This window comes from Erythrolamprus reginae, chromosome 3 (genome assembly GCF_031021105.1).
Source record: "Erythrolamprus reginae isolate rEryReg1 chromosome 3, rEryReg1.hap1, whole genome shotgun sequence".
Lineage (NCBI taxonomy): Eukaryota > Metazoa > Chordata > Lepidosauria > Squamata > Dipsadidae > Erythrolamprus > Erythrolamprus reginae.
The window spans coordinates 209,902,693-210,046,871 of NC_091952.1; the positions used below are offsets into that span (position 1 = coordinate 209,902,693).

Here is a 144,179-nt window from a genome sequence, read left to right on the forward strand (position 1 = left end):
CGAACTTCGCGAAAAGCCTATACCACGGTTTTTCAAAAATATTAATTAAAAAATACTTTGCAGTTTTTTCCCCTATTCCAAGGTTTTTCCTGCCCAATGATGTCATATGTCATCACCAAACTTTCATCCACCTTTAATTAAAAAAAATTTAAAATAAACTTTAATAAATAAACATGGTGAGTAATAATCTAAATGGTTGCTAGGGGAATGGGAAATTGTAATTTAGGGGTTTAAAGTGTTAAGGAATGGCTTGTGACACTGTTCATAGCCAAAAATATTGTATTTACTTCCGCATCTCTACTTCGCGGAAATTTGACTTTCACGGGCGGTCTTGGAACACATCCCCCGTGAAAATTGAGGGAACACTGTATTACTTATAAGCTGCCAGGTGGTTTCTGACAAATACAGTCAATGGGGGAATTCAGATTCAGTGAACAGCTCTGCTAAGAAAGGTCATAAACTCAAGTGTGATTCATTACCAATGGAAGTTCTAGTTCCAATTGTTGTCATAAATTGAGCAATCTGTAATCCTAGTAGCCTGTATAAGCCCACTATTTAAATCCTATTAGCCTGTATTTACTTTCTGAATAACAAGAGACTTGTTCAAATCAAAACATGTAGACAACTTAAAAAACAACAACAACAATTAAATGTAAATGCTTGGACCAGTGATTGGTCATGGGATTCCTCAGACACTGCCAAAATAATTTTGCTTGATTTTTATTTATTTTTACTAGCAGCTTATGACTGTATTGGGCAAATCTCCCCCAATGCTTCAGTGGATTGCTTTTCTTTGAGATGCTTTTGTTTTTAGAAAGTTTCATAATGGCTACTGATTGCTTATTCAACATTTTCAAAGTTAATTGAGAAAATAGGTCAAATACATCTTATAAAATAGGGGGTTTTTTTCTTTCTTTGTCTATAATTAGGTCAAAGCTCCCAATCTTCTTTTCCAATTCATATTCTTTGTTTATCTGAGTCATATGATAATATTGGACCAGGTAAAACTGCAAGAGAGGTGATCCCACAGTCTTGTCCAGCCCGCTGCACTTGGTCTCATTTCATGATGTCTATCCTAGTGGTTAAGGCACTGTGAGTTCCAGTCCCAACTTTTGTTTGTTTGGCAAACATGTACAAGATAACAAGTAGAGTTATGAACATAAACATGAACAAAGGAAGTAAATGCAGATAAACGGGGACAGTAAGATAGGTACAGTAGGCATGCTGGTGCGCTTATGCACATCTCCTTTATGGACCTCTTAACAATTGGGTGAGGTCCACAGTAGACAAATTAAGATTGAAGCTGTGAGGGTTTGAGGCTGTAACAACAGGGTTGGGTAGAGCGTTCCAGGCATTGACCACTCTGTTGCTGAGATGGTATTTTCTGCAATCGAGTTAGAAGTGATTTACCTTGGGTTTGTATTGATTATTTGACCATGCATCATTGTGGTTGAAGCTGAAGAAGTTGTTGCCAGGCAAGATGTTGTAGCAGATAATTTTGTGTACCATGCTTAGATCAGACTGCAGACGGCACATTTCCAGATTGACTAACCCCAAAATTTCAAGTCTGGTGGCAGAGGAAATTCTATTGTGAATAAAAAACTGGAATCTTCTTCTCATGAAATAGCTCTAAATCCGCTCAATCATGTTAATTTTTGATTATACAGTGTGGGGTCCAGGCAGATGAGCTGTATTCAAGAATTGGTATGGCAAAGGTTTTGTATGCCCAAATTAGCAATACAACGTTACAGGAGAAGAAGCTTCACAAAGTTAAGTTAATAATTCTTAATGACTTTTGGACAATGCTTACAGTGAGCTCTGGGGCCTAGATTATTTGAGATGAGTACTCCTAGGTCCTTGAAAGAGTGAGGGTCATCTACGAGATCATTTCCAACCAACTATGGGAAAAGTGCCCATTTCGAGAGTTGGTCTGCTGCCGTTGTGATCATCGAGGGCACATAGCCGAAGCCTGCAGAGCTGTGTTCCCAGAAGACACTATCACCACCCAGCATCAACCCCACCAACAGAACCCCTCGTGGTAGAATCGAGATTACCGCCCCCCTCGTTTTCCCTTCAGAGGCTCCCAAAGGAACACAGGAAATACCAGCCGGGATTACACGCGAGGTAATTTAAACTATACAGTCAATAGCACCGTGACCCGAGACTCAAAGAAAATCATTGTTCCAGTGCATATTAACAATCACCCATGCCAAATGGAACTGGACACTGGGTCCAAATTTACTATTATGCTGTGGGGAAAAATCAAACTCTATATGCCTAATATTTCCAGAGCTCACCTGGAGCCTATGACTGCATTAATCAGGGATTTTCAAGGGGGGGCAATTCCTATCTTGGGCAAAGCAATTGTACCTGTGTCTTTTAGAAATGTTAAATGTAACTTGCCTATACTTGTAGTCTCAGGGCCTAGGCACACACTCTTAGGATTAGAATGGATGGACCCCTTGGGTATTACTGTAACAGGAATTAACAAAATAAGGGGCGTACATAAGTGCACTGGTGTGCCGTTTGTCCCCTGTCCAATTGTCTTTCCTTTCTTTCATCTATCATATATATTCTCTTCCTTTCATATATCCTCTCCCCTAAGTTCACTTTTACCCTTATATTACCACATGTCTTTTTTTCTTCCTATGTATTTGTGTATTGGACAAATGAATAAAATAAAAAAATAAACTTTTATTTGGTATTCTGGTTTTTATTGCCAATGGTTAGGACAGAGCATTTATTAGTTGAAATTTGGTGTTGCAATTGCATGACCATTCTGATACATAGTCAAGATTGCTTTGTAGGATAGCAGCATTGTCAGTGGTAAATAATTTTATGTCATTGGCGAAGAGAACGCAGCTGCTTTTAATACAATTGCATAGGTCATTAATGTAAAGCAGAAAGACTGTGGGTCCTCAAACACTGTCTTGGGAGACACTGCTGTTAACTGGTGCCGGATTTGATAGGTCCCTCCCTATTTTGACTATTTGTTGCCTGTTTGACAGGAACACAACTATCCACTTGAGCAGTGTTATAGAGATGCTGTAAGAACTTATTTTCAACAGTAGTTTGTCATGCACCACTGAATCAAAGGTTTGCAGAAATTTATGTCAATTGTGTTTATTGCTTTACCCTGGTCAAGATGTGTGGCCTAAATGTTTCTGCATTATAGGAGCTGCAGATTACAGGACATTTTTTTTCTTTGTTAGAAAGCAGGTTTTTTGTTTCTAAGTTGAGGGTGATAGATTGGTTTATAATTGATTCCATAACTTTGCAGATGACACAACACAATGAGATTGGTCTGTAATTTTCTACTAGACTAGGGTCTTCCTTTTTAAAAATAGGTATGACCATGGCTAATGACCATAAGTCAGGCAAGGAGCTGTTTCTGAGAGATACCTAATAAATTTTGCATATAGGTTCAGCTAGAACAGTGGCAAGCTTTTTAAAGAAGTAAGCACATAATCCATCAGGGCTAATAGATAAAGATGGCTTTAGGTTATGTAGTGCCATTTTAACGTTATCTACAGTAAAATCAATATTTAGTAAATTATTACAATTTGTTTTGGTATGACTAGTAAATGGGGGGCAGCAGCTATTGCCTGAAATAAAGACTGAGCTGAAGAACATATTGAAGAGGTTGGCCTTAACAGTTTCATCATTACAGTTTTCCCTGTTAGGCCCTATTAGGAGTGGGATAGTTTTCTAGTCTTTAAATTTGGCGCTTGCAAAATTATGGAAGGTTGGGGTGGATTTCAAGTTTAACAGCTCTTCCTCCTGTTTGCAAAGGTAATTGGTGTATTCTGCCTTTATTTGGCAGCTTAAGGCTTTTTAGCAGTTTTTAAAGTTAGATACATAGCCAGTTTTGTTTTCTCGCCAAGAATTTTTTTTTTCCAGATTGTAACTTTCTTATTGAGATGGGTAATTTGTTTTGTTTTGTTGTGTTGTGTTTAGTAGTTAGTTTTGGTACATACTCTATTGACTTCAAGAAAAAAAGTTTTATAATGATTTTCTGACCTATTAAGCCTGTGAACAAAAGATACCAATGAAGAGATGCAAGGTTGGCAACTATGGGATCATAATTGGCTTTTTTTAAATTATAATTTTTAATCCCATCATTATGATCCTTTTTGCAAGGACACAAGTTGAGACAAAAATCTATCATACTGTGATCATTGTTGAAAAAACGTTCTTTAACTTGTAGGCCATAAATTGAGTTTAAGCTATTGCAGAAGATGAGATCAAAGCAATTGTTGTTATCAACTGCTCCAGCCCCAGAGTCGGTTCACAAAATGCAATTTAAACAATGCATAACAAATCTAATTAATTAAGAATTACAAACTAAAACCCCAATATGTTAAAATCAGTCAACCAATTCAGACATAACCATACTTCACATTTGGTAGATAATGGGGGGGGGGGAGGGCTTGATCTAATTGCCCATGCCTGGCAGTATAAGTGAGTCTTAAGACTCTTGCGAAAGGCAAGGAGGGTGGGGGCAGTGCAAATCTCTGGAGGGAGCTGGTTCCAAAGGGCCGGGGCTGCCACAGAGAAGGCTCTTCCCCTAGGCCCTGCCAGACGGCATTGTCTGGCCGATGGGACCTGGAGAAGGCCAGCTCTGTGGGACCTAACCAGCTGCTGGGATTCATGCAGCAGAAGGCGATCCCATAAGTAATCTGGTTCAATGCCACATAGGGCTTTATAGATCATCACACAGCCCATGGGCCTTATGTTTACACCCCTGTCTTAGACTGTAAGACCAAGATACCCTCTGACTTCTATACCTGGAAGTCTGCACTAGCAGTGAAAAAAACTATAGAGGGAAGAAAGCCAATGGTTTGTTCCAACATTGGCCAGCTTCTACGATTAGAGATACCAGATGTGGGCTGAAGATGCAAATGGTAGCCCTATTTGATTTTCAATTGTTCTGGGTGAGAGCATACAACTTAAAGACCTGAGAGTGAAATGAGCCTCTTGAAAGCCATCTGCAAAACTTCAGCATAACAATTATTCCAGCTGTTTTAAAATTATCTTTGGCAGTCTTAACATTGGTTTGAAATGATACATATCTATAAAAACAAATACTTGGCAAAATTTCATTTGCTTCCTTAACTGGCAAATCATGTCTTATTTTCTTCTTATTTATAAAATACTACACTAAGAATAAAGTAGGAACTGTTTAGTAACTCAATTCAACACAAGTGTTTATTTCTGAAGATCAGAAAGACCATGCAAATTATTGATTATGTAGCTTTAGAATTAATGAACCAATTAGATAGATAGATAGATAGATAGATAGATAGATAGATAGATAGAAAGATAGATGAAATGAAATGAATAAACAAACCATGAAATGGCTGAAGAAGTACAATCTTTCTATTTTAGATTTTTTTTCTTCTTAACATACATTTGGAAATAAACTGGATTAATCAAACAAACAAAAACATTAACCACATAGATTGATCGTTTTATTATACTGTATATAGACAATATAATTCCTTCTCTGAGATAAGAACATTTTTTGAATAATTTTAACTTTAAAAAAATTAAAATTAATATTACTTAATAGAGTACAGAGTTCTGTGCTATTCAAATAAAAATGTAAGTTTATTCATGAAGACATGTTTTGATAAACAATATCAAGATTAAAACTTATAAATGCCTAATATCCTTCCTACACATGTCATATATTTAGAACAGCTGCTGATATTTTACTGTAACTGACAGATTAAAACTAATTTGTTGTTTCATCTCTGTTAAACTTAGCCACAGAAATATGTTCAAGTCTATTTGTGTAATATATTTACAATTAAATTGAAATGGGGGGAGAATGTGCAGTTTTATTTCATTATTATCATAATTATTCAGAAATATTTGTTATTCAAACAAAATATTTATTTCATTATTCAAATACCTCTCATAAATTTATTTGTATTTAATGCGTTCCAAAATACATTTTTTGGGATAAACTATCAGTGAATAATTGAGTCAGGAGTTATGGAGAACATTAAGACCCCTCCTTCCAGTAAAACATCTTAAATCAGGCAGCAGAGGAAGTAAAAATGAGGTGTAAAGCAATACAAAAAAGTGCAAAAGAAACAAATAATAACAAATTATTAAATCACTCCTGCCACCTTACGACAATAAAATAATTCAATGTATTCAATAGATTTATATCCTGACCTTCATTCAGAAGTTCAAGTCTCTGTGATGTGTGTTTCTTTCTACTATATACATATATAATTGGAAATGTAGATTTGGCTTCCTGGGTTGAGGAGGTTCCCCAATGTCTCCAGGAACTTTCCTAATGTATTACTATATCTGTATATATATTGAAACTAATATTAATTCGGGATAAACAATTTCATCTATTTATAATATATTGAGCTATGAAGCAACTTTCCTTAGAATCATTATTTCAGAATACTGTAGTTAAAAGAGTTTATAGAACCAAAAACTCCACTTTTACATTTTTCAGTGGAACCAACAGAACTGTATGAAATATTGAGACTTACCCAGACTGTTGCAAAACATTAAAAATAATTGATATAGATTCACAGTGGTGGGTTCCTACTGGTATGCCCTGGTGCTCTGTTCTGGTAGGAGCCCACCAATTGCCTAACCGTGTGCATGACGGCTTTGCCGAGCTGTGAGCGCCATCATCTTTTTAAACAAATGTATACATTTTTTGGATGCGCAGAAGTAAAATTGTCCCTCTGCCATTGACATTAACAAGAAAAGGGGCATCTTTGTTTAGCTTCATGAGTCCTTTTTATAGAAAAATAATTGAATAATAATAATTGAATAAATGCCCGAGATTTGTGCATGATGGGTGCCCAAGATTTTTCTCGCCGATTGTTGAGTTTTGAATTTGTTGGCTGAAGGAGAATGGGTATGGCACCACTGTTTTGATTGACACTTGCTCTCTGGAGTATGGTGATAAGCCCAAGTTTCATCTCCTGTCACTATACAGTTGAGAAAAGCCTTTAATTTTGAAATGGTCAAGAAATTCTTGGGCAACACTAACTCTGTCAATTTTGTGTGTTCCAGTAAGCATTTTGGGCACCCTCCGCAGCAGCATTCATGCCCTTAGCATTCAGGTAGAGAATCATAGTGCACACTTTGTACTTGGAGAGAAACAGAATGAGGACGCTCATCTCTAAACTTCATCACAATGCCAGTCAATTATCTATTGACCACTGGCACTTCTTGTTCTCTTCTGCTGGCTTCCTGCTACACAATAGTAATACCAACTTCTCCTGTGAACATTCCCTGTGAGAGCTACATGCCTTGCAACCTTACTTTCTGTTCTGTCTGGGTGCCCCCAGACTTCAACACCAACTGGAAAAAACATCCAGACACGCTGGTAAAAGCAAAAGCACTTTATAGTTTGAAAAATAAACACAGAGAAAAACCTGTTCTTCCCAACAGGCAGGCTATGAGACTTCACAGCAGAGTCCTGACGGCCAGACAATACAGCAGACTTCTTGCTGGCACACCCACCACTGTAGAGAATAAGACCCACACCTTTTCCCCCCAAGGTTTCAGTATTCAAAGTCACAAACCAGAATTCCAAGACGCCAAAGATCACAGCCAGGTCCCAGGACTCCCAAAGATAATACTCCACAAGCCAGGAAGGGTGGGTCTGCCTTTTCAGCCTTTCCAGAGAGCACCACACCCAAACCCAGCTGTTGCCTCTTTAGTGCTGAAAGTACCTGGCTAATTGTCCCCTTCGTTGTGTTGCTCTTCTCTGCCGGAGATCGATGATTGCTTGTGCATTTTCATCTAAGGAATCCAGGCTGCTTGCTGGGGAGAGCTCCCCCTTGGGGGACTCTGGCAGTCCTCCCTCTCCCTCAGCCTGAGATTCCTCCTCCCCGTCTGCCTGAACCTCCTGTTCCTCATCCTCCCCCTCTGAGCAGGAAGCCGGCAGAGGATCAGCCGTTCCCTGAGGGGCCTCAGACAGAATCACAACACTTTCCAGATAACCCTCATAGATGTCTTCAAAAGTCCCCTCAGCCAAAAATCTCTCCTATTTTCTCATCCAATTGTCTTATTTGATGCCTATATACTATTTAACTTTCTTTTTCCATGAAGCACAAATAACCATATAAGTACATATATATCTTAAAGGTGTTCCAAATCACCATTACGATCACAGAGTTTCTATGTATATAAACTCATCTATAATCCATATTCTTTTGAGGAGAATTTAAGAAGGATTTAAGGGATTTAAGGATTACAAGATTTAAAGGATTTAAAGAGTTTAAGGATTGTCATATAGCTGCCAAACTGATTTGATGCATAAGTTTATAATATTTTAAGTACAAAATTAAACTTAAGTAGAATAAAATTATGATCAAAGGATCTGAAACTTTATTAAAATTCCAGCCATAATTATCTGACCCATATAACATGAAAACATTCTGAAAGCACCTATATTATATAACTAGACAAATTTAGTGGGAAAATCACAACTAATATATTTATTAAAACTAATATATATATATATTACAATAATATTTCTGTTAAGCATTGTTTAGCTCTTGTTCCACCACTATATTGCACATTCATTAATCACACCCCTGAAATTTCTACTGACATATACTTGGCCAGTCTATCTGCTAGTTAAGAGATGTTTCTCTTTGGAATAAATTTCTATATATCTCTTGGAAGGACATCTGAGGACTTTTACATTCCATTAAAAAAATAAAGAGGTCATGCTGAATGAAGACTAAGCAAAGAAAAGAGAAAAATGGCAAAGACCAATATTTATTTGGGTCATGGGAAAGAAAAGAAAAATTGTCTAGTGATGGAAAAACTAACTAAAAAATAGCCAATAAAAAAAAGAAAAAGAAAGAAAACCTAGCTCACAGAAAAGTGAAAAAAAAAACCTAAACCAAAACTAAAACTAAAATAATTTCCTGCCTTCGATCTCTATGATTCTAGTCTCTTCCATCCCAAATCTACTATTGCTAGGATTTTGGGATAATATACGCTCAAAATTGGTACTTCTACCTAAGAATGCCTCTACTTAAGAATTTTTCCAGATAAGAATCGGTGTTGAAGATTTTTTTTGCCTCTTCTTAAGAACCATTTTCTACTTAAGAACCCAAGCCCAGAAAAAGTTCCCCGGAAATTTGAGAGCTGCATGAAGGCCCAGCCAGTTTCCTGCCAATCCTTTAATCCAGGCCATGTCGGGCTTTTCTGGGCTGCCAGAGGAGCCTTTCAGTGGCGCTTATGGAGACTTTGGCTGTCCAGAGTGAACGAAGCATTTTCTTTTCTCTGGCCGCTTGGAGAGGGAATAAACCACTGCCAGTGCTCAGAGCAAAGAAACGCTTCCTTCACTCTGGGCAGCCCAGAGTGAACAGAACGTTTTCCTTTCTTTGAACACTTCACTGTGGTAACTCCCTCATGCTGCCTCCCATACACCCGGCACGAGGTTGCTTCCTGGAGTGTCTGGGTTTGGAAAGGCAAAAGGGAGTGTTTCGCCCCGGTCGGATCAACTCAGCTTCAGCCAAACCGAGGAGTCACCACAGTGAAGGAAAGGTACCAACTACAAAGCGAGTGAACAAGAAGAAAGGGGAGCCCTTCAGCATGGGAAGGAAGAGGAAGCAGGTAGCAAAGGAGTGGGAGTTTCCCCCCCTCTCGCCTGCCTGGGTTTCTCTCTCTGGTGCAGTGTATGGGAGGCACGTGCTCCTCTTTGCCACCTCAGAGTCCCTCTTTTTTAAAAAAAAGTCTTAAAGTTTTGGATTTTTTTTATTACCCTCACCTCACTTTCTTCCTTCAGCAGTGATTGTCTCCTCCTCTTCTTCCTCCTCTTCCTCCCACCCAAATTCCGATCTTTTATTTCTTTCCTAATGGGTTTGCATGCATTATTTGCTTTTATATTGATTTCTATGGGAAAAATTGCTTCTACTTACAAACTTTTCTACTTAAGAACCTGGTCACGGAATGAATTAAGTTCTTAAGTAAAGGTACCACTGTACAGGAATTCCCCATAAAAAAGAATAATCTATTAAATCATCTATGAAATAGTGTGTGTGTGTGTTTGTGTAAAAACGATTTAATATATAATGCATTGCAATAATCTTGTTTTCCATTCCAGAAATTTCACGTCACAATAAATGCAGAATATTGTTCTGAATTCTATAACATACAAGTCTCACAACATTGGGACTAGGCTTTTGAACTGAATAAAACAAAAACAAAATTCTGCACAATAAGTGGTTGGTTTTTTTTCATACTTAATTTTGCATATAGAATAGAATAGAAGTTAAGGTTCCAGGTAGCATCCAACTAAATCAGAGTCTAAGTCAAAGTACTCCTTAAAGTTCTTGCTGGAACTTTACACTGGGAAACCTGAATCTGAGATTTCCATCCAATTGAAAGTTCACATCCCTAGACTCCCACTCACAAACTTGTCATGTTGCCAACTCAGATTGTGCCAGTGTGGCAAGTCCACTTTCCGCTTCCACCCAGGTGGATGAGAATTCGATGGCCTTGAACCACTCGAAAAAATGCTTAATGGCTGTATATGTTCCCTCAAGAAAATCACCCCTCCCAAGTTCCCATAACCATCAGGCCTTCTATAGATACTGTGGCAAGCCATTAATTTATCACCAACTTCTGCACCGGCTTGACAATAGAATAGAATAGAATTCTTTATTGGCCAAGTGTGATTGGACACACAAGGAATTTGTCTTTGGTGCATATGCTCTCAGTGCACATAAAAGAAAAGATACATTTGTCAAGAAACAAATTACCCTCCCATATTTTCTCCATAAAAGCTGCCATGTGCTGATCACACTCATTATTAAGAGGAATATTTGACCATCCTAATTTGTTCCTATATACTATATATAGTCCATTTCAAAGATACATATTGACATTCAAAACAGTTTTCACCCATAGCGTGCTGTTTACGAGAATTTTAAAATATGAAATATTCTTGTTTCATTTGAACCAACCATTACCTTTTTCAGCTCCAGCCTTTTTTAAAATCAAAACCATGAAATCTTTAATTGAAATCTAGACTTCCCTGCCTCAAACCATGCACAAAACATTTTAGTGCATCAATTTATTCATTCCAAACATTTATGAATGAATGCAAAGTTGTGGATAAATTTCTTCCAAATACTTTACAAAAAAATGGTGTGCAAGGTATAAAGGTGGGTTCTAACTTTTCTTGCTGCCTGTTCCTCACACACTACCACATTCCACATGGCTGTGTCACATGGGCTTGTGTACATTCACAGTGCCAAAAACCAAGTTTCTGCACACGCCCAGAAGCAAAAAAATAAGATGGTGGCACCCACGGACCGGCACTGACAGAACCGGGATTTAGTTCAGCATTTAGTAAAATATTCTTTCTGAGAGATTTATCATAAGGTTATTATTTTCTGATGCCTATCAGCATAGCTGTCAAATTATTATTAATGAAAATGTATAATTGTGTAGACCGGTGTTTTTCAAACTTGGCAACTTTAAGATATATAGACTTTCACTCCCAGAATTCCCCAATCAGTGCAATGTAGTGTAGACCATATATTAAATTCATCATAACTCCATATTATCGCAAGACTTCAAGATTATGATTTATGATTTATTATTTATTTATTTATTTATTAGATTTGTATGCTGCCCCTCTCCGAGAACTCAGGGCAACTCACAACAATCATAACAAAGTACAAATCCAATATCTAAAACCACAATTTAAAAACCCTTATTAATAAAATAATCACACAACCCAGTCAAACCACACACAAAGCAGTAGTTAAGGGAAGTGTCAATTTTATTTATTTATTTATTTATTATTTAGATTTGTATGCCGCCCCTCTCCGCAGAAATAAATAAATAAAATAAAATTGCTTAATCGACGGGACCAAGAGAAGGCCAGCTTTGAGGGACCTAATCACCTAATCGGCCGCTGAGATTCGTGCGGCAGAAGACAGTCTCAGAGGTTTTTTAAATAGGAAGAAGGAGAGTTGTGCTGACTTGTCACTGTTTGACTCCAGCAAGCAGGAGTGAAGCATGAAAGCTTCTGTCTGTGACTTATAATCTAGGAACTCTAGTTTTTTCCCCTCTTCTAAGCAGTGAAGGGCTACAAATTTTTTTACTACCATACTGTGGGTGTGGCTCAAGCATTTTCTTTCAACATCTTTCAGTGCAAATTGGGTGTTCTGGGGTGGAATTCCATTTTCGCTATCCCACTGCGTTCCCCCCCATCTGGGCAGTAGCCCACCCCCAGAAACCTTCAACAATACAGTGTATTGGACAAATGAATAAATAAATAAATAAATAAAATAACTGATCTTGGGTTCTATAGCATGACTTGTTTGGAAGTGGAAAATTTCAATGATGTTAAGTTCTAAAACTTTTGAATTTTTCACTGAGTGTAAATGCAGGAATTGGAAGTCTTTGCCTGTTCCTAATTTCATTTTATTAATAAAGTCAACAAAAGCCATATACACACACTAATGGAAGTGAATCTTATAGAATAACATATCATCTAGCAGCTACCCATGACGCAAGTGGGAATATAACTTTTTCCATTTTCGTTGAAAATTTCTGGAGTGTGGATAGCAGCTTGCTTCTTTGAGCTCTCTTGTGTCCTCTGCTAAAATGATTCTTGGATGCTGTCCTTAAAGATCAGCTAAACAAATCCTTAAATGCTTAAATGGCTGTGTTCTGAAAATACCTGCAGATTTACAATAACTAAGCGGTTTAGTGTTAGTTTCCATTCATACTTATTACAGCTATATTTTATTCCCTTTGTAAACATACATCACCTAGGAATGTTCTATGAAGGGAAACATCCGCTTTTAGGTATGTATCTGAACATTTATCGGGAACATGGTCAAGCACAGTTGAATTTGGTGTTGGGTATGAAAGGAATTTATTTAGCTTCTTTGAAGGCTCATTCATACACTAAGATTTTCCAGAAATTGAGTTACAGGCACAAGAAAATTTCAGGTCTATTTCTCTTATTCCTCAAATAGCTTGCTTAACTGTTTAGGTCTGTAATAGAAACTTCAGTGATCCATCAAGCTAAATCCATGCCTGGCCAGTTGTGAATGCAATAGTGTCTAGCCTTGCGATACATGCTGTCCTGAGCTATTATTTTTCTGTTGTTGTAAATGGAATGATTTGGCACTGCTTGAACACAAAGAAGATGTGCTTTAGAACACATTTTGATTTACTATTACCTACTATTAGATGTGTTTAAAATATAAAAGGATCAAAAGAACCATGTACAATCCTTGTTTAATTCATAATAATTAGACATTAGCTACAGATGTAAATATTAAATATATATAGTTCATAACTTTTACACTATTAACAAATGAATAAACAAATAAGATTTTCCTAACTTGGATGTAAGGTGAATGTGAAAGAATCCATTAGGTGAATGTGAAAGAATCCATTAGGATTCTTTTCTAATCAGAAATAGAATATTCCTATTTCCATGTTCCATTAAACTAAACAAAAAGATTCCTTTCTGGTGGCCTAAATATTCCATGTTGGATCTCTACAGTGTTTCTAGATTTTAGCAGGCTTATAAACAGTTATGCGATATACGCCATTCCTTTGAAAATTTTGCAATAATAATTATTAGGGATGTCTTTTTAATTTGAAATTTAATTTAGTATTTTTTTTTGTAGAATAATACCTCACATTTGTATCAATAAAGTGAGATTTTTAAATTAATATATAAACAGAAATATAACCCATAATGTTTTCTTTTAAAGGTAGACCAGATCAGAAAATTGACTCAATAATACCTAGAACTCCACTGAAATAGGCTGTAGTAACAGAATCATGAAAGTGTTTTCCTTTCTTTCCTCTTAAATTCCAGGAAGTTAAGGCAGAACTACTTTGTGTTTTTTTCTAATGATTTTTTTCTTTTGTTTTGTTTTATTTCTCAGGCATAAATCTTACTTTTGTAACCTGTTACATAGTTCCTTCAAATTCATCTCTATGGCTGTGAACACAAGCATATTTTTTAAACGAAAAGGTCAATGAAATAATTTCATAAATAAACAGCACCTACTGACAGTCAAGGCATATTAGCACATTTTTGTGATACGTCTGCTGTAGATTTATTCTTTTAATGGTATACTTTGTATTTCTTCATTACCGAATGTCTACATTGTTTGATGCCTAGACGTTTAGCCCAAAAGAACATATGAATCCTTAAACTGGAATAATCGTAGCAGATGTGGGCAATTAAATTTTTCAAGGGTCCACGTGAGAACTAGGAATGTTGTGTAGGGCTCCCGCTGCTAGTGCCCCACCCTGGAAGAGCCCCCCTCCTCTCCAATGCTGCTGTACTAATGCCCCGCCTCCCCACCGCTGACACCCTGCTGCTAATGCCACTAATACCACAGACCAGACTGGCACTGCCCATAGGCAAGATGTGCCCCAAGTGGTGTAAAATGCTCAGGTCTGGTCTAAAATCATATCAACAATCTATGGGTCAGGACAGGTAAGCTAATTGCTCATCACACTTTTATATATTATTATTAAGTATATCTTTATATATTATTAATTGATATAATCAATTAATACAATTAATTGATAATATCAATTTCATGAACCTCTTAAAAATAAAAAATTGAGATTAAGTAATTTACTATAAAGATTGTTCTTTAACAACTGTGGAACTGTGGAGCATTATCAGATTTGAATAAATCAAATAAAAAGTGCTTTATTTCAAAAGACTGTTTGAAAGCTCTCTAAAATAAGTCAAGCTCAGCTATAAAATCTATTTTTCTTTTTATATTTGTTGATTACTCCAAAATAAGGATAGTGGGATAGGTAGATGTGGTACAGTGGAGATATTTTTAAAATGCTATTAACATCTTGAAATATATATATTGATCTATATATTATTAAATCGATTCTAATTTGGGAAGTGTTGTGTTTGTAGTGTTTTCCCAGAATTAAGAAAATCTTCTATATAGAGAAAATGATGTTTAAAGATTTGTGAACCCATTTGAATTTTCAACAATTCTGCATTAATGATACCTAAAATGTGACCTTTTCTCCACATGAGTCCTGAAACTAGATAAAGAGAAACCAAATAAGCAAGTGAGCTATCTGTTGATGAAGTTTTGGGACTATACATTTTTTTCAGGATACCTACTCAGCAACTGAAGTGATAAATGTTCTATATATAATGTGATTAATAAGAAAAGAACAGCAACAACTGTTAGATGATATTGGGATAAAATCTGGAGTGCTCTTTATGACTACTTTTCACAAGATGAGAAACATCTTAACAAATTATAGATGCTATGAAATTAGAAAGTGAACAATAGCCCTATATTTAAGCTACTTAAACCTTTCTAAGAAACCAGGAAAGAATCTGAGATTTCTCATATTTGTACTTCCTATTCAGAACATTGGGGCAGATAGCCACTCATGGGCCAAATTGTGAAAAGTTAGTGAGGTACTAACTTCATATGGAAATGGGTGACATGTTGGACTAAATTTATTACGAAGGAACAATTACTTACTAAATGGAGTGGTGACAATTCAGGAATGAAAACTGAGTAATTTGCTTTATGATTCGTATATCAGGTGAGTCAGAGAGAAAGATGCACAGGAAAAAACATTACTCATCATAATGGAAGGTCAGTTGGTATAAAAGAGTTTAATTCTAAAGCCAAGTAGATCCCAATGGTGCCCAAGAAAATAACAGGCCCGGACAATTCTTCCAAATTAGCAAAGCGTAACAAAATTGTTAAAATACATTTTTAAAAATGTGAGAATATAATGCTAAAACAATAATTATAGGAATTAATAAATTGTGTATTTAAAAAACGTCTTTAAAGCATGAGGACTGTGTTTGAAATTAAATCAAAACTTTAATGACAATTCATTGGTGCATTAGAACATGCTAATACAGTAGTACCTCTAGATACGAGCTGCTCCACATGCGAGTATTCCAAGATACGAGCCACGAGGGGAGAGAAATTTCTTTTCGAGACCCAAGCTCAAATTTGGGATACGAGCAAAGCGTCCACTAGGTGGTGCAAAAACAAGGGGAAAAACAAAGTCTAAAGCCATTTATTTATTTTATTTATTATTTATTTATTATTTAGATTTGTATGCCGCCCCTCTCCACAGACTCGGGGCGGCTCACAACAAGGCATAAACAAATCGTAACAAATCTAAATAAATTTAAATATTTAAAAAAGTTTAAAAGAGAACCCCAATATACTAACAAACACACACACAAGCATACCATACATAAATTATACATGCCTGGGGGAGATGTTTCAGTTCCCCCATGCCTGACGGCATAGGTGGGTTTTGAGAACTTTACGGAAGGCAGGGAGAGTAGGGGCAGTTTTAATCTCCGGGGGGAGTTGGTTCCAGAGAGTCGGGGCCGCTACAGAGAAGGCTCTTCCCCTGGGGCCCGCCAACCGACATTGTTTAGTTGACGGGACCCGGAGAAGGCCCACTCTGTGGGACCTAATCGGTCGCTGGGATTCGTGCGGCAGGAGGCAGTCTCGGAGGTATTCTGGTCCAATGCCATGAAGGGCTTTAAAGGTCATAACCAACACTTTGAATTGTGACCGGAAATTGATCGGCAACCAATGCAGACTGCGGAGTGATGGCGAAACATGGGCATACCTAGGTAAGCCCATGACTGCTCTCGCAGCTGCATTCTGCACGATCTGAAGTTTCCGAACACTTTTCAAAGGTAGCCCCATGTAGAGAGCGTTACAGTAGTCGAACCTCGAGGTGATGAGGGCATGAGTGACTGTGAGCAATGAGTCCCGGTCCAGATAGGGCTGCAACTGGTGCACCAGGCGAACCTGGGCAAACGCCTCCCTCGCCACAGCTGAAAGATGGTTCTCTAATGTGAGCTGTGGATCGAGGAGGACGCCCAAGTTGTGGACCCTCTCTGAGGGGGTCAATAATTCCCCCCCAGGGTAATGGACGGACAGATGGAATTGTCCTTGGGAGGCAGGACCCACAGCCACTCCGTCTTATCCGGGTTGAGTTTGAGTCTGTTAACACCCATCCAGGCCCCAACAGCCTCCAGACACCGGCACATCACTTCCGCTGCTTCGTTGACTGGACATGGGGTGGAGATGTAAAGCTGGGTATCATCAGCGTACTGATGATACCTCACCCCATGTCCTTGGATGATCTCACCCAGCGGTTTCATGTAGATATTAAATAGCAGGGGGGAGAGGACCGACCCCTGAGGCACCCCACAAGGGAGAGACCTCGGAGTTGTTCGACATACAAGCTCCCTTCTGGAACAAATTAAACTCTAGAGGTACTACTGTATTGTCATAATTTCATAAACATTAAACATGTCATAATTTGAATGCAGAAAGAAAAGGAAAGAAAGAAAGAAAGAAAGAAAGAAAGAAAGAAAGAAAGAAAGAAAGAAAAATTTCCTCTGACATACATCAACAACTACATTTGTACATTTACTAGATATATTGGACAGATTCCCAGAATTTCCAGTCAGTATGAGACTTGAAATCCAAAACATTTCAAGACTGCCCGGCTGAGGTAAAACAATAGAGACATCATTGTGATTGTGATTGCCAACAATTCTATCCTATGAATAAGGGGATGGATTTAGACACTAGAGTAACTTTAATGAAATGAGTGGAATTATTAGTCACACTCAAGTCTTCACTAAGTTTGGATTCAACCCAATAAGATGTCTGCTGAAAAATGGAAGCCTTTTAGTAGAAAATACTGGAAGACAGCACTTTATATTGAATCCTCTGTATATGAGCTGCTTAATATCTGAGAGAAATATTAAATATGGAGCTCTGCCAAGACAACATTTTTTCTATATTAGTCCAATCCGTTTGATAATATATCTTTAAACTATCTTGCAATAACATCAGATGATTGTAGTACCATGTTATCAATAACTACATTTACAGGTATATGTATAAAAACACACAATTAATACAATTAAAGTATTGTATTAAACTTGCGCAAGGAAAGGTTTGATAAAGTATCTTAGATTAATCTGAAGATTACTTCCCTAAAGTAGTCAGTTAAAATTCCCACACATCATTTCTTGTAAAAACAAATCTGCAGAGCTTAGTCAGATATAAGTACAATTAAAAACAACTAATACAATAGAAATTTCAAGAACGAATGTTCCAGAAAATATTTTTAGCTCTTAATCATCCGGTAAGGTTTTTCTCTCTCTCATACATGTTCCATTTATATGAATGAAGCAGCCCAAAAGAAAACAAACCAACTAAACAATAAAGAATTTTTGATTATAAAATCCATTCTTATCCTTACACCCAAAGTTTTAATTGTTCTGTGGCATGATTTTATTCTTGTAATACACTCCCTTTTACAGGTCAAGTATGCTTGAATTTTTCTTTACATGAAAATGAAAACCTCATTTGGTAATGCCCACAAAACCATGCATTTATATGCAAAGAAAAAATTAGGATACAAATAAATTCAATAAACAAATTTAAAAAGAATAGGTTCCTTTGATCATTTGCCAACACAATTACATTTCTAAAGAAAGTCTCCATTTCATTACCTACATTTGGCTATTCTCCAAGAAAATAAATGAGCAATAACTGAATAGTAGAGGACAAGCTTTGTGTGCCCAAACCTGCTACCAGTAACAGAAATGAGCTGTCCCCTAACCTGCTTCCCTCCAACTAACATGTAATTCTGGAAACAATATATACATCTGTGTGGCACCTGATCTGGGAAAATATAGTTTATAATTTTGTAGTCCCTGTCTCATTCCTTAAAATGGTATCTTTGCATAGACTTGTACACAATGTTAGAGAACTAAGGGCTCGAGTACAGTTTTTCTGTCATTTTTTTGGCAACAGGATGAGATCAGGTTGCAACGCCTTGGTCTCTTCAGCCTTGAAAGACGGTGTTTAAGGAGTGACTTGATTGAAGTGTATAAAATCATGCATGGGATAGAAAAGGTGGATAGAGAAAAAATATTTTCTCTATCACATAATACTAGGACAAGGGGGCACTCCCTAAAGCTCATAGGTAAGAAAGCGAGGACAAATCAAGGGAAATATTTCTTCACCCAGAGGGTCATTGGTTTATGGAATTCACTTCCCGACGAGGTCATGACAACTGTCAGCCTTGATAGCTTCAAGGCAGGATTAGACAGATTCATGGATGCCAAGTGTATCGGTGGTTATTGAAACGGATGTCCATGTGCCGCCTCTATGTTGGATGAGGCAGGCCGGATTCCCTGGAGTACCATTTGTTGGGGGGCAGGAGAAAGGGAGGGTTTTGCCTTCTCTTTCTTCTCAAGATCCCCATGGAAAATTGGTGGGCCACTGTGTGACACAGAATACTGGACCTGATGGGCTTTGGCCTGATTCAGCATGGTTTTTCTTATGTTCTTATGTTCTTAACAGCAACCATGTTTTTAACAAATTAACAGATACTACATACAGTTGAACAATATCTATTTTACCTATAATATGACCAGAGGTGATATTCAGTTGATTCTATCCTGTTCAGGTGAACCGGTAATGGCAACTGTGGGCAGCCCCGCTCACCCACCTGAACATAATGATATCCCATTTATTGAAGTTTTCAAGACTCTGTGCATGCACAGAAGGCCTTGCACATGTGTGGAGGCAGCGCGTGTGAGAAAAGCAAATGCATGTGTGTGCATGCACTCACATTTGTGAACAGGTAGGGAAGGTTAATTGAATACTCCTTCTCCATACAATTCTAGAAAAATGTTAACATTTCCTCCACTATGAGTTGTATTTATAATTATGTCTTCTTACATGACACTGACACAAAGTCTGGGTGATCTACAACGGCAGTGAATAACTAACAAAATTAACTGTCATGTTAATGCCACTCTTTTTTAATATGTGTGCTATGCATGACACACATACCATATATGATTTCAATTGCCTATTTACACCTGCCATTTTGACATGTACCAAATGGAAATTCTTGGTGTGGTGTTGCTATGGTTATTCTATGCTTTATACTTTTTAGGTTTCTATCCTTAGCTTTTTTCTTTCACAGCTTGTTAGGTGTAAAGTTGACAAAAGAAAGTTCTGTTTGGCACATTAAATTATTAGTGGAGATCAATAAACAGTATAGGGGGAAAGTTATATCTCAAATAAGGATCCATCCTTTATAGTCAACCAACCAAGTACTGCCAAGAGCAGAGATGAAGAAAGATGCCAAGTATATTCAGAGAAGTCTGTGAGTCCATCCAGGCAGTCCTATATAGATTTAGAAGTTGAGTTCATTATTCTGTTCATATTAAAATCTTTTTGTTTCTTCCTTGGGAAATTCAAAATAGTTCTGCTATATGAAGCTTTAATCTCTCTGGTTCCAGAATGACATACTGTAATTGTTTTCCCTTTTTTTGTTCCATAGCTTTATTTCTCCTGTTTTCTATTTATTTATTTATTTATTTATTTATTTATTTATTTATTTATTTATTTATTTATTTATTTATTTATTTATTTATTTATTTATTTATTTATTTATTTTGTATTATTTATTTATTTATTTATTTTGTCCAATACACAATAATACACAATGAAGATAATAGAGGACACTTTAGAGAAATAGAAGAGAGAATATAGGATAAAATAAATCGATGAGAGAATAGAAGAAAGATAGATGGATAGAAGAGAAGAAATAGAAGAGAGAATATAGGATAAAATAAATCGATGAGAGAATAGAAGAAAGATAGATGGATAGAAGAGAAGATATATGGGATATAGGAGAGACAATAGGATAGGGGTCGGAAGGCACTCTAGTGCACTTATGCACGCCCCTTACTGACCTCTTAGGAATCTGGAGAGGTCAACCGTGGACAGTCTAAGGGTAAAATGCTGGAGGATAGGTGATGATACTACGGAGTCTGGTAATGAGTTCCATGCTTGAACAACTCTATTACTAAAGTCATATTTTTTACAGTCAAGTTTGGAGCGGTTAATATTGAGCTTGAATCTGTTATATGCTCTTGTGTTGTTGTGGTTGAAGCTGAAGTAGTCATTAACAGGCAGGGCATTGCAGCATATAATCTTGTGGGCAATGCTTCTCTTTTGATTAGCATAAAGTAAAGTTAACAAAGCCTCTGATGCCCCCTTTCAGATTCTCAGGCACTGGGTTGGTATGGAGTTGGGAAAAAATTTGATATCTGAATTTAAGACAGAAACAGCTTTGCGGAGTGGCTATTTTATGCCCCTCTCCCAAAATTACAAGTACTTCAGGCAAAGTAAAAGGTGTTCATTGAGGGGGTGTCTTTATATAGGGCACAGAAACCAATTATATTTAATATTTGTGACAAACGTGCCATGAAGCAAAGAACCAAACAATAGAACACATTGATTCTAGATAATATTTCACAAGTGACAATTTTACCTCATTCCCCATCCCAGTTGATTTTTCCCCTTTAACCCTTGCAAGTGTATTCATGACTGTAGAATATGCCTCCCATTGTTCACTTGCTGAAAAGACTAGTTTTCACGTATCAAAGGAAATGTTCTTGGCTATGTGCGAAGCTAAGAAGTTACCATTGTCACCCAAACTACTTGCCAAACCTGGCCATCCCTGACAGTATAAATAAATAAAACATAAATAAACAAAGCAATAAAACAAAAAAAAACTTCCTAAGCCTTTCCCCTCATATAGTATTGGCACTTGGGTTGAAACTGACTAAAGCTATCTCTTGCCAGAAGACAGGCAAATATCAAAACCATAAGAAATCTCTTCAAGTTATGAAAATGCTTCACATACAGACTAAAGGTTCACCAGACCCCAGAATCAAGTTAAATAATGGGTATATCTACTGGACTCAGTTCAACCCCAAACCATCTCTGAATTGTCTCATGCTTTCTAAACAAAGACCACATTTTCTTTTCTAGGCTTGCTTTTCAATGTGTGGTCATCTTAGATTGAAAAGCTGCCTCTTCTGTCCAATAAATTCCCCCTCCACTTCAAGCAGTTGTTCTGTGCTCTTTGACCTGGCCTGGATTAAACCAAGAATTTTCTTGTAACAACTGAAAAAGTGGTTTCCTGAAATTATAAGAGAGACTGCCATGTTAAAAATGTTAGTATCACTTTTAAAATGCTAACAATGGAGTCTCAAATTCTCAGGGTCAATATCAGCACAAATCAGCAATGTTTTGGAAGGACACAACTTGGCAGTTTTACTATTAATATCGCTGTAATGAAATATCATACAACTCAATTTTAATTGTTTGTTTATTTTTGGAGAAATGTCATTTTAAACATGAAACTCCATATGTATGATCTCCCTTACTATTAATCATATTTATATAGTTTAACTCCAAGCTTATTTCATTTCTTTTTATTGTATATTAATCTATTTACAAAAATGATCAAGTGATCATTTCTGATTTTTCATTCATTTCATTTCGTTTATTAGATTTGTATGCTGCCCCTCTCCGTAGACTCACAGCAATAATAAAACAATGTACAATAACAAATCTAATATTTAAAAATATCTTTATTTAAAAACAAGACACATTAAACCCCTTATTTAAAAACAAGACATATTTGTTTCAAAAAGGCCCAGCACAAGATTTTTACTTTCTACTAGTGAAGAAATGTTTCTTCTTTACAACTCAGTCAATTAAAATGGCAATTGAATACAATTGAAAGCCACATTGTGAATGAGAGCCCAATCTACAAAAGATATCACCACCTGTTTACCATATGTATAACTAGAGATATGAAACATTACTGTCCATCCACTGTAATCAGTTATGATTCACATCTAAAATAAACATTTCCCTCAGAATTCGAAGGAGGAGACAACAAAATTCTTTATTGATGTAACTTGGGTTATTCTTTGCTGATATTGAAATTCTGACAAGATAGATTGAATATTGTGTAGTGGAACTGAATTCCTTTATGGATCATCCAGAACCTGAATTTGAACCCAGAGTTTTCTAGAACAGTGGTCCCCAACCTTTTGGACCCTCAGGGACCACTAAATTCATATTTTAAAATCCTGTGGACCACTAATATGATCTGCCTAATGACTGGCTGGGTGGGCGTGGCTAGGTGGTCATGTGGCTGGGTGGGCATGGGCAACTTGATGTCACTCACATCAAGGGGTGCTTCACCAGCCTCTACTCACTCCTCTTCTCCCAGCTACCCCTCACTTGTCCACCCGGGCTCCTTATGGCCCCAATGAAGTAGTTGTTGGAGTTAAGCAGCCCCCACCAGAAAGAGTTGGCAAAACAGCTGGCTCAGTTCAAATTGGATCTGACTGAGAAGGAGGCTCAGCAGAAGCACCTCACTGAGGACTACAAGTATAGGCTTTCCAAGCAGGAGAAAGACCTGCAGGAGTGCAAGGCCAGATACCAGTGCCTGGAGAATCATCAGGCTGAGATGATCAGCTAATTCCAGGCCATGATACAGTCCCGCCGGAACAAAGCCTCTGGCTCTTTGCCACCAGCAGCACTTCCCTCCAGCTTCACTCAAAACCCCACACCAGAGGTGAAGCAGACCCCAAGTCATCATTTCTGCCCTCTCCAACCCGCACAAAAAGAGCCCAAAGTGAGGGGACTCTCTGCAGCAACACAAGTGTTCATTGCATGAATCCGCCCTAGGGGCTATATTTTGAGGATTTAGTTCCATATAAAAAACGCAAATAATTTTTCTGCGGGCCACCAAATTTTTCTCACGGACTACCAGTGGTCCATGGACCACTGGTTGGTGACCACTGATTTAAAAGGTGGCTTTCCCTATAAAGAATATCCAAAATACTGGTATATTTGAATATTAGTTGACTTGTGTAAACTGAATGAGTGTAGCAATACTTTCAGGAATACTTTTTTTGTCCTAAACCTTCCTGGTCCAAGAGGCAGAGACGTATTATTCTGCCTAGAGTTCAAATAAACTTAGATACATGAATCTGACCAGCAATAATTGTTTTTTTAATAATGTCATTCAGTTTTTAACAAAAAATTAAACTTTCTAAATTTCTTTTGTTGTAGTTATTTAACATATATTTGTATCCATTTCCACTGGCAGAGGCACCACATTCTGTTTCTTCACTGCAAGCCAGATCTAAACACGTCATGGGACGGATCTGGGCTGTGGGCCTTGAGTTTGACACCCCTGCTTTAGATGTTTGCAATATTCTAAAGTGTACAGTGGGGGGGAAGTATTTAGTCAGACACCAATTGTGCAAGTTCTCCCACTTAAAAAGATGAGAGAGGCCTGTAATTGACATCATAGGTAGACCTCAACCATGAGAGACAACATGAGAAAACAAATCCAGAAGATCACATTGTCCGATTTTTAACAATTTTATTTCCAAATTATGGTGGAAAATAAGTATTTGGTCATCTATAAGCAAGCAAGATTTCTGGCTCTCGCAGACCTGTAACTTCTTCTTTAAGGGGTTCCTCTGTCCTCCACTCATTACCTGTAGTAATGACACTTGTTTGAATTTATCAGTATAAAAGACACCTGTCCAGAACGTCAAACCGTCACACTCCAAACTCCACTATGGTGAAGACCAAAGAGCTGTCGAAGGACAACAGAAACAAAATTGTAGCCCTGCACCAGGCTGGGAAGACTGAATCTGCAATAGGCAAGCAATAATTAGAAAATGGAAGACATACAAGATCACTGATAATCTCCCTTGATCTGGGACTACAGGCAAGATCTCATCCCATGGGGTCAAAATGATCACAAGAAAGGTGAGCAAAAATCCCAGTCCCACACGGGGGAACCTAGTGAATGACCTGCAGAGAGCTGGGACCAATGTAACAAAGGCTACCATCAATAACACACTATGCCGCCAGGGACTCAAAATTCTGCAGTGCCAGGCGTGTCCCCCTGCTTAAGCCAGTGCATGTCCGGGCCCATCTGAAGTTTGCTAGAGAGAATTTGGATGATCCAGAAGAGTATTGGGAGAATGCCATATGGTCAAATGAAACCTAAGTAGAACTGTTTGGTAGAAGCACAACTTGTCATGTTTGGAGGAGGAAGAATGCTGAGTTGCATCCAAAGAATACCATACCTACTGTGAAGCATGAGGGTGGCAACACCATGTTTTGGGGCTGTTTCTCTGCAAAGGGACCAGGACGGCTGATCCATGTACATGAAAGAATAAATGGGGCCAACCACCTTCCATCAGCAAGGGCACTGAAGATGAAACGTGGCTGGATCTTTCAGCATGACAATGATCCCAAATGCACCACCAGGACAACAAAGAAGTGGCTTCTTAAGAAGCATTTTAAGGTCCTGGAGCGGCCTAGCCAGTTTCCAGATCTCAACCCTATAAAAAACTTTTGGAGGGAGTTGAAAGTCCGTGTTGCCCAGCGACAGCCCCAAATCTTCACTGCTCTTGAGGAGATCTGCATGGAGGAATGGCCAACAGTGTGTGCCAACCTTGTGAGGACTTACAGAAAATGTTTGACTTCTGTCATTGCCAACAAAGGATATATAACAAAGTATTGAGATGAACTTTTGTTATTGACCAAATACTTATTTTCCACCATAATTTGCAAAGAAATTCATTAAAAACCAGACAATGTGATTTTCTGGATGTTTTCTCATGCTGTCTCTCATGGTTGAGGTCTATCTATGATGCCAATTACAGGCCTCTCTCATCTTTTAAAGTGGGAGAACTTGCACAATTGGTGTCTGATTAAATACTCCCCCCCCCCAACTGTATACAAAAGCATTTGTTTGAAGCATTGATGCAGCCCTGATTTTTGTAGATTTGCACAGCTACTTGAAAACTACTCCCAGATGTCTCCATAATTTGTTGCAGGATAGTCACTTTTCCCAGCAAAAGGAAGCAGGTCCCAAAAGCTTCTAAACAAGCATTTGTCCATGCACATTGCAAAGGGATAGTTTTGAGATTTAAACTGGTCTATTAAATGAAGATTTTTTTTGCTGTTCGCTGAGCTGATTCATAATTATTAGTTTGGCAAATCAGCCACATTTTGTAACAGCCATTTTCTTTTCCTATCCCTAACTTGAAATGGAAGCCTTCATACATACAAGATGATTGACCTTTTGAATTGAATTTGTTCAAGCAGTTTTTATTCACCACTCGGTTCATATCAGAAAGTATTTATGATATGTGAGAGAATGAGAATCCCCCCGACCCCACCATGAGGAACTACTGAATTACTTAATATATCTGCCTCATTCAGTAATGTGTTCTTTATAGAATTATAAAAATATGGATGTGGTTTTATTATTGTAGAGTTTGATGGAATAACAGTACATACCATTCATAGTTTCATAAGCCAGCCAGACTATAATATCCAACAAGAATGTAAACTAAATATTTTTTTGATGACTGTTTAGAATCATTACTGAATATGTTAACAGTTCTGTTTGACAGAAGTTCCATTTTAGATACACACACAGATTATAAAATGAAACAGATGACAAATATTCCTTAAAAACTAAGATTATCACAAGTTATTTACATTCTCAGTGCATGACTTAATGTTCCTAACGTTTTTCTGAGACGCTGCTGCAAGCAATGTGCACTTTTTTTTCTCCACGGTTAAAATTTATAGAAATGTATGTTGCCTTTTTCTCTTAATTTAAAATATTGAGAACAAAAAGATGTAGATTCAAATGTAATGAGAAGCAGTGATAAGTGAATATACTAATGTCTTGTGCTTCTGGTTTCTTATTACAGCACAATAAACAGGATTGTGCATTCAGAACACCTTACTTCTTCCACCTGTGTCCCATTACAGAAGGTAATACCCTATTCTTCTTTGGCTAGCTGAAGAGTGGTGACGGATGCGATGTATTTGTGAAAAAAATTGTGCCTTTCACTAGTGTAATGTCAGTACCATTGCGTTGAAGGGAGGTGACTCAGACCACATTTTATCCCCATCCCGGTTCTTCCTGTCTTTTACCAATAGTAATAACTCATTAATTAAAGTCTATCTACTGTTAAAAAACATTTATATTAAAATAATTCTTAAATGTTTACATTTGTCTTCAACAAAAGATGCATCACTTAAAGCCCTGAAAATTGGAAGATTCTGTTATTAATGGCTTATTGCAGATATTACAAATCAATTTTTGAAGGGCTAGTTGGAGCTGCGTAAACAGAAGGCTTGAAATCTTTACTTGTTTCATCCTGCTTCAGTAAAAATAGGCATAAAAGTTAGATGTTTTATTTCCACTTCAAAACAAACCCTTTATTAATTACACAGTGATAATTTTATTTGAATTGAAATGATTAGGAAAAATTAAGATTTGGGAATGTCTTTGTCACCATATAGCAAGATCAAAATGATGTAACAAAGCATGAATTACTTATTGGTCATATTATTACAGAGTATTATAAATTATTGGTAATTAAATACAGATTTAGTGTTATCTGTTGTTCCTTTTTTTGAACAGAACAATTTGGTATTGTCATTTTTAGTGAAGACTAAGAGTGGAAATTTTTACAGACAGAGCTCCAAGCTCAAAATAAAGAGGAATGCCCTGACTATGGAAACTATTACGTAGGGCATGTATAAGTACGGTTTTCAAGCAAACGTTGCACAGCCATTTGTCTGGGATAGTTTGAGAAGTCCCAAGGTCCCTTTCAACCCTAGAATTCTAGAAGAGAAATCATTAGAACATTATTTTGCCTGTAATTTACTTTACTGTGCAAAAATAAACGATGATTAAAATAATTAGCTTGATCATACATGGAACATTTCAGAAAACTCTTTACAGGCATTTTTAAAATATTTATATAAAGTACATTCAACTTCAAAATTTACAAGAACAATCATGGATAGGACTGCCCTACCACATATAATTTAAAAAGCATGTAGACCATTGAAACATTTACAGGTTCAAATCTTTATTGTTTTAAAATTCTACATGTCTTTTACAGTACAATAATTTGTTATTTAAGTGATCTTTGTATAGTTAATGTACAATGCGGTTTTTTTCCTCCCTGAACCTTAGCCATGAAATACAATTTCATTAATATGATTTTTCTTTTAAATAGATCAATACAAGACTTCTCTGAGGACTGGGAAGGTGTCTCATTTAAATACAAGAGCCTAGCGACTTCCTTTCAAGATCTGTGATCAACGCTTCAAAAACTTCAAAGACTGATCCATATTAGCTTAGCAAGATACTGGTGTTTTTTTTTCCTTTCTCTTATATTAAACAGATTTTTAATGCAATAAAGCAAGTTGCAAGAGTTACCTTTTCATCTATTGAGGCAAACTCATGCTGAATAAAATTATCTGCATGCAATGAACACTCCTGTATTATAAATAACTGATGGTTTTATACATATTATAAAGAATCTGTTAAAGAGTGAAAGTAGTTTGATAATGGTTTCACAAAAGGACAAATGCTGGTAATGGCAGTTAACATTTAACATCTAATATGAGCTAATGTATATTTAAACAGGCAATTAACATGGCTAGTAAACAAGCCATGATATGTAAGATTTGCCCTTTCAGAAAATGAACTCTTTTGGTCCACATTTCTAAAGTTATCTGAATAAAAAATTGGAACAATTAGGCCAGACATTATGATGAATTTCTTGTTTCTAAAATATAACACATTAAAAAGAAAAGCAAAAAGGGATCATATTATGGAGCATTGTCATATGACCTCTGTATAAAAAAAATGGCCTGCTACTTGGATTGATGAATGGGTACTGAGAGACTAGTCAGAAAATATAGTATTGAGTTGAGTTTTCCTCATGTGTTATACTTTCTTATTCCATGGTACTGCTTTTACTCTGTAGAATTTTGTACCCAGAGGAACTTTGAATCGATTTTGTGCCTAAGGAAGAAAGGAAAGAAAGAAAATTATTCTAAGGCTAGCACCAGATCTATAACCAACCGTAAACAATGCATGTATGGATGGGCACATCATCATCATCATCATCATCATCATCATCATTATATTTTTAAATGATTTTATTTAACATACAAACATTTAAACACCATACAAACAACATTAAACATTTACAATTTATATGTATACAAAGTTTATCTTTTACAATTCTATTTACTATGCATTTTTCTTAATTTCCACCCAGTTGTATAATTTCTCCCACACTCTGTAATAGTCCTTATTTTGTTGGTTTTGTATCTCATATGTTAATTTGCTAAATTTGGCGTAGTCTAATATTTTTTTAATCACCATTTCTTCGTTTGGGGTCTTTTCTTGCTTCCATACTTGTGCGAATGCTAATCTTGCAGCTGTGAGTATATGATTTATTAAGTAATAATTTTCTTTACTATGTTTGCCTCTAATTATTCCTAATAAGTACATTTCTGGTTTCATATCAAGTTTATAATCCAATATTTCTTCCATCCATGTCTGAATTTGGGTCCAAATTTTTTTTGCTTCCTTACATCGCCACCAAATGTGGTAGTATGTTCCTACCTCTTTTTTGTACTTCCAACATTTGTTGCTTACATTCACATTTATTTTGGCTAAGCGAGCTGGCGCATTGTGCCATCGGAAAAACATTTTATAGAGATTTTCTTTGTAAGGTGTTGATAGCATCATCTTGTAATTTACTGACCATAGTTTTTCCCAGTCTTCTAGTTGAATCGCATAGCCAATTATTATTATTATTATTATTATTATTATTAATAATAATAATAATTATTAATTGGATTTGAATGCTGCCCCTCTCCAAAGACTCGGAGCATACAATATAAAACAGTGAATACAGAAACAAATCTAATTAAGTAAAAACTATGTAAGCTAAAAAACCCAATACAGTGGTACCTCGAGATACGAGTTTAATTCGTTCCGGACCTGGGCTCTTAAGTCGAGCAGCTCTTATCTCGAACGACTTTTCCCCATAGGAATTAATGTAAATAATTTTAATTGGTTCCAGCCCTCAAAAAACTCACAAAGTTAGTCTAAATTATGCAGAAAGACATGTTTTTAATGAAGAAATGTACATGTACATATAAATGAATAATGAAGTTTCTTTCACTTAACTTGTAAACTTTCTTAAACTTTTAAATTTACATATGTTCAACTTCTCTGCCACCCAATCCTGTAGGACAGAGGTCCCCAACCCTTTTTGCACCAGGGACCGGCTTTAAGCGATCAAGAGAGGAATGGGTGAATGAATGGACGGAGGGTGGGAAGGAAGGAAGGAAAGAGGGAAGGGACAGGAACAGAGGAAGGAAGCAAGGAAACCTATGAAAGGGGAGAGTAAGAGAGGAATGAGTGAAGGGAGGGAGGGAAGAAGGTGGGAAGGAGAAAGAAAAGAAGAAATAGAGGAAGGGAAGGTAAAAGAGAGAAAGAAAAAGAGCAAGAAAGAAAGAAAGAAAGAAAGAAAGAAAGAAAGAAAGAAAGAAAGAAAGAAAGGGGGAAGGGACAGGAACAGAGGAAGGAAGCAAGGAAACTTATGAAAGGGGAGAGTAAGAGAGGAATGAGTGAAAGGAGGGAGGGAGGGAAGAAGGTGGGAAGGAGAAAGAAAAGAAGAAATAGAGGAAGGGAAGGTAAAAGAGAGAAAGAAAAAGAGCAAGAAAGAAAGCTGCAAGCACACCCCCCCCCGAGCCCCCCAGGCCGGCTGCAACCTTTTAAAACACGCGCGCCGCTTCGCAGCTGTCTCCTGAAGCCGAACGCGGAAGTTAGCGTTTGGCTTCAGGAGACAGCTCCTTGGCGCTTGTATCTCGAATTTGGGCTTGTAAGTAGAACAAAAATATCTCTCCCCTCCCAGCTCTTATCTCGAGTTGCTCTTAAGTAGAGCAGCTCTTATGTCGGGGTTCCACTGTATATTAAAAATCAATCAAATTCAAATCACAGCCATATATCACAATTATTGGCCAGGGGGTCTAGATCTAATTGCCCCAAGCCTGGCAACATAAGGGAGTCTTAATATTCTTGCAGAAGGCGAGGAGGGTGGGGGCAATGCGAATTTCTGGGGGGAGTTGATTCCAGAGGGCTGGGCCCCCCACAGACAAGGCTCTTCCCCTTGGCTCTGCCAAGCAACATTGTCTGGTTGACTGGACCTGGAGAAGGCCAACTCTGTGGGACCTAACCGGTCGCTGGGATTCATATGGCAGAAGGTGGTCCCGCAAGTAATGCTATATGCATGACATTTTAGGAACTTAATTCAGTAGCACATGGCATTTCATCTCTTTTTATTCATTGAACAATGCTGCATGTAGTAAAAAAGCTGTATTATTCCTCTCAGAAAAATAATGCTCAAATTCCATTATATAATTTCACTGAACCATGACTAATCAAATAATTTAACCCTTACCTTTTTTGCCTGACAATATTCTTTTTCCATTACTTTCCCTAACACCCAAGGTCTTCGAGATGTTCCAGAAGCTACAGGAAAAAAGATTCATGACTTGAAAAGATTATATGTATATGTAGTCCCCACTCCACATGGGCAGAGATATCACTCTGCCAACAAAAGTGAGTATAGTCAAGGCTATGGTTTTCCCAGTTGATAAGTATGGTTGTGAAAATTGGACCAGTGTCAAATAATTGAGGTCTTTGAATTATGGAACACAGGAGAAGACTCCTGTGAGTCTCTTGGACCAGTCCTAGAGGAGATCAACCCTGACTGCTCTTTAGAAGGCCACATCCTGAAGATGAAACTCAAAAAGTTTGGTCATCCAATGAGAAGGAAGGACGCACTGGAAAAGAGCCTAATGCTGGGAAAGATTGAGGGCAAAAGAAGAAGGGGACAGCAGAGAAGGAAGTGGTCCAAAATAAGACATCTCCTGATAGTAAGCCCAATTGGTCTTTTGAGTGCATGGCAATAAGGCCAAAGGCTTATTTCAGAGTTCAAAAAAATATAAGACAGGGTCTTAATTTCAGGGAAACACTCAGTGGTGGGTTCCTACCGGTGTGGTCCAGAGTGCCGCATCGATAGGAAACCACTGATGACACAATTTTTGGTGATTTTTTTCCGGCATCTCCATGTCAGAAGAAGCCCTTCCACCCACCCTCATCTTAATGCTGACCTTTATTCTTTGTCTAAAGCACAGCTGAGAAGCTCCTTCTCAGGAGATGCTGGGGAAAAAATCATCGGAAATTGTGTCATCATTGTGTTCCTATCAATGTGGCGTTCTGGACCGCACCATTAGGAATCCACCACTGGAAACAGGGTGTGTGTGTGTGTGTGTGTGTGTGTGTATGTATAATACACACACACACACAACTATCAACTACACTACTGTTTATAATACCATTCAATACATATGTCTCTGTATTTAACCATTTAATAGGGAAAAATCTGTGCATGGTACTGTATGTGTAATACCATTTTGATAATAAAGGACACATAATTGTTACTCTCTCCTATCTGTAAATGGTATGAAGACCATAAGGACTTCCAAAAATATTATATTACAATTTAAACATTATGACATATTTATTTTTGCATTAAATGTTTCTACTTAAACATAGTTGTTTCTAGTATTACTTAGCTATGTTTCTGTGTTTATACGTAATTATAAAATATGTGTGTCATACATACCAATAAGTTCACAATAGTTCAAACATTTTTAAAATATATCATAAAAACACTTTCCAAGGTGATGACACTTACCACACTCACCTGGTTTGAGATCAAGTGCCGCAAGAGATTCTGAGTGTAAAAAATACAAAGTTGGGCTAACAGTAAATAATACATAGTTGTCATGACGTTCATCCAAGATTATGAGAACCAAATCGCCAACCTGAAACCTAGTTCAAAAAATAAAATATAAAAAGTTAAGCAGGCAATGCATAATACAATATTGAATAGATATGTATTTACTCAGAAAAAAAATCCCAAGTACTTAAGAACTTTTCTACATAAGAACTGGGTGTCCAAGATTTTTTTGCCCCTTCTTAAGAACCATTTTCTACTTAAGAACCCGAGGCCGGAAAAATTTCCCAGGAAATTTGAAAGCGGCACGAAAGCCCGGCCAGTTTCCTGCCATTCCCTCCTTAATCCCAGCCATCTCGGGCTTTTCCGGGCTGCCAGAAGAGCCTTTTGGTGGCGCTTAAGGAGGTTTTGGCAGTCCAGAGTGAACGGAGTGTTTTCCTTTCTCTGGGCGCTTGGAGAGGGAATAAACCTCCTCGCCGGTTCAGAGTCCCTGTTTTTTTTTTTTAAACCTTAAAGTTTAGGATTTAAGCGGTGGTAAGATGGCTGCAAGTTGGCCACAGCAAGTGGTCCTAGATCCGACACATTGTGTGATTACTTGATAAACAGGAATTTACAGGGAATATCTATCTATGTCTGTCCGTCCGTCCGTCCGTCCATCCATCCAATCTACCTACCTACCTACCCACCCACCCACCCACCCATCTATCTAATCTATCTATATTTGTTTTTGTGGATTTTCAGAGGTACAGGTATGAAGGTCTTGGCATATTTGGGTTTCTTTCCGTGTAAGTTTCAGAGATTCCTGGTGAATTCGGGAAGAACCCCGAATATGCCAAGACCTTCATATATATATGAAGTGATACAGTGATAACTCGTCTTACGAACCCCTCTTTATACAAAATTTTTTTGATACCAACCCGGTGTTTAAGATTTTTTTGCCTCTTCTTACGAACCCAAGCCGCCGCCGCTGGGATGCCCCGCCTCCGGACTTCCACTGCCAGCCAAAGCACTGGCATTTCCCTGAGTCTCGTGTCACTGGGAATCCTTGCCTCCGGACATCTGTTGCCAGCTGAAGTGCCTGTTCTTGCATTGCTGGGATTTTCCTGAGCCTCCCCCTGCTGGGAAACCCCCGTCCGGACTTCCGTTGCTGGCCAAAATGCCCATTCTTGCATTGCTGGGATTTCCCTGAGCTTCCCCTCGCTGGGATTACCTTCATTTTTGCCAGCGCTGCTTTGAATCCCAGCGAGGGGAGGCTCAGGGAAATCCCAGCAATGCAAGAATGAGTGCTTCGGCTGGCAAAGGAAGTCCGGAGGTGGGGTTTCCCAGCGAGGAGAGGCTCAGGGGAATCCCAGCGCTTCGGCTGGCAACGGAAGTCCGGAGGTGGGGTTTTCCAGTGAGGGGAAGCTCAGGGGAATCCCAGCACTTCGCCTGGCAATGGAAGTCCGTAGGCAGGGTTTCCCAACGGCGCAAGGCAAAAGGGGTGACTTTTGGGATGCGGTTGCACACATCATTTGCTTTTACATTGATTCCTATGGGGAAAATAGCTTTGTCTTACAAACATTTCTACGTACGAACCTGGTCAGGGAACGAATTAAGTTTGTAAGACGAGGTGTCATTGTATAATGATGAGCAAAACATTTTACATTAAAAAAAACCCACTACTCTGTGGCTTATTTTAAGAAGCAGCAGTCATGGTACAATTAATTGCTTTTCTCCTCTGAATGATATATCTTAATTTTCCTAAACTTTTCAGAAAATAAATTAATTACTAATTCCAAGATCCAGGGAAATACGTAAAATGACAAAACACTCATAATCGGCTTCTATTCTAATTTCACTGTTCCAACTGGAGAGATACATCTATATGAATAATGAGTGAGGATTCAAAAATAGTCCTTAGTAATTTTATTGGCAAGAATATGTAGCAGAAGTAATAAGAATTCTGGATTCTCTAAAAGAAAGACATTTGGAAAGGATGAAATATTTTGTATTTCCTAGTAGTGTAATCAATAACAATTATTACTACAACTGGCTATAATCTAATAGGAAAAGAATAAACATCTGGAGAGTTCTTTTAAGGGCTATGTTTTGTAATCAAAAAAAGACATAGAACAGAAAAAAATGGATTATTGCAGTCCTTTCATGTATCATTTTACAGAAAGGAAATTTCTACAAGAAGTCGTTAACTGAGATGCCTGAGATAGATGCATATCTCAACTGAATTTACTCACAGTGCACAGCAAAACTGGTGGACTCCTATAGAGTTCTGGATGGCTTCAAGGTTTTATAAAAGTGTTACAGGTTTTTTAACCAATACTATACATAAATGTCAGCAGTTTTAGGACACAAATTTGATTAGCAGTGTGTTTAAATAAACACACATACTTTTTTTGCATTTGTTTTCAACTTCTGTATAGTTTAATTTGTATCTATCCCAACAAAAAACTGCATTACTTTTATTAAGTCTTTAAAAAGTAGTGGCAGGGAAGGGATTCAATTTTTGTTTTGAGTTTTTGCAAATAAACAAATGTAAATTATTAACCTACCCAATAGTTGTCAGATATACTGATTTTAATCTGGATTAATGACCACAGTGATATTATTTTTTTAAAAGAATTTAATGAAAAAAATTTCACAATTAACAATATTTATACTTACTCTCTGATAGCAATTTTCTCAGAATGTCTTAGGGAAACTGAAGACATGCTTTGAGACATCTGAAAAATGTAACATTACTATTATTTTCCTATTATAGCAAATATAAAGCTCGTTCTAGGCATAGGTTATTATTGATTAATCTTTTCACAGGTTGACATAAAATAAAAGAAAAATTGGCTTTCTGTGTTTTGTATCTACTATCTATGGACAAAATGTATTACAAAATTAAATCAATTTCATAATATGAAGATAAAGAAAGTTAGCCATTACTATTATAACTGATTTTTAAGCATCCTTACGCTTTTATGAATGTCAACACATTTTTCTTTAATCATATATCCTACATTATAACTTATACTTTGTATTTATCTAGATTTCTTGCCAAATCCATTTTTATATTCAACATTCCACAAAACACAAAGTGCCAGAGCAGAAATATTTTTCTGATTTATTAATTGCGGTGGTACAAAAGTAATCAATCTGGGCTGACTTACTGTGTGCAGCAATGACAATACATACTATTCATTTAAAACACATAGCTGTGATTGATGCCTTTTTATCAACCTATTTAGAACTTATCTTTTAGAGAACTTGAGGGCATATGTCTGTCATGAAATCAGACATACCAAAACAAACAAACAAAAATTAAGAAATACTTTTCAAATAACTCTGGAAGAGATCTGATTCGAACTGGCATCAATAGGATCCTGAAATGAACGTGAAATCCATGATGGGGAATTTATCGACTGGTAGTACTTATTTAAGTATTTATATTGTAATTGTTTGGTAAGTTTTCATTGTTTTAAGTGTTTATAAACCCTTCCCACACAGTATTTATTTTAGATACAGTATTTAAATACAGTATTTACAATTTTAGATTTATTTATTTTTTTGAAAAACCTGCCGATCGAGTTCGGCGGGCTGTTTAAATCTGCCGATCGGCTTCCTCAGAAAACCGTGATGAAGTGAAGCCGCAGTAGGTGAAGCGCAGTATCATATAGGTCACTAGGAGTTGGAACATAATCATCATCAAGTTCATTTGGTTTCTTAATATTGTACCAGGAAAACGTGCAGTCGGTATTTTGGATCCTCCAGTAATTTCAAATAAAGTACAGGTAGTTTTTGCTTAGGAACTATCTGGAAAAGCGTGTAACTTTCCCAGATAGTTCATGGGAAACACAACATGAAGCTGAGAAAGTTGAGCTTCCTAGATAGGGCTGTCATACGCTCTTTAAGCAGGAGCCTTGACTCCCAACAGAACTCCCAAGTTATCCACTGTGTCTGCCTTTTCTATTACAGTTGTACCAATGAGCAGTTGCTAAGTGAGGCAGCCACTAAGCAAGGGCTACCTGCAATAGTGATAACCGCTGGAGAAGGTGGCAAAACTATCTTTAAATTATTCACTTCACATTTGTGTATTTTTTTAAATAAAGCTAATATAAATCCTTTTTATAGATATATAAAAAGAGAAAGTTTTCTTTGTTGTACATTTCTTACTAATAAAATACTTTATTGAATTGGATATTAAATGTTTCCATATGTTCTGTCGGGATTTACAACTTCTAAAATAAATAGAGTTATTTCTCATGGGAAAAGTGCTTGGTGTTGCTAATTGACCCATTAATTTTAAGAGGGGTGAAGTGAAAGCAAGAGGGAGGAACAGATCTTTTTCTATACCCTCTAACCTCGTAATCGCGAACCAGAAGTTTTGAAGTGGAGCCTGTGAATAGCGAAAACTGCAGGAAGCCCGGAGGCTTCAGTGAGATTTCAGGGCAAGTGCAGGGGGTGCAGCACCGTGGAGGGGGATGGGGGGTGTTGTGCGCCTATGAATGGGGGAGTGCAGTGTATTATGGCTGTGGGCACATCCGCGCAATAAAAAAGGTTCGCAATCACTGCTTTAACCCATTGATCGACATTTTCCTTTAAAACTAAAATACTAAAATCTCAGAACAATATATTCTTCAGAATACATTTTTAAAAATTAAATTGACTGATTTTATCTATTATTTTGAATAAAGTTTTTAATAAAATTTACACATCTTACCAATCTTTGATTGAGCCTTTTATTTTCCTCCTCTTTCAATTGCAGCGTCTATAAAAAGATGCATTTTATAACTTTACCCAAATATGCATTATATATATTAACATTATATATCTTTATAAATGCATTCCCAGTATTTTAAATTGCAATTCTATTCGTATCCTCTTAACACAAAATAGAAAAATGAAAATCTGTTGTCTGAAAATTTTATGCATAAACAAATTTTGTACCTCCCAAATAAGACAACACAATGTATAGATGTATCATGAATTTCAACACTTTTGTAGAAATTTCTGATGTAGTTCACAGCTCAAAAAAAGTCTAAACTTAGGAATACATTAGAAAAAGACCCATATATGCACACACAGAAAGATTGCACATTGGAAAACTTCACTAATAAAGGACAGAATAAAATTTACAGTTGATAATTTTTGTCAAGGAAGAAAAAAAGATATAGGTATGTTCTTCTCTGGGAACAAATATAATCTAGCACAATTGAAATTTGTTTATGAGTAAACACGGGATTAAAATTCAAGCTGAAATACTTAGATCTATTATTCAGGAACCCAACTTTATGTTTGCGTGTGTATTTGTGCACGCGCACTAAGATTTTTTTGGGTGTGCGTGTGTGCACACGCATGTGTGCGCGCTACGATTATATGCTTTTTATTACAGTAAACTAAGATCTTCAATAAAACTTTAGAGAATATGAGCTATACATCTGCATTTCAATTCTGTTAAACTACAATGTTTGTCTCAAAATACCAACCAATTCATTTAAATTTATATTATCAAACATAGAAGAATTAGAATGATAGAAAACATTGTTTTTTAAGCAAGCACCCCAGAAATTCTGATTTTCGGAAAGCAAAGCAGATAAGTCTAGCATGTACACTTTACTTCTTTACTGCAACATGTCTAGGAAATGTGAGATAAAATATAAAGACACACCTTTTTTAGAAAACGTACTAGAGGTGTTTTTATCTAAATAATTAAGCTAAATAGTAATCATTAAAGCTTAAGGGATTCTGTATATAAAATGAGTGCTCTGTTACTGAATTATGGAAATATCCCTTAGCCACACAACAGGAATTTTTATATATATGAGAAAATAAACTTTTATATTTTTTATATCTGGTGTCTACCAAGAGCACTAGATAAATATAATCACCCTCAAAAAATAATCAAAACTAAATACTTGTTAACATTAATTTGGGATTCTAATGATTACATAGACATGTGATTCCTGGGAATAATCGTAATCTTTTTTTAAAAAACCTATAGAAAAGTAGGTTTTATTGGTCTTCTAGGATGTTTTTTAAATATTTATTCAGAACCTTTGTTTTAAAATAAAATAATTAATTAACATAAAATATTTCTCTATAACAGAAAAATCACAAGTAACAACTCAGTACCAGCTTTGATTTCTAGCCTGCCTTCAGGCCCATACAACTCAGAAATCATTAATGTAACAGCAAACACAATGGTGCAAGCTAATTAGTGCAAAATCAGACTGCTGTGAATGCATGTGGGTCTTGTAAGCATGGATATAAGTGGGGATTAGTTCATGCAAAACAAAGGAGCTAGGTTTGATTTGCACAGAGTTGAAGGACTAATCAGGGAAATAAGAAAACACCCAGAATAACATGCATTTTCTTCCATAAGGCTATCAAGACACTGACATGGATATATTCATGAAGTTAGCATGTTAGTTGAAATCGAAGGACACTTTATTAATTAGTATAACATGAATACTACTGGATGCACAATGGATATATGGGAAGGGAAAAAAGCTAAATGTAGGCTTCTTACACACCTTAATTCTGCCTAACATTACTAGTAATGCTGCCAAAAACTGAGACTGACTTAAAAAACTACTCACTTTTTCTAACATCATTATCCTCTGTTTTTCTTCAGACAACATCTGGACATTTTCACTAAAAAAAAAAGGAAAGCAAGCAAGATAGAAGAAATTAACAAGAAATGAAGGGTGTTGGGGTTTTTTTTTTAAAAAACCCTCTGTCTGGCTCTTTAACATGTTTATAATGATTGTTTAAAAAGAACTTTTAATAGTATAACAAACAACCAAGAAAGATTAACACAACCAAGAAAGATGAACAAACAGCTGTTTCACATTGGCCAAATGGCCCTACTTTGTAGCATAGATGTGTCAAGCAGAAATGATTAAAAGTGCTGTGTGTATAGTATGTTCATCTTTTACCATTTCGCACAAGCCTTATGTATATAGATAGATAAATGGCAGCAATTGAATCTGCCTTTCTTATATCAAATATTATGGAGAAGATAAGAGTCTTATTGGGGATAATTAGAAGTTGGGCAGATAAAGACACAAAACCCAAAAATGGGGCAGATGTCTTCAAATGAACAGGCTATTAGTAAGGGCATGGAATATGGCCTAGATATCAGTCACTCCTCTGAGAGGTCCAGTAGCAGCAAATGATACTTCTGGGTATTTGGGTGACAAGGAGAAAAGTCTGAAGTCTAAGAGACTAGATGTGGGTTAATGAATACATCTGTGCTCAATTATTTTAATATTTTTATTTAAAAACAGTGTTGAAAAACAACAAAACTTCAGTATATAACAGAAGTGACTGTGAGAACCCGCCCAGGAATGCTTGGCGGATGAGTCCTTCAAATCCCAAGGAATCCTTATATGCACAACGTGTAAGAAAATATGAGTGAACTAAGGACAAAGGTAGTAATAGAAATTGGTGGGCTAAAAAAAGGTCTATAGATACCAATAGGACTGCATTCAATTGGATTAACTGTATTTAGTTATGCAAGATAAATTATTTATTAATGACAAACATATGTAATTCTAAACAGATCAACCAGTTTAAAAAGATAACAGGTGAAACAATTCTTCATTTATTTGCACATGACTTGTCATGGTGAGCTCAAATTTGGAGGAGACTGACAATGAGCAGCCAGCTCCACAGTTACAGGAATGATTATTGTTATCTGAACAGGCAGATGAGGCTTGCTAGTAACATCTCTGAATATGAAGAAGCTAAACTGCAACCTCCTCCCAAAGCAACCCCCCACTGTACGTAGAGGGCAGTGGTGCCCTCCAAGTGAGGCAGTTTGCAAGGAAAGAGTCTTCTCCTTCTTAATGAAGAACACTAAGAATGCTTTTTAAGAAGGGCATCAAGCTTAAGACCCTCCATTGATGACAACTGCCCTTAACTCCTACTTTATGCCCATTGACTCCTGACTGGTGAGCCCTGACTCTTGAGCTGGGCTGGCTGAGGAACCTTCCATGAAGTTTTCACCTTTGTACTTTGCCTGACCATTTTTTTGCGCACTGTTTGGATTAGAGCTCTTTTAAGGCAAGTTTGCTAAAACTAAGAAATACTGTTTTACTGCCATCACATACATTTGACATACATTTTGATATTCAGGGATTAGAAACTTATTTCAGTAATGAATAGAACTGATTTCTGCTGTTCAAAATGCTTAATATAAAATAACATTTCTCACAAATTTGAAGGCTGAAATTTCATTATATATATATTTATATATATATAAAACTAATGTGATGAAAAGGGGTGTTTTTTCCTCCACTAAAACAGAGGGTCAAAGGAAATATGACTAATAGTTGAGGATTTGGCAATGATCCACATTCTAATTTTAAACATATTATCTCTTAAAATAAACAGATAATAATTAAGACATATGTTCTGACAATCCAACCTTATATATACATTTAGCATGACAATGATACAAATGTATAAAAAAATATTCAGGAAAAAAACTTAGGACCAGCACTTTAAATGGGGTAGGGGAAACTTATTTCATTCATATTTATTTCAATGCCAAATGACTTACTTTACAGTCATCATGCTAGTTTCTAGGGTGGAATCAATTTTTCCTTCTTCTGTTGTATCAGAACTCAAATGTTCAGTTTCTGATGCGAAATCAGCTGCACAAGCTCCAGAAGGTTCCGGAATAGGAGGCAAGCATGTTGATGAAACAAGATTGCTATTTTTCAGCTTATTAACTTCTTCTCCAAGTTTCTTCTTCTCTTCAAGTAAACGAGCACGATCTTCAGACAGACTTTCAATCAGATCTGAGCAAGGCATTTCAATGATTTATATTTAATATTGCACTGAACAATTGCTATGGTATGCAACCCTAATGCATTACATTGCATGCTTACCCTTGTCTCTTTCTTGCTGCTGTTTTATCACTTTCAATTTGTCGCTAAGATCATTGATTATATTTTCTTTTTTCAGCTTTTCTCTTATTAGAACAGTGTTAAATGTAGTCTGAAAAGATAGCAAAATTAATTTTGGTAACACAATGGACAAAATGTAGATGTAGACATTTTTAACTGTGTAATCCTTAATGGTATTAAAACACATTTGAAGCTTTTAGGCGCACAGGCTTGAAACACATCTAATATTGTATTACATTGCCTTGTTGCTAGATTGCATTTAACTCTAAATAAGATTGTTTAGAAATTGTGGTGTAAAAACATTGCTTTATGTGCACAAAATTAAGTAAAAATTTTCTAGATATTAATACTTGAGACATACAAAGATGACATGTAGATATGACTGATTTCTTTACTTTGCGTGTGTATGTATGTTTGTATGTATGTTATATGTTTGTATGTAACATATTTTTGCTGGTAATGAAAAGGAAGATATAGATCTATTTCAAGCTATTTTGCTCTCATCAGCTAGCCATACCATTACTGAGATTTGAATCTGGGCAGTCTGCCTGTAAGGCAGTAGCTTTAACCTCTAGGCCACAGATTCTCCTCCTGTCTCAGGTTGTACGAAGGATATGTATTTTTCTGTCGATTCACCCTAGTATCCCCAAATATGGGAGGAAGAATACTGCTTCCTTTTTGTCACTCAGCCCCTCCAGAGCCCACTCAAGGGAGTTAATTTTTATAACCGATGAACTATATTCTATATGTGCAAAAATGAAGCAGTATGCTCCCTCCCATATTTGGGGATACCAGGGTGATTCGACAAGGGGGAAAAACATATATGTGTATGAACACACACATACACACGCAACCATAGTCTGTTCCCCATTCCTGCAATATTAAATCTTAAGTAATATAAAATAGCTTAGTGAAGACCCAGTTAAAATGAATATGGATTCTAAAAGAAAAAGAATGCAATGACCTTGCCTCCAAAGCCAGACAATCATACTTTACGTACAAAGACATAAGGATACAATCAACTTTTAAAATTTAAGGAATTTGTTATCCAGTCTGGCAAAATCAAAAATGATTCCAATTATTTTATAGTATCCCCCAACAATAAAATCTGAACTTGAAGTTATAGAGCTTACTTGCTGCTCTGCAGTGAGTGATGTTCGAATGTTTTGCATTTCTTCATTTTTTCTTTTCTCACATTCTTCAAGCTGTTCCAAAAACTTCACTTTCTCTTCCTGGAGTTTTTCTTGAAGTTCTGCAACCAAGCTTGAAGCAGACGATTCAAATGAACTTGAAAAAGGGGGGGAAATTCAGAATATAATCAAACAATCTGAAGTAGTAAAAAGGGATGGTGGTGGAAACCTCAGTTATCATTTAATCTGGCATACATAAATATAGCTTAAAATGAAAGGCTTTGATTAATGTTAGCTGCTTCAACAATTACCAGATTTGAGTATGTTTTGGGACAAAATAAATGTTGGCCTTGCAATAACAACTTATTTACAAAATCCAAGCCCGTTTAAAAAAATGAATTTAGATCTCAAACAATCTGATTTTTCCAATAGTTATCTATATTTACATCTTTAGTCCCCCCCCCTGCCCCCACTTCAACTGTAAAAACAGTATATAGCAAACCAAAATCAACAGAATAAAAGATACTTTAATAGAAACAAGTAGCTCAAAATTCAATAGTTTTAAGTTCAATTGGAATAACTTTGGTGACTTCATAACGTGTGTGGAACAAGACTGGATGTTATTTGGTCAGCAAACAGAAGAGACTGAAACCCAAACCTCATACATCAGAGGTCTTCAAACTTGGTAACTTTAAGACTTGTGGACTTTAACTCGCAGAATTCTGGGAGTTGATGTCCACAAGGTTTCAAGTTGCCAATTTGGGGACTCTGTCCTACATTCACTCAAATGTGTTTTCTTCTTCTTCCAAGACAAGTGGACTGTTTTCTTTGAGGCAGAAGAAAACGTTTCACTACTCATACAAACAGCTTCATCAGTTCTGACAGATCTTCTTGGATGATAAGTGAAACATGTTTTTCTTCTTCCTCCCCAAGAAGAAAACACCAATCCAGTTGTCTTTTGAAGAAAAAAGCACATTTGAGACAACTATGACCTGGATGACTAACAATCTCCACATGTACTCCTTCATCTGCCTTTTCCAATAAGAAAGGAGTGATTCATAAAGGTGTTTGAAGCCAAAGTAAAAACATGCCCATTTTCTTTTTCTTCAGGGTGGAGTGTTTCCCTGATGCCATCTGAGCAGACATCTTTATAATATGGAGCTAATAATTGAAGTCAACTGCAGAATTCTTTTAATCTTGAGGATTAAAATGTGGATATTCATAATCTTGGTCAAACTGTTTAATTGTCATAGGATATCTATTCAGTGTACTTACCAGTGATTCAAAATTAAGAGTTTATTGTTGTAAGAAAAAAAAAGAATTATCATGCCATATTCTTGATTTGTATAATTGACCAGATATTAATATATATTTCCGATGGAGAAGTTTGGTTTAACATCTCTGGATTTTTCTTTTTTCTTTTTGTTCAGTGTTTTTGTTAGTTGTTATTTTTGTCGTTATACACCACAGCTTATTATTGTTGTTGTTGTTATTATTATTATTATTATTATTATTATTATTATTATTATTATTTATTGGATTTGTATGCCGCCCCTCTCCGCAGACTCGGGGCGGCTAACAACAGCAGTAAAACAGTACAACAAAATCCAATACTAAAAAAGCAGTTAAAAACCCATTATATAAAGACCAATCATACATACAAACATACCATACATAAAATTGTGAAGACCAAGGGGGAAAAAGTATCTTAGTTCCCCCATGCCTGATAGCAGAGGTGGGTTTTAAGCAGCTTTCAAAAGGCAAGGAGGGTGGGGGCAATTCTAATCTCTGTGGGGAGTTGGTTCCAGAGGGTCGGGACCGCCACAGAGAAGGCTCTTCCTCTGGGTCCCGCTAAGCGACATTGTTTGGTTGACGGGACCCGGAGAAGACCCACTCTGTGGGACCTAACTGGTCGCTGGGATTCGTGCGGCAGAAGGCGGTCCCTGAGATTATTAACATTTGCTAGCACTATACATAAGAGCACAGTGAGCAAAGTGTTTCAACTAACCCAATGACCTCCAATCTTACTGTGCTTTGTTCCAGAACTACTTTACCTATTTATATTTATCCGTTAATTTTTGAAGCCTTGTCCCAGAGGGAGAAAAAAACCCCATGCAAATTATACCATATTGGTTCTCCCTCTCTTTTAATCATAATCTGAAGAAGAAGAATTCATTTTCTACCATGTCAGAGAGAACTAGCAGAGTTCTCCTAAAAGCCCTGGTTTCTAACTTTGCTCTCTCACCAAACTTCAGGTATCATACTGGGTTGAAGTCCTGGATTGAAATGTGCATGACAGAAATACCCAAGGATTGAAGTTGATTTTCATAGTTTCAGCACACTACAATGATGTTAAAAATGAAAGAGCACCATAACTAAATGTAAACAACTGTAAGATGCTTTAAAAGTTACAAACAATATGCTAATATTCTAAATAAATATACAAATGCAAATTACATATTTAGTTTCCTGAAAAATCTATACTTTTTCCCAATTTACCTGTAAATGAGAGGATAATTCTATTTATTTTTATCTAGATACAAAGAACATAGTTAAGGAACAAATGTTCTATGGTGTATATAGCTTCACATTTTTTAAAATGTGAATAATCATTAAATGTGAGAAACCTCAAATTCGGTGTTGCATTTTTTAAAGATAAATTTGGTATGCTAGCTATACCCTAAATGTGTTGAACATAAATGGGAAAAAGGTGGAAGGATAAATCCTCTTTGAGTATTACCTTTTGTAAGAAACTCTCTTGAAACCAACATTTAATTTGTCAAAAAATCCTAGATGTTTGTTCAAAACTGTATCGTTATCATTGTCTAAAACTAGGTAAAAAGATGATAAAATAGTTACCATTGTATCTTCATTTTATTTTTCAGTGACAGATACAATTTTCACTATTTTGTAATATATACCTGAAAAACATTCTTAGAAAATAGACATCAATGCAAAGCTGGATAAAATTATTTTAAGTTTATATACGTAATACCGAAGATGGATGAGATATTACAAAAACTGCAACAAGAAACAAGAACATCCTGGAACACTGTGGAATGGAATAAATTCATTTAACATGTCTCTTGACTGAAACCTCAGAACATAGATGCTGCTAACCCATAAGCTACAATCAAAACTGAAAAATTTAAATTACGACAGACGGAATGAATAAAAAGCATGGGATCTATTAGTGAGGCTACTTTGCACAGAAATAATTATAAGAAATATTTGGTTAAAACAATTAACTGGAAACTTTAATAAATAATGGTATTCTTGTTTTGTTTAGACAAAACCAAGGAATTTAAATTTATAACTGGGAGATTTTGGCACTACAATATTTGATAACAGCAAGAGCTGCATATAGTTAAAGATGAAAATTATCTATCTCTCTGGAAAAATTCAAAATTCTACAATGAACTGAGCTTGTCAATCATCCAGGTTATGGTTGTCTCAATGTTGTTTTTTCAAAAAGCAAATGTTTTTCCCTGTGAGAAAGAAATTGTTTTGTTTTTCATCTAAAACATGGTCCAGTCGACATTTGAAAAGGTACCCTTGAGTCTACAATAAAAATGTTTTTTTTCTAAAATAAATATCTAAATAAAACCTTTTGCTTTAAAACCTGAAATGTATCGACTAAAAACAGAAAGACACATATATCGTAAGAATTGAAAATGCAGGTGTTTTCCTCTGGAAATAAAATATGGAAAAAATAACATTATTGTTTTTTATTTGGTAAAATGATTAGAAATGAAGAATTGTTAATGCTTTTGTTAGATTTTACTATGTAGCAATTTATTACTGCTGTTGATCAAAATTAATTTTTATTTTAGATACGCATTATTCCCCATGCAAGCTCAGTTTATGAATCTATGAAAATATCAATAAAATACTTTTATTCATTAAATATTGCTAATTAATGTATTGTACTGTTTTTCATGTATTTATTACAACATATTCAAAGATTTGGATATTAAATCAAATATGCATATAGACAAAAATAAATTATAATACTTTCACTACATTTCTCGTCTAATCAGTAGCAGGTTAATATTATCATGTATTTACTCATGTATTTAGCATCTCCCATTATTTCAACAATTTCAATTAAATTGGAGTTTCCTACAAGTATTTCATATTAAAGTATATATAATCTGCATCAATCAACTTTTGGACTTCTAAGGTTTATATTTTATTATCATAATTATAAAATTATTATACTTTTAAAAAAATAAAAACTTTTTGCTCCTAAAATAGATACATATTTATAGGGGGCACCAGAATCTCAGTTCTTGATGAAAAACAACTGTTAAGAAAGATGACCATGTGATTATTTCACTCAATAGCAGCAATCCTGCCACTCCTAGTTGCGACTGAGTTGTTAAGTGGATAGAGACCCTGGTAAGGAGCATAGGGTGCCTTGGGAAATTGTGTACAGGGGCCCTAAATTGGAATGAGGCAAGAGAAATTCATCATCAAGTTGCAGGATTGAAGTAAAATGAATTTCCATGCCTGCAGCCTGGCAAATTATTTCCCCTTCATTTTTTCCATTGGGGAGAAATTCTTCATTGGTATGCAGGAAAAGACCTTCAGGATTTTCGGGGGTGGGGGGGGTGGATGGGTAATAAACTCCAATGAGAACCGATTCCCTCCAGCAGGAATTCTTTTAGCCAGCCCCAGAAACAAGGAGTCCTCTCAGCACACAGAAGCAGCTTGGAAACTTCCTTGTAGGCTTTCCATTGACTTTATGGGGAAATGGCAGAGAAGATTGCAAAGGGCAATGATGTGATCACTGTACATTGGACAATCAGTCGTAAACATGAATAGGTTGCCAAACAAAGAGATCGTGATCATGTGACCATGCAGGGCTGTAAAATGCATTAAGATGGCTTAAAGTTCTTTTTTTTAATATATAAAGCACTCTCTCTGAGGTCTCATAACTTGTCTTTAAAAGGTTATGCCCGGGTCATCATTTTAGAGATATTTCCTTACTAAATTCCTCATTGCCTTCAACAATGACAGTAATGTACTGGAAACTCCTTAAAAGTACAAGGAGATGTTTCATTGTATCTGCCTTTAAAAAGTAGTATTTGTTGAATTGAATAGCACAAACATCAGAAGTTGACCATAGGAAAATACAAGGAGATATTTAATTGTATCTGCCTTAAAAGTAGCCTTTGTTGAATTGCATAGCACAAACATCAGAAGTTGACCACAGGAAATGTTTTACAGCATTGTTTATTTTATCATAAAATGTTTTATAATTTTATTTGACAAAATGTTTTATAAAATGTGCCAAATTTCAGTTCAATGGGAGTCCATGGGATTTTGGGTGCATTCTGGAAATAGTCCTTTTAAAGTACCTTGGCTGAAAAAGTTTTGACTTATAACTATCTACTAAGGTTAAGGTTACAGATATGACAATTTTAGCAGTATGTAGATGAAATAATTATTTTGAAAATAGCAAGTACTGAATTATGTTCAATTATATAATTTTGTTCATTTTCAAAGAGTAATTTTTTTCCAAACCTTACGTTAATTTATATAAGCTTGACCCACAAAATAAATCTGAACTTTACATTAAAAAAAAAAGAATAAGCACAAATGGTATGACTCCTAATACAACAGCTTTAAGTAGGTGGGGGATAGCAACTTTTTAATATGGAATAAAATTTTAACGTGCAACCATTTCGAAAAAAATCCAAATGTTTTTGATCCACTAGAAAAATGCAGTATAAATCCAAAGCAATATGTGGCCCAATGTGGGATAGATTGAAATAATATGTAATTTAGTATTAAAACTTAGAGACTCATTTACTCAGTATAAACCACAAAATATTTGGAATAAAAATTGATTTGTATGTTAGGATAAGAGATAAGGCTGATGATATCTGTGGAAAAATATGTGGCTGGTTAACCAAACAAACAAGCAAACTGACTGAAGAGCTCCTCCTGTAATTTTATAATCTATTTTGCCAACTCATACAAAATATATTTAGAGTTGTTTTCTCATTTAAAATATTAGAAGGTAACTCTAATTCATACGATACCTCTGATTAACTTGCATCTCAAGTTGCTGGATTTTTTCCAAAAGTTCTTTTTCAACAGCACCCCTCTGTAATTCAAACTCTTTAAGAGCATTTTGTACTGTATCTTCTTTTTCGCAACTGAGTTTCTGTACCATCTCTTTCTTGTCTTGTTCATGGGTAGCTATTAATAGTTCCTTTTCTTCTGTGAGTTTCCCAATGGTGTCTTCATATTTCTTCTGCTGTTCACGCAAAGCTAAAAGCTCTTCTTTATGTCTCTGTACAGCATTCATTTCTAAATCCAGTTTACCTTGCAATTCTTTAATTTGTTCTTCCAGGTTTTTTTCTGCTTCCAGTGCTTTCTGATGCAAGGAGGTTGTTTTATCCAATTCTATTCTCAGCAAATTTACTTCTCCTTCATGCCTGTCAATTAATTCTGAAATGCAGTGATCTTTCTCAACTGTTATTATAGTCCTCAGATCTGCTAGACCTACCTGGTATTCATCGTTACTAACTTGAATTATATGCCTTAATTTATTGGTCTCTTTTCTTAGCATTTCAGTTTCTTTGTCAACGAGGGTTCTGACATTACTTTGCTGTTGAGCTTTGTTTGCTTCGATAAGTACTTTCATTTCATCTGCTTCTGCTTCTTTCAATGCAAGTTCAACTTCAAGTTTACATCTCCTGTCAGATAATTCAGAAACCTTAATATTTAATTCCTCAATCTGTTGTTCTTTTTCAAAGACATCAGCAGCATGAGTTTCCTGCAGCTTTTCAAGTTGGTGTTGATGTTCTTTTTTTAACTTCTCTAAACAATCACTGTGTTTGGCTATTAATTCTTCAAATTCGTGCATATGTGTGACATGTAGATTAGATTCTAATTCCTTTAGATGATCTTGCTCCATAGTTTGACATTCTGCTTTCAGAAGTTGTAATTTTTCCTCATTTTCAACATTAAGTTTTTTCAAATTTTCTAATACTCTTTCACGTGACTCTGTCAGTTCTTTAATTTCATGATACAGTTTCTTCATTTGGCATTCCACTTCAATCAATTTCTGTTCTTTTTCATTTTGCAAGAACACAACTGCTTCCTTTTCATTCTTTACTATTTCAAATTCATTATCTTTGTCATGTAAAACGTCTTCAAGTTCTTTTAAATCACAATGTAGTTTAGCAATCTTTTTTTTATTTTCTTCACTATCTTCAACTAAAATATTTATTTTACTTTCATATTCAGTTTTTAGAGACTGTAGTTCTTTTTGATGCTTATCCTTGAAAGATTTTTCAAGAGAAAGTTTGACTTTCTCTATAATATTCCTTATTTCTATTGAAGTACATTTTAAAGAGGAGGAAAAGTTACACTGTTCTTTTTTTATAAATGTTCTAAAGTGATAAAGGTCTTCTTTGATATTCAATAAATTTAACTGAGATTCTTGGGCAAAATCTCTGCATTTGTCCATGTAAACATTTAGAGCAGGATTTTCTAAAATTGCATCTTTTACGCATATATTTGTGTCTTGCATCCTCCTACTATCTATTGCATTGATAACTGAGGAATAGAGGGATTCTACCATCATTTCTGGACTTTGAGGGTCACTTATCACATTCGGAGATGATGGATTCTCTTCTATTATGAACTCATTCACTGCAGACATAAAATCGGATTCTGGACTTTCGGCCAATGAGTCCAAATCTAAAGATTCTTCTTTAAGAGATTGCTCTATGTTTGGGTGGGCAATTGTTTCAAAATCAAATGTGTGAGCATCAATACTGTCTGGAGACAATTCTTCTAAAGGAGCTGGAGGACACACAGAAGGGCAAAGAGGACCCTGAAGACTGAGAGGTGATGGAGTTTTAGGAGAGGTAGCAATTGTTGTTCCTGTTGTACTTTCCATTCTTGGTGTAGTGATAGATTGTGGCGAGGCTTGACTGTTAGAAGTCTATAAGAATAAAAAGTAAGTAAGAGTTAAAATAATATTATTTCCTAACAATTCCCAATACAGGCCCCCAACTCAAATACAGTCTCACACATGCCGTAGCAATTATGAAGCTTTTTAAATATTTTAGAGAAATGGTCATGCCTAAAAGCTCATAACAGTTTAAAAGCAGCTACTGAATTCAGGAGCTTTTGTGAGAAAGAAGAAATCTAATTGTATGTCAGAATATTCAATACATCGTAAATCAGAATGGTCAGACAAATTGAGTTAAACTAATAGTAAATTATAAAAAAATACATATTATACTTAAATGTTTTTTTAAAAAGCAAGTTCTAATAGCTATATTGCATCAGATTACAATTTTATTAAGTAAAAGTATATAAATTACCAGTGAAATCTAGCCATGAATATAAACTTGCATAAGTATACAATTTTATTAAGTAAAAGTATATAAATTACCAGTGAAATCTAGCCATGAATATAAACTTGCATAAGTACAGTATAAGATACTGTAAATGTTACTGTATCAACCATGTTTAATAGAAGAGCCCAAATAAACAAATAACAGATAATGAGGACCCAAATTGTTGGGGGCAATACACTGACCTCTGTACACTGTTTAGAGAGGGCTATAAAAGCACTGTGAAGCAGTATATAACTCTAAGTGATATTGCTAATTATTTGGACTGATTATAATAATACGTTGGCAGTATAGAAAGAAAAATAATAATTCAGACACAGTTTCCTTTTAATATGACACAGTATGCACATTACACACATTATAACACCATACAATGAAATAATGTATGTGTGTGCATCTGAATGTATATATACTGCTCAAAAAAAATAAAGAGAACACTCAAATAACAAATCCTAGATCTGAATGAATGAAATATTCTCATTTAATACTTTGTTCTGTACAAAGTGAAATGTGCACAACAGCATGTGAAATTGATTGTCAATCAGTGTTGTTTCCTAAGTGGACAGTTTGATTTCACAGAAGTTTGATTTATTTGGAGTTATATTGTATACACACACACACACACACTCACTCACATACACACACACATATATATGTATGTATGTATGTATGTATGTATGTATGCATGTATACATACATACATATTATCGGCTTGCAAGTTCTTTCATTGTTACTCAGCTAAGAATGTTTTCCAAACCCTGTCTTGTGGGTTTTTTTTAATTCTCTACTTGCTCCGAATGTTTCTTTCCAGCCCTAACCAGGTGCTAACAATGTTCCCAGTTCTTACCTACTTGCAAGCTCTTTCACTGTTACTCTTTGCAAAGAATGTTTTCCAAGTCCTAAGTCTTTTCAGGGTTTTTTCCATTGCTCTACTTGCTCCGAATGTTTCTTTCCAGGTGCTAATGATTTTCCCAGCTCTTACTGGCTTGTAAGCTCTTTCATTGTTACTCTCTCTGAATAAGGTTTTTTTAAAGCCCTAACCAGTGGATAAAATAATGTGGTGAAGCTGACCATACTAAGGACACTAGCCAGATGAATACCTGGTAAGCAGATTCTTTTCCCTATTTTCCTCCTCAAAAACTAAGGTGCATCTTATACTCCAGTGCGTCTTATACTCCAAAAATACAGTATTTATTTCATTATTCAAATGCCTCTTATACTCCAAAAAATATAATACATATATATGAATATGGCCTGAAACATAACATATGGAAAAGCTAAAAATAAACACACCCATGGATGTATTTTCAAAATTAGTGTTACACCAATAATGTTGTTAGACTTTTGTAGGGCTCTGAAAACCTGGCTACATTCCCAAGGGGTGCTAAATTCATCAAGGGCCCTATTTCCTGGCTTTATTGTTAATTGGCCAAGTATCTTGCTTGCTGTATATATTTATTTATTGGATTTTTATATATTTTTTGTATTATTTTAAAATGTTTTTATTATTTTAATTGTAGCATAGATTTTGAACTGTAATTTTCTAATTGATTGACATGGGTAGCTCCAGAAATTGAACAAAGAAATAAATAAAGCTTACATCTATCCATATGCCAGTTCTAATAAAATCCTAGCCTACTATGCATTTCTAAATTTGTAGTTAAAAATCTGATTTTGAATAAAAACTAGAGGATGGTCTGATGCTTTCCCATTCACAATTACAGAAATGACTAGAAAAGAGTTTTCTTCTTAAAAATAGAAACAGGAGTACAAGAATCCCTGAAAGACTTTAAGACAGTTGAGGCAAACTTTTCCAAGAAATCTCATTATCCTGAAAACTTTAAATTTTATGTTAACATAGGTACCCTTGAATCTGTAATAAAATTGTTTTGGAAACTATTCTTCTAATGTTTTTAAATTGGGATGCCAATATGACATCCAGATCTTATTAAATTCCAATACACATCAAGTCTAGCATGCAAACAATAATGGGAACTGCAGTCTATAACATCTGGAAGGCTGTAATTGAATAATTAAAGTACCACAAATTACAAATGGAATTGTGCTTTTTTCTAAAAACAACTGCTTGGCTTCAATTAAACAAATGATCTGTGGATGTATCTGAATCCCCATTACTTAAGACTGTATGTATCCCACATTATGATATCCTAACACAATATTTATTCTGAAATGACGTATTCCCCCGGTAGGGTTGGTACAATATTTGAAGGTGTTGGAGACTTATAGCTCTTTTGTAAACACCATGTAGAAATTGTGGTGACCAGTTTCTACTATTACTATTACTACTACTACTACTACTACTACTACTACTACTACTACTACTAACTACCTGGACTACTAACCAGGATTTCCCTGCAACAGTAACTCACAATCAACAATCAGTTGGACTAAGGATAGCTTTTCGTAAGAAGAATAAAAAAGATGGTGGTTTATCAGGATTGTTTTAATAATAATTTAGTTTATTCCAACTCTTTAATTTTTCTTCTATTAGAACAAATAAAACTCAGAATCCCATGAATGATTGTGGGAATCCCTTTAGAATAGTCACATGATCCCAGAAAAAGATTGAAGGATTTACCACGAGCTATTACTTCAGTAATCTAAAGCATTTTGAACACTTTTCTCCCTTCTGAATAGAAGAAATATCAGTACCGGTTTTAAAAGGGTCTTTCAAAATTCGTATTTTCATTATGTGGAGTGTGCAAGTGAGTGCCAGTCATATTATTATAATCCTTCCATTGGATAACTTTCCACCGTGTTACATTTTCCAGTATACAACTGGCACTGTTCAGGAGAGATCAACATTCCCAAAAGGACTTTTTATACTGCGGGAAACAGATGTAAAGAAGAAGCCAAGATGCCAGAGTTTTCTTATACATTATAGCTACTCTCTGATTTACAACCACATCTGGAATTTCCATCATAAATTAGTGTGATTGTAAAGCAATCACCATGTGACCAAGCCCAATATTATACTTATTTTTTTACTGCAGCCATTAAACAAATTACTATTAAATGAATTGAGCTTCCCCACTTGATGTTGCTTGTCAGAAACTGTCTGGAAAGGCTGCAAATTGCAATCACGACTGCAGGAAGCTGCAACCAGTGGTAAACGTGACCCTGTTGTCAAGTGCCTGAACTGTGACTATGTGACTGCAAGGATGGTGCGATAATTACAACTTCAAGAACAGGTCATACATCTCTTTTTCTGAGGAAGCTGTAACTTTTCACCAATGGTTTTAAGTCAAGGACTATCTATATATCCATGGCTCTATGACATGAACATAGGACATCTATAGGAGGACATTCCCCAGGCATCAAGAATGGTGCTGAGCTTACATGGACCCCTGAAAGTGATTTTCCACATCTTATCTTTTCAGGCTGGACTGTCAACAATTCAGAAGCCAGTGGCTGTGACTTCTAATCCTATTTTAGGCATAGAAGTGAGCTGAGTGATTTTGAGCCAGTTCCTTTTTCTCAGCCCAACTCACCACACATACAGTAGTTGTTTTGGAGGAAATAATAGGGGAAGGAGTATTAGGTATATTTGCTACTTTGAGTTATTTATAAAAACAAGAAAAGGAGAAGGGAAGCCTCAGGGGCACAGTGGTTAGAGTGCAGTACAGCAAACTACTTCTGCTGACCACTAGCAGTTTGGCAGATCGAATCTCAGTAGGTTCAAGGTTGACTCAGCCTTCCATGCTTTTCAAGGTCAGTAAAATGAGAATCCAGATTTTGGGGGGCACTATGCTTACTCTCTGTAAACCACTTAGAAAGGGCTGTAAAGCACTGTGAAGTGATATATAAATCTAAATGCTATGCTAATTAAAATAGGGGGATAGAGAGTATCCTTTGAACAGATTATCCTTTGAACAATGCATTGGATTTAATCCAATCTTTAATTATATTATTGTAGAATTAAATATTGCAAATATTGTTTCGCTCTTCCACAGAATTGCATATATATATATAACTTGATTCTACCTTTTGTTCATTCAGCAAATCCGTAATGGTCTGGGACATTTCATCCAAACTCTTTGCTGCTTTGACAAGGTTATGTAAAGCAAGTACATGCTGGTGGAGAGGTTCAAAATCACAAAGTATGGGAACCCTTAAAAATACAACATAATTTAAATTGATAACACATATCAAATAATAAATTATATTACAATGACATTGGAGAACAATTAATTGGAAGGCTTCTGCCTTTTTTATTACAATCTAATGATAACATTTCTTATTTGACTCTCACCATTCATTCTGATGCCACTGCTAAATCTTGAATTCCAAGCTTAGATAAACCAGACCATGTAAAAAATTATATGATAAAATGATGGAGAACTTCAGCAAACAAACTATTCTATTTAACTATTTATACTTTGAAAATACTTTTTGGGAAGTTTAATCAGAAAAGAACTTAGACCAAAAAGAATAGTATTCTTTACATGTTAATTGAAAAATACTTCTAATATATTTATGTATTTAATTAAATTTACTGTGGTTGTCCACTTGAAAAGACTCTAGATGAAATATTTGTAGGATACAAATTTATATAAATAACAGAAAAACACAGGAATGTATTTCTCTTGTTTATTGCCCAGAATTTCTGACATGGATTTTTTCTCTTTTGAAATCAGTCCCAACTCACAAATCTGTTATACAGATATTTTAACCTGATTATAAATATGCTATATAAATAGTCTTTTAACATTGACAGAGACTGCTAAAATCTGTAGCTTTTTTGTTAGCTACATATTCATGAACCAGAAAGAACGGGGGGGGGGGGGGGGGGTAATTTTTCCTATAATTATTGGCAATTGTATTTCTTAATAATAATTAATAATTAATAATTTATTAGATTTGTATTAATGGCTATCTATTAGCAGAAGCTCTTTATTTTAGGTAATGAAAATAATACCTTACCTGAGTAATGGTTGTACTTCTGAAGGACAAAAGGATTGAAGAAACTGCAAATCAGATAATGAAATATCAGGAAGTTCACTATCAAATCTGCGAGGTTTTCGAGTCTGTAAATAAAAAAGAAATTTATACATGATTAAAATAGGCAAACATTCAGGTACATAAAATCTATAAACAGCTGCTTAATGGCTGCATTTATATGTTGTTCCAACTGATAGTTTTAATGTGAAATATTCTTTAAAAAGTAGATTTTATCAATAATTCCATTCTAGTGGTCACGAATGGGTATCATTCCATCTGGAAACAAAACTCATCTTCTGGGCAGAGAGAGAGAGAGAGAGAGCGAGAGCGAGAGAGAGCGAGAGAGCGAGAGCGAGAGCGAGAGAGAGAGAGAGAGAGAGAGAGAGAGAGATCCTACTTAAAAAACACATCTTTTATTTGCGTTAAAGCAGATTATAAATGCCATTCACAGATCATATTAATGGAGAAATATTATACAAAAAATTTTAAATGAATATTAATGCAGAGCTTATATAATTTCTTACATTTACATTATATTAAATATTTTTCAAAATGTAGAAAGCACTGTTGCTATTAAACTTGTTGCTATTAAAATAATGCAACTGATTATATAATTGTTGCACAGTAACAGTTCTTTACTACTGAACACAGTACAATTCAACATAGACCACATAAAAGGAAAATAAATCTGACTTTATATACTCTGAATATCTGAATTACTGGAATTATATAGGAAATAAATTTAAATTACTGTAGATAGCTTAGTGAAAATAAATAATACAGTTCTAAATACTGTAAAAGTACCCAAGCAGCTATAATCTCAAATATATGAATAGTAGCAGGTTGTTCACCTCTTGTAATAAATTTATTATCTAAATATATAGTACCATCTCACAGAAATGTAAAGCTACAAAACCCCCACATAATTCTAATATAAGTGAAATTAATTCAGAAATCTGATCAGTCCAAACAGGGAGACGTAAAAGTATTCCTGTTTACCATCTGCCAGCAAGGGAAAAGGGTGAGAGGAACAATTCTTATTCCTATATCATTTGTGTGGTATTTGTTTAAGCTCAGTTATTTAAGTTATTTGTTCTGGCTCTTAGAAGGGTCATCAACATTTAAATGCTAATCACATCTTTTACAAAATAAGAATCAAGTCTTATATATTCTCTGTTCAGTTTTCACAGTATAATATTATTTAACTTACTGAAGAAAATTAGTCCAAACTACAATAAATATGAATTAGCTGTTCATAGTTATTTAAAGCCATATACAAATGAACATAACACCAATTAATATTTTAAAATACTTTACAGCAATCTATATTATTATTAATACAAGAAATGAAACAAATAAATTATTGCATAAAAATGCTATATATTTCTTACTTACAAGTTTGCCATTACACACACACACACAGGCTTCTTCCCAGAAGGCTATTAATTTAAAACTGTTAGAAAAGAACTAGATTTCATTTTTTTAAAGGTAAAATACTCACACAAAAGGATGGTGGCCAGGCATCAAGCCCCCTGAACAAACGATTTCTTAAGAAAGATTTCCCTGTTAAAATAAACAAAGGTTGCTCTTTTTATTCACAGGTTATGAAAATCTGTTAAAATGAAAGAATACTATCTATCCTTTCATATTATCTATTTCTAAGGAAAGTAACTTTTCACTTTGATCAAATTTCAAGACTAAAATTGAACTTTTCAAGAAAATGTGTGAAGGTCTCAGAAGGAAGCAGAAAGAGCAAAATATTTTTGATGCAAAAGTATATAAATATTTGTATAATAAAGCAGAAGATACATTTTATTAACAGTACAAAGGGAATATCGGTCATTTAAGTATTAAGGCATTAATTAAAGCATTAAACCTTTGGTGTAGTTGTTTGTCAAAGCTTTGTCAGAATGGTCAGACAGGTGGGATTGTAAGGTAAATGAAGCGCCTGAGCACAAACACATCCATGCAGACAACAAGGAAAGCCATCTATCCCAAGACTGTAATGGCTGCTATAATACTTTAAGATATGTTTTCCTTATGCCTTACCATTTTGTGAAGTGCTCCCTTCTAATGCTTTACAAAACACTAATATTTCTCTATTCAACCAAGAGATCTACTTCCTTGTTTTAAGGAAAAAAATCATTCTTATTAGATATTTTGCCTGGGACTAGAACTGAAACTCATCTTCTGGGCAGAAGTTTTTAGGATGGGAAGAGAAGGGAAAAAGCTAGGATGATATTGTCTAAAAGAAAGCATAAGGAGATTATAAAAGGCAAGCAGAGCAGGTGGTTATGCTACACTTGAATTCAAGGATAATGGCATGAGATTGCTAAGAGGAGATTGGAAAGCACCAACATGGGGGTGATGAGTAGGCCACAGACTTCCATTCAAATCTAATAAATACAGCCAGACTTCCTATCCATCCTCCTACTTGTTATGGGATATTTAAAGGGTAGTGATAATTAAGGGAAAAAAGAGGGGGGAAAGGCACTGGAAAAATTTGTGAGATCAATACACAGTCCGTGTGGCAGAGAGATGAGGCACACCAGCCTTGCTGCAGAAGTCCCCAACTCTTCTATCCATGGACCAGCACCAGTCTGTGGCATGCCAGAAACTGGGTCATGCAAATAGCAAAGACCCATCCATGGGGTGCAGGCAGCACATGAAACCATGTCCTTTCCAGTCCATGGAAAAACCTCTCTTCACAGAATCAATCCCTGGTGCCCAAAAAGTTGGGAGTCATTGCCCTAATCGCCCCATTTGATGCATCTTGGCCAAAACCTGGAACAACCAAAAATGTTCCTGGTTTCAAATTTGGGCAAATTTCTAAGTCACAATATGTTTGTTTCAGGATTTAAACAAAACATATTTTCAATTTATCGCACCTCTCTCGTGAGTTTTACATCCTTCTATTTCAAAATATCAAGATATCTGAAGAAAGCATTTAACAAATGCCTGAATAGTTAAAAAGCTAAGTTCTAGTCTTAGCTTTGAACACAATTCTAGTTATATAACAGATTTGCTACACACTACCATAATTTTCACTACAGCACTAAAATAATGTGCAGGAGAAATGAAAGAAACTGTGCAAGCTAAGTCATAGAATTATAAAATAAAACAGATTTTCTTTCTCCCACTTTCTTATTGTTAAGTTCAAATCTAGACCAGGCAATCCTATCATCTCTTTGTCAATATTTTGGAAAATGAAATAAGACCACAGAAGAGATGGGAGTTGCATTCTTAGTCAAGTTGGCTTGTCAAAGGGTATCCAGGTAATTGAGGTCTGCCATCATTATATTGTTTCTCCCTAAAATTTCTCAAGTTATCTAGATCTGTCTGATATATATATCCTTATTGTTCTGCCTGGCTCTATGGTAAGAGTCTCCCGAAAATTCAAGGATACAAATTTTAGACACACACACTTGAAAGTTCAAAAAAAATGTTCTTTATCACAAAAATTCAAAAGAAACAAAGCACCCTTTTTGTATTGCAAAGAGCACACATCCCAAAACAACCTGGTAGTCTGTACAATCCCCTTACTCAGTCTTTAAGTACTTAGCTAGCAGCTGTGAAGAATCGTCACAGCCCTTCTTCTTCCACGAAGTGAAACACACACACACTTTGCTCTGCTTTGGTTTCAAAGGCGTGAAAAATCAACAAAGTCCGGAAACAGCAAGGCACAGTCCTGAAGAACAACGATCAGATAATCTTCCACAACGACCAAACCAACACGCTGCTATTTACATCAGCAGCTCTAATTACTGGAGCCCCACCCAAACACAGGTGGCCTCTCTTATCTCCTGTAATATTTCTGCAAATATCTCTTCTATGCATAATTCTGCGCAGACGTGTGTCTAGCACTTCCTCATCTGATTCAACTGAAGATAATGGAGATTGGCTTCCTGGGCTGTGTGCCAAGCCCCCCTCTTCCAAGTCACCCCACCTTCTTCTTCGTCCAAGGAAACTGCACTACCTGTCTCTGTCGGCAATAAAACAGGCCTATGACATGTTGATGTTTCCCCTGCATCCACCTCCACATTCCTTGGGGCAGGAGCTGGGCCAGAGCCAACCACAACACTTATAATATCAATGGGTTTTTTTTAACCTCACTGACCAAATCTTCATATTCATATTTCTGGCTTTCTAGAAATGGAACTTTTTAAAAAAAGGCCTTCCCCCCCCCCCCTTTTATCTAGCCTTTATTTTTTTTTGCATAAGTTATATCCTTCAATCCTATTCCAATCTTCAGTTTCCCCTCACAAGGTTTTACAATGCCTATTAAATCATACTTGCCCTCCTGCATGAAAACTTATGGTTGTCTTTGTCTGTCCTCACATTCATTTTTATGACACCTTGGAAACAACATAGGTCAAATAATTTAGTTTGTTCTCTTCGTTGGTATTTGTAAAAGAGCCGGGGTGGCGCAGCAGGTAGAGTGCTGTACTGCAGGCCACTGAAGCTGACTGTAGATCTGAAGGTCAGCGGTTCAAATCTCATCACCGGCTCAAGGTTTACTCAGCCTTCCATCCTTCTGAGGTGGCTAAAATGAGGACCCGGATTGTGGAGGCAATAGCCTAGCTCTGTTAAAAAGTGCTATTGCTAACATGTTGTAAGCTGCCCAGAGTCTAAGGAGAAGGGCGGCATAAAATTGAATGAATGAATAAATAAATAAATAAATAAATAAATAAATAAATAAATACTCTCATTATTATTAAGGTGCTTCTATATCCCGTGTTATCACCACAGTTCCATTCCCAGTGCCTAATGTTGCAATTTCAATTTTTTCTGAACTCTCTTCTAATGGATTAGGGCCAGAATTGCAGAACAAAATTTTCCCAGCACATCTGGGGTACAGTTTATTATCTCTCGCCACAAAAATATATTCTAGACTGGAGAATATACTCCATTCTTACTAGCACCATGTCTATAGCCATCTCTTGTTTACTTTCAATATTCTCTCTCTGAATGGATCACACGCCTCTTTAATAGGAGGAAAATGAAGAGAATATTATTCAGGATCCCAGCCTCTTCATTTTCTAGTACAGTCCTGATATAAGAGGTAAACCAGAAGAAAAGTGCCCAGGACAATAGCACAGGATAGTAACAGGAGGAAGAAAATTGGCTGCTCTTTACCTTTTTTTTATCTCACATGCAAACACTCCCACACCTTTTGTCAATAATGTGTTTGCGTGACTGAGACCAGGCATATGAATAATTTGTGACTTATAAATGAAAATTTAGTTTGGGTGACAACACTGATTCAATAAAAATGCTAGACTCCACATCAAACATAGAATAATCTTTACTCTTCAGGAACGCTGTTGTTAAAAAGCAGAGCTTCATTGATCAGCATAACATTCAGACCAGAAAAAAATACAAATTCAAATAATCTGTTACTTTCAAACATAAAAATGCAGGTGTGTATACGTGTTCAGGGTCCGTTGTCAATATACCATCATCCAGGGTTTAAATTTTAGGTTTTTTTCTTGACCTGTTCCATTTCAATGAAGACTTGCTCAATCTTTTCCAGCCTTCCATCTGGTTCAAAGTTTACATAATATTTCTATCTGGCAGGATCCTATTAATTCCCACCTTGCCAGCTTCAAGACTTACAAAAACCATCATATGTTATAATTATGCTGCACATAGTTGTGGATAATATAAAAATCAACACTAATTTATTCAAGATACACATTTCTTCTAATTTTATGATGTTTGTGCCATTGTAACTTGAGAGCAGAGAAATAATTACAATACTTACTAAATAATTTTCCAAAAGATTCCCTTTTGGCTTTTTCTGCATCATAAAGATGTTTCCCATCTTTTACTAATGCACCAGCCCACTATAAAACAAAAATGTTTAATTAAACACAAATGTATAAACATTTTCTCTATAAAGCAAAAGGTATTAGACACAAATTTATAAAATATTCTAGGTTTAAATTATCTTCTCAAGGTACTTACCTCTCTGTAGTGTTTCACAAACATTTTTCTTCTTACGACTTCAACAACTGCCAAACAATACATCTGTGGGACATTACTGAGCTTTTCTACAATTTTCACTCTTTCTAGCAGCTCTGTTACAAGGCGAAGCAAAGCTTGTAGTTTCTCTCCATCTTGGTCAGCATGAAGCATGACGAAGCAGCACCACCTACAATACAGGTGAAAATAGGTGAATTTGGACTGGTGATTAAAAGAAAAATCCTAGCTATTTGTTAAATATATATCTTATCTTTTATCAAGGGATTCATGAAGACAGTTTCAGATTCTGGATCTATTTTTTTTTCACAGCAAATTGGTGAGACAAATTGTACTCAGAAGTACTGACCATCCAGTAGCCACTCAAAGAACTGGCTCTTTTAATAATTGCCAACCAGATATTTCCTTATTTATAAGAACATAAGAAGAGCCATGCTGAATCAGGCCAAAGCCCATCGAGTCCAGCATTCTGTGTCACACAGTGGCCCACCAATTGTACATGGGGATCTTGAGCAGAAAGAGAAGGCAAACAAGAAATGGTACTCAAGGGAATCCTGCCTGCCTCAACCAACATAGAGGCAGCACATGGACATCCGTTTCAATAACCACCGATACACTTGGGATCCATGAATCTGTCTAATCCTGCCTTGAAGCTATCAAGGCTAACAGCTGTCACGACCTCTTCTGGAAGTGAATTCCATAAACCAACGACCCTCTGGGTGAAGGAATATTTCTCTTTATTTGTCCTTGCTTTCTTTATTATTATTATTTAAAAAAAATATTTTTATTATTTTCAAATAAGAAAACAAAACATTACAAACAAACATGAAAAGACCAGACAAAGCACATAATATAAAAAGGAGCTACAATTGCTCCGCTCAGGATAAAAGTCTTCTTAATACAAAAAGTAAAAACTATTTTAGGTTAGATCAATTCAGAGAAATAAACTCATCTATTACAAAACTCTATCTAAGAACATTATTAAGCATTATTTTTTGTTCCACCTCGCTTTCTTGCCTATGAGCTTTAGGGAATGCCCCTTCGTCCTAGCATTGTGCGAGAGAAAAGAATTTTTCTCTATCCACCTTTTCTATCCCATGCATGATTTTATACACTTCGATCAAATCACCCCTTAAACGTCGTCTTTCAAGGCTGAAGAGACCAACGCATTGCAACCTGGTTTCATAAGGGAGGTGCTCCATTTCCTTGATCATACTTGTTGCCCCTTTTTGCACTTTTTCCAGTTCCATGATATCCTTCTTGAGGTGAGGTGACCAGAACTGTACACAGTACTCCAAGTGTGGTCTCACCATTGATTTGTACAGAGAAAATACAACACTTATTGACTTATTTTCAATTCCCTTCCTAATCATGCCAAGCATGGAATTTGCTTTTTTTTTACTGCTGCTGCGCACTGGGTTGACATCTTCATTGAGCTGTAGACCAAAATCCCAAGATTCCTTTCAGAAAGCTTGACCCTCATCAGTCGATAGGTATAACTGGGGTTCTTTGCCCCAATATGCATAACTTTGCACTTGTTTAGGTTAAAATGCATTTGCCACTTTGTTGCCCACTCACTCAATTTCGAGAGATCCTTCTGGAGCTCTGACAATCAGTTTCACTTTTCACTACTGGAACAATTTAGTGTCATCAGCAAACTTTGCTACTTAACTATTTACTTCTACATCCAGATAATTAATGAATAAATTAAAAAGTAAAGGTCCCAAAACTGAACTTCGGGGCACACCACTTCTCACTTCTTTCCATCCAGAGAATTGTCCATTTATTGCCATCCTTTGCTTCCTATAATTTAGCCAGTTACCAATCCTGTCCTCTAATTCCATGGCTGAAGAGATTTTTTAGGAGCCTTTGATGATGGACTTTGTTAAAAGCCTTTTGAAAGTCAAGATATACAATATCAACTGGGTCCCCTTTATCTATGTGTTTATTTACACCCTCAAAAATTCTAACAAGTTAGTGACATGATTTTCCTTTGCAGAAACCATGTTGATTTTCTTTCAGCAATGCCTGTTTTTCTATGTGCCCAGTAATTTTATCTTTAATAATGGTTTCCATCATTTTTCCTGGAACTGAAATGTTACTGCAAGGCTAGAAAATGGCTTGTTTGTGCTTATTGACAATTCATTAAGTAAGGCTAACTCATTTTTTGTTAACAAAAAGCCAAATGAGACATGTAAATTTTAAAGTTTTGAAGAAAACGGTTGGCTTGGCTAATAGTATCCAATTAAAACCTTGTACAAAATATTTAAATTGCAATGCATGTAATGAGGAAAAGAGCAAGGTAATGCCTGCAAACAGAGTAAATGGATTTAAAACTAAAGAACCTTTAGAAGTAGTATTTGCTGATAGCATTGGTCCTAAGAAACCTAATTTATTTGGAGCTTGTTATATACTTAGCATAGTTGAGCATTATTCCAGATTTGATTTCGGTTATTTGATGAAATCTAAAGCAGATATGTGCCAACATTTTTCCAATTGGTTAAGATTTGTGGAAAGGAAAATAAATAATAAAGTTATTAGAGAAAGACTAGCACTGATAGATTTCAGGCTAGTATTGTTTGTCAGCTTGGCAGGAAGCTATGAATATGGAATTAACATCTTTAAAGGATCTTGATGCATATGAGGATGTGAAGTTACCACCAGGTGAGCGTGCAATAGGTTGCAGATGGGTATATAAATTAAAGACTGATGTGGATGGTACTGTTACCCATAAAGCAAAATTAGTTGGTCAGATAAGGATTATGATGAGTCTTCGGAGAGAGGCGGCATACAAATCTGAATTGAATTGAAAGAGGTGTTTGCACATAATCTAAAAGCATTATGTGCAAATAATGCTTTGAGAACAGCATTGGTGTGGGCAGCCAAGAATAGATATGTTGTAAATCATGAAGATGTTGAAACTGCATATCTACATTCACCTTTACAACATACCATTTATATTAACAACATTACAGTTGTTAACCGGACACCACATTCATAAGTGCAAACCTAAGCTTCTGAATGGAGATCTTCTGCTGGGAGTTGGCAAAAAAATAAATTTAAAAAATGCAGTCATGTGACTGTAGGACTTTGTTAGCACTCAGAAAGGTGAACTAGTTGCCAAGCACCCAAATAGCAATCAAAATGGGAGTGTGCCTGCAACAGCCAGCCACAATTCACCAAGGAAAGATTCTGGATTTCCAGAGTCTTTATTCATGTAGAGAGTCTCAATAGAAAAAGGTTTTCCACAATAACTTTTATTTACTAACGACTGAGGCCAATATGTCTGCTTCCTTTTCATATACTTTGTTTCTTCTACTTAATCACTTATTTTTAAGAGTACTATCCTCTATTATCATATATACAGGACAGGGAATATTTCCCCATTAATTTGAAGCTGGAAAAAATGTGACTACACATATTCAGAGATACGTTTTACTAGTGTTAAGATATTGCAGTAAAAGAAACAAAAACCTATGCACTTAATTGCAAAGAAAGTTTGCAAACTTAGTATATAGGACACGGCAAACTAAAACAGTGATTCTTGAACATAATAGTTACACAATTCTGGGCAATTCATTCAAAGAAAAAAAGATTTGGGATATAATTTCTAAACAGTAATTATTATAATAATAGTAGACATACAATTTTAAAAAATACATGGGGTGAATTAAATGACTACAATAGCTTCACTTACTTTAGTCGGACTTGTAAATTATTTGCAAGTTCTTGTTTGGCAGTAGTACATTTTTGTTTAATATCTAAAAGTTTCCTGTGGTTAGTTAACATGATCATCAGTTGATTTGCATGGCTCAAGCACAAGTCAGGTAGCACTGAAGGATCTTTCAAGTTCTCTGCTCTCTTTTGATTGGCCAAAAATCCCTTAATAAAATAAATTGATGTAAGAATAGAAACATTTTCTGTTCTCTGTTACAAATAAAAATTACGCTAAAAAATTCCCCCCCTCCCTCAAACCAGAATCACCTATGGACATCCATACTAATACTAAAATGGTTTCAGAACACTACAATAGCTCGCCTCTAAGATCTTGCAAAATGATAGATAATAGTCTGTATCAACAGCCCCAATCTTTTGGGTGCCAGGGACCCATTCCATGGAAGAAGGTTTTTTGGGGACTGGGGGCATGGTTTCATACAATGCCTGGATTCCACACATGCTGGATGGGGCTTTGCTCACTTACACGGATTGGTTCCTGGAGGCACAGAGTCCATGCCCTGGGGCTTGGACACCCCTGCTCTAGATAATTGTTTCATACCTTCATTTAAAATATTCTAAAGAAAACCAAACGACTTTATTATTAATGATAACAACAGGTAATTTTGGTTTAACAAGGTTGCATTATGTTAGAAACTAAGTGAAAGAATCCTTATAATATATTGCCCCCTACTGACCATATTAAATAAGATTTTATATACACATGTAATTATGCAATAAGAAACTACCTAATTTATTTTCTTATTTTTGTTTTAATTATATCCAACCTCACTTAAATACAGAAATAATTGCAGTCATTAACTGTATTTTGGTTAATTTTCTCACCTTTATGAATACATTACTGAATACAAAACTTCTTTATTTTTACTTCAGTAATTTATTTACAGATTACTAATTCTACTCTTTTTAAATACAGTAGTTAGAATTTTTATGAACAGGTTTTTTAATTAGTATTCTATTATTTGTATTTATGGTGCTATCATGAGCTACTTTATTAATTCATATTGATTTTACAAATATTTATACATTTTTGTTGGAAGGTTTTAACTTTTAAATAGTTTTGTACAATTGTATTCAGTGATATTAACACTGTCCTCGGAGAGGGGTGGCATACAAATCAAATCAATCAATCAATCAATCAATTATCAAACTATCTGATTACACCTGTGACCAATGTTCAATCTTCATTTTCCTCTTGCTTTCAATTGGCATGTTAGTAAATTAAATTAACACTGTGTATGCTTTGGTTTTAAAATGCATTTTATTAAGGATCAAGTAAGTGCTCCAGTGGTTCTAGAGCAAGAGAAGGTACAAATGCTCCCTCGTGAAGAACTTTTGAAAAGGACTCAAAAAAATGCTTTTTGTAGTTACAACGGACCAAGGAAAGCTACTTTTAAAAGCAAATAAATAAGAATAAACTTGGGATATTTAGCTTTTGAGATCTCAGCCCCCGTATCAGATTAGAAGAAGACTGTAAATAAATCTAACCTAGGAAGAAGTAAGATTATATAAACTAGTATATGTTAGGACTATGCAAGTATTTGAAATGGATGTTTCTCTGAAAGGTTCAGCATAATTAGTTTGAAGGCTTTTTCTGGTTATCCAAATTGTGTATACAGTACGTACACAGGTAACTCCTTCAATAAGACAAGGTTAAATCTTCAAAGTAGACATGCTGAGTCTAAGTTCACTGCCTTGAATTATTTATAAAAATAATAAAGACATGTGTGTGTGTGAGGGGGGGATCTAAAAGAAAAAAGATGCAAAATTTCAAGGATGGGAACTGCCCTGTGCATTATGTATAGCAATTCTTTTTAATTGACTATTCAGCCATAATATTTATTTTATTATTAATATTCCTATGATTCTCCACTCTCCAGGGCTACAATTATCCATTACAGAAAAAGCAGAGAATTAAAAACAAAAAAATAATAATAAACAATATACATCACAATGCCACTGAATAATAGGGGTAAATTAAAAAATATATCTTAGCACACCCCAAATGCTTCCATCTAGAATTAAGATTTTAATACTTTACATTTAAGAAAGAGATAGTTCTTACATATAAGGTGAACCATTTGATATTATAGGATTAAACTATTTCCAATTGTTGAATTGCAATTTCCTTATGCTTGACTATAACTGCTGATTCTTTGGGTAATTCAGTAGAGCAAAGTCTGTACAACAAACCTCTAATTCAGGAAAATATTAGTAAATGTATTTGTGTACATCAGATCAGCATTGTCTCAGCATAAGTGGTCACTGACTTCAATCATGAGAGCAACGCTAAATAATACAAAAATAATGGGATTACATCAGAGGTACAGAACTCAAATCTCCTGATTTGAAAACCTCAAGGACTCCCAGAATCATTGGGAGTTGGACAGCAAATATATTGATACTAAAACATCCACACCAAAATCAGTGCTTGAAATAAAGAATGAAGTAGTGAATTTCATATTGTTGTAGGAAGATATCAGTACCTGTGATTTTAAAAAAAGTTTGATTTCCAATTTATGTTCTGTTAAGATAAAGGAAGTAGTTTAATCTAAACAAATCCAATATAATGAACAATTTTCAGAACTTACTATTATAATAAAAAAAGGCTAGGTTGCCTTATTCAAAACAACTGCCACTTACCTGAGCAAGTTCTTTTTGTTCATTAACGAGCCTGCTGCAGCTAGCTATCATCTGATCCAGCGCATAAAGTCTATCCTCCAGTCCCTTAATAGCCTTCATGTTCTGATTATCTAATTTGGCAATCGTCTGTCTACAGTCTGCCAAAAAAGGCTGAATAATTCTTGGATCAAGCTGAAAAACAAAAAAAACCCTCAAATTTAATGACTAGTCACTTCTTATGGAAAGGAAATTATAGGGAAATTATTATCATGTGTGGGAATCTACAATTAAACTCACAGTCTAAGACCAGTGGAAACTAAGTAATTCAAGTCCTGAATAAGGATCCAAGAAATTTTAAGGTAATGTCTAAGAATATACCATAGGCAGTTCCAAGCAGGGTGGTCTTTTGTAAAAGTAGGGTATTCAGGTCCAAAAAATTCACTATTTCCTGATATTGATGAAGCCTTTTAGATAGCACTCTGAAGATTCTAAGATTGGTACATCAGATTTCTTTTTCCATAAGGGTTCAATTTTGATCCGCAAGTCCCACTATTTAATCATTTTCCAATTTTCCAACCCAGAATAGCAATGTCAATGAATCAGATTTTCTTCTTTTCAATAATTATTATATCAGGCATGTTAGGTACAAGATGACTGTCTGTTTGAAAGTTAAATTTCCCTTAAGATCTCAACCTGCTCAAAATCATCTCAATTTGATGGTCCAGTAGTTTTAACAACATTCAAATCCAAGCCTCTGGAAGTTTCCAATGAATTGTGACAACTTGGTCATGATGCTGCTTGTAGTCAGTTTTTGAATTTTTGTGGCAGCCATTGATCAAGATGGTAAATTGTTTCATCCTTATACTACACTACAAAGGTGACATTAGCTGTTGTAACATTAGAATTTTTGCCATCATGAAATTAGTTAAGAAAGTTTGTTGTGAGTCAGGAGTATTTTTGAACACTCCTGATCTTAACTAATTCTATGTGAGTTTTTATTAGATTTTCCTTTTATATCCTTCAAATATTGATCACACATTGGCTTTTTCTTCTAATTATTATTTTCAAGAGTTTTTCCTGATCAACTGCCTTCATCAAAGGTCCTTGGCTTTTCTTAATATAGTAATTTAGACCATGTTTTCTTCCTCCAGTTTGTTTAATTTGTATAAATCCTCTATCTGTTTTAGCTCTTCACATACAGCCAATCAGTACTACTTTTTGGATACAAAGCATGGTGCATTGTCATTAGTTTTCTTGTTTTCCGATCCAAATTATCAAATTCTATCTGAGTCCAGTCAAATATTCCTGCTGCATATCAAATAATAAGGACTTGCTTTAATTGTATGTCCATCATTTATTTTATTTATTTGATTGATTTATTTGCCATCCATTCCGCAAGGGCTCTGTTTAGTTTTGTTTTCAAAATTTTCAGAACTGATTGATTATCTGTAGCACCTCAGCTCATTACAGGGAGATTAAACTTGAAAATATGCCTATCATTGGGAATTTACAAGACAATCATTTGTTCGGTATGTTATAAGCCAGTGATGGCGAACCTATGGCACGGGTGCTACAGGTGGCACACAGAGCCATATTTGCTAGCACATGAACCATTGCCTTAGCCCAGATCCAACGTGCATGTGTGTGCCAGCCAGATGATTTTTGGCTTGCACAGAGGCTCTGGTTGGGTGTTTTTGACTTCCAGAGAGTCTCCAGAGGGATGGAGGAGGACATTTTTACCCTCCCCTGGCTCTAGGGAAGCCTTTGGAGACGTCTGGAAGCAGGCCATTTCCAGACTCCAAGAGGGCCTCTGAGGGATGGGGAGAAGTTGTTTTTGCTCTCCTAAGGTATTGAATTATGGGTGTGGGTACTCACACACACGTGATAGCGCATGCGCAATCTCTTGGGGCACCCAAGGAAAAAAAGGTTCACCATCACTAGTATAAACCCTTGGCAGAGGGACTAGAAGACCTCAAAATCCCTACTAGCCTTATGATTCTACAATATATTTAGTAGAAGTATTTTGATTTGATTTTGGAATAAATTGGAAGCTTCTAAATCCCCAAAACATTTGTAACTTTCTTCGGGTACCCCTGCTATTATAAAATCTTCATTGTTAAGATATATTCCATCATTGTCAACAATTTGTCTGCCATTATGACTATAGTAGCTCACTTATTTATGCCAAATCGCATTCCACAGCAATTCTTTTAACATCATCAAGCAACACCAGCCTATTCTTGGGAAGGATTTGATAGGTAAATAAAAATGCCAAATCCAGATGCCAAAACATCTGGCTAATTGTAGAACCAACTATAATACACATTGTATCCAAACACATGCACTGTAAGTAATGTGATATTGTCTGACACTTGTATGTTTTAAACTAGATTTTCTTAATAAAAACACATGGGTAAAATTGACCTTCATTTCTTAAGCAGAAGAGATTTTCCTTCCCTCCTCTTCCACTGCAGCACCAAAAAACAATGAAAAATGGCTTCTACAAGATAGCCCAAAATGAGTTCTATATAGAGAAATCTATTAAAAAAGTTGCAGGACGGTAGAACTGAATTTAATGAGATTTATATTATGAAATTGTCTTAAAAATGCAACTTTGGTAAACTATTTAAGTCTCGCGATATTCAGAGATTAGTTCTTTTAAATGGTACAATCCTGGTTCCTTTCAAAACAAACCCCCAATAGTGTCTTATTCTAAATTTTTCTTCAAAGTACACGTCTACACCGTGCCCATATATTAACATGTTACTATTTAATATTATTAACCTACCTCATCTAATGAAACAGACTGAAATGTGAAGTTACCACTTCTAGAACCATCTCTTAATCTATAAATTAATTCAGTCCAACAGCTATTTAAAATATTTAAAGGAGAGCACAGATAAACTCAAAATCATTTGTATTTTTATACTGGTCCTGGATATCTTTATGCAATTCAATTTACTACGTTCTGCTGTCAAAATATTTATTTCTTTATAATAATTTTAACATGTTGAATTCATCTATCCAGATATTTTTAGGGCACTTACAGAGCATAACGTGTCTTAAATATTCAATAGAATTGACAATAACTTAAGGTAGTCAGGTATTCCTTCCAATAGTTGGATAAGCAGTATTCCCTGAAAACCATGTGCATTTGAAGAACAGAACTCACATTAAAAACAAAACAAACACATGAATGCATCTTCAAAAAATAGACTGACTCTGGCCAGTCACACACCACCTTGCCTTTTTATATGCCTATGCATATTATATACATAGGCGTATACTTTTTATTTTTAGTTCCCTTTGTTTAAAAGATAGTTTGAAAGGGGTGAAAGCAGAGATGGATTCTACTGGTGCGGTAGGTGACTGCGCATGGGTAGAAGCCTCCAGATTGCGCAATCAAAATAGGCATACAAATCTAATAAATGAAATCTAATAAATAAATAAATTTGCATACAACAGCTCCGGTGCCAGTCCTTTGGGTGCTGCCATCTTTTTCATTTTTTAAAACTATTTTTTGCTTCCTGCGCATGCGCAGAAGCAAAATCTTGCAAGGGGACGCAAGCATGTGAGATTTTGGAGATTTTTTGCTTCCATCCATGCGTGGAAGTAAAAAGCCATTGAAATCTCACACACACGTGCATCCCCTGGTAAGATTTCGATGTGATTTTGTTTCCTGCACGTGCGTGGAAATAAAATCATGCTGGGGATGCGCACACCTGCGACAATTCAAGTTGCACGCGCAGCACACCAGTAGCAGCAGGTAAAAGCAATCCGCCCCTGGTTGAGGGGATCCATGAATACTGGTTGCATTAAAGACAGTAATTGATAAAAATCAGAAACTGTTTTGATCAGTTTCCACCAAGTTTAATTTCATATTGCTATGCACTTAGGAAAAATGTCTCAATGGTTTATTTCCCTACATCCTAGAGGGAAGAAGGGAAAAGAAGATTAAACTTTGTTTAACTTTTTTTATATCCAATCATATTACATGCTAAGCAACAACTGGACATTCACGAGAATTATATTCAAATTGCTAGACTCAATACTAGAATAATAATTAATCAAGCCAATAAAAATTAACAAAAATTGCATTTGGTAAAATATAATATTTTCTGGAAAACTTATAGGTCATAGAATCTTTAAAAAATAGTTACTACTTTTTATAATAGATATAAAATTAATTACAATTTTACCCTGGCTAGCATTCCTATATGACATTTGAAACACAGAAGTACATGGGAAGACATAATTGTTGAATAATGAACCAGATGTTTATTACCAAGGTAGCTGTAGACATCAATGTCAGATGCCACACAACTGTAGAACATATACTACTAAACCAACTTGCATCTATGTGATAGAATATAAATTTCAGAAACAGGAAAAAAAATGCAAGTAGCGCATCATATACATATGAAAAACCTTCAAAATAATTCCATTAGGAGAAAATGCATGGGAAAAAAGATCAGAGACAAAAAAACACCTTCCTCTTCCACTGATAAGAATCTACGCTGAATTTCAATTATCATTTTTAAACCGACACCAAAAGTCTACTTTAGTTCGAACATCCTATATGTTACTTACAAGAACAGTTATAGAAGATAGAAAATAATAACTCAAAAGGTTATAAAACAGAACACAATGACATTTAAAAAAAAACATTAACTTACTCTGCTCATGGAATCAAAACATTTCCTGACCAAGGACTCAACATCATTAGGTCTATCTTGAACATTTATCCAGTCTAAAAGTGAAACATTAAAAGAAGGCAGATCATTCTCGTTAAGTTCCATTGAAACATCTCTGTCTTGGACTGCATATTGACTAGCTTCCCTGTTTTCATCCAATTTTTCAAAATCTGGATCGTCTGAGGTTGGTTGTTCCACTGACTTGCAAAATGATGCTATCAATAATTGTTTGTTCGTTTTAAGTGTCTCGGGAGAAACCATAACTTCAGCCGACTTCTCATTGTCAGTGTCTTCGCTTTCTGTTCCTCCATGATCAGTGGAAGAATCCATTCGTTCCAAACATTCCCTGTAACTATGTCTAGTTAGGCACTCCAGCAATGGGATCTTGGCCATAATAGAAACAGCAGCCCCTAAGCTTGGGAAAATAAATAAACAAATAATGTTAAGTATTAATAAACAAAGCTGATGCTTTTCAGTGATTTCACTATGTTACCTTAATTCTTCTAATTTTATGCAAATACTTTATCAGACAATGAAATATGGAATGTGTAATTATAACTTCACTACAACTAAAAGTTTTAATGTACCACTGGCCCCTCCTGGCCTTTTGCAAGGCCTTGAAGACCCATTTCTGCCACCATGAGTGATAAGAAGTAACTCTGGCCGATGTCATGAATGGCTAAATCCAGTGGGATGAATGTACAGTGATCCCTCGATTAGCGCGGGGGTTACGTTCCAAGACCTCCCGCGCTAATCGATTTTCCGTGTTATAGTGGTGCGGAAGTAAAAACACTATCTGCGCATGCGCACCCTTTTTTTCCCATGGCCGCACATGTGCAGATGGTGGAGTTTGCGTGTGGGCAGCGGGGAAGACCCAGGGAAGGTTCCTTTGGCCGCCCAACAGCTGATCTGCTCCGCAGCGCGGAAGCAGCGAGGAGCCAAAGATGGAGTCTCCCCGTTGCCCAGGCAAAGGGGAAACCCCATCTTCGGCTCCTCGCTGCTGCCGCGCTGCGGAGCAGATCAGCTGTTGGGCGGCCAAAGGAACCTTCCCTGGGTCTTCCTGCTGCCCAGGCAAAGGGGAAACCCCAAGAGAGACAAAAGAGCACCGGGCCGGTTGGTTCCCAACCAAAAGAGTTTACCCCGATTGTCCTCGGTGGGGGGAAACAGCGCGTCGCCAGGCTCCCCATCTTCAAGAGAGGCACGACGGCTAGCCAGGATCCACGCAGAAAAGGCGCGCGCTCCCAGCCGCTGCGCCCCGCTTGGAGAGCAGCGGCGAGCAGAGCACAGAAGACGACGAGGCTTTCGAGGGCTCCAAGGCGGGCGGCGGCGCGTCCTTCGAGCACGCCGGCGGCGACCCCAAGCTGAAGGCGGCCACCACACACACACACGCCGCCGCCGCCATCCACCCCGCCGGGTTCCCCGCTTGCTACCTCTTCGCCTTCTCCTGCCTCCGAGGCCGACCAGCCCAAGCCACAACAGACACACACACACATACACGCACTCCCTCTCTCGCGCTCACACAGACGCACTCAGACAGAAAAGAAAAAAAAATCCCCAAAAGAGAGGGACAAGAGGCAGGCACAAAGCGGGGGCACAAGGGGAGCTGCCCGGCAGAGGTTGCTTTTTTTCTTCTCGTGGGCAAGTGGAGGGGGGGAGAGAGAAGGAAAGAGAGAGAAGGAAAGAAAGAGATGAGAGAGGGAGGAAGAGAGTGTGAGAGAGGAAGAAAGAGAGAGAGAAATGTTAGAAAAAAGGGGAGAAAAAAAGAGAAATGAGAAAATGATTGAAGCAGAGAATGACAGGAAAGAAAGAGAAAGAGACAGAGAAGTGACTCTTGGTGATGACGTATGACGTCATCGGGTGGGAAAAACCGTGGTATAGCAAAAAAAATGTGGAGTATTTTTTAATTAATATTTTTTGAAAAACCGTGTTGTAGCGTTTCGCACTAATCGAGACCGTGCTAATCGAGGGATCACTGTAGATGATTGCGTTTTTAGGAAAAATGGGGTCTTAAATTTTTTTAGATTTTGAATATTAGATTTCTTACACATTTTATATTTGTATCTATTCTATTATAAGCCGCCCTGAGTCGGTTGAGAAGGGCAGCATAAAAATACACACACACGCACACACGTATATATGCATATATGTGTGTGTGTATATACACACACATATATACATAAACACATATTTGTACACACACATATATAATTCACTTAACAACTGTGCTACTAATTTAACAACTGCAGCGATTCACTTAACAACTGTGGCAAGAAAAATAATAAAATAGGACAAAACTTATGCTGCAATCCCTGCACCAAAATGGCTTTCAATGTTGCAACATTAATTATACAGTAATGCAGTTTTCTTCCAAATTTTGAATGGAAAGTCTGAATATAAATTGTGTCTGAAGATTCGCTTTCAAAACATTCAAACACTTAGTCTGCAATTATCCATCATCAACATCATGAAGCCTTAAAGCCTAACTGTATGGGACATTTCCTTATTTTAAAAAGGCTTGTATTACGCTTTAATGCTATACAACTGATCACATAAATGCTTTCCAAGTTAATTATTAGTACACAAATAATACGCCAGCAAATGAAATTCACTTCAAATGTATTTACAATCATCTATTTTTTGGGATAATACACCAATGACTATGTTCCATTGAATTCAGATGAATCTGGTCTTTTGCAAGTGCAAACGAAGAGAAAATCACATTTTCAGAATTCCTGAATAATAGAATTACAATTACTAATTTTCTCTCAATTGGTATTACACCCCAAGCACAAGAATTAATGTACTGAATAAAGTCAAAACAAATGTACAACCTCATAAAAACTTAATTTTCAATAGCAATGGCTTCTTACTGAAGAGTCTAAATGCAAACTTACTGTGTAAGTTTCAGTTTAATATCATCTATGGATTGCAGGTAACTTGAATATGCATTTTCAAATTTGAAAAGCAATTTTTGATAAGAATATGTGCAATCTTCCAAATTTGCCATTATAGCAGCCCAGCCTTGGTGCTGAAGATGTTCATCATGAACGAGACCTTCACAGAAGGAGCAAAGTTTTTTGGCTATTTCATACATTTCCTGTGTAAACAAATGTTTAATATCAATACCCTATGTTTTCTGGTATAAACATAACATACATTTTTCCAAGGAAAGAAATATGGAACATAAAAAGAATGTAACTCAAGAAAAATGTGAGTCTTGTATGACAAGAAATGCCCTTGAAAGCATTTGTGAATAATAGTTTTAAACCATCAAGAGAGATAAACCACCAAATATTTTTCAGAAAACTTTTTTAGAATAAATGTCTATATGATACTAGCAATACAGTTCTCATCTTTCTGAAGTATCCTTTGCCTTTTTTGTAGATAAAAATAAAAGCAATGTTCTTATGTTGTTATCTTTCATTAAACTCTGCCCTCATCCCATCCGAACAGTTTCAATCTCAGCTAGTTTTTAGGATAGATAACAATTTTAATTTCTTAGTCTTTCTTATCCATTTTGTCTTTCCATTACAGGTAATCCTAAGGTTACAATCATTCATGAAGCGACTGTTCAAAATTACAAGGGCACTGAATGCATGGTCGTTGCAGTGTCTCTGTGGCAACAGGGTCACCAATTCTGATGTTCCTTGACAGCTTCCCTTAAGCAACATCACTCAGAAAACTGGCAGGAAGTTAGAACTCATGGTCACATGAGGTCCACACTTAACAACCTGTGTGGTCCTTGCTTAACAATGGCAACCAGGAATGCCAAAATTGCAACTGTTGAGCAGCACAGAGGCATAACATTGCTCTTCATAACTCCATTGTTTAGTAATAGCAATTCCAATCCCAATTATAACCATAAACTGAAGACTACCACGTTTCCCCAAAAATAAAACCTGTCTTATATTTTTTTGAACTCTGAAATAAGCACTTGGCCTTGCTGCCATGCACTCAAAAGCCCGATTGGGCTTATTATCAGGGGATGTCTTATTTTGATGAAAACAGGATACTCATACCTACCTTTCAGCCTGGGTTTGTTGGGGGGTATTTCTGATGTTGAAGAGGATCAAATTAATTCAATAAATGTATTTATACTAAACGCAGACCCTGACTTATAATGGCAATTTGAGTCAAAATTCCATTGCTAAGTTCTGTGATTATAAAACACACCTGCATTCGTTAGCGATAGCAATCCTGGGAAATCCAATTGCCATAGTTAACTAAATCCCATGGTCTGTAGGTAAGCAACTTCCTGCAGCTACCCATATCAGTCAGTGGAGAAGCCAGCAGGAAAATGCAGGTCTCAGACCAGCAGCTCATAAGTGGCCGCTGCTGGTTGGAAGAGAACACAAGGAGGTGCACAAGGGTGAATAAGAATATGTTTGGGGGGAGATAAGTGGCTGACACAGTGTAAATACAGAGAGGATGGTGGTGGTGTTTGGCTGGGAGAAACTTACTTCAGCCACTTGCAATCTTCCCTGTCAATATTAGCCTTACCAGGTAGACCAGAAGGAAAACACAATCAGAAAAGTTCATTGTTTTATTGTAAATCTACCTAACAGAAGCTTGCAAATCTGAAAGCACACACCTCCCATTGTCTCCGTTACAGTCTGAGAAGGTAGAAAAGGCCCATTCTGAGTTTCAAATCGTTCTCTTAGCTGATAGTTCCCTAGGCAGCGTTTATTGATTACAAATTTTGAATCCTTTGTGTTAATAGTTATATTAAATAATTAAGGACTAAAATATTAGACTAGAATGAACTTTGTAGGAATGATATGATAATCTACTCAAATTGGATATGTTCCAAATATGTAAAGTTCATCTGTCAGAATTCTAGAGCAAGCATGGACATTGTTCATTATTCTGGGGGTTGAAGTCCACACATGAAGCAAGCTTGGTTTGATGTAGAGAAGGCATTGATGATTCAGAAGAGCACAAGCCCAGTGAATATATTTGGACTATTCAAGTATAGCTACTGTAATATCTATTACTTAATGCCCTTATTAAATCCATTTTTTTTGCCTTTAGGTTTTTCAAAGTTTTTAAAATCAACAATTTTAAAATATTTTAGGTCAGCTATGTTTAATTGAATATGTCTATCACAAAATTGCATAAAAGTAGTTTAACATTTTAAATTGCTCACCACAGCAAGCTGTGTTCGTGAAGCTACTGTGTGAAAAACTGCAGGCATCATAAGGGATTCTTCAACTTTTATTTCCATCTCATTTTCTGCTAAAAATGTTGTTTTAGGTATAGATGGAAGACGTTCGCACAAGATCATTTCTTTATTGAAGAGGAAAATTGGGTTTGTATCCTGCGTTAAAATAAAATAAGTTATTTCAACTTTCTTTTCATTATTGAATAACTGAAATATTTTTTAAATTATCTGAATATTTACCGTTCCAGCACTGTAACTACAGACTTTTCTGTCAGCTGCCATACATTCACCTCCATTGACAACCAGTACCTGATATTGAATGGCTATCCTGTATTTGTTTTGGATTGCTTGTTTAAGATCAGCCACACTAATAAAACAACAGAAAAGACAATGTGTGCATCAAATGGTTTTGTAAAACACAAGGATTTCTAGTCTTCATTTAAAGTTTTGAGCAAAATGTCAATTTTCACTTTGCCAACCTTTATTTTGTTAGCAGCAAAAATTACACTTTAGGGCTCATGCAAAATCTATAAAAATAGATGTATGATATCCTATATTACCACTATTATAATAAAAATAGAGTTTATGTGCTAAAAATTAACCAAAGAGGAAAATATTTTCAAGCAAAATCAAAAGAGAGATTTCCTAGCAAAGATTCAAATATATGTCCATGTAACTACATTAGTGAAAGGCTTATTCCAAACACCACAGAGAAGTTGCAGATATACTTTAATAAGAGTTCTGCATCAATTATCAATTTCAGAGTTTGCAATACCTAAAGAACAAAAGATTAGATTTAGAAGATTTTTTGTTTTAAAAAATGCCTTACTTCTGTACTGCAAGTTCTGTATCAAAGGTAAGGGTAGTTCCAGTGTTCACTAGAAATACATATAACTTCATGGTGACTTCTTTAGGTTGCTGAAGCTTATACCTTTGACTTTGCTATTATTACTTTGAATCTGCAAAAAACAAAAACCCAACTCCATAACAATATTCGTCATAAATACTTAAATTATCTAAATCATTTAGTTCTGTTCAGATGTTATTCATGCACAGATTACATGACAAATATAAAAGACTCAGAACCAACACATATTAGTCTTGACAGCCCTGTATGGAGAAGGGAGCCTCCAGTCTCCATTCGTGAAGACTTTTATTTCTGTTCAAATAAATAAAAACAGAAACCTCCTGCAAGAACGTATTCACCAAGACAAATTCCTTGTGTGTTCAATCACACTTGTCCAATAAAGAATTCTATTTTTTTTTAAGTGGTGTAGACCAGGGGCCTCCAACCTTGGCAAACTTAAGACTTGTAGACTTCAACTCCCAGAGTTCTGGGAGCTGAAATCCACAAGTTTTAAAGTTGCCAAGATTGGACACTCCTGGTATAGACTGCATTCCCTTTTGTCTTTTCTGTTTCAACACTCAAAGTAATAGGCAACATAGAGCTGAGGGATAGTGTCTAGTCCAAAGTTACCCAGTGAGTTTTTATACCTAAAAGTGGACTCGAACCAGAGTCTTCCAAAACCTAATTCAACCACAATTCAGTCTGGAATTTAGGTTATAAGTTATTGCAGTCATTAAGTTGGGTTATCTCCTTTCCTTGCACAAAAGAAAACTGTAGCACTTGGCTGGAAAAGGAAGCTTGAATCTTTGTGATCTAAGCCTTCTTATCTCCGGCCGAAAGCTACAATTTCCCTCCTGCTTGCTAGAGACACTCTGTTCCAAGCAGTGGGAAATCAATCCATTAGGCAATGCTTTTACTCTCAAAGAGACTCAAAGAAGTCACTTTGTGAGGGATATTCTTTATTAAACACTTTGAGAGCAAAAGAACTACCTACCATAGAGGCTCTGGTCCTGCGTGGGTAGAAATCAATCCAACAAGCAGTGCTTTAGCTTTCAGGAAGGCTGGCTTAAAAATGCCCATCCCAAAATCCAAGCAGAAATTCAAAGTGTGATTTCAGGATGGATCTTTTTCAGCTAGCTCCCATGTGGCGGTGACTTGCAGCCTTCCTTGTTGACTTATTGGGGAAGCTAGCAAAAAGTACTGCAAATGGCAATCATGATCGCAGGATGTTTGGTAACCTGTCTTTAGTACAGAGGGGTTGACAAGCACCCAAATTGCAATTACGTGACTAGAAGGGTGCTGCAACAGCCATAAATCCCTTCACTCAGCACCATCGTAATTTCAAACTTAAATTAAGATAAAAAGACAATTATTACCTACTGTAATGCCATTTATTTCTCAGAATATAGAAAAATATGGAACTAATACTGAATATAATGTTAGAATCTCATTATCTCCATTGGAGATTTTTCTTACCCATAGTTTACACTATTTTCCTGAAAATAAGACCCTGTCATATATTTTTTACCCCCGAAATATGGCATTGGCCTTATTATGGAGGGGCTTATTATTTTTAAAGCGAGATCAGTGTGGCCAGTTCTTGCCTGCAGTCTTGCAAGGATCGGGTCAGAACCGCTGCCTCCCAAGATCAGCAGGCTACATTCGGTGACCTGGACACACTGCTGCCACTTGGGAGAAAAAGAGAGAGAGGAGGCGCTGTGAGAGAACCCATTTCTCACATTCTTCTCCTCCCCAGTGGCGGTAACACATTCAGCTCCCCAAATCTGGCCTGCCAATCTCTGGATGCATGCCTGCCAATCAGGAGGAAGAGAGGAGGCACTGCGAAGTTTGGGAAAGGGAGAGAGGCAGCACTCCCCACCCCACCGCCGGCTGAATCAGCAAGCCAGATTCGGGGAGTTGACTTCCAGTCCCTGCCATGCCCGGTGAGTGGGAGGGAAGAGACGGCAAGAGGAATCCCACCTTGCTTCATGCATCTTGTTTCTCCACTGCCCCATCTGGCATTTCCTCTCATTGGCCGAGATCAGCAGGCCAAAATGGTCTCTCTCACAGCAACTCCTCTCTCTGTTCTTTTCCTGAGTGGCAGTAGTGCATCTGGCTCATCGAATCTGGTCTGCTGATCTCTGGACACACGTCTGCCACTCAGGAAAAGAAGAGGTGCCGCGAGAAAGCCCATTGCTTACATTATTTTTCTAGGCGTTGGCAGCTCGTACAAAAAAATTTCTTCACATTGGAGTTTGCCTGCAAAGTACATAGTAGCAGAGAGAAGGCAGATACTGGTAAGATGCATGTCTTGCAACCCACCCTGCCCCATCCCCTGCCTCCCCTGCCATTCCCAAACTGTGCCCAAACATCAGCGTCTGGCAGTTTCACTACTTCTCTTTCTCAGCCAATCTTTTCAGGGAAACTCCTTGCAATGTAAAGAAAAACCTCTCGCGAGTGCAAGAAGTTGTTAATTACTTGTACTCGTGAGAAGGTTTTTTTTTACATTGCAAGGAGTTTCCTGAAAAGACCGGCCGAGAAAGAGAAGCAGTGAGCTGCCAAACTCTGGTAAGATGTTCGGGCACAATTTGGGGGTGGCAGATGGGGCAGGGAATGTGTATACATAGTTAGGAAAGGGGATTTATTGGGGACGAGGGGGGGGTCTTTCAATGCATGCTCTGAAAAACCCTATTGGGATTAATATCAGGACATGTATTATTTTGGGGGAACACGGTATATATTTTTCTGCCTTGTATATTATTTATATATATCAATAAAATACTCTAAATGGGTTCATGAAACTCATTAGAAAGCAAACATTTTATCCCAGATCAATTACTGAAACAAAAACGGGACTTAGTCTAGCCCTTTGTTATTCACCCAAGTGGCCTAATTTAAATATACTTTATTAGAGAATGTGATTAAGGATCAATCAACAGTGCTGTGCAGGAATTTTAACTGCATTTAGATCATGGTAGTTTTCCCTACAATACTAGTAGTTTACCATGCAAACGAGTCATTGATAATTACAGTTTTGCAATTGAGGTACTGGGTTTTACTTCAGTAAAACTATATGAAAATAACCCTTTCAGGGAGCAAACTGTTCACTTCACAGACTTGTTCTAAGTGGTCATGTACAATATATCCTTCAAATCACAATGTAGCACCTTAAGCACTTATCATCAATATTCACTATTTCCTCCTCTTCCACCAAAAGGGATATTGTTATCTCTCACTGACGGAGCTTCCCTATAATTAGACCTTCATCTTATGCTATACTAGTACTGAATACCAAATAAAAATTCTCAATTTCTAAAAGTAGAAAACATTGCCACTTAAGTGACCACTTTCAGAGAAGTGGTCACTTATTAGGTGACCACTTTTTGTCTGTGTGCATTCTTGCTCCCCAATAATCACCCCATCATTAAGGCAATGTTTTCTACTAACAATAATTTGCAAACTGTAAAAGAATGCTGGTAAAATTTGATCAGAAACCCTACTAAAATTTAACTGCCAAAGTAAGTAATTATTGTAAAATTATACTAAAAGGATAAAAACCATAACAAAATTAAACCTTAACATTGAAGTGGAAGTTATTATGAGACTATATGAATCTTATATTGAAAGCGAGACACAATATTTACCTTCAGGAACTGCATGGAGGTATCCCTGCCTTTATAAATAGCTGGATTGCTAAACAAAGTATTTTCCTCATTAGGCTTTGGCAAATGTTTCTTATCAAATATGAAGCATGAAATACCTAACAGTGAAAAACAGAAATTGTGAATATATATGCAAGAGGAAACTAGTTAGTAATTACATTTCAGTCAGTGACAATCCTATATATCTTTATTTATAAAGATATAAATTATCTTTATTTAGAGAACATTGAACTGTGACATATAAAATGGAACAATACAGATATTCATTTAGTGAAAATTGGGTTGGGCAACTCTACTATTCAGAGAAGTGGTCACTTATTAGGAAATAGTGTGACCACAACTATGATTTCCCCTCCTCAAGCACTGGATAGCAGCTAGCTTGAAACCGATAGGACTAATCAGTCACAACTTGGGCTTTTTGCCCCCAAACCATTTCTTTGCCCTTTGGAATGTTCATCTGATATTGGGATAAACAACAAAAAGGGAATTAATATTTGTATTTACATTCACTGTAGAGGAAGGTATTGCAAGAGAGCAAGCAGGCCCACAATGGGTTATATACATTGACAGCAATGTGCTCCTGCCAGCAGCCACAAGTGCTCTACTCAAATACTCATTCTGTACTGTTTCTTCTCTTGTAATCCCTTCCTCTTCAATCTTTCCACTAAAAGTGAGGACTGGAATGGACCAGGAACAGGAGAGACAAAGACATTAGCAAAGGGTGGGGGGGAAAGGCCAGGTACAATGGGTATTATCATGGTGATCACATAATTGAGGGACACCATGAAGATCATAAATGTGGGCACCAATGTAGAAGGTTTTTTTCCCCCGCCAGCACCATTGTAGCCTTGAATGATCTCTGAATGAGATTGGTGAGAACTGAGCACTACTTCTACTCTGTAATTCTTATACAAAATACTTACATTATTACCTTAAATAAAGACTAGATTACATTAGAGAAAAGAACAATATAAGACTGATAAATGCCAACACTAAAAATGCCATTTAAATAGAACAGCTGTAACCACAAATAGATTTTTGTAATTAAGCACACCCTCATGCATCTATCTATGCTAGTAATCTGTTCACCAGATATATTAAGGGAAAAAAGTTTAACATAACTAGCTTAAAGCGGTTCCATAACGGAAGCACAGATATGTTTCTACACTCCTGTTTATGTGGAGATTCTGTATGAAAATAACTTACTTAGGCCAGATTGACCATTAACTATTGGCTAAATAGTTAAATCTACTTGTACAAAACTTACAAAACCCTTTATTTCAGATATGGATAGCAGTTACAAAATCCAAATTTATTGAAATATGGTAACACAGAGAGCGAGGGAGGGAGGGAAGGAGAGAGAGGGAGAGAAAGATGTTGGTCTTGGCATATTCAGGTCTTTTATTGTGTAAGATTGATAGAATCTTGGTGACGTTTCAACGAGGTCCTACTCGTCATCTTCAGGCTGATGTTTTCCGCTTTGTGCTAGGGCCGAAGACAGCAGCCTGAAGATGACGAGTGGGACCTTGTCAAAATGTCACCAAAATTCTATCAATCCTACATGGGAAAAGACTTGAATATGCCAAGCCCTACATACCTATACCTAGAAAAACACACACACACACACACACATATGAAACAAAGAAACACAAGTGTGTATCACTTTCATTAAAGTAGCTCAAGCATCTTTTCAATCAGTGATGGCAAACTATGGCACAGGTGCCAGGTGGAGTCATATCTGCTGGTACGCGAGCAGTTGCCCTAGCTCAGCTCCAATGTGCATGTGTCTGCTGATTTTTGGCTCACACAGAGGTTCTGGGAGAGCCTCCAGGGGGTGGGAGAGGGCATTTTTTTAAATGAACATCTGAAAAGAAAATTGTACAACTCTGAAGCAACCAAACCTGACTGAAGTGGATTTTTTTTTCAAGCCACATCTCTAGAAGAAAGGTCTTGTTTCACGTAAGTAATCTCCACTTATCAAAGATTGGGTCTGATTATGCTGAGCAACAACCTTCCTCTGGAGATCTATTCCAGTATCACTTAGAAAGACATTTAAACAAGCTCAAATGAAGACATTCTTCTCAAGCCAACAATTGATTTTATTTTTCTTAACTGCAAAAGCCAAACCAGTGTAGGTATGCTGCATGAAAAATATGATTTCAACTTAATTTCTAATTTGGGAATATATATTTTTAATCAGAATGAACACCACACATGTATGCCTTTTTCTTCTTTGCAATTACCGTAGATATATCCCCCCTCCCCCTACAGAATTATTAAATACATGCTAAAAGCTAAAAGGAATGATTCTATTGAGAAAGAGAACCATGGACCTCAAAGAAGTGGCTCAGGAACGAGCTCTCCAAACATGCTGAGGATCAGAAGCAACTTCTATAAGTAATAAGGGGATATAAGAAAACAAACAGTACAGTTAATCTGAACAGCTAAGACTATGTTACCACAAACTAAAACTTTTATTGAAAGCATGAAGAAGCAGCTATGCTACGGGAAAAATATGTCTTCTCTTTATTGATTATTAACATCACAATCCTATTCTTCTTCCACAAAAAATATTTGTGTGAAAGCAGAACAATTACATAAAAAGGAGCTTGCAATTTAGAGAAGAAAGCATTAAAATGCTTAAAGGTCAGGTCAAGGTCAGATCAATCCAAATTGTTAAAAAAAAGTTTGGGTATTTTATTCAGAGCCATGGAATTAATTTGAAAAACAAACAAGATGATTAAAAATATATAGATGGGAAAAATGCTTGCACCTTTTCCAAACAGGCAAAAATGCAAATCCAGAAAACTAGAGCAAACAGCATAATATAGGCAGTCCTCAACTTATAACAATTTGTTTAGTGACCATTTCAAGTTACAATAACACTAAAAAAAGGTGACATGACCATTTTTCACACCTATGGAAACTGCAGCATCTCCATGATCAAAATTTGGGCACTTGGCAACTGGCCTTTAGTCATGATAGTTGCAGTGTCCCAGGCCAAGTGATCACCTTTTGCGACCTTCTGAAAAGCAAACTTTATGGGGAAGCCAGATTCACCGAACAGCTGTGTTATTAACTTAACAACGGCAGTGACTCACTCAACTGTCTTGCTTAACAACAGAAATTTTGGGCTCAGTTGTGGTCATAAGTTACCTGTATTAAGAGCAGGTCATGCAAGCCAGATCAGTATTTCTGTTCACCTGTTTATAAGCATATACAGCATACATGTGTGCTATTATTCAATATGGTAGCTCCCAACGACAAGGATATGGTGTACATTCTATTCATGTTGAAAAGATAGTAAATATGTAATTGTGTATATACTATTATTAGATAATTTACTCATTGGCTAACTACAAATATGCTGTCTCTGTTAAAAAGTGCTATTGCTAACATGTTGTAAGCCGTCCTGAGTCTAAGGAGAAGGGCGGCATAAAAATTGAATACATAAATAAAAATAAATAAATAAATGCATGTCCTGCGTAACTGCAGTTCTTTTTAATCTGAACCAGAAAAATGTGAAAACAGGTATCTGTCAATCTGCATTTTGCTTGGATCATGCCTTTGATTAGTATAATTAAAGAGCTGGAGAAAAAGTCCACAAAAACTATTTAACTACAACAGTGGTGAAAGTATATACAAGATTAAAAGGCAACTTGAGAAAACAGAGAAGAGACCATAGTAAATGTTTCAAAGAGAACAGAATCAGTGAATAAATACTGCAAGAAAGCATTTTTTTAGCTAAACACTTTAGGAGGTGCCTACAGTACAGTCTTAAATGGTGTGAAAGAGTTTAGCCTAGTAGTTCAGGCACCAGGCTAGAAACCAGGAGACAATGAGTTCTAGTCCCACCTTAGGCATAAATGCGTTCTGGGTGACTTTGGGCCAGTCATTTTCTCTCAGACCAACTCACCTTCTTATTGTGGGGGAAAGAGGCGGAGGGAGTATTAGGTATGTTTGATGCCCTGAGTTATTGGCAATATAATGAGGGGATAAATAATCTGGGAAGAATTTGAATTTGTTTATCCTGATAAAAGGGAACTCGGAATTGTGAATTCAAACACCTGTTCTTTAAATCCTGCCTGCTCCTGACTGATCAAGGCAAGGGTCCCATGAGTAATGGGTCGATGCAGAAGTTAATATGTTTCTTTGTGAGAGAGAACAATGCCAGCTGTTCTGAAAAGGGTAATTATTTCAATGAAAAAATAGTCAATAGTCAAGATTATTTGCCTAGTACTTCAGATATCAAAAACCTGACGCTACATATAGATGTGATGTCAGATGCTTATGTTGCATTAGTGCAACAACAATGTATAAGTCTTATGAATATTAGCAAAGATGTAAAACTTAAAAGTCTTTACTTCATAAATAAGGCAGGCTATCAGCAGCAATAAATATTGTTTAGGTTTTTAACAGTAATAACATGCTTCCATGCAATAAAAAAGTGGGGTTTATGCTAATTTCAAATGCACTTTAACTTTCTAAAGTAGTCTAAATCATGGCATCATAGCACAATACTAAATATATCCCTTCAAAGTAAATGTTATTGAGTTCAGTGGAGCTGACAGGTAGGTGAATAAATATAGGATAACAATATCAAAACACTCATGGTTAAAAATGAAAATATGCACAGAATGAAGACAAGTCTCAATCAAGACTGAAACTTAAATCAGCCCTCAGAAAACCCTGGAACATTGTGTAGCTACACCAAAATAGCATATGTGAAAGAATAGAAAATTCTGAATATGGAATATTGTTTTTTCATTCTAGGATGTCAGATCCTTGCAAAAAAAAATCCTAGCAAATTAAGGAAAGCATTTAAAAATATGAGTCATTCATTTGATATAAACATGAGACCCGTGCAGTATCACATGGCAAAGTGGGCAGCAATAATTTAATACAAGCTACAAACTTCAAACATTTGTATGAAATTGCAACAATTTACAGTTGCACACAAAGTTTTAGCTACCCATGGATAAATTTTATGTTTCAATCAATTTTTGAAATGAGCAAAAGCGGGGATAATTTCTCCATGGCACAGAACAAAATGTGCCATCTTTTAAAAAAAAATTGAATGCATGTTCATCAACTATGTACAGATGTTAAATAATTTAAAGCAGGAAAATTATCTCTATGGCAGGTGCAGAAGTTTGCACATCCTTTCAAGTCAGTACTTTGGTTCACCTTCTTTGGTAGAAATAACAACTTCCAAATATTCCTGGTCCTGGGGTCCTCAAACCCTGATCAGTATACTGACACCGGCCCTGATATGCCATAAACCAATCTGCGGTAACAAGTGAAGCCCCACCTGCAAGATACAGGCAGTACATGAAACCACATACTCATCCCATCCGCACAAAAATCTTGTTCCATGAACCATTCCCTGGTGCCCAAAAGATTGGGGGCCATTGCTATAATCAGTTAAGAATATTTCCATTCTTGCTACCTGAGATTTCTATATGCTCATGATTTTTCTCTTTCAATAATATTCAAATCTATGAAATGTTAAAGCTATACCAAAATCTTTAGTTTCCTTTTAAATATGTAATGGTTATCCTGGGAAATATTAGATCACTCTGTTGTTGAAACATCTAGCCTCTTTTAAAATTGCCCAAACTTCTGTCCTTACCATGTACATTATTTTCTTGTTTGAAATCTGAACTGTATAGCAAGTATGCATTTAAATTTACAGAAAAAATATGTTGAACTTTGTCCCATAAAAGATGCCAACTCCAATTGTGCTTAAAGAAACATACTATTGGCATATGACAACTTGTCTAGATTCTTATTAATATGTTTAATTGTTTTAATTAGAATTTATTTTTATAAAATTAAAATATGCAGTCAATGTTCTCTGAAAAACAGAATGCTTATAGTTACAAAATACCAAAGGAAAACAAACCCTTTTATGGAAATATTATACAGTAGCTACTGATCTTATAATAACTGTTACTTTATAAAATAGACTAAGCACATTTATAAGAATTTAACATGTAAAGAGAATGCAAATACATCAGTTGTAGCTGTGAATAAATCAGCTATAGCAATGAATTCATAAACTAATAACACTATAGCTGTCTAGTTCAGAATAGCAAACCCAGCTAAATTTTACAAGCCAATGTTATACATTGTGTTATCTTCATAAACAAAATTATAGGTTATATGGGACCTAGATTGGCTAGGAGTGAGAGTGAGTGTATATAGGTTTGTGTGGGATTTTTATTAATATTTTTACGCTATTTTATACATTGTTCTTATTTATTGGAAGCTGCCCAGAGTCCTTCAGGAGTGGGCAGCATATAAGCTTAACTAATAAAATAACATAAAAATAAATAAATATACGGAATGTATCTCACATTGGAGTTACTTCCAACATATGTATTGAGTATGGGCTGTGTTTACAGATTCCCTATATACCACAGCTAAAAATAAATACACCAGTGTAATTTTACCATTGTTGCCTCCAAACTCAAAACAATTCTCCATCCACCTGAACTAAAAATCCTGATGAGGCCATAAGATAACATGGAATCTCAGCGTGGGCTGGTACCAATTTTCTATGTTGTCTGATCTTTTAACCATGGGATAAATAAGTCAATAACAAGACTTCAGCCACTACCACCACTAAAAAACAACATTTTTTTAAAAAAAGAGTTCAACTCTAGGTAATATTAGCCATGCTATTAAAAAAACTCCTGACAATTATACACAAGTGCATAAAATAATCGATATATGTACTATAAAATAACCTTAAAGATATAAATGTATTACACCTACAAAATGTTTTGTTTTGTATAATGTCTTATTTGTTTGTATTTTCTTTTTTTGTATTTTTTTAAAGTTTATATACTAATAAAACTTATATTTTAAAAAAGATAATTATACAAGTGCTTTAATGGAAAAGCTATCTAGTCCTCAAGAGATTAAAAATGTGAAATAATGAAAGGGTTTGAAACCTACCTCAAAACCTAGATTAAAAAATAGAAAAATACCCCAAACTTTTTCTATTGGGATTAGCATAAGAGAGAAGCTAGAAAAAAGTCAATTATACTTGATATTACACCTAACTACAGCCGCAAGGATAACCTTCGCAGAAGCATGGGAAAATGATAATATACAGAAAGAAGTAGAAGTAATTCAAAAAATTAACAGCCTGCGCTGAAATGGATAAATTAAGATATGAACTTAAAGAAGATTCAGACTATTATAAATGCTGAGATAAATTTTATTGTTGGATGGAAAAAATGGAAAAGTTCAAAATAAATAGTTAAAATAGTTAAACAGTTAAAAGAAAAGATGTAACGATTAAGGAGAAAGAAAAAGAAGTTTAAGCCTGGGAGGGGAGAAAAAAGGGAGAAAGAGGGAAAGACCTATTTGAAAGAATATATAGAAACTGTAAATGAATTGTTAATATTAGCTGCATAAGACAGTATATTAAGACCGATTGTTGCAAATGTAGTTTTATAATACATGTGATTTTAGCGATGTTTTTTATTGGTTTTTTATTTATATTGTATTTATACCTGTTGTTAGCTGCTCAGAGTCTGTTTGGAGTGAGCAGTATATGAATGTACATGTATATGTATATATGTATGGATATATGTATGTATGTATATATGTATGGATGGATAAGTATTAATGAATATCATGAGAAATGTAAACTGACTTGTCACATAACACCCACTGTTTTTAAACGTTTTTTGTTTGTGATGTGTATTTATAAATATTTTCTAAAAAGAAAAAAGAAAAGGTTTGAAACCAGCCATTTCTTCTACCCACCTAGACGAAATAAGAGCACTTAAGGGAAAACAGAGAAGGGAAGGGAGGGAAAAAAACCCATAAACAAACACCACCCCTAAAAAAAATGAACACTGCCTTTCTTACACAACAAGGTGGGGAAAGTGGCGGAACTACAAAAGTGCGGGACGGCTGAGTCATCCCCCACGGAGTTAACTTCGGGGAGAAAAAAGGGGAGTCCCGGGTAAGCGAAACGGGACATTTTCGGGACCGGCGTGCCGAGACACCGGGCCGATCCAGGGATGTGACTTGGGGGGGGGGGGATAGTGCAGGGGGCGGTCGTCTCGGTGACAGCGACGGGCTCCTCTCAGCCTTGGGACATCCCCCCCTTCACCCGCCTTTCCCACGACTCACCCCCAGGGCGCCATCCCAAGAGCAACAGCTGGACGGTCCCGGGCAGTGTCCCGCGCCGGGGACCGGCGGCTGCGGGAGCTCCTCCCCTCTTCTGCGGCTTCCCACCACACACACACACAGATCGAGCTTCGGAAGGGAGGGGGGGAGTCCGGCTCCCAGAGAAGACAAGTGGCGGGAAGGAAGGACGCGGAACGGCAGCGAAGAGCCAAGAAACCGAGCTGTCGACCGAAGAAGCCGGTGGGATGGGGATGTCCCGCGGGGAGCGGCAAATGTACTTCGAAGGTTCCGGGCTGTGTATCGGGCCCCCGCGGGCTTAAGCGCAACCCTCACTGGACGCTGTTTTGTTATTGTCGTAGCCTATTTCCGCCGCGGTGCGCTCTGGGTAAACTCGCAAGCCGGATGGACGAGTGGTGGAGGTGCAGAACAAACCATAGAGAGAAGGCAGCGGCCTCTCGGGTAGAGCGGCCCCTCGAAGTCCTCGGGAGGTTGACCGAAGGGAAAAAAATAGGAAGGTAACAAATAAAGGAGAGCGTTTGTAAACCAGAGTTGAAATAAGAGGGGGGGGGGGATTCGATGATCTCTTAGCTTGGTTGTTTTCTTATAAATGTTTCATTATCCAGGGAGCACTGATGATGTTACCTAGTTAGGTTAATAAAACGTCTGCAAGAAAACAAGCAAGCTCAGTGAACGCCCTCCTAGGAAGGTAAGGTTATCACAAATAACGAGCAAGTGGATTAATTCAGGTTTTTATTTTTTTCAGGGAGGGAAGGAAGGAAGGAGATGCATGTTTGCCTTCTTAATCTAGTCCAGGGGTAAGCAAAGTTGGCTCTTCTATGACATGTGGACTTCAACCCCCAGAATTCCTGAGCTACCATGATTGGCTCAGGAATTCTGGGAGTTGAAGTCCACAAGTCATAGAAGAGCCAACTTTGCTTACCCCTGATCTAGTCTATTGTTTCTGAACCTTGGCAACTTTGGGAGGTGTATATTTTCAACTCTCAGAATATCCCAGCCGCTTTCCTAGAAGCTGAAGTTCCACCCCAAGCATAAAGATGCCAAGGTTGACTTTCTGGACCATGCTGGCAAGAAGAAACCGTGCATGTGATTCTGCAGAGACATCTGATCTCATGATGCTTAGTGTTCTTCTAGAAAAGCATTTGATCTGGTTTTAAATATAGGCTTAGTATTGCTTTAAAAAAGTGGTAAACCTATATTTAAGGAATGAAGTGCAGGGAAGATTTAAAGCAGGAAATAACGTGGGTTCTTTCAATGATGTGTTGATGGTTTTCACCCCAGAGAGAACATTACTGTCAATTCTGTTGACAAAGAATTTCTTTTGTCTGTACTTTCTATTGTATTCATTATTTGAGCTGGATGCTCTTTCCCCCCCTCTTCTTTAATATATTTTTGTAGATACTATAGGATAGTACTAGGTCCTTCCATCTGGGATCACTTGTTGTTAGCCTTGCTTTTTCATGCAGTATCTACTGATTTTGAATATTCAGAGCTGGTGCGAAATTGACAAGCATCCTCTTGTAACAAGTCCCAATCCAACCAAAAGGCATAAAATGAAGTGGAATGGAATGCATCTGTTGTTTCTCAGAACTGCTCCATTGTGCTTTGTCCTAAACTTGTGATTTGTCCTATTTCTGATCATAGATCTACTGATCTTCTGGAAGTATGACAAAGCTTCGTCCCAAAATAATCCAGGATGAAGCAAGATGCTCATGGCACTCCCACTTTATTGTTCTTCATCCTACAACCCATCAATCTATCAGTCAGGAATTAAACCCATCTGACTAGTGATCATCAGGCTTATTGGCATTCAGAAATATCCCAGCTGACAGATTTTTGGGGCATAAGAGTGGCAAGGGTTGAAGCAGGAGGAAATGTATTGATAAGCCCTGGAAGCTGATTGATGTTTCATTCTGTATCTTAATATGCCTTATCAACATTTCTGCTGGGATATTTTTGGATATGAGAACCCTGAACTTTCAGAAGACCAATAGGTCCATGCCTAGAAATAGTCTGAGTAACTGGACACAATCACAGAATACGTCTGCATGCCTTTAAAACATTTACAGCCTTCTTCCAGCAACTATCCATAGTCCCCTAAGACTGGCTCAGTACACACTAACGACACCCCCTATACTGAAATTATTGAAGGCAAAAATAGTCCCAGTGTGCAGGATTGAGGGGCCTTGCACAAAGCTACCTGGAACAAATTCAGACCCATTTTCAAGAAACATTCCAAGAACTAATAAGAAAACACGAGCCTTTAGGGTCAGAGTAGAAACAGATATCCATTCCATGCGTAGCCAATCAGTACCGTAATTAAAGTTTCCCCATATTGGCAGATGATCTACCTAATGTATGTTTAGTGGAACAGATAAATATGGCTCAGCCCAATTCCTCATTAAGATGACTTGCCAAAGTTGTCAGAGGATGGGTTTTCAATCTGTATTTACACTCATTTGCCTCCCAGGCAAGGGGAATTTTTAAAGAGTCCTAAATATATCAATGCCCAAATTGACGTGGAGTTCTTGGCAAAAAAATAGATCTTCAAATTGGCTGGCTAAGAACAAAACTGTTCTCCAATTTGAAAAATATTTGCCAGTGAGTTTAATGAAGGTCATATTTTAAAACAAGTTTTGAGGTTTTGAATTCTATGGCCACATATAGGTACTTCCATTACCTGCCATATCATAAGTGGATATGTAGAGTCTGTGCAGCGCCCCAGATATCAAATATATTGCTCGTGTTTTGTTTAACCGTCTTACATACATACTTAAAAGAATACCCACTGAGATCTGAATCAAAGATTATCTCATTTTCTCCTGGTATCTAATGGATACATTGTGAACATAACTACTTGATTGATGGATGGATGGATGGATGGATTGGGACTAGAGGCGACTCACAGCATATAAAAGAACAATACAAAATATCCTAAATCCAATTTTTAAACTAAAACTAACAATCTAAAACCCCAATTTATTTAAAAAAAAACCCAGCCACTCTCATTCTAAGTAACCAAACATACGTTCCTTTCATCGACAGGGCTGATGTCTAATGTCCCCAGGCCTGTCGGCACAAGTGGGTCTTCAGACTCTTCCAAAGGCAAGGAGGGTGGGCAGTATGAATCTCTGGGGGGAGCTGATTTCAGAGGGCTGGAGCCCCCACAGAGGAGGCTCTTCCCCTAAGCAACGTCTAGTTGACGGGTCCTGGAGAAGGCCGACTCTGTGGGACCTAACTGGTCCCTGCGACTCATGTGGCAAAACATAGTTAATTTAGTTTTGCTAATAACCCTTTGTATCAAATAGATTGGGGCATTATGTAAAAATAATATACAGTATCTATCTGAATACTATTTTTTTGTATTTACTACATATATATTTTATTATTGGGGGTTTTTAATCCCATGCTTTTATTTTCTTTCATATGGACATAAGATTAATATTAAGGACAGTGGTTGATGACTGCTTCTCTGCTAGTTGGTGATACCATGAGATGAGAAGAGCACTACAGCAAGGAGGATTCAAAAGTCCCTGTCCTTAACCTGCCCCGCATTAAAACAGTAAGGACAGCATTTATCTGCCTTATATGAGCGCAGAGATCACTCATCAAGATATATTCATATTCATCTAGTTCAGGGGTCAGCGGCCAGCAGCTCTGGAACTGTATGTGGCTCTTTCATCTCTCTGCTCTCGCTCCCTGTTGCAGGTTGGCACCACAATTTTGAGAGGAGCTTCCAGTTGAAGAGGAAAGCACAGTGTGACAGGAGGAGACTCTAGCCAGGGGCGGGTTTTCCAGTCAGCTCCACAATTGATTGGGCTTTTGGTTAGGACTGGTAGAGGAAAAAGGACACTGCTCTAGGAAGAGACTCTATGGCCATGATGGCGAACCTATAGGCTTTTGCTGGCATGGAAGCCGTTGACCAGCTCAGCTTCACTGTGCATGTGCGTATGCCTCCCACCCGCCAGCTGATTTTTAGGTCAGAGGAGTGCATGCTTTCTCCTCACTTTCGGCTGCCTGTGCCTTCTCAGATCTCTGGAGATTCCAGCATTGTTTGGGCATACAAGGTTTTCCCTCCCCTCTCAGCTCCGTTTGGGGAAGGGAGGCTTTCCCCCCCCCCCCACTGTTTTGGGATGTGAGGCCAAAACGGAGTAGGTCATGCGATCCTACGCAGGAGGTTGCGTGCACATGTTCAGGGGGCAGGCCATGCGGGAGGGACATTGCATTAAGGGTGTGGGCTCCTGCACACATGTGACAGTGTATGCACACACATTTTTTGCCACCCATGGGAAAAAAGGTTCGCCATCACTGCTCGATGGTGAGGGAACCAGACTTCCGGTTGGCTCCAGAATTGAACGGGGGAATTCCAGTTAAGACCTTTGTGACTCTTTGAGTGTTTAAGGTTGCCGACCCTTGATCTAGTTGATTCAGAGAATATGGCTATGAGGGACAAGGACTATATCAGGCGGAGAGGGGCGGCATACAAATCTAAATAATAATAATAATAATAATAATAATAATAATAATAATAATAATAAAAAAAAAACAAAAAACAAAACAAAACAAAACAAAACATGGTTTTCACAGTGCCCAAACCTAAATAATATTGAAAATATGTCATCAAATCTCAATGTAGTTCATTAAAGAAGGACTAGGAATATTTCCGGATTATATTGTAAGAACATAATCCAGAAATAGGTAATAAAAATAACATAGTCTGCAAAGAAAAATAGAGGGGGAAAAGTGAAATATAAGTGGGGGAAGGCTCTTAGCAGACTACAGAAAATAATTGAAGGTAGAGTTGTCACAAATTATCAACTAAAAGACTCTGCAAATGTATTCACCTGCCATGTTAATTATTAATACCATATTAATTTCATATTAATTAATAACTGCCCCGAATAGTAAGTATGCATTCAAATTTGTGGAAATATAGTGTGTTATCTTTTGTTATCTTGTAGAGATTGTCAGCTTCTGTTCACTTAGGAATTCACTGAAGCACATAATTTGACGTAAAGTGTACACTACTGAGTGGGCCATTGTTCATCTGTGGCTTAGGATGTACAGTGGTACCTCTACCGGGTGTTCAAGATTTTTTTGCCTCTTCTCAAGTACCATTTTTCACTTACAAACCTGAGTCTCCGAAACTGTAACCGAAAAGGCAGGGAGAAGCCTCCGTGGGGCCTCTCTAGGAATCTCCTAGTAGGAAACAGGGCCGGAAAAGGCTGGGAGAAGCCTCTGTGAGGCCTCTTTAGGAATCTGCTAGGAGGAAACAGAGCCGGAAAAGGCAGGGGGAAGCCTCCGTGGGGCCCCTCTAGGAATCTCCTGGGAGGAAACCGGGCCGGAAAAGGAGGGGAGAAGCCTCCATGGGACCTCTCTAGGAATCTCCTGGGAGGAAACGTGGCCTTCACCCTCCCTGTTGTTTCCCCAATCGCACACATTTTTTGCTTTTACATTGATTCCTATGGGAAAAATTGCTTCGTCTTCCAAACTTTTCTACTTAAGAACCTGATCACGGAATGAATTAAGTTTTTAAGTAGAGGTACCACTGTATAAGGAAAATAGGAAGTGATGTTATGGGTAGAATAATATTTTTAACAGACATTTCAAGTAATAAGATCTCTGCCCAAAACATTTCAATCCACATAATCTATGTAGCAGTTTGGGACTTGGTTGAAATACCTGATTATGTAATTAAAAGTGAGCCATTGTTGTGGCTGTAATTCTGGTATATTAATGTAATCCTATGAAGTAATGCAACCTGTGAAAAAATATGTTTCCTTATATGTGAACTGATTATAATGTTTTGATGAGATAATGGTATCTCATAGTAAGCCAAATACCTGATTTTTTAAAAACTATGCTTTGGATATCTTCATAGATGCCTTAATTATAATTATCATAGGAAGGAATTTTTTGCCCTGTTTATATATTGCATAAAAAAATGCTTTGTTTAACCACAGCTATTTGAATAAGTCATAATTGCATGTTTTCACAGCCCACAAAAAGCTATAAGCAAAACTTTTTCAGTGGGAGTATAATCAGAAAGATTTGAGTAAACTGCATTAAAACTTCTCAATTATCCCACAAGCTTCAAACAACTGGAAGTTGTTTTTGCCTGCTGTTAGTGTTAGAAATCTAATATCCAAAAGATTTTGCCTGCCAGAGATATAATTGATTAGTGTAATATTGGTGTGATTATACTGTGGTACATAGTAGCTGTCAGCCATAGATCAATAACTAATCCTAGCCCATTTGGCCAAAAAAAAAAAAAAGACAACCAAAATAAGCAGATAATTGATTAGTGTGCAGATCTCACTGGCAAGCAAAAACATTTTGATCCTCAAAAAGGAAAGTGGGGTTCATTACTATGTATTACAGTTTTGCATGCTTCAAAAGAGATATAGAAAAGACGTTTTACAATGGGAAGGAAAATAGGTTCTCTTTAAAACAGCTGGGTCTTTTTTCTGGCTTCCTCGCAAGAGAAGCCAGAAGAAACATCTGTTGTGTTTGCATTCCTGTACATTCTAAAGTACATTTTAAAATTATAATATTATATAATACTAATATACTATTATAATAATTAATATAATACAATATAATAATATAATATTATGATTGGGGTTGGGGTTGGGATTAGATGAGTTTGGATGAATGGGTTTAATGTTGGGAATTTTAAGTCTTGGTTTTTAGGGCAGGTTGTATAATTTTATCTGTAATTTTGTATTGATTTTATGCTTTAAGCCGCCCTGAGGCCCCTGGAGAAAGGCAGCGTAGAAATTAGGTAGGTAGGTGGGTGGGTGGATGGGTGGATGAACAGACGGACAGACAGACAGACAGACAGACAATACTATATTATATTGTATTGTATTATATTATATTATTATATTATACTATACTATACTATACTATACTATACTATACTATACAATACAATACAATACAATACAATACAACACAATATATACTATTTATGAACAAAATAGAGCACCAATGTAAAACTTGTGGTGTCATGTTGCCATCATGATATTTCGCAATGTTTTTCCCATTCGCAGAGCTGGGGTGTGCGTGGCTTGTGTGTGACAAATCCAGTCCGTTTGCCACCAGTTTGCCACCCTGATATAGAGTGAATAGACAATACCATGGTTAAGACTGATCCAAAACAAACCATGGGTACAAACTGTATTTAATGCAGAACTATTCTATATTCTATTCTGTTCCGTTGTGTTACGTTACGTTACATTACATTGAATATAATCCTGAGGCAATAGAAGCAAAATGGGGCTATTCCAGCTGCAACACCTCTGCTGCCCCTAGCTGTGATTTCATTCTCTGCATATACAAGAAACAGAAACACCAAAGGGTTGGAGGAGTTACCCATGTGGGCAGAGTATCTTGGATCTTTGATGTGTTTGCTTTTAACTTCTATGACAAATACACAGTCATCGGAAGTTCCAACTCAATTATCATACCAGTAGTGTCTAGAATGCTAGCCGAGATGGGAAGTGACTAAGTCTTTGTCATTTTATCTGACCCAGAACACACCCATTAAGAATGTATTGTATTGAACTCTGTAAAAATGAGAATAGCATAAGTTTATCTTCCTGTAGATCATGTTTAAGGAGCAGAAAACAAGGGCCATTGGGGTCCCACCAGACTCTGATATAGATAGGACAAAATGAGAATGTCTTTGTTAGCATATACTCTTGATGGTGAACCTATGGCACTCATGCAAGAGGTGGTACACAGAGCCATATCTGAGGGCATGCTGTGCGCCCTGGTCAGCTGATTTTTGGCCTTCTGGAGGGTGGGGGAGACCATTTTCACCCTCCCTCTGTTGTAAAACTGCAGATATTCCCTAAAGGTAAGAGAAGGGATATCAGTGCTAGTGTTAAATTAATGCCTGCATTGTTTATTGATAGACGTTCCAGTTCCAATTGTCTTAAGTCAAGGACTACTTGCACAATATATTTTGCCAAAGCCGTTAAACAAATCCTGCACTAGTTCAGTGATTGCAGTTTTCCCTGTACATTTTGTTTGTGAGAATCCGGCTGAGAAGCTCACAAAGGGTGATCATGTGACCCTAGGATGCTGCAACTGTTATTTATTCATTCATTCAATTTTTATGCCACCCTTCTCCTTAGACTCAGGGCCGCTTACAACATGTTAGCAATAGCACTTTTTAACAGAGCCAGCCTATTGCCCCTACAATCTGGGTCCTCATTTTACCCACCTCGGAAGGATGGAAGGCTGAGTCAACCTTGAGCCGGTGATGATATTTGAACCGCTGACCTACAGATCTACAGTCAGCTTCAGTGACCTGCAGTACAGCAATCTACCTGCTGCGGCACCCCGGCTCTGTTATAAATACATCCCACTTGCCAAATGCCTGAATCATAATCACGTAACCACAGGTATTCTGCACCGATTGTAAATCTGAGAATTGGCCCTAAGTCACTGTTTTCAGTGCCATCATAATTTTGAACAGCTACTAAATGATGGCCATAGGTCGAGGAGTATCTGTAAAAGTCCATCATCAGTTGGAAAATACAAAAGGGCCAATAAAAGAGAATATTTGTAGCTCGAGGTTGAACTAAGGGGTCCTTGCTTTCGTACAGACATTTCATTACTCAAACTAGGTAACATCATTAGTGCTAGGATTCTAGACAGAAGCTGATGTAACAAGACATCATTGAATGGGCAAAACAGTATTTTGAAATGGAATCAGTGTATTAAGTGTTCCCGCAAAATTATAGTTATTAATTATTAATACCTTTGCCCAGGAAAAAGCACATTTAGAATACTGAAAGTATTCTGGTCAATCTCACATTAGAACAAACCTTACTGTTCTAAATTATAAAGAGATCATAAACAGACATGAAATTAGAATAGAATAGAATTCTTTATTGGCCAAGTGTGATTGGACACACAAGGAATTTGTCTTGGTGCATATGCTCTCAGTGTACATAAAAGAAAAAGATACATTTGTCAAGATACATTTGGTACAACACTTAATGATTGTCAAATAAGCAATGAAGAAACAATCAATATTAATAAAAAACTTAGGAAACAAGCAACAAGTTACAGTCATACAGTCCTAAGTGGAAGAAAAAGGATGATAGGAATGATGAGAAAAAATTAGTAGAAATATAAGTCAAATAGTCACAGCCACACATGGTTACAAAGCTTTTTACTTTGCTTTTCCTGGCATTTTTCCACAGGGGGAATATGGAATATTAAACTAAAGGTCCAGAAGAAAAAAAACTACATGCCCTGAAGACATTGAGAGCAGACTCAGAAGCCAGAAGGAGCAGTTTATCCTATCCATCCAAATTCCCTCCATCCTCTTTTCTCCATACTTTCAAATTATTTAATGTTCTCATATATCTTTAAATAAACCTGGGAGAGAGATTAAAAGACAAATGGCTTTCTCATGTCTGTTTTATTTTACTTATTTATAATTTATATCTGTCGTTTTCTCCTTGCCCTACATATACAGTACCTAGCCCTCCTTCCTCCATTTTTTTTGCTACATCCATCACCTTGTGAGAAAGGTTAAGCTGAAAGAGAGTGATGGGTCTTAAGGTTATCCAATGAGTTTCAGTGGCTGAAAATGGAACTGAACATGAGTTTCCCTGGGCCTAGTTCAACAGGTGGAAATGCATGATGCACAACATTCACGTGACATTGAAGTCTTGAAGCCCTACATGGCATCGGACCAGAATACCTCCGGGACCGCCTTCTGCCGCACGAATCCCAGCAGCCAATCAGGTCCCTCAGAGTTGGCCTTCTCTGGGTCCCGTCGACTAAACAATGCCATTTGGCGGGACCCAGGAGAAGAGCCTTCTCTGTGGCGGCCCTGGCTCTCTGGAATCAACTCCTCCCGGAGATTCGAATTGCCCCTACTCTTCCCGCCTTCCACAAGATATTGAAGACCTATCTATGTCGCCAGGCATGGGGGGAATAACTATCTTGTCCCTACAGCACCACCTTTTTCTGACTGTAATATATGAGAATGGTATGATCGTGTAGTAATGATCGTTTTTTATGGGTTTTGTGGGTTAATATTTATGGGTTTTAAATTGCTTTTAACTTATATTGGATTTGTACTTTGTATATTGTATTGCTGTTGTTGTGAGCCGCCCCGAGTCTTTGGAGAGGGGCGGCATACAAATCTAATAAAACTTAAACTTGTAGTCCTCCATTGAACCCTCCTGCCTGTTTTCCCATCTCCAGATAAAGCTTCTGATTTTATTCAAAGTTCTTATGGGAGTTATGCAGCTACTCTTGTGATGTTCCTAGATTGTTACTGACACACCATAGGAAGCAACAGAAAAATACGCAATAAGGAAATGCGATTAAGACTTCCTCTTGCTGCAATAAAGGCAGTTGTGCAATACCAGTAATTTAAGGGCATTTTGAGTTGTATGGAGGTTTGCTTTCTTCTGCTTCAGTTACCAAAAAAAATATAAGCAGCTCTCTACATGGGGCTACCTTTGAAAAGTGTTCAGAAACTTCAGATCATGCAGAACGCAGCTGCGAGAGCAGTCATGGGCTTACCTAGGTATGCCCATGTTTCGCCATCACTCCGCAGTCTGCATTGGCTGCCGATCAATTTCCAGTCACAATTCAAAGTGTTGGTTATGACCTTTAAAGCCCTTCATGGCATTGGACCAGAATATCTCCGAGACCGCCTTCTGCCGCACGAATCCCAGCGACCGATTAGGTCCCACCGAGTTGGCCTTCTCCGGGTCCCGTCAACTAAACAATGTCGGTTGGCGGGCCCCAGGGGAAGAGCCTTCTCTGTGGCGGCCCCGACTCTCTGGAACCAACTCCCCCCAGAGATTAGAACTGCCCCTACTCTTCCTGCCTTCCGTAAACTCCTTAAAACCCACCTTTGCCGTCAGGCATGGGGGAACTGAAACACCTCCCCCGGGCATGTACAATTTATGCATGGTATGTTTGTGTGTGTGCTTGTTAGTAAATGGGGTTCTTTTTTTAAATTTTTTTAAAATATTTTAAATTTATTTGGATTTGTTACGATTGTTATATTTTGCTGTGAGCCGCCCCAGTCCGCGGTGAGGGGCGGCATACAAGTCTGAATAATAAATAAATAAATAAATTTGGGGCATGGAATTTATTTGCGCTTATTAAACAGCAAGAATACTTCATCCTGGAAAGTAGATGCAAATTTTAGTGCTGGAAAAAAAACCCTGCCTCAATGGTCCAGTGAAGCCTGTTATTTGGCAAGCAGCCATCATGGCCTTCCATAACAGTAGATAGACCAAGAAGAACTGTACAGGGATCTTGGCACCTTGAAGGAAAAGAACTGTTTCTTTTGTTTAGGCTCAGTGGTACAAGTGCTTGTTTTAATACTCCAGTTCCCTGAATTGTATTCTCTACATCAGTGGTCCCCAACGTTTTTTCCACCAGGGACCAGTTTCAGCAAGGCAATTTTTCTATGGCCCGGTGGGGGCGGAAAGGGGTGTGGTTGGGGGCGGGATTAAGCATGGGGTGCTGGTCCTTCCTGCCCCTCTTTCCCGCCATCGCCCTGTGGCCGGCAGAACCTGCCTCCCAAACTCTCTTGCCCGGCGGCAGGTGAAGCGCTGGAGGGAGGGGGTCAGGCCGGCCCTCCCCCCCCAGCCAAAAACGCAAAGGCGTGCCACGGCAGAAGCCAAAAGAGGCTTGAGCCTCCCGGTCCTTCCCGCCCCTCTGTCCCGTCCATCGCCCTGTGGCCGGCAGAACCTGCCTCCCGAGGCCCCTTTCCCAGCGGGAGATGAAGCACTGGAGGGAGGGGCGGCGGCAGGAGGACTGGCAGCTGCTGACTCCACGGACCGGTGCAACATGCCCCGCGGCCCGGTACTGGTCCGCGGCCCGGTGGTTGGGGACCCCTGCTCTACATAACCCTACATCCAGGTGCACCATGCTTGAGTCACTTATTTGGATTCTAGTGTTCACCCTAGTTTTTAGATTTTAATCTTTCTTTCTTTTTTTCTTTCTTTATTTATTTATTTAATATATAGGCTGTCCTTCTTGCTGACTCAGGGCAGCTTACAACAATAAAAACATAATAAAAATTTAAAATACCCCAATACATAAATAAGAACAAGTACAAAAGTTTAAACCCAATAAAACAATACATCGCGGTCATTGTTCATGCATACTAGTGGCCGGAGTGGGAAACCATCGCTCAATGACCGCAGACCTGCTGACATAAATGTGTTTTAGGTGCTTTTCGAAAGGCGAGGAGAGGGGGCAATATGAATCTCTGGGGAGAGTTGGTTCCAGAGGACCGGGGCTGCAACAGAGAAGGCTCTCCCCCACGGTCCCACCAGCTGGCATTGTTTGGCCGACAGGACCCGGAGGAGGCCGACTGTGCAAACCTTGATGGTCTGGTTCTTACCCTCTTTGCTGCAATACGCTCATTTGATTTCTCAGGAAACTCTTCTTAGTTTGAAGCAGTGGTAGTCTTGTAGTAATTCCTGAAACTCTGGAAGAATCCTCCCTTTACTGAAAGAACTTCTAAAATCAGTGTCTAAAATTCATAGAAACAGAGAAACATAGAAGATTGACAGCGGAAAAAGACTTCATGGTCCATCTAGTCTATTTCCTGTATTTTATCTTAGGATGGATATATGTTTCTCCCGGACATGTTTAAATTCAGTTATTGTGGATTTACCAACCATGTCTGCTGGAAATTTGTTCCAAGCATCTATTATTCTTTCAGGAAAATAATATTTTCTCATGTTACTTCTAATCTTTCCCCCAACAAATCTCAGATAGTGCCTGTAAAGGGTGAAAGATTAAAGCTAGCACTTTCACTTTGCAAACTTGGTTTATAGTTATACTGATCACCAGAAGATAACATCTTGCTTGAGACACATAAAATGAATAACTAGAAGTTCTATGATGGCAAACCTTTTCAGCACCAAGCATGCACAGGTGTAAGTGTAGGCAAGTACATACACACTTATAATCAGTGACGGGCAGCAACCAGTGCACCCAGGTCACGGCTCCGGTAGGTCGGCAGCCGTGCATGCGCGCAAACAGCGTGATACCGGCATTTTCAGCTCTTTTTTTTGCTTCCATGTTTGTGCAAAAACAATGAAATAGGCAAAAATCATCCTAATCTTATGAGTATGAACATGCTCACGTGAGCCAGATTTGGGCGATTTTTTCCCGATTTGAGTGAAAAAATTGCCCAAATCTCTCTCATGCGAGGATGCTCGCATGAGATTTCAATTGCTGCGCATGCACAGCAGCCAAATCTTGTGCAAGCATGTGCACAAGCGCATGTGCTATACACAAGCACATGGAGAGCACTATGAGCGCCAACAGATAGCAGCACATCATTGCCCATAATGCAATGCATGTGTGATTCCCCCTGCACCACAGCCCATGCATGTGCATATAACCCCCATGTGTGTGCCCTTCCTCTCCGCGCATGTGTGGTAGAGCAGTGTTTCCCAACCTTGGCAACTTGAAGACATTTGGACTTCAACTCCCAGAATTCTCCAGCCAGTGAATGCTGGCTGGGGAATTCTGGGAGTTGAAGTCCAAATGTCTTCAAGTTGCCAAGGTTGGGAAACATTGTGGTAGAGACTCAAAAAACAGCTCCACCGCGGATCTGAGCTGGGGTGACGGCTCGCATGGCCTCAGGGTTCGGCATGCCACCTATGGCAGTGTGCCATAGGTTCACCATCACGGTTCTATGAGATTCAATTTTTCTACTAGGAAATGAATGAATGGGTCTTTGCACTTTTTCTATATATTTAATTTTTTATTGATTTTATAGAATATAAACACACACACAACATATAACAAGTGCTCTGTGGTTGGTGCCCTCCACCAGACAAACATTCACACCCAACCACCAAATTGGGGGTGCTTCTTACATATACCATTTTAACTCAATAGCAAAATGTCTGTTTACATATTATAAAGTGATTCCAATTTATTCCTTGTAGCTTGATCTCGGATTCTACTAGCCATATATCGTCTTACCCTGTCCCATCCTACCATCAATTGTCGCAAATCAGTTTCATTAACCGAATTCATCCTTTTGTCCATAATCTCAAATTGAATATGATCCACCATGTACCGGTACCAATTTTGCACTGTCCATTTTGTCGCATCCTTCCAACCCAAGACTATTACCGCCTGAGCACTTTCTATCGTTGTGTGGTTTGTTTCTCTAAATTCTCTCATTGCATTGCTTTTAACTAATACTGCCATTTCCTTGGTAATTATCCATCATATATTTAACATCCTATTAATATCCTCTTGCACTTTTTGCCAAAAGTTATGCGCTACCGGGCATTCCCAAAGCATGTGCATAAACACTCCTTTATCTTGACATCCATGCCAACAAGTATTTTTAACATTCTGTTGGAAATATGCAAGTTGAGTGGGTGTGTAATACCACTTATGTAATATTTTCCTTCTCATTTCCTTAACCCTTCTATTTTTAATTTTCCTTATATTTTCCACTATATTTTCCATCTCTTGCACATCTACTTGTATTTCACTCTGCCACTATTTAGTCAATCCTTGGGTCACATACCCATCTGACTGTACTAACATCTTATATATATTACTTGCTTGCGCCTTGGTAGAGGGGCGGAGAGGGGCGGCATACAAATCTGATTAAACTTAAACTTAAACTTAAACTCACTCTTTTCTCTTTATTATTTTCTCTAACTCTGTCTCCTCCCTAAATAGTGCTTCTTTATTCTCTCTTTCATTCAGATATACGGTGTACTAATTTAGATGCTCTCTGTCAACAATAGCTAATTCTACTTTGTTGTATGGCTATATTAACAGAACCCTGCAAATCTGATAATACAAACCTTTTATGTGTTTTTTACAGTCTGAGAAGTTAGAGAGGTTCCCTTCTCAGTTTCTTTCTTTTCCTGTTAAGCAGATGCAGGCTTTGTCCTCTCTTATCTGATTGTTCCTTAGGCAGTATCTGTTCAACCTATCTCCAAGGGTCCATTCCACATACCATTATGCTATCTTTCAATCCTATTGAAAACCATTTATCTATGTTTGATGTTCAAATCAGATGAAACTGATCTGCTACCCTCTTGAGATTGTTATATCTGAAAACACAACACAAGATATGTGCTGTAAAAATAGAGAAACAGAAGCCTTGTAAACTCCAAACATGGGATCATGACTTAAATGCATATAAAGGATACATGCACCGGCTGGAGGGGGTGGGGGTGGGAGGCACTGTTCTCCAGTGGTTCTCCTTCTACCTCTCTGGCCGGTCGCAGTCGGTGTTAGTGGGGGGTCAGAGGTCGGCTCCGAGGTCTCTCCCTTGTGGGGTGCCTCAGGGGTCGGTCCTCCCCCCCCTGCTATTTAATATCTACATGAAACCGCTGGGTGAGATCATCCAAGGACATGGGGTGAGGTATCATCAATATGCTGATGATACCCAGCTTTACATCTCCACCCCATTCCCAGTCAACGAAGCGGTGGAAGTGATGTGCCGGTGCCTAGAGGCTGTTGGGGCCTGGATGGGTGTCAACAGACTCAAACTCAACCCGGATAAGACGGAGTGGCTGTGGGTTTTGCCTCCCAAGGACAATCCCATCTGTCCGTCCATTACCCTGGGGGGGAAATTATTGACCCCCTCAGAGAGGGTCCGCAACTTGGGCGTCCTCCTCGATCCACAGCTCACATTAGAAAACCATCTCTCAGCTGTGGCGAGGGGGGCGTTTGCCCAGGTTCGCCTGGTGCACCAGTTGCGGCCCTATCTGGACCGGGACTCATTGCTCACAGTCACTCATGCCCTCATCACCTCGAGGTTCGACTACTGTAATGCTCTCTACATGGGGCTACCTTTGAAAAGTGTTCGGAAACTTCAGATCGTGCAGAATGCAGCTGCGAGAGCAGTCATGGGCTTACCTAGGTATGCCCATGTTTCACCATCACTCTGCATTGGCTGCCGATCAATTTCCGGTCACAATTCAAAGTGTTGGTTATGACCTTTAAATCCCTTCATGGCACTGGACCAGAATATCTCCGAGACCGCCTCCTGCCGCACGAATCCCAGTGACCGATTAGGTCCCACAGAGTGGGCCTTCTTCGGGTCCCGTCAACCAAACAATGTCGGTTGGCGGATCCCAGGGGAAGAGCCTTCTCTGTGGCGGCACCGGCTCTCTGGAACCAACTCCCCCCAGAGATTAGAACTGCCCCTACTCTTCCTGCCTTCCGTAAACTCCTTAAAACCCACCTTTGCCGTCAGGCATGGGGAAATTGAAACACCTCCCCCGGGGATGTTCAATTTATACATGGTATGCTTGTGTGTGTGTCTGTTAGTATATGGGGTTCTTTTAAATCTTTAAATATTTTAAAGTTATTTGGATTGTTTATGATTTGTTCTATCTTGTTGTGAGCCGCCCCGAGTCTTCGGAAAGGGGCGGCATACAAATCTAAATAATAAATAAATAAATAAACCCAAAAGATAGTGTGCTTTTCAAAAAAATTATTTAATAATCAACAATGGGTTTGTAAAATAAATATTTACACCATGTTTTTTATTATTTGCTATTTTATTTTTAATATATTTATTTAAATCAGTTTATAAGGCTCCAAATCTTACAAATGTGACATTGTGTTTCTGAGAAAGATTGGGGGTGGGGACGGGACACAGTAGAAAAATATACTGTATTTTATGTTAAAGGCACACTACATTTGAATCACCACTAGAGGGCACTTCAATACAGTTTATATTTTTTTAGAGCGAAATACAATAACTTTTTTTCCTGAAATAGATTTTATTTGTTCAATAACTGAATAAAAGTTACTCTAATTCATAAATGCAGCAACCGGGAAGTAATATTCTGTTGAACAGATTGGTGCATCACTATAACCAACTCCCCCCGGAGATTAGAACTGCCCCTACTCTCCTTGCCTTTCGTAAGCTCCTTAAGACCCACCTGTGTCGTCAGGCATGGGGGAACTGAGACATCTCCCCCGGGCATATACAATTTATGAATGGTATGTGTGTATGTATGTGTGTTTAGAAAATGGGGTTTTTAAAATGTTTTTAGTAGAAATTTAGATTTGTTATAAATTGTTTTTCACTTTGTTGTGAGCCGCCCCGAGTCTGCGGAGAGGGGCGGCATACAAATCTAAATAAATAAATAAATAAATAAATAAATAAATAAATAAATAAATAAATAAATAAATAAATAAATAAATAAATAAATAATTAAATAATTAAATAAATAATTAATAAATAAATAAATAAATAAACAAACAAACAAACAAACAAACAAACAAACAAACAAATAAATAAATAACATGCTAGTCAAATTCCATAAGCAGGAGTGTTATAAATTTCTTTCATCCTTGTCTAAAGACATTGAAAGAAATTTAGAAAAGCAAGGCAGTTTGGTTGTTCTCAAATTTACTTAGAGATATAATTTAACAAACTGATATTTAAAAAAATCCACCCAGACTTGAAATTCTGAGCATCCATATATGGCATGTGAGAATCCATGTACAGTACAGTGATACCTCATCTTACAAACGCCTCATCATACAAACTTTTTGAGATACAAACCCGGGGTTTAAGATTTTTTTGCCTCTTCTTACAAACTATTTTCACCTTACAAACCCACCGCCACCACTGGGATGCCCCGCCTCCGGACTTCCGTTGCCAGCGAAGCACCTGTTTTTGCACTGCTGGGATTCCCCTGAGGCTCCCCTCCGTGAGAAACCCCACCTCCGGACTTCTGTGTTTTTGTGATGCTGCAGGGGAAATCCCAGCAATGCAAAAACGGGCGCTTCGCTGGCAACGGAAGTCCCAGCGAGGGGACCCTCAGTGAAATCACAGCATCGCAAAAACACAGAGGTCCGGAGGTGGGGTTTCCCATGGAGGGGAGCCTCAGGGGAATCCCAGCAGGGCAAAAAAGGACACTTCAGCTGGCAAAAGGGGTGAATTTTGGGCTTGCACGCATTAATCGCTTTTCCATTGATTCCTATGGGAAACATTGTTTCATCTTACAAACTTTTCACCTTAAGAACCTCGTCCCGGAACCAATTAAGTTTGTAAGATGAGGTATCACTGTATTTCTGTTTAACAGAATTAAATGGAGACTTTATTAATAACTACTTTATGGCTATATATGGATAGGAACAATGCAAGCTGCTGCTTGTTCGTTCGTGCTTTCTTTCTTTACAAAAGTTTTTTAAAAAACCAGTTATCTTTTATTTCTTTCCAAAAATAGATTAAATTTGCAAGTAAGTTTTAGGAGGGGTCAAGCCTACTTAGTTTGAGATTACTATTTTTTCAGAGAATAATAGGCAACCCATGACCCTTAGATCAGTGTTTTAGAGATGTATAGTTACCTAAATAGAGAAATAAAATAACCATGGGTAGGCCAAAAAAGAAATAGGAGGGAGTTCTGACTTTCTGTCATTTTCTCCATTAATTTATTTTCTGGAAAGCTGGCAGGGAATGTTGGAAAATTGCTCATGTTGCCTTTGTTCACTATGGCAGTGTGCCATTCTGGCAATGCTGACGAAGTGGCACTTACTTAACCAAATTTAAATCCTGTTGGAGTAATGGGTCCTGGATTTTGGATGCATGCTTTAAGTTAGCCCATTTGAATTATATTGCTACAAAAATCCCACTGTAACAACATTGCCAAAAAAGCATTAAGAGTTGTCAATATAATCTTACGCAGCTTCTTCTCTGGTAACATTGAACTGCTAACCAGAGTTTACAAAACATTTGTCAGACCAATTCTTGAATACAGCTCACCTGTATGGAACCCGCATTGCATATCAGACACAAATACAATTGAGAGTGTCCAGAAATATTTCACAAGACCAATCCTTCACTCCTCCTCCCGCAACAAAATATCTTATTCTACCAGACTTCATATTCTGAAATTAGACAATTTACAACTACGTCACCTCCAAACTGATCTAACCATAGTTCATAAAATCATATACAAAAATGTCCTTCCTGTTAATGACTACTTCACCTTCAACCGCAGCAACACACGAGCACATAATAGATTCAAACTAAACGTAAGCTGCTCCAAACTAGACTGCAGAAAATACAACTTTAACAATAGAATGATCAACATCTGGAATATGCTACCGGACTCCATAGTTCCCTCTAAGCTGAGCAGTGAGCAATCACTCACTTAAAAATCATCATCAACTCAGAGTTTTCCAAACCTGCCCAGAAGCCGAGAGGGAAAGAGTGAGAGGGAAGGAGAGAGAGAGGAAGAGAGGAAGAGAGAGAAACAGATAGAAAAAAGAGAGGAAGGAAAAGAGAAAGAAAAAGAATGGGAGTAAGGAAGAGAGAAAGAAAATCAAAATCTAGTTTGAAACTAGCTCAACTATTTAAGTGGCATTTTGATATTGATAGAGTTGCCCTATTATGAGCTCACTGTTATAGACACACAGTGCAGTATTTTATTTTGAAATTCTCTGAGGCAAAACAGGGTGGGTTTTTAATTTGTTTGTTTGTTTGTTTGTTTGTTTATTTATTTATTTATTATTTCTGTGCCGCCCAGTCCCGAAGGGACTGCCGCTCAGACACTATACTTTTCCGCCCACCCCCCCAAAAAATTAGAGGGAACACTGCCGGACTCTGTTGTTTCCTCCCTCAACCCCAAAATCTTTAATCTTAGATTGTCTACAATTGACCTCCCTTTTCTAAGAGGCCTGTAAGGGGTGTGAATAAGCGCACCATTGTGCCTACTGTCCCTGTCCTATTGTCTTTTTTTATCATTACCTTCTGTTACATTTATATAAACTACTATCCTATACTTGATTGACAAATACAATAAATAAATAGCCCCCCCCCAAAAAAAATGTTGTCCCACGATGCACCATTTTACCCAATTGAAGTTACAAACAGATAAGAGAGTTTTAGTAGAATATAGATTGAGGTGACCCCAAGACACATCAGAATGATAACTGAGATGGGTTTTGCAGAAGATTTATACCTCCTCCATAGCATGTTCCTTGTTTATTTATTTGCAAACTCTATAAAAATGACACACACACAAAGACACAGGGAACCTACAGGAAAAAAAATAGAAAGTCAAATGCAGAATAAAATTACTAAGTTCTTTTTTTTTGTTCCATTTGATTGATGTTAACATCAATTGAATGGATTGAATTAGGGCTAACTTTAAGACATGTAATAAGATAAAGATGAATGATGCATGGAAAACAAAACAAAAGATAAGCAAAACGTGTATATCAGCATATTTAGTGCTATAATCAGTAAAATGTGTCTTGCCAAAACTATCTTTCCTGCTTGTCAAAGTAAAAAATAGACTTCAAGAGAACTATAACTGGAAAACTTCATAAAACCATTCACTTTGATGGAAGGTAAGGCAATCAGTTGTAGAACTATGCCCTATTTGTTCTTCTCTCCGTACCCCATTTCACAATGAGATTCAGCCGGTTCTCACCAGGTCACCCAAACCACTAGTTAATTGCCTACACAGTTCAGAGAATTGACTAAGTGCAAGACAGGGTTTCCCCCCTTCAGTTAATAGCTCTGGGCCAAGAGCCATTTAACAGTTACAGCTGGAATACAGCCATACACACTGAATCAAGTCAATAAACAACAGACAATAAACTTCTCTTTAGTCCTAGATTACTTTGCTCTTTAATTAGTTTCCATCCATTCTTTCTTTTTGTGCCTTTTGGTGCTTTGTAAAATAGATTGACTCCCTCATTTTTGTAGGAGCCCCTCAAATAGCGACTACTCCACCTTTAACAACAACAACACAAGAGCACGCAATAGATACAAACAAAATGTAAATCACTCCAAACTAGACTGCAGAAAATACGATTTCAGCAATAGAGTGGTCAACACCTGGAATTCACTACCAGACTCTGTTGTTTCTTCCCCCAATCCCAAAATCTTCAAGCTTACATTATCTTCAATAGACCTCTCCCCTTTTCTAAGGGGTCTGTAAGGGGCATGCATAAGTGCACATTTGTGCCTACTGTTCCTGTCCTAATGTCCTGTTATCTTTTCTATCTCTACTTTATACTTATGTTAAACATACTACAACACAATACTATATTTGTATGACAAATAAATAAATAAAATAAAAATAAATAAATAAATTTTATGACAGAACAATTAATAAGTGGAACAACTTGCCTGCAGAAGTTGTAAATGCTCCAACACTGGAAGTTTTTAAGGAGAGATTGGATAACCATCTCTCTGAAGTAGGGTTTCCTGCCTAAGCAGGGGGTTGGACTAGAAGACCTCCAAGTTCCTTCCCAACTCTGCTATTCTATTCTATTCTAAATATTCAAACATTGCTATTTTATTGTGCTATTTTATTTTGAGTTGGACTAAGGAGAAATTTCCTAAGGGTGAGACCAATCAAGTTGGTCATGCCCCCTCAGTCACTTGACCACTCAGCCACACCCACCCAGGGCAGACAACCAGTTGTTAAATTATTTGAAATTCACCACTGGCCCAGTTGTTTTCTTATTATGGACAGCTTAGGAGAAATGTGTTCAATTTTGCAGATATACTATCTCTGAGTTCATCTGAATTCTCCTCCCCAAAACAAATGCCTATATGTCTGATATAGTTCAGAAAAACCTCATTTATTCAATTTATTCACATGTCTTCCAAATTTGTCTGAAACAAATTGATTCAATTATCAGAGATCCTAGGTATAGCAATTATTTATATCTGTAGCATAGGATAATGCTAAATAAAGGGGGAAAATGTGTGTGTATAACACGTCTTTGTTAACAAATGAGAGCAAAAAGTATTCCCTGCCACACTATAGTCATCCAGATGTTAAAGGACAATTTAATAGCTCTGTGCAAAATTATAAAGTCAAAGTTAAATAACTTGGTCAGAGATATTTATTAAATTCCCAATAAAATCTATTTCCACATAGTTTGAAATATGTTATTTTGTCCACACACACAAAAAAGAACATGATGATGGCTATAAAACATCTTCAAAAAAACAACCCAACTCAGAGAGGAACAAGGACCCCACAAAAAAGAACATATTGATAGAAAGCAGCAATATTCAGGTAAACCTTTGTTTTAATCAATAGCTTGTATACTGATCCCTCTCCCTTTCCTTTCTTGCAGAAATATTCATATATTTTAATAGCTCTCTTGCTAATTTTCTTTCTTCCTATTTTTTAAATGATCCACTATCATACCAAAAATAATTAGCAAGAAAGATGAATAATGTTGTATCTGCTCAGTTACAGCTGCAGATTAGAGCCGGGCGATAGGCGTCCCTATCCAGGGTGCTGATTGGCCGCCAGCCCGTAGTTACAATGTAAGCGGGAAGTTTCTCTCTGCGGGATTGGGTGCTGCCTCAGGCAGCTTGTTATATATAAGCCTGTGTGTATGTTATTGCTTAAGTCTGTACCTGCCAGGCCTGGCATGAGTTCTGTAATAAACTTCTGAGTTAACTGTGGCCTCTATTACATTGGCGACGAGGTAGCGAGCCTATGCTGAAGATTGACAGTGGAGACAGTAAGTCAGGATGTCTGTGCATTTAACATTCCCCCCCTTTGATCCTCAAGGGGAGACGTGGGACTCCTATGTCGCCCGTTTTGATTGTTTCCTGATCTCAAATGGATACCAGGACATTTCTGGGGATAGAAAGAGGTCCTATTTTTTGGGGTTTTGTGGACCCGATATGTTTGAAACAGCTCGTGCCCTGTTTGCCCCAGTTTCCATCCATGATGTGACTTGGGAGGATTTCTTAAAAACATTGCAAGATCATTATGCCCCTGCCCCTTCGAGGTGTGCTCGTCGCTACACTTTTTATCAGCGAAATCAAGCCGAAGGGGAGTCTATTAATGACTTTCTGGCTGCTCTCCGTAGAGCGGCATTATATTGTGAGTTTGGGGACCTTAATGACTACCTTTTGGATAGACTAGTTTTCGGAGTCAGAGACGGTCGCCTCAAGCGGCGTCTCCTGGCAATCCGGGATTTAATCTTTCAAGCTGCGGTGGCGGAGGCTCGTGCTTTCGAGTTATCTACACAATCTTTGGCTTCTATGGACAGCTCAGTTAATGCCACGCAAAAGGCAGCCCCTGTCTCGGATAAACCCAAGCTGGCCCCAGAGGAGGTGGGCGATTTAGGGGGCGAAGAAGATGAAGAGGTCTGCAGATTGGCTACTAATCGGGCTAGGGAAACACCGACGGGACGTCCTCGTCCTCCTTTGTCGCCGTGCCGTGGTTGTGGGGGGGGTCATTATCGTTCAAATTGCCCGTCCCGAGATGTGGCATGTTGGCGGTGTGGTGCCAAAGGTCACATCGCCAGAGTTTGCCGGTCTCGTAGATCCCCGGCCGCCCCGTTCAGGGAGCAGCGTGAGTTTTCTGGCTTCAGTTCTCGGGGTCAAAGACGATTTCCCCCCCCCTAGAAGAGATGACTGCAACGCGGTGTACAGCTGCTCTCGTCCGGTTTCGTCGTATGTCAGGAGGACCGCCGGCTCGGCTGAGAAAATTTCTGTGGTGGTTCAATTGGGGGGTTCTCGTTGTAACATGCAAGTGGACACCGGATCTGCTCATTCTTTAATTTCGTGGGCCACCCTCAAGCGCTGTTTCCCTGCATGGAGGAAGAGTCGCCTGCTGCCCTGCGCTTTGAGCCTGAGGGATTACCAAGGAGCTGCAATTCCTATCATTGGAGAAGGCCGTTTTGCAGTCCGCTTCAAGACTTTCGCTGGTAGACTGCCTCTCGTAGTGGTGGATGGACCCTTTGCCAGCCTGCTCGGACTGGACTGGTTCTCTTCTCTGGGACTCTCCGTGGAGGGGGTTAATGCTATTGTGGGGGAGTCGGGATTTGAACAGCTGGCACGGGAGTTCCCTGCCGTTTTTGACAGCAATTTGGGTCGGTATACTGGCACCCCCATCTCGTTCAATTTAGATCCTAAGGTTCCAGCAGTTCGTTTAAAGGCCCGCCGTGTCCCTATTCCCCTCCGTCCTAAGGTAGATGCAGAGTTAGACAGATTAATTGCCCAGGGGGTTTTAGAGCCGGTTGATCAGGCTGCCTGGGAGACCCCTGTGGTGATTGCTTTCAAGGGGGATGGGGGAATCAGATTGTGTGGGGATTATAAGTGCTCTGTGAATCGTGCATTGGCCCACCATTCATACCCCTTGCCAGTGGTGCAACAGCTGCTACATACTCTGGGGGAGGGTCGGGTGTTTGCCAAGCTCGACTTATCCCAAGCTTACCAGCAGCTCCCCGTAGACCCCCTGACAGCCGAGGCCCAGGCGATCATCACCCATAGGGGGGTATTTAAGTGCCACAGACTGCAATTCGGGGTTTCCATCGCCCCAGGCATCTTCCAAGGTTTGATGGAGCGCCTGTTATATGGACTGGAAGGAACTGTGCCGTATTTCGACGATGTTCTGGTGTCGGGGAGTTCCACAGACGAATTAATGGCACGAGTAAGGAGGGTTTTGGCTAAATTTAAGGAAGCTGGGCTTAAACTGAAAGCTACGAAATGCGTGTTCGGGGTGCCCAGGGTCGAGTTCCTAGGTTTCACGGTGGATGGGCAGGGAATACACCCCACTCCTGAAAAGATTCGTGCCATCAGGGATGCCCCCAGGCCACAATCCAAGGGGGAGCTCCAGGCGTTCCTGGGTTTACTAAATTTTTATGCGGTCTTCATCCCGCATAAAGCTTCGGTGGCTGAGCCTCTGCACAGACTTCTGGACAAACAGTCCCCTTGGCATTGGGGAAAGAGGGAGGAAGCCGCGTTCTTGGGGGTTAAGGAGTTACTCACTTCTAATAACATCCTGGCTCAATACTCACCTGGACTGCCCCTGGTACTCACCTGCGACGCTTCTCAATATGGGGTGGGCGCAGTCTTAAGCCACAGATTGCCAAATGGTACAGAAGCTCCCCTGGCTTTCTTCTCCCGCACGCTGGCTAAAGCGGAACGTAATTACGGCCACATCGACAAGGAGGCGCTGGCCCTGATTGCTGGAGTCCGAAGGTTCCACGAGTACCTGTATGGCCGTCACTTCAAACTGGTGACAGACCACCAGCCGTTATTGGGATTATTGTCTGGGTCCCGTCAAAGCCCTGTAGTTATCTCCCCCAGGATGTCACGATGGATAGTTTTCCTTGCTAACTATAGTTACACCTTATCATACAAACCTGGGCGCCATATAGCTCACGCAGATGCCCTTAGCAGATGCCCCCTGGCCGAAGTATTAGTGGACCCGGCACCTGCATGTTCTGTCTTTGCGCTGTCAGAAGGAGGTCATATTTTATCTGCAGCCGAGGTAGCCTGGGAAACGGGGCGGGATTTCATCTTGTCCCAAGTGAGGCAATGGGTGTTAAGGGGGTGGCCTGTCTCAGCCCCTGCCGAGGAGTATGTGCCCTTCTTCAGGTGTCGAACCGAGTTCTCCGTGGAAAGAGGAATTCTGTTGAGAGGGTGCAGGGTGGTAATTCCGAGTAGGCAGCGCAGCCAGGTATTAGCTCTCTTGCATGATGGCCATCCAGGCATTGTGCGCATGAAAAGCCTGGCGAGGGATTACGTGTGGTGGCCGGGGCTGGATAAGGGGGTAGAACAAAGAGTGGCAGATTGTAGGACATGCCAAGAGCACCGGCCTTTCCCTCCCCGGGGGGAGCCATTGGCCTGGGAGCCGCCTGCGGGCCCCTGGGCTCGGATACATATTGATTTGGCCGGCCCCTTCATGGGGCAGTCTTTCCTGGTAATGGTGGACGCACACTCTAAGTGGGTGGAGGTGGTGCACCTTAAATCCACACAGTCACAAACGATTATAGAGGCACTGATGACAGTATTTGCCACACAGGGGTTCCCAGACCTCCTGGTTTTGGACAACGGCCCGCAATTCACATCTGTGCTGTTCGAGTCGTTCTTGGCATCGGTGGGCATTCGCCACACGCTGACCTCGCCTTGGCACCCGGCCAGTAATGGCCAGGCGGAACGGGCAGTGAGGTCAGTCAAGGAGTCTCTAAAGAAGATGTCTGGGGGTTCATGGCAGAAAAGGTTGGCAGATTTGTTATTAGCACAGCACACGACACCCTGTGTGGCCACTGGCAAGACCCCTGCAGAACTATTAATGGGTCGCAAACTTCGAATAGTTTTAGATAGGCTTCATCCGTGGTATTCACAGTCGGTGCCCTGGCCAGAAACCCCGGCCAGGAAGGTGAAAGTAGGTGACCGGGTGTTTGCGCGCTCATATTCTGGTGAGCAGAATTGGGCTGAAGGAGAAATAAGCAGGGAGCTGGGTCCCAGGTCATTTGAGGTCATGTTAAGGGATGGCCGAGTGTGGAGGAGACATTTGGACCAAGTTAGGGTAGACAAGGGAATGGATACTGGCGAGGAAAGAGGTCAAGGCCACCCCGGAATCGTTCGGGAGGAAACCCTAAACCGGGGCGGAAGTAATAGGGAAACTGACAGCTCGGAAGAAGCCTCGCCGCTTGTAAGCGAGGGAAGCAGAGAGGCGAGTCCGGAGACCAGGGAGGAACAAGAAATAGAGCCACGGAGATCGGGACGTCTGTGTAAGAGACCGGAATATTTGAAAGATTACGTATGTGCTAACGAAAGGGATAGGAGTGTTGTATCTGCTCAGTTACAGCCGCAGATTAGAGCCGGGCGATAGGCGTCCCTATCCAGGGTGCTGATTGGCCGCCAGCCCATAGTTACAATGTAAGCGGGAAGTTTCTCTCTGCGGGATTGGGTGCTGCCTCAGGCAGCTTGTTATATATAAGCCTGTGTGTATGTTATTGCTTAAGTCTGTACCTGCCAGGCCTGGCATGAGTTCTGTAATAAACTTCTGAGTTAACTGTGGCCTCTATTACAAATAATATAGTAAATGTCAGCAATTTTCAGACATGACTCCCTGCAAGATGAATAGCACCAGACAAACTAAAATCTAGCTTTTTGAAATTGCAATTTAGTGAAGGTATTTTTAACCTCTTGTTTTGAGGCAGCACATTTTAAACAACTATTATAGTTGAAAGATGATAACAGGCTTAATTATCTGAAGTGAATTCCGTTGGATTTCCTAGTTCATTCTTGAGTATTATGCAGAGTTTGTTTTTCCAAAAAGTTTGAAAATAAATATGATTTTCTATGGCATAATTCTGTTTGAAAAGGAAGTTCTTTCACCCTATTACTGTTTAATCTTCCAACAGAGTATTAACATCTGTACTTTTTCCTGTTTCTTAGGTAAGAATCTAATGGTCCAGGAAAAGCAATTTGGTTAAACCTCTATTGCACCACACTCTCTTAGCATACTGTCTAGCATATTGGGCAGTAAAAGCTGGACACATTACTGCAAAGAAAAATCAGTCTTTCTTTAGGGATTTTTTTTTTAGTTGAGCTCAAGCCATACTCATTATAGGGACCAGGATATATTGTTTTGCTAGTAGCAAACCAGCTCTTCAATCTTGGTTTTTTGGACTGGTAAGCATATTTCCAATTGAAGACCATATTTAACCTCCTCCTCCTCCTCCTCCTCCTCCTCCTCCTCCTCCTCCTTCTTCTTCTTCTTCTTCTTCTTCTTTGTCGTCGGCTTCTTCTTCTTCGTCTTCATCTTATTTTTCTTCCTTTTGTTTTTCTTCTTCTTTTCTTTTTTTGCTGCTATTGCTATGATTTTAAAAGTCAGTATTAGGGAGCATACTATACCCATATAAATACTATTGTAAAAATAAAGAAAAAGAAAATTCACAAATGTCTAGTTGTGGGGGTCAGTTTAATGTCAGTTGCAGCTCCTGCTCTCCTGAACAATGTAAGAGCTTACTTAGAGGGCTACAAAGATAGTAGTAACAAAGAAAATGCTGATGGTACGTGTTCATCATTGTGTGCAATTTCTAGTTTGCTTTTTTGATGTTGCAGCATCCTCTGGTCAATGGTCATCTGATTACCACTTGTGATCCTCATCACCGGATTCTTACTAACAAAATCAATGGGAACCCATCAGTATTTTGCAACTGGTGATTATGAGATGCTGAAACTACATGGGATCCATCTAACAACAGCAACTGGGAGCACCAGCCCTGACCTTGAAAGACAATGTGGTCATGTGACAGTGTGCCTTATGACTGCTGCTTAGCAACAGAATTCCCAGATCCAATTACCATTGTTAAGTGAAATTATAGCTGCTCATACAGGTCAACAGGAAGATTCTAATGTATTCAGCAGACTTGTAGGAGGGAGGAAAGAAGAAAAACCACCAGTAATGAAAGGAAGAGGAAAGGGAACCAAGGAAATAAGCAGGATACAACTAGGATGAGCAGAAGGAGCTGGAGTAGGGAAAGATGTCTTGAACAGAAAATAAAATGACACAAGGAGCCTATTAACAATTGACCAATAAAGGGTAAAATAAAGAGAAGTAAAGAAGGGATTAATCAGAAAAATAAACTTAACTTATTTTTTAGTTAGTAGTGTTTGCAATTCTCAGTGGATAGAAGGGATACCAAACAAAAAGTTTTGCCATCTTCTTAGTAGATCTTGACTTTTCACGCAATGACTAAAATAGAAAATAAATAAAAATTGAAAAGATGAGTAATAAGTAGTAATTGTGTTGAGAAGAGCAAACCATCAGCCACCTGGACAGGAAAAAATGAGGATTCCTTTGGGAAAAATGCTCCTGAAGGGCCTGAGAAGCATCATTTATTGATTTATTTTATTTTATTTAAACCTGGAGTGTCCATCCAAGCACAAGATAATATAGCCCGGGGTTGGTTCCAACTTACCAGTTCACTTCCTCCTATGCTGCGTGGCTGTGCCTTGTGGGTGGGTGTATGTATGTATGTATGTATGTATGTATGTATGTATGCACGTTAGCCATGAAAGCTTCCACAACAATATTTCTACAATAATATTAAGACTTTTGTACAGAAGTCTGAAATAATTCGCAGTCTACTCAATGTGAGTCTTTGATCCTGTAAGCTACCATAGCTCTTACTGTGAAAATAACTTCTAGGAGTATATAACAAGGAATCCAATCTAGAGTGATATTTAAGCTAAAGATTATTTAAATGTTTTTTTTTTTAAACAGAAAAGACGAACAAACAACTTAATTCAAACCCTGGGAAGTCTTTCTACATTTGAATATTTTTTCTATGTCATTGACTGCCAGATAATAATTCTTAATTGGGAATATTTTTGTTTATCTATTTGTTTGTATGCCAGCTCTATTATTTTTACAAATAATACCAGACAAGCATATCCAATACACCTTTCTCTGTCTATTTTCCCAACCACAGCACCAACTCTGTACAGTGGGTTTGGCTGACACAGTGTGATTTGCCCAAAGTTATTCAGCTGGCTTTCAGATCTAAGGTAGGACAATAACACACAAACTCCAACTTTCTACCCTAACTACCAAACCAAACAAGCTCTTATTGAATCCAACTTTTCCCAAGTCCATAATCTCTGCTTTTTAAAATTATTTTATTACTTAAAACAGGACCACTGGTGCAATATCTAGATTCTTCTAAAATCTTTACCTATGAAAGAATAAAATCAATAAATAAGGAAATTAATGATAATCCAACTTATGGTAGTTAGATACAACATCCATTGCAAAAATAGAGTGGGCAATGCTTAAAGAGCCACAGTGGCTCAGTGGTTAGAATGCAGTACTGCAGGCTAATTCTGTTTGCTGGTGATTTCTAGTAGTTCAGCAGTTCGATTCTTACTGGCTCAAGATTTACTCAACCTTCCATCCTTCTGAGATTGATAAAATAAAGACCCAGATTGTTCTTCTAAAGTTGATAAAATAAAGACCCAGATTGTTGGGGGCAACAATGCTGATTCTGGAAACTGCTTAGAGAGGGCTGTAAAAACCCTGAAGCAGTATATATGTCTAAGTGCTATTGCTATTGCTAAAATTAAGAGATTTAGCCAAGTCAAAGATGTAACTATCTCTTCTGTTGGAAATCTGCATAGCCCTCAATTAATTACAATAATTGGGACTGGAATTTCTATCATTAAGCCGATCAATTGTAAAGTGTGAGATCACATAACTATGCTAGTTAGTGACGGCCATTTAGACATTTCCTTTTTTTATTATAAAATTTTATTATTTTCAAAGACAAAACAAGACATTCATACATAAAACGAAAACAACAAAACATGCAACACAAAAGGAGGAGCTTCAATCGCTCCGCTCTTGATCGGAGTCTCTAGTAAAAATCTATTTGTTAATTAGATCATATCAAAGGAAAAATAATATATTTCATATTCCTGTTATATGTAACTTCGGAATAGTATACTATATAAATTTTTAAATTCATTAAGTATTTCTTGTATTCAGCCAAGCATAAACCCTATCCCAAGGTTTATAATATTCCAATTCTTCTTGATTCTTCAACCTCCTCCTCATCATGTCCATCTCTGCACACTCAATCATTTTCCTGATTATTTCATCTTCTTTTGGAGTTTCTAGCTCTTTCCACCTTTGAACGAAGAATTCTTCCCATTTAGACATTTCCAGTTGCCATTGTTAAGTGAATTCCATGCCTTTTTTAAGTACAACTTTATCTGATTGCCATTTGTGACCTCCTGATGACTTGCCCATTGACTTTGCTTGTCAGAAGCTAGAAAGTGGCAATCACAGGATTATGTGATGCTATGATGTCATGTTGTGAGATGGTTCTTAAGTGCCCAGATCATAATTCTGTGACCACTGGGACATTTGTGATGCCCAGAGCTCCTAGGATCAGTTTTAAATTCTATTCAGTCGGCACCATCATAACCTTGAACAAGTGATTGTTAAGCAAGGACTAACTGTATAGCTGATATGGGAGGCAAGGGAAGGCCAGTTAAACAAGCACATGCATTATTTAATAGCTCATCTTCCTTTTGATCTGCTACCTCTTTTATATTTCAACATCATCAGACATTTAAAAAGTACTATAATGGATTTTGCAAGTGGTTCGGTAATTTAGTCTTCTATGGCTTCTAATCAAAATTTCATCATATTATATTGTGCTGGTAAGAATTGTGAGTGAAACCTATAATGAACAAAGCATATTACAAAGCACCTTTTCTTTTACAATGAATTATTCAGTCGTTTATGTTAATACTATGGTCATATCTCTGTTTTTTTTTTAAATGCTTACGATTTATTTGTTTGCTTGAGGAGACATTTCCATGCATGCAACATTAAAAAAAAGCTGTCAGTCCCAGAGATTGACTCTTTAATTATTTAATTGCTCTGTTTCCTAGGCAGTTTTCCCAAAGAAAACAAATAAGAGATATGCTCAGAAAGAGAAACCTGGCATCTAAATTAGATCAGATCCTGTAAGCAAGTAGAGCTTTTTCAGATAAAAGATTCTATATATAATACCTAATGCCTAACTTTCATGATTAACTGTACAGTATCCTACTAATTATTTTTCAGCAACATTTGTGTCATTTTATAATAATGATAAAGAGCAATAGGAGTTTATCAGAAGACTTTAACCTGAGAAGTAAGACTGATTAGATTTGTATGCTGCTCCTCTCCGCAGACTCGGGGCAGGTCACAACAATAATAATAACAATATGACAATGTGACAAATCTAATATTTAAAAAGCATCTAAAAAATCCCATCATTAAAACCATACAACATAAGCATACTATACATAAAACTATATAAGCCTGGGGGAGGTATCTCCTCTGGTCCTCGGAGAGGGGTGGCATACAAATCTAATAAATTATTATTATTATTATTATTATTATTATTATTATTATTATTATTATTATTATCTCAATTCCCCCATGCCTGGTGATACAGGTGGGTCTTAAGCAATTTATGAAAGGCAAGGAGGGTGGGGGCAGTTCTGATCTCTGGGGAGAGTTGATTCCAGAGGGCCGGGGCCGCCACAGAGAAGGCACTTCCCCTGGGGCCCGCCAGACGACATTGTTTAGTTGACAGGACCTGGAGAAGGCCAACTCTGTGGGACCTTATCGGCTGCTGGGATTCATGCGGCAGAAGACGGTTCCTGAGGTATTCTGGTCCGATGCCATGTAGAGCTTTATAGGTCATTACCAACACTTACCAACAAATAGAATCCAAATTACTGGAGATAAGGGAAAATCTGAAAAAAGAAAACTAACTTAAATTAAACTTAAAGGCATTTAAGCTATACGTATATAAAATAATATAATGTACTTTTGGTGTGTATTTTTCACCATATTAGGTAACTTGAGTCATTAGGACATTTCTAAATAATCTCAATTTTGTATATTTCATCCCTATCCATCATTGCTCATTTACAAGGTTTTCTCTTGTTATACTGTTATTTTATTCATTTTATTTTATTTATTTTGTTTTCAAATATGTATAAGATAGCAGGTATATGTACAAACATAAACATATACAAAGTAAGTAGAGATAAATGAGGACAGTAAGACAAGAACGGTAGGCAATATGGTGTGCTTGTGCAAGCCCCTTATAGATCTCTTAGGAATGGGATGGGGTCGACAGTTGATAGTCCTTCAGGATTGGGCACCATAGAAGTCAGATAGATAGATAGATAGACAGACAGACAGACAGACAGACAGACAGACAGACAGACAGACAGACAGACAGACAGACAGACAGACAGACAGATAGTCTAAGGTTAAAGTTTTTGGGGATTGGTGGTTATCCCTTAAAATTCAGTACACTCAGGGAAAATTGAATATTATATGTATTTTAGGGAAATGTTATAAGCAAGTTAGCATTTATAGACAAAAAGGAGACCATTTTCAATGAAATAGACTTTCTCTTTCTTAAATGAAATGTGCTCAAGGGTATTTATAAAAACCTTGTGACAATTTTCTGTCAATTCTGTAAACAGCAGCCTAGTTTTAGTAAGTCAGCATTAAACAACTATACCCATGTTCTATTTATTTTTAATATCTTTTTTTATTGGAAACGTGTTTTCTAAATAGAATATAAAAGCATTTTGTCTGAATGGTACGTATTTATCAATATTTTCAGGCAATGCAATCTTATTGTGCAGTTAATTAGAAAATATTATTATTATTATTATTATTATTATTATTATTATTATTATTATTATTATTATTATTATTATTAATTAGATTTGTATGTCGCCCCTCTCCGTAGACTCAAAAATAATATTTTTGAGAATATTCCATAACACATTTTATAAATACATTGAAAAATATGTTCTAAAAAGTATTAGAATATTTTACAGAATTAATTACCTTAAATATTTATCTCATTCTGCTCTTGTTTTAAATGCACTACCCCTGTACATTAAAGGAGCAGAATTCAAATTATTTTGAAGAGCCAATCTTCAAAATGGCCTTTTAGTGTATTGTCTTGAATTGTCAAACCTTTTGCACTAACAACAAACTTTTACTGCTTCTCTGAGTCAAAATATGTGTTATGATACTAGATACTGTTAAGACTAAGAAGGCAGCCCCAAAATTAATCATTTGGAATAGAAAACACAATTAAGAAATATTGAATTTGTGCTCTTTATTTTGAAATGAAATAGAGATTGATGCTATTAAAATGCCATCAGGGCTTTCGAGAAGCTAGAAATAACTTTTTGCACCTATATAATTTCTTCTTCTGTTCTTAGATATTTATAGTTTAAGCTTCAGTACAAATAAATTCAGTATGAAAAATGGGAAAAAAGAATTAAAGTTTTATTTGTGAACATCAATCAGGCAATAACCTGAACATCTTTGAAAAGGAATAAGAACTGGTACTATCTTGGTGTGAAATGAGTCAAATAAATTGATCTTACTCTAAATAATATTTCAGGAACCAAATCTGTTAATAATATTTAAAATGATGCATATTGGTATGGGTATTTCATCAGTTTTATATAAAAACTATTGCATTAAATGACAGATTATCTTGAAAGAAATTCTGAGGTGGTGACTTGAGCTTTAATTTGACGAATTTCATCAAGCTACTTTGTGATATAGAATATTTTTTAAATATTTCAGCACATCATTAAAACTTTTGTACAGGGTGCGTTCCAAAAGTAATGCAATTATTTTTTTAAAGTAATTTATTGAATAGATTTGCACAAACACTTAAAATTTTTCAAACCAGTGTCCTTAGGCCTCTACACATTTTTTCCAGCGACTCTGCCATGACCGCTACGCGCCCTGGAAGGTGTCTTCTGGGACCTCTCGCAAGGTCTTCGTCACGGTTGATTGGATCACTTCTATGGACGAAAAACGGGCTGAGCTGGGAACAAAAAGATGTCTGCTGGAGTGATGTCAAGATTATTGGGGGGGGGGCAGCGTTGGCATCTGGTGTTTGGCCAGGAACTCATGGACTCATAGCGCGTTGTGGCAAGGTGCATTTTTCATCCATAGAAGAGATCCAATCAGCCATGACGAAGACCTTGCGAGAGGTCACCAAAGACGCCTTCTAGGGCGCGTACTGGTAATGGCAGAGTCGCTGGAAAAAATGTGTAGAGGCCCAAGGACAGTACTTTGAAGAATTTTAAGTGTTTGTGAAAATCTGTTCAATAAATTATTTTAAAGAAATAATTGCATTACTTTTGGAATGCACCCTGTATGAAATAATCCATATATAGCATTGTTATCTGTTAGGATTACATTGAATAACTTGCAATAGTTCTGGATAATATTGGCAGGAATGTTAACCAATTGGCCTTTGGTGAAAATGCCTATGGATATTTAGTTAGTTCTGTTTTCTGTTGAAATTTGGAGGGGGATAACTAATATTTTCTTTATAACAACTGCTGAATTATTTCCGATGTATGCTTCTCAATGCATATTAAACATTATAATAAAAATATAAATATTCAGCATATTCGGGTGATACACAGGTGGGTTCTGGCAGTGATTAATGCTTCCCTTGGAGGGGATGGTGGTCCAGTCTTTTAAGGAAGCTGTGGTCCACCCTCTTCTTAAAAGACCATGGTGGCACTCCTCTCTGTTGGGCAATGGTGGGTTGCTCCTAGTTCAGACTGTTTCTTAGAACTGGTAGCACCAATGGCAGGAGGCTCTACCCACTCACCTGGGAGGTTTCTGCACTTGCACAAAAGTGTTGCATGAGTGGGCGAGTTTGCATGTGAACCAGTAGCAAAGGGTTTTAGTACCCACTACTTCTATTGGGTCATGTTTGCCCTATCTACAATATTTTCTTTAGATGGAAAGAAAAGCCTTGTTGAGGAGGTGATTGAGTGATAGCTGAAGAGGTTCCTGGATGAAATGTATTTTCAGTTGGGATTCAGACTTGCATGGAAACAGCATTAGTGGCTCATCTGATTATCTCTGGTGCAAGTGGGATGGGGTTAATTTATCCATTCTCACTCTATCTCTCAGTGGCCTTTGCTATCATTGACCATAGTATTCTTTTGGAGAGGCTTCAGGGAATGGAAATGGGGAATACTCTATTGTCCTGGTTCACTTTTTTCCTCTGTGGTTTTTCTCAGTTTGTATTAGTAAGAAGTGACAGACTCTGTTCTCATTCCCTACTTTCCAAGGTCCTGCAAGGCTTGGTAATTTCTCTGCTTCTTTTTAACATCTTCATGAAAATTCTGGGCAAAGATCATCCACCACCATGGGCTGAGATTTCATCAATTTGCTGATGATACCCAGCTGTATGTCTCAGCCTATCATGAGTTAAGTGATGCTGTGATCTCTTTCTCACAGTGCCTGGAGGCTATTAAGGACTAAATGGGGAGCAACAGCTGAAAATGAAGATGAAATAGCTCTGAGTTTGGGATTCTTTGGTCCATAGGAAAAGAATGTACTCCACATAGGGGTGACCCTAAAATGTATTTGGAAGCTTCAATTGGTCCAAAATACAGTGTGCTGGGTTGATATTGTGCAAGTCTAGATTTGCACCTATGTTAAGGTGACTATTTTTGGTGGGACAGTCCCACTTTTGAGCAATTTGTCCCGCGTCCCACGGCATTTTTAAAAAGTCCCAATTTTTAAAAAATGGGACATCTGGTCACCTTATGAAAGGACCAAATCAAGTCTGGCAGCTGCTCCTTCTCCTGATTGCAAAGTTGGCCAATCTGCAAAGCGAAGGAGTTTTATAGCTGAACGCGGGAAAAGGCAAGGCACTCCTCGGGGCCATGCAACAAACTTCTCTGCTCCGTGCTCAGCCACAGCGCTTTCACCGAGCAGCAAAGGAAGACCCCGAAGGACAAGACCCAGTGAGCGGGCTTTTTTGAGAGGAGGCAGGCAGGCAGGGTCCGAAAGAGACAGGAACAGGAAAGGGTAGAGGAAGCAAAAGTGGAGACTTGGAGCAACGAGGCGCGCTAGGGCAAATGGGTTAAAAGGAGACATTGAGAAGTGAAAGGAAAAAGGTGGCCGGGATGAAACTATGGGGTGGGGTACAGGGGTGGGGTGGGGAGAAGGCACCCTCGGTCGAGCCCGCAGAGCTTCCAAATTTACGCAGCAAAAGGGAAGGGTCAAAGACTTGGGCTTGGAGACGTTGGCCAGAAGAAGCACCACCTCCAGCATCCTGGAGAGCCAAGGTATTTCTACGCACAAACAAAAAGTCATCCATCCCCCCCCCATTCAGTAAACTCTGCCCCCCCCCCTCCGCTTGGTAAAGCGGAACACAATGGTGTCCCGCTTTACTGAGGTTATAATCTGGTCACTTTAACCCAGTGTTTCCAACCTTGACAACTTGAAGATATCTGGATTTCAACTCCCAGAAGTCCCCAGCCAGCATTCGCTGGCTGGGGAATTCTGGGAGTTGAAGTCCAAATATCTTCAAGTTGCCAAGGTTGGGAAACACTGCTTTAACCTATGTCTCCTTTCCTGTGGAAGTTGCATTGGCTGCTCATTTGCTTCTAGAGTCAATTCAAGCTGTCACATTCAAAGCCCTGCCTGGCTTGAGACTCAGTCACTTGAAGCACAGTATTTTCCCAATCATAATCACCAGTAGTGGATAGTTGCTGGTACGGTAGTGGGCACACTGGTAGCACACAGTGCACTGCATGCGCAGCTTCAATTCTCTTGCATGCGTCCCAGTGTATTTTTGCCTTGTGCGCATGCGCAGAAGCAAAATCTTGTGAGGGTACGTGTGCGTGCAAGAGATTCTGCACATGCACGGAAACAAAAAAAATCACCAAAATCTCTCACGCGCATCTCCTCATGAGATTTCAATGTATTTTTGCTTTCTGTGCATGCACAGAAACAAAAAAAACACCCTGGGATGCGCACACGCAAGGGAACTGAAGCTGTGCGCGGTAATGGCAAAATGGGAACTGGTGGCAGTAATGGCAATCCACCCAATAATCACCTGATCTCTCAGAAAAGGTAGACATGGGATATTTTTTTAGTATACTTTTTCATTTTATTATCTTATTTTATTTTTTCATTTTATTATTATTTATTTATTATCATTTCATCTTTTTACATTTTTAAATTATTGCTATATTTCTACTGTATTCCCCCCCCCCCCAAAAATTCTTTGTTTAAGTTAAGATTTAGATCAATATGGAGCCTTGGTTTGCCAGAGCTGTCTGTTAGTACATGGTTTGTTGTTATTTGGGATTGCCATGTTAAACTGCCTATTGTAGTTTCTTGTATTTAAGTAGTAATATCACTTCAAGAGTTTTGGCTGGTTTGCCATAAGAGGGCGCCAGTACTCTCTCCTACAATGATGCTGAATTGCTCATTCATTTTTGCCTTTACCTTGAGGGGGGAGTGTGTATTGCTTAGTGCTTGCTATGTGCAGTTTGTGGATTGTTTCTGTTTTATGTATATGTGTAAATAGTACTTAATCAGCAAAGCTAAGTCTGTGTCATTATTGGATATAACACACATCCACACTCTTCTTAATCTCTGCTCGGTGCATGTCGAAGGTCTCATAGCCTAGCTATACCGAGACATACCAACACTGTCTATATTTTTCAGCCAGAATATATCCATGTAGATTTCATCAGAGCAAGTCATGCTTTAGATTAGGTTGGTGCTTCAAAGCTATAAAATAAATCTTTTTTCCCCCAAGCCTAAATCTTTACAGACTTGTTTTCATTGCTATTCCCTCCGAAAAAGTTTTTTTCATCCCTAACCAGGGGATAAAATGATGTGCTGAAGCTGACCAGACTAAGGACACTAGCCAAATGAATACCTGGTAGATAGATTTTTTTTCCCCTGTTGTCGTCCCCCAAAACAAAGGTGCATCTTATACTCTGGTGCATCTTATACTCTGAAAAATAGGATATGTGGAAAGCATTTTGGAATGTGTTAACTTATTGTACACAAAAATGTTGCTTAAAAAGATAGACAATATTCAGGATGTTGTTTCATGCATACCAAAGTACAATCTGTGCACTATTCAAAGTATACACTTATAAAAATAGCAGCAGTCAGAACAATAATCTAATTTGAACAAATTGAAGAATCACATCAACAGACATCTGAAGGATAATTATTAGCAAGGGATCATATTTCACGTAGATTTTGAATATACTGTTGAATTCTGAAACAAGCAAGTTAAAAATATATGTATATGCTAAATAAAGACTTCAAGGGAGAAAGCAACAAGACCATTTTTGCCTCTTATTTTCTCTGAATGTCACAAAACCGATTTAAGCAATTGGAAAGCCTAGAAATGTGTGACCTTTCTGGCAAACTCTGTTGATATTCCAGCGGGCATAGTGGTTGGATGGCGGAAAATAATGATTTGTAATGCTCTCTAAATGTTCAAGTTTTTAAACAGAAATAGTTAAGCATGTTTTGCCAAATATTCTGCTATTGCCTTTGTCAATAAAATGTGGTGGGTTGTTTTTTTGTTTTTTGTTTGCTGTCGCTCTGCAGGCCACCTGTAATGTCAACATCATCATCTAAGAGAAGCATTTAAAACTCTAGTAAAAAATAATAACACAGCTGTCCTAACAACTTGTTTCTGTTGCTTGGCAACACTTAAGGCAAATGTATTGGGTATTAGAAGCAGTTTAAGGAATTTGGGAGTCCAAATCAACATTAACATCAGGGCTAAAGCTCCATGCCCTCCGTTTCCTGCCAGCTCTAATTTTAAAGTTATTTTAAATATTTTGGTTATTAACTTTAAAGCCTTTTATGGCATAGGTCCAAGATACCTAAAGACCTGTCACACCCCAATGGAATAATAGGGGCATTCTGAGGACCCCATTGGTCAAGAAATTATGACTGGCAGGATCCAGGAGAAGGGCCTTTTCTGTCATGGCTCCTGCACTCTGAAACCTGGTGCTTCTCAAGGAGAAATTCATCTCAACCTGCTTGGCCTTTGAAAAGAGTCTCAAAAACTGGCTCTGCCAATTGGTCTGGGACCCTGGTAGAATGTTCCAGGCTAGAGGTGGTTAGTGGATTAGGGAAAATATCCTATCCTCATCCACTACATGGTTCCTAATGTATTTAATTTTAATTTTTTTAAATGTTTCTAACTCTGCTTTTATGATACTGAAAGCTGCCTAGAATTGCCTGACATTGAATGGTATACAGTACAGTGATCCCCCGTTTATTGCGTCCCCAACCATTGCGAACAGGGTACTTCGCGATTTTTCAACCCGGAAGTCAAAATACCATCTACGCATGCGTGCGTTTTTTCTATGGGCACGCATGCGTAGATGGCAACCGGGAGATCAGCTGCTGGGTGGCTTTCCTGGGTCTTCCCCCTCTTGCTGGCGTCAGCGAGGAGTTTCCCCACCGCCCACGCAAACTCCTCGCTGCCGCCCGCCCTTCGCCCGCCCACGCCGTTCATTCTCGCCGCTTTCGAGCTGAGTCCTGAACGAGTTCGCTCCCGGACTCAGCTCGAAAGCGCCGAGAGACAGCGCCAAGGAACGGGCCTGTCCACGCTGTCTCTCGGCGCTTTCGAGCTGAGTCCGGGAGCGAATTCGCTCCCGGACTCAGCTCGAAAGCGCCGAGAGACAGCGCCCCCCGGACCCCCAACCCGGGTTTGGGGGGCTGCTAGGAAGCCCCCCATGCCGGCGGCAAACAGCCGCGCCGCCCCCAATCTTCGGCTCCTCGCTAGCGCTGTGGGAGTAAAAACACCATCTGCACATGCGCAGATGGTGTTTTTACTTCCGCATCGCTACTTCGCGAAAACCCGCTCGTTGCGGGGGCTCCTGGAACGGAACCCTCGCAACGAGCGGGGGATCACTGTATACATAAACAAATATTGGAAATCTAAATATTTCCTATGTCTATTTGAAAACAATTCTTTTTAGAAATAAATTGCTTTTGGTTTTGAGATGCTACTTTGTCTGTTTTCTATTCTATGCACTTCTACCAAACACTTATAGCAATTGTAGACAATAGAGTGAATAACAAAGAAACTCTCAGCATGAACGTTCTCCTACTTCTCTAAGTCAATATTGATATATTTCTTTCCTGTCCTTTAGCCAATTACCTATCCATGATAAGCCTCTCTTTCTATTGCACAGCTTTTGACTTCATTTTGCGAAGGAGAAAGAGAAAACACACACACAGTGTGAAATAGATCACCTATTTCCATGCCTGGTCACATACTCAGCTAATGTCTACTTTGTCTCTCTTTAAGATTGCCTTTCAGTTACCACATAGTGTGACATGCCTACAAAAAAGGCAACTGCAATTTTAGCCCACCTCAACAAAATCTCTATTTCCATCAGAACGTAAGAAGAGCCATGCTGAATCAGGCCAAAGCCCATCGAGTCCAGCCTTCTGTGTCACACAGTGGCCCACCAATTGTCCATGGGGATCTTGAGAAGAAAGAGAAGGCAAGACCCTCCCTTTCCCTTGACCCCCAACAAGTGGTACTCAAGGGAATCCTGCCTGCCTCAACCAACATAGAGGCAGCACTTGGACATCCGTTTCAATAACCATTGATATGCTTGACATCCATGAATCTGTCTAATCCTGCCTTGAAGCTATCATGGCTGACAGCTGTCATGACCTCTTCTGGACCTCTTCCAAATAACTGCCTGTACTTATATCACTTTCCTAAGTCCCATCGCAGATACGACTTCCAAGTCTGAGCACAAACGTTCAAAAAAATTCAGAAAAGGGAAAATGAAACATTATTCAGAAAGATTTGTGGAACTGGGAATACAATAATCTTGGGAAGAGATTATTAGATGGCTTTGATCATCTTTTTAAAATACCTGAAAGGATGTCTCACAAAATAAAATAAATACATGTTCTTCATTGTTCCAGAATTCAGGATAAAAATAGATACAGTAGATCCAAATTAAAGGAAGACACATTCCACCTGAATGTTAGAAGAAGAAAAAACTTCAACTTTTAATCAATCACCTACATATTGTCCCTGGATGCAAATCAAATTTGAGGGGATTTCTTAACTTTGAATTTCTACATTGAGAAGTTTGGATTCCTTTTAGTAGATAGTTGCTGTTTTACAGTAGTATTAAGAACATTGTATTTATTTATTTGTTTGTTTGTTTGTTTGTTTGTCTGACTTTTATGCCGCCCAATCCCGAAGGACCCAGGGCGGCTTACAACAACAATAGAAATACAATATAAATAGATACAAAGTAAAAAAGAAAGTCGAACATTATCAGAGATTAAAACATTATTTAAAACTAAAACCCCATAAAAAGTTATTTTAAAAAGACATCACAATCATATACATGTACACCATTCATAGAGTTGGCCATCAAAGATGTAAATTAATGGCCCCCAGGCCTGCCGGCAAAGCCAGGTTTTCGTGGCCTTAAGAAAGGCCAGCAGGGTGGGAGCAATACGGACATCAGGCAGTAGTTGGTTCCATAGAGCCAGGGCAGCCACAGAGAAGGCCCTCCCCATGATCCCGCCAACCTGCATTGCTTAGTCGAAGGGACCTGGAAGAAGCCAACTTTGTGAGCTCCTATTGGTCTCTGGGAGGTATGTGGCAAGAGACGGTCCCGTAAATAGTCTGGCACTGGGGCGGCATACAAATCTAATAAATTATTATTATTATTATTATTATTATTATTATTATTATTATTGACCAAATAACATATTTAAGAAGGAGAAAAAGAGTTGGGAGAATGAGCAGATATCGATATGAATATATTTATATCCATCTATATCTATATCCATCTATATCTATATCTATATCTATACCACTAAATTCATAATTTTAAATCCCACGGACCACTAATATGATTTCTTTATAAAAGGTAAACATTATTTAGTGCATTATTAAAAATACAAATAATTTTTCTGCACACCACCAATATTTTCTCACGGACCACTGTTTTAGATGATCCCTTATTTTTTACTTCTTTGCTTACCAGGCCTTTAGCTTTTCTGTGTGTTGTGATGCTCATTGTGAGGTAACCCGTAATATAAAGCTGAGACACTAAGTTTGGGATTCTGACAGGAAAAAAAAAATTAACTTAGCTTTTTAACTATACCATTAAGTTACAACTTTACTTTTGCTGTAGTGGATTTAGATCTGGAGTTTTTATTGTTTGCAGCAAGTAAAGTGCCATTCGGAACAAATGCAGTACAAGAAAGGCTCAAAGACACTGATTTAATTTCTTTTCTCAATACCCAGTTCAATCCCACATTCAGAGACAGAACATGCTATTTGAGTGGACAGAGCAACAATCATTCTTCGTAATCAGGTGCATTGAGCTCTATCAGGAGGTTTAAACTGCCTAATAATAGCTATCATAAGAATATTTTAGTGGGCATCTTGGGTTGAAAGGGGTCTATTAATAAGTATTAAGTTATCTTATCTCCCAGGTTAAAAAAGGAATCATTATTCTCTTCAACCAAGAAACCTAGAAGATAATGATACTACAAAAGCTCTTTCTAGTCCATTAATGTATTATTGTTATTCAGCACTGGGAATATTAAGGCAATATTTTCTGCAATTTTATGAATGTCCTATAGAGCAGTGTTTCCCAACCTTGGCCACTTGAAGATATTTGGACTTCAACTCCCAGAATTCCCCAGCCAGGGAATGCTGGCTGGGGAATTCTGGGAGTTGAAATTCAGATATCTTCAAGTGGCCAAGGTTGGGAAACACTGCTTATAGAGATACATTCTTTAGCAAACATTTCAGACAGTTATTTGATGTTTCCTGGATACCCCACTAGGTGGCAACACCTAACTGGCAGTTGCTAATCTAAAAATAAAAAACATTCATATCAAGTAACTACTTGAATGGGATTATCATAATAAAATCCAGGAGGAGTTCCCTGAAGGCTTGACTAGGAAATTGAAAAACAAATCTATTGTCCTAAGAAAACAACATGGATATCTCTATGAAATTACCATCAAAAGAAATTTTATTTTCCCTCCCATTTTGAAAAAAAAAAAGCAATTCAAAAAAAAAGAGCAATTCAAAAGGACATTTCAGAATTACAATCCATGCATATCGAGTTTTTTTTAGCTACAATAAATATGTATGAATTTTCTTTACAAGCTGTCATGTGCTGTAGCCTAGTAAAACAAACAGAAGTGACTTGTCATTAAGCCAGGGCATATTTTGTTCACAATACAATATATTGTTTGATATTCCTGAAAGACAATATATTCTTTGATATTCCTGAAAGAACCCCATCCATATGCAGGCATGATTCTGCTTAGATTTAATGGCCAAAGTTAACCATGTAATGCCACTTGAATACTTACGGTTTTTATGGTTTGAAAATTTGAAATATTCTCAAAATAAAATTTGTAGAAAATTTCAGGAGACAACATTTGCCACAGTATCCCAGCACCTTTTTTTCCTAACTTGACAAAAGAACATAGAAAAATGATGCAAATACATTTTCAAATTCTATCCAAATGTCTTTGATGGGAAGTGAAACTCTGTCAAGAAATAACATCCTTAAGACAAAAAGGTTAAAATCTGCAGGATTTTCCTTGTTGAAACAATTGCAAAATTGATCAATTTTGCTGAGTTAAATTATTATTGTTGTTGTTGTTGTTGTTGTTGTTGTTGTTATTGTTATTGTTACTGTTACTGTTACTGTTACTGTTAAGGTTAAGGTTACTGTTACTGTTGTTATTGTTATTTTTATTGTTACTGTTGTTACTGTTATTGTTACTATTATTATTGTTACTATTGTTATTATTATTTATTAGATTTGTATGCCGCCCCTCTGAAGACTCTGAGCGGCTCACAATAGGAATACAAAATACAAATCCAATGATTAAAAAAGCAAAACAATTAAAAACTATTGATTAAAAACATTCATACAACCCAAATCCATACAACCTAAAATGAAGCATTGTCCTTTGAAATGTCCTTACTCAATCAAATGTCAACATACAGTAAATCAGGAACAGACTGGAAATTTCATAATTGCTTACAAGAGTGATGGTGAGGCTATGGCACATCTGCCACAAGTGGCACATGGAGCCACATCAGTGGGCACATGAACTTAGGTCCAGCATGCATGTATGTGCTGGCCAGTTGATTTTTGGGCTTTCTGGGCCACAGGGAGTAGAAGAAGAGGCTGTTTCCGTCCTCTGGAGGGAATGGGGAAGGCCCTTTTTGGCTCTCCCCAAGCTCCAGAGCCTTTCTAGGAGCCTGGGGAGGACAAAAACGACCTTCTCCAGCCCATCCAGAGGCTCTTCGGAGGCCAGAAATAACACGTTTGGAAGTTGGGAAATAAGGTTAGCCTCCAGGGGGTGGGGGAAGCTGCCTTTGCCCTCCCCAGGCTCCTAGAAAGGCTTTAAAGCCTGGGAGAGCAAAAAAAAATGGGACTTCTCCACCCACTCCAGAGGCTGGAAACAGCCTCTTTCCCTACTCCCAGGGGACCCAGAACTCACACAGTCTCAAACTCAATGGTCATAGATTAGGAATGATTAGAATCAAAGTCCAAATGTTTGTGGGACCCAACTTAGGAAAAGGTGTTCATTTAAGCTCCCTGCATTCATCATTTTCTTTAGACTTTCTGCATTGTTAGCCTTTTCCACAGTGGGGTGAAATGATTAAACTGAACCAAGAGATGTATTAAATGTTAATATGTATATTTGTTTCTTGGTTAGTCTAATTCATCCATGGACAGTGATGGACTGCCAAAATGTTTACTGCCATATTGTGGGCGTGGCTTGTTTGGTAGTTGTGGCTTGATGTGACAGGGTAGCAGTGGCTTGCCATCCGTATAACCAGGCGGGAGTGGCTTGACAGTCATGTGACTGGGGGTGTTTAAAGGTCATGTGACTGGGTGGGGGTGGCTTACCGGCCAAGATAGGTTTTCAAATAGGTGCTTGGACATTTTTTCAGTTGATTAAATCACATTATTTGAATAGCCACTAAAAGGACAAAGGACACAAGATTCAGTATGATAACAGATTAGGCAAGTAGCTCAATTTTCTTTAATTGCTATAAAAGTTCAGTTCTAGATAATGGTTAAAATGATTAAAGCATTTATGGGTAAAAACATACTATTTAATTATTTCCTATTTTTAAAATAATTAAGGATCATACTAAGATACTAGAGAAGGAAGGACAATAAAAAATATATTAACTATTCAAAAAATAGTGCATAAACTTACTACCACATTACTGTCCGTGAGCACTATTAACTTTAAGATAATGACAATTGTCTGTTACCCAGAATGAAGAAAAGCTTTGTGGGAGATATATGAATTGCCTATGGAAGGTCCAGTTGCTGTGCACCTTATCAAAATTTGCTAAAATGAATACTCTGGTGTATAATAGATACTGGCAATCTAATTTTTTCTTCTTCTCCTCAAGGCAGTCTTACAAAGATGGGAGAGAATGGAGTAACTGTGCCACAGTAATTAGTTGTGCTTATTGCAGTAGAATTCTACAGCCAGTCCTTTAGAGTTATTCCTAAGAAATTGTAACATGAAATCAATATTGAATCCAGATCAGGAAATCAGTTCAATTGCTACAAGAATTAAGACAAGTAAGTTGATATTTCTGATTTTTTTAAAAAAGACCTAAAATGAGAGGATAAAATAATCCCTTCTATCTTTTATATTTTTGTCCATCCAGAATCTTCTCTAAACTTTGAATAAATATTTTTTGTTGCATGGTATTCTACTCATACCATATAGGTTTATAATTAATATAATTCTATTTAATAATAAAATTAAATAAGGACTAGATTAATGAGGATTTTTTTTAAAAAAGGCAAAAAGGCTAACATAATTACTGGTTCTGGAAAAAATAATGAAGTACCCCTGTTTCCCTCAAAATGAGACATCCCCTGATAATAATCCCAATCAGCCTTTTGAATGCATGGCAATAAGGCCAAGCACTTATTTCAGGATTCAAAAAATTATAAGACACAGTCTTAGACATGGTACATGAATATAATTATGTTGAAAATTGGTCTGAACTCACAACACAGGTTGAATCCCTTCATTGATATAAATTGTCATTAAATATATGATACACATTATTTAAACATTGTTGTTAGTCCCTCCAGCTAATAAAGAAAAATAGCAAAATCAATACATTGCAATAAAATGGTAGTAAGATCATCTTAAAATACCATTTGTAGCTTTTGGTGAACTAGAAATTGAAGCTGATTTTCTATTCTCCCTCACGAGTTGAGAGGATCCAAATGAGAATATTTGTTTACACACTGTTCATTTCTACAATTAATCTGCTTTATTCTGGAAATCTATAAGATGATTATAATTCATTTTATAGTTCAATGTTCTACGTAGTGATTTATTCCCTTATTAATCAGACATTGATTTTTTCAACATTGAAGTAACATGAGTATAAAAAAGTGTAAAGAAGCTGAAGAAGAGATAGGTACAGATATTTTGATTATATCTTATAAATATATTTTCTATTTGGTATGTATTAGGGCTATACAAGGGCAGTCCAAAATTTATTTCCTTAGTAGAAACCAGAGCTCGAGAGTGGGTAGGGGTTTCCTAGACATTTTTAAATGCACAGCAAGTGAAATTTATTATTTATTTATTTATTTATTTATTACTTAGATTTGTATGCCGCCCCTCTCCGAAGACTCGGGGCGGCTCACAACATGTAAAAACAAATCATAAGCAATCAGACAAATTTAAAATATTTAAATATTTAAAAACCCCATATGCTAACAGACACACACACAGACATACCATGCATAAATTAAACGTGCCCAGGGGGAGATGTTCAGTTCCCCCATGCCTGACGACAAAGGTGGGTTTTAAGGAGTTTACGGAAGGCAGGAAGAGTAGGGGCAGTTCTAATCTCCGGGGGGAGTTGGTTCCAGAGGGCCGGTGCCACCACAGAGAAGGCTCTTCCCCTGGGGCCCGCCAACCGACATTGTTTAGTTGACGGGACCCGGAGAAGGCCCACTCTGTGGGACCTAATCGGTCGCTGGGATTCGTGCGGCAGGAGGCGGTCTCGGAGATATTCTGGTCCGATGCCATGAAGGGCTTTAAAGGTCATAACCAACACTTTGAATTGTGACCGGAAATTGATCGGTAGCCAATGCAGACTGCGGAGTGATGGTGAAACATGGGCATACCTAGGTAGGCCCATGACTGCTCTCGCAGCTGCATTTTGCACGATCTGAAGTTTCCGAACACTTTTCAAAGGTAGCCCCATGTAGAGAGCATTACAGTAGTCGAACCTCGAGGTGATGAGGGCATGAGTGACTGTGAGCAATGAGTCCCGGTCCAGATAGGGCCGCAACTGGTGCACCAGGCGAACCTGGGCAAACGCCCCCCTCGCCACAGCTGAAAGGTGTTGTTCTAATGTGAGCTGTGGATCGAGGAGGACGCCCAAGTTGCGGACCCTCTCTGAGGGGGTCAATAATTCCCCCCCCCAGGGTAATGGACGGACAGATGGAATTGTCCTTGGGAGGCAAAACCCACAGCCACTCCGTCTTATCCGGGTTGAGCTTGAGTCTGTTGACACCCATCCAGGCCCCAACAGCCTCCAGGCACCGGCACATCACTTCCACCGCTTCATTGACTGGGCATAGAAATATGAAGATAGAAATATGTACTTCTATCTTCGCTAGCCCCAACATTCAAAATTCATCTTCAATATATCATTCAGGAGTTCAACCTGAAACATTTTAAACACTATATTTGGGGACTTTCTATCATTCAAAACTATCTCGGCAGGAAGAATAGCAACAGATTCAAGAGCTGAAAGATTTGACATCCAGTCTGAACTTGTCATTAGGCTAATTACAATTGTTCAAATTATCTTGCAGTTGGGAAGTTTAAGTATTTGCTCTTATTATTATTGCTCAACTTTTCATCTTCAAAAGTGGTAAAAAATAATTTTGGAGAGAAAAACAGAATTATATAAGATATTGAAGTGATGGATCGCTTCTACCTTTTAGAATCAATTAACATTAAAGGAACAAGTAATCAAGAAATGAAATGCTTGGTAGAGCAACCATGAAAACCTTGGAAACGATATTCAAATCTTGTGATGAGTCTATTCATATAAAGATAAAAAGATTCCTATGAAAATGAAAGTTGAACTTTAAAGAGGACTGGACAATTATTGATATATTTGATATTGTAGAAGACTCCTGAGACATCCAAGAAAACAAACACATGGATATTGAACAAATCAATTCAGAATTCTCACTTGAAGTGCAAATAACTAGCTCAGCATATCCTACTTTGAATAAACTATGCAAAGGTCCAAATGCTGGTAAAAGTAGAATGAAAGAGAAGAAGCGGATGACCAGTCACAAAAGAATTGGCTTAGTTATAATGGTTATGGATGCACATTGAGGAACTTGAAAGAATAACCTAGGGATAAATTGCCATGAAGAAAATCTATGTGGTTTCTAGCAGTCAAAAACAATTTGATGGACAGAATCAATGGAGTTAGATACTCTTAAAAAAACATTCAACATTTGTCATAACTGATGTTATGTATCATTTTAAGTGGCATTGAATATGCCAAAGGTGCTTTTTCCAAAAGTCAACTAGACTTTCTTGGTATTTCTTTTGAAAACATTTTACTAAATACTCCTTGGATGAGAAGCAAAACATTTTTAAAGGGAAAAAAATCAAGATGATTGAGAATTTCTATACACAAATGGACACTGAATGTGTAGTGAATGCACATTTTTGGTATCACTTTCATTTTCTTAGCTAAAATTTGCTTCAAAGTTTTTAAACCTTAAGAAGTCAGCCTGGCTTTTATTTCTAGGCTATTTGTCATGTTGTTGTAATTGTGGTTGATTTTCTTAATTTTTTAGTCCCATGCAGGTATTTGCATTGTGCATAGATATAGTCCTAAATGGACTGCGTCCCCTGAATACATGTCCTAGATCTGATTTTTAAAAATATATAATTGTGATTTAATGGCTATAGAACTATAATTACAGCAACTATCTAAATTAGCTATCATTATGTTATGTTAAAAATGTACAAGATAAATCCAGATTACAGGGGAAAAGGGGTCGGGGTCATGCAAAGTAGATAATTGAAAGTACAAAACCTGTATGATGCAAAAGAGGTCTGGTCCTGGAAAGAACAAAGTCTCTACATCTGCCTTCCTTTGCTTTAGTCTAAGTCAGTGATGGGCAACCTTTTGAGCTTGGTGTGTCAAAATTCGCCAAAAACCCGAGCATAACTTGGGTGGTGTGTCACCTTGAGAAAAAAACTGGAGGGTCAGGAGCGGTCCCAGCTACGTCTTTTTTTTCACTCCCCTCCTCCTTCCACATGTTTTGCAGTCATGGTGTTGTGGAAAGAAAGGAAGGAAGGAAGGGGGGAGAGAGAGAAGAAGTGTGCAACACAGTTACTACTTGGGAGAGAAAGAGGGGGGAGAGAAAAAAACTAAGGAACACCCCCGAGTCAGCCAAATTGCAACCGGCGCAATTTTTTTTTAATCGATGCAAAACAAAATTAAGGGGAGAGGAAAAATAATACCGTGTTTCCCCGAAAGTAAGACAGTGTCTTACTTTCTTTTTACCCTCAAAAGCCCCACTACGTCTTACTTTCGGGGTATGTCTTACATTGAAAAAAAATTGAAAGGGTCGCGTTCCCGAAGGCATCTCCCCAGAGTCCAGAAGGGCAGCCGCGGGACAGGAGCCTCGTGAGCCCTTTTCCAAGTTCAACCTCAGGGCTCCAAGCGGCGTGCACGCGTGGAGCCACAGATGCGTGTCGGGGAAGTGTGTGTCTGGAGGGGAGGAGCCGCTCTGCGCAGTTGGGCAGCCCTACCTGCCTGCCGGAAAGGAGGCGGGCGAAGGAGGGTGCAGCTCCGGCCGCGTGCCTCGGAGCTGGTCAGCCTCGCTGGCCGCTTGCAGCCGAGCCTCGGCAGGACTCGGTTGCTGGGACGAGCGCCTTCGCTGCAAGCTGCCGCCCGCTCGGCTCGCTTCGGACCAGCGCCATCCTTCGCTTTGCCAAGCCGGGGAAGAGGCGGTGGCGCCGCGGCGAGGTGAGGGGCGTGCGGGGAGCTTGGAAGCGACGTCATCAGGCTCCCCCCCGGCAATACCCCCGTGTTTCCCCGAAAGTAAGACATATGTCTTACTTTCGGGGTACGGCTTATATTAGCCAACTCCCCTGAAACCCCCGATACGTCTTACAATCGGGGGTGTCTTACTATCGGGGAAACAGGGTAATAATAATTGCGCTTGCTGTACCTGCTTGCAGTCAGTGGGAAATTGGAAAGCAGGGAGATTTGCATCTTGGCCACTCCCTAACAGTGTTCCCTCTAAATTTTTTTTGGGGTGGGCGGAAAAGTACAGTGTCTGAGCGACAGTCCCTTTGGGACTGGGCGGCATATAAGTATAAATAAATAAATAAATAAATAAATAAATAAATAAATAAATAAATAAATAAAGTGTGGGCGTGCGCTATCACACATGAGCAAGTTCTTGCATCCATAATTCTATCCTTTCTATGTCTCTCTCCCTCTTCCCTCCCTCCCTCTTTCCTTTCTATCTCTCCCTCCCTCTTTCCTTTCTATCTTTCTCTCCCCCTGCCTTTCTCCAAGCCCTTCCTTTCCCCTCTCTCTATCCTACTTCCCCCTCTCCCTCCTGTCTATCTCATCCTCCCTCTTCCCTTTCTCCCATTCTCTCCCTCTTCCTTTCTATCTTTCTGTCCCTGCCTTTCTCCTCTTTCCCTTCATTTCTCCCTCTCCCTTTATATCAATTCCCTCTTTCTCCCTGGGCTGCTGTGCCTGCCCTACAGCCCCACCACGGACGGACTGCCTTAGCATCGGCGCCCCCCCCCACACGCTGCAGCTGCCGGACCATCAGCGGCACACACACACACACACACCACACACGCTGCGTTTCTCCCTGCGTTTCTCCCTCTTTTCCTTCATCTCTCCACGCACACGCTGGCAGCACACACACACACGCACACACCCCACACATGCTGCGTTTCTCCCTGCGTTCCCTTCATCTCTCCACGCACACGCTGGCAGCACACACACACGCGCACACACCCCACACACGCTGCGTTTCTCCCTGCGTTCCCTTCATCTCTCCACGCACACGCTGCAGCTCCCGGACCATCAGCGGCACACACACGCGCACACACACCCCACACACGCTGCGTTTCTCCCTGCCTTTCTCACTCCCTCTTTCTTTCTTGCTCTCTCTCACTCTCTCTTCCTTCCTATCTTCTCTCTCTCTCTTCCTTTCTTTCCTTCTCTCTTCCTTCCACTTTTTTCTCTTTTCCTTCCTTCCCCTATTCCCCTCCCTCTCTTCCTTTATATTTATCTCTACCTTCCTTCCTCTCTCCCTCACATTCACTTTTCTCTCCCTTCCCTCCCTCCCTCCTTCTGTCCTCTCCTCTTTCCCTCCCTCTCTTTCCCTTCTGTCTCTCCACATCTCTGGCGTGCAGCTGGCTTTGCTGACCGGCACAAGTCTCAAGCCAGCTGCCCCGGAAAGCCAGGAAGGTCCTCCTGCCCCCCCCCCACCGAAAAAAACCCGGAGGTCTGCAGCCACCAGCCTGAGCCTCCCGTTGCTCCACTCGGCTTCGCTGTGGACCTCAGTTGTGTTTTCGGGGGGAGGGAGCGGCGGGAAAGCCCTGTTCCGGCCAGAAAAGCTGGCTTTCTGAGAAAGCAGCGCGCTTTTCAAATGCACTGCTTTTTTGCAACTCTTTCCTGGGCAGGGGGGAGGGAGGAGGCGTCTCCCCCCCTCCCCCCGAAAATGCAACGGAGGATGACAGGCAGGGCAAAGCGGGGTGGAGCTACGGGAGGCTCAAGCAGGCAGTTTGGCGGAAGAGGAGGAGAGAGGGAGGATCGGGCGGGCAGGGAGCAGCGCCTTCTACTGCCAACGCCCCCCGCCCCCCGCACACTAGCAGGGGGATGGGGATTGCGTGCCCATGGAAAAGGGTGCACGGGGGTGTATTTTGGGGGGCGCGCGTCCTCACGTGCGCAGCTTACGGGGAACGGTGCTCCCTAAAGCTCCCCGTTTCTCCGGTGGCCGCGTGTCACCAAAAATGGCTCCGCATGTCAGTGCTGACACGCGTGTCATAGGTTCGCCATCACTGGTCTAAGTGCTTATTTTCTTCATTCTGCACTTCATCATTCAGTTTGCTAATATAAATACCCATTTTAGCAAGTAAATACATGAATGGAGTACATCTATTTTTAAGAGAGTAGAAGGCACTGTAGAATGTAATAAACCTAATTTCTTCTCTCTCTCTCTCTCTTTCTTCCTCTCTTCCCTCCGTCCCTCCCTTCTTCATTCCTTCTCTCTCCTTCTCTAAAGCTTGAAAAAAATGGCCTTTAAGAAAGCTGAATCTCAGCCATGGTGTTTTTAAATTTTCATTCCTCAGTTCTTTAAATATAAATAATCACATAAAACTGTATTTCACTACAATTATTTCCGTGTATATGGCTATGGATCTAGTGTGATTTCTATAGAACCTATGGAGAGAAAGAAAATAATTTAGACTACAGTGGTCCCTTGACTTTTGCAGGTCCGACTGTCGCGGAAAGTCTACACCACGGGTTTTCAAAAAATATTAATAAAAAAATATTCCGTGTTTTTTGAACATTTGAATGTTTTCCCGTGGCCACCCAATGTACAATACTGTGCTTTTTAACTCTCCTCCTACACCCAGCTGTCTTGCTTCTTTAAATAAAAGCTCCGCCCCAGCCTCCCAATCCCTCCCCTTCAATTCTTGGACCTTTGGTATGCTCCACTTGAAGCCGAGTCTTACTGCTACCCGCCACCGCTGCCTCTTCTTCCCCCACCCTAAGCCATCTCCCTTAGTGGTAGTGTCCGACCTCCCAGCTGACCAGCCTGGAACCCCGGCTTCAAGTCCTGGCCTGGATCCCTCTTGCCTTGAGCTTCCCCTGCCCTGACCCTAAGTACTGTTGCTGCCGCCACTGCCATGAGAGACGTTGACAGCGAGTGCCGCAAAGCCCCCAGCTTGTCGCCCTGTTGCCCCTGCGGGTTCTGGGGGTAAGTAAAACCAGGAATGGAGAAGGGAGTGGGAGGAAGGAAGGAAGTATCTCTACTTTGCGGAAATTTGACTTTCGTGGGCGGTCTTGGAATGTATCCCCG

The 144,179-nt window shown here is 38.0% G+C and overlaps 1 protein-coding gene across 3 annotated transcripts; it reads right to left on the reverse strand.

Moving 5' to 3' along the window:
* Window positions 1-27,836: 27,836 nt before the first annotated feature.
* RB1CC1 (RB1 inducible coiled-coil 1) lies at window positions 27,837-91,194 on the reverse strand. 3 transcript variants are annotated; one of them, XM_070747746.1, is made up of 24 exons: window positions 91,102-91,194; window positions 82,655-82,770; window positions 78,993-79,122; window positions 78,404-78,530; window positions 78,149-78,319; window positions 75,897-76,099; window positions 72,985-73,417; window positions 68,330-68,500; window positions 65,649-65,833; window positions 61,937-62,123; window positions 61,734-61,815; window positions 57,471-57,532; window positions 55,952-56,055; window positions 55,013-55,139; window positions 48,674-50,589; window positions 42,627-42,780; window positions 41,476-41,584; window positions 41,145-41,385; window positions 39,178-39,232; window positions 37,299-37,346; window positions 35,255-35,313; window positions 32,555-32,691; window positions 31,253-31,323; window positions 27,837-28,797 (listed from the first exon to the last, which is right to left on the reverse strand). In XM_070747746.1, exons 3-24 carry the CDS (start codon window positions 79,061-79,063, stop codon window positions 28,720-28,722), a joined length of 4,791 nt encoding a protein of 1,596 aa, XP_070603847.1. In that variant the 5' UTR covers window positions 79,064-79,122; window positions 82,655-82,770; window positions 91,102-91,194; the 3' UTR covers window positions 27,837-28,719. The 3 variants fall into 3 exon arrangements, with proteins under 3 accessions (XP_070603847.1, XP_070603848.1, XP_070603846.1); XM_070747747.1 differs by having other exon boundaries at window positions 32,564-32,691; window positions 90,827-91,194; XM_070747745.1 differs by having other exon boundaries at window positions 90,827-91,194.
* Between the last annotated feature and the right edge of the window lie 52,985 nt (window positions 91,195-144,179).

Excerpts from the sequence above, each read along its gene's own strand:
- RB1CC1 (XM_070747746.1), bottom strand. The coding sequence starts at position 79,063 with ATGAAGTTATATGTATTTCTAGTGAACACTGGAACTACCCTTACCTTT. Across the intron at positions 73,418-75,896 it reads ATTAAACTGAAACTTACACA|CTTAGGGGCTGCTGTTTCTA; the intron begins GTAAGTTTGCAT and ends TATTTTCCCAAG. Across the intron at positions 61,816-61,936 it reads TTGTGAAACACTACAGAGAG|TGGGCTGGTGCATTAGTAAA; the intron begins GTAAGTACCTTG and ends TTTGTTTTATAG.